This window comes from Nyctibius grandis, chromosome 21 (genome assembly GCF_013368605.1).
Source record: "Nyctibius grandis isolate bNycGra1 chromosome 21, bNycGra1.pri, whole genome shotgun sequence".
Lineage (NCBI taxonomy): Eukaryota > Metazoa > Chordata > Aves > Nyctibiiformes > Nyctibiidae > Nyctibius > Nyctibius grandis.
The window spans coordinates 8,696,546-8,818,441 of NC_090678.1; the positions used below are offsets into that span (position 1 = coordinate 8,696,546).

Sequence of the window (121,896 nt, forward strand, 5' to 3'; positions counted from 1 at the left end):
AGTGTCTCAAATGTATTGACACAGCAGCCTGAAGAAGCATTATGACCATAATGGCTCAGGAAGCATTAAAAAGACCCTGGCAAGGTATATTGACTGCCCTCTTTCACAGTTGTTTGAAGGCAAAGACCAGTCAAAGGGAAGTGAGTACTGTAGTTTGTTTTTATGTGAGCTTCCCTGATGTTACAACATTTCATGTGTGCAAAAGGCATTTGCAAACATATCTCTGCAAGTTCTTCATCGGGATGTGAAGAAGCAGCGGTTCTGCTTCTGGGATGCTGTCAGGAGGGGGATTTTGAAGGGAAAATGCTGCACATAGCAAAAAAGTCACCTCCAAGGAAGGTGTAAATAAATAAATAAGTGAAGAAGGTGCCCAGATCCTCCCCATGGGTGTATCCCTGAGGAGAAGCCCCCAGGCTGACCATGGCTCACTGGAGACTCGCTGTAACACGAAATCTGTCCTTACAGCTGTGGGCTTCCCCATCGACTCTGCCCAGCTAATGTGCCCTCAACATCTGCGTGAAAATGCAAACGCATTATGGGCATGGTACCCTAAGTGCAACAGAGATAAAAATTAGTAGGATGATCCATTGGCAGATTGAGGTCCAAGGAAAGACCTTCCTTCTTCATCCTTAAAGCATAATGTGGCAGAAGAGATACTGCCATGACACCAAATCAACATTTCGGGCTATAAGGCCAGTAGACATGAGGTCTGCAGGGTGCTGTAGCCACAAACCCATTTCCTAGTGCCTTTACATTGCGGTAGCTGAGTCATCACCCTTGCCTTGGTCCAGGGCTCCCCCACTGCTCCAAATCTGCCTTGAAATAATAACCCATCGCTCGCGGGAGCTCGAGGGGCTGAGGATGCTGAGAAGCAGAGCGCGGCGCCTTGAGCATGCCAGGCACATCCTCCCACGTGCTGGGTGGGCCATGCCAGCAGGCATCTAGTAACCCAGCATCTCAGCTCCCGGCACGTTGCACATGAAGCCTGCTCTGCCCCGCAGAATAAATACCTTGAGCAGAAAAAGGCACTGTTTCCCTTTTTTGCACTAGTGCCAGGGAGAACTCAGTATTCAAAAACTGTTTTCAGATGTTTCACTTCACAGCTGGTGAATGAACTCGGGGAACTCAATAAACCTCTTTGTAAGAAATTATCTCTCATTAATCTCCGCGGTGAGGCTGGCACCTGGAATAGCATAAATCTTTACCTGCACACGCTAGGAGACAGGGGAATGGGCCACAAGCAGTAAGCGTGTTGTACTGGGAGAGTCCCAAGTGCCAAATAAAGAATAAATCCTCATGAAATTTTCCTCCTGATCTCCTCCTGGGAAGAGGATCTCAGCACTTGGAGGAGATGGATCCTTGGTGGAAGGGCTTTTAGCAGGAGATAGGGCAGCACAAGTGCCTCGAGCAGTCTGCAGGCACTTTGGGGGAAACCTCTCCTCCTTTCCATCAGACACTTCAGGAAATATCCGAAAGCTTTAAATGGTGCTGCCCGCTCGGGAACAAACTGCTCTGCAAGGACAGCCAGTTTGTAGCTCCCTACCTCACCCTGACTAGCTGCTTTGGAGACCGCAAGCTTTCTGCCTCGTCCTTACCTGCTGGCTGTGCTGGAGCACGCCGTGCACCTCCGGCACGCACCACCACACTCCTACAAGCCTCACAGCTACCAAACCCATCTCCCCGAGGCAGGACAGCTCTGAAAAATGCCGCATTTGGAAAGGGGAAAGATGATTTGAGCAAGCCTGGAACAGCTTGCTGTAGAAATAGCATCCAGAGTCGTCTCCCTTGCAGGGGATTTTGAAGTTTATTTCGATGTCCTTTGCTTTGGTGCAACAGATGGCTGGGAGATGTGCTGGCCCGGAATATTAATGCTTCCCTCCAGCATCCGTGTCCTCAGAGCAACTGGCGTCTCCGTGCTCTTGCTGAGCATCATGCAGCCTTGTCTTCTGTCTCAGGGCCGTACTCTTCCCATGTCAGCTAGGAATTAATACGTGTGGCTCTGTCCCCCTCAGGGATGGGGCATTGCGCATGAGGAAAGCTGCAGGGCAAAGGCTGGGGCTGGGAAGCAGGGATGTGGTCATGGCAGGGGTATCAGCCACCCGGCTCTCTGCATGCCGGGCCTGGGAGGCTGCGAAGCACCGCATGGCTCCACTTCCCAGCTTGCTGGGAGCCAGAGCCGAGCTCAGCCTGCCGCGGTCCTGCAGACATCTCCAGCTGACAGGCTGTGGCCAAGGACTGTAAGCCACCCAGAAAGGATAAAATTATACAGCGCCAAAGTTTAATAATACGAGCCCCAGCAATCACACAGATAAATTTAACAGTGACCACTTAGAGAGCTGCTGGCTGAACTGTAATATTTGATGAGATGCTGAATAATATGCCAGCCTTTCTCAGACCCAGGGAGGCCTATAAAAACCAGTGGGATGGAGACCAGCATGTCAGCCCTCTCCAGCTCTGCATAGGAAGGAGCTGGCACTACACTGCCCATGAAGTGTGGATGGCGACAAGTCTTACACCTCCCAAGCACAACACTGCCAACGGGCCAGGCGTTTTCTGCTGGGAAGGCAATCCCCCCAGCCCAGTGGTACCCTGCAGCCTGTGCCACCCCTGCTTCGGGCTGTTGGGACTTCGGAGCATGCTGGGACTGTGGCTGGCTTTGCCCAGCAAGAGCCTCTCTCTGCTGCCTCACACCTCTGCCAGAAGCTTTCCGGGGGCTCCACCTGATGGAGTTCTTCCTTTGTTCATTTTTTCTTAAAAGTACAAAATTACATCCATGCTATTAAGTGCAAAGAACACGAGTGCTGCGGGGTTCAGGATTTAAAAAGCGGTGAGTGCTCACAGCAACTGTGCCTGTGCCATCTAGCACAGGCACTGTAAATGCTCTTTGATTTTTGTTTTAACAAGAGCAGCACCAGGTTCAGGGCACGGACTTGCTTTAATAGCTGGCTCTGTTCTTCTTCCACAGGTTCATGTGGGATGCTGGAAAGGTTGCCGATGCCCGTGGCCAGCTAATATCTGGGGCCTTACAGGGACATCAGCAGTGGTGCTGGGAATGCCCCGGCTGCAGCAGGTCTCACTTACAAACCCAACCTTGCCAAAGCACCCTGGGCATTTGCTTTTGTCAGGATCAAGCTTACAACAGGTTTCTGCTTCTTTCTCTTTTTCCCAATGGAAAATCTCTTTCAGATTTCCAGTCTGTCCTGGGAAGAAATCCTGTCCCCATCCTGCTTAATAAGCCTTGCCATGATGCCCATTTAATCACTCCTTTACTGGGCTGAGCAGCTTGCCATACCCATCTCCTCCAGCCTGGACCTTTGCAGGGCACGTTCCCAGCGGCACGCTGGCCCCAGGAGGGGTGAGATGCACCTAGCACCGTAGCAAGCTTGGCATTTAATCTGCTGCAGCACCAAGTGGGATTTAGCAAAGGATCTACCTGTAATTGTCAGCACCTAAAGAACTTTTAAAAACGTCCTTTAACTCGTTCCTGAAGGACTTACACTATTTTAATGAGCATCTCAGGAAAGAAAAGCTCTCTGTAGAGCATCAGTTCTGAGAACCAAAAGCAATCTCACCAACGCACAGTATCAAGTTTGATTGACAAGGCCAATACCCATAAACCATGCTGATTGACATTAATTAGTCTGCCAGCCTTTAATTGCTTCTGATCATGTCCTACATCACTCTGATTAAAAAATTAGTCCCATGCAAACAAAATCAACGCAGCAGGGGGTGGTTTGAGAAGATCTCAGCTGGGGCCTGGGTTTCACGCTCAATGCCTTTGCTCATGGAGCATGGACTGATCTTTTCAAAGGGACATCACGGAGCAGGGTCAGGCAGGCAGGAAAGAAGCCTTACAGCCTAATAGTTATAACAAACCTCTCCTGCTTAAAGTATTTTTCCTTCACAAGAACCCAAATCCTAGAATAAGAAGAGAGCAGCTATCCAGGCAAGGCAAGGCCATGCCAGCTGCCAGAGCTGCCATGTTACAGAGCAGCACGAAGATGCAGGCAGGACACAGCCGAGCTGCTGGTGGGATGCAGGCAAGGCTGCCTCTTGTCCCCCAGGTCGCCCATGGCCACACACCATCGCAACCCCTGCTTTGAGGCTGGATCGGGTCTCTTGCCACAGGAAGACAGTCACACACTTGGTGGAGGAGCTTTCCTTTCACCCAGGTCCCAGCTGGTCCCTGCAGTTGTCCCCCATGCCCAGCCCAGCAGATACACCCCGCCCATGCCACGTTCTGACCTTTATAAGTGCTGATGAGCTGGGGAGCGGCTGAGGAGGCATAGGGGAGGCTAATTGCTGCTGCCTGTGGTGCGGTGGGGCTGGGGGTCAGCTCACCTGGGCTGGGTTTAATAGCCCGCTTTCTGGGCTGGAGCATCTCAACTGGGTCCGCCCAGCCAGTTGGCTCCAGCCCAGGGCAGCACGGGTGCACCTGGAGCCTGCACCATCCTGCCAAGCTGGAAACACTAACGGCAGCCAGAACAGAGTCGTCTTTCTCTCTCTCCACCTCTTCTCCCTTCGCGTTTGGTTTCATTTGTGAACACAGCCCAGGCTGTCCCCTCTCCGCTGCACACAGGCAGGACGAGGGGGTGCAGCCCGCAGCCCCTGCTCTCCTCTACCCTCCTACCACTGCCCGCCTCGCTGCCCTGTGTTTCAGGAACGCTGTGGGACCCAGGGAATGCCTCCCCTGCCCTACTTCCCTCACTCCCCTCAGATAACTTTCAGGAACCTCTGCTTTTCCTGTCCCACAGAGGCACATTGCAGCAGGGCGGCTTCCTGCGGGGCACGTGGCCGGGGCAGAGGAGGTTTGTCCCTGGGGAGAGCCCCAGCGCGGGGCAAACACTGCTCTGTTAGCGCTCGCACACAGGTGCTGCGGCTCGGTGGGAGAGCCCTCCCTTTTCTGCTTCCCTTCTCCATCGCTCCTGGTTTCGCCCAGCCCAGCCGCAGAAAGGGGGTCGGCAAGCAGCGGGGCAGGAGCCTGCCAGGAGATGAAGGGCAATGCTGAAGAGCAGTCCTTGGCCGAGAAAGAGGGAGTGAAAAAGTCCCAATGGATGGGTCTCTGGAGAGAATAACTCATCGGATCCTTGCAAAGCAAGGTCGTTTGGGGGGTCCATCACCTCTTCCCTTCTTCTGATACGTACAAAGCAGAGCTGAGGAGCTATGTGAAATACGCAGTTCCCATGGCAGCCAGCAGCAGCTCCCAGACCGATAAAAGCCAGGATATGATCACACTCTATTAGTTTGATAATATCATTTATAGTTGACTTAGAACTGCATCCCGTCTAATTAAAAGGGAGCTGCTTGTGGAAAGCACGAGAGCAGAAAAAGGCAGCGAGGCTCGCTGCTCTGAGCCCTGTGCCTGCGCGGCTCTCTTGTTGGTGAACGGCTTTTTATTTCCCGTTTCACATAGGAGCTAATTTCATCCATCACTAGAACCAATGTGACTCATGCCCCCAGCGAGGGACTGATGCAATGAGAAAGCACCAAGAGGGAGAGGAAAGCACCATCCTCTAGAGCCAGTGTCTTCTGAAGCTCAGAGTTCCCCCAAATGCCCCCGAATTAGGAGAGGAAAGGGAGCAGTTGTGTATGCAAAGGAGTAAGAGCTGGCCAGAGCCCATTTTCCTCCCAGCAGCTGTGCTCCCGAGGCAGCTCTCGGCTGCTGGAGCCGCCTGGATGCTGCCTTCGCTCCCCGAGCCATGCAGGTGCAGGCCGATGGGCTGCAGCGGGGCTGTGATGCTCAGACACCAGAGCAGCCCGTGGGCTGGTATATAGCCTCCCGCTCCCCCAGGCTGCGGTGGGTCTCCTCTCATGTCCTCCTGGAGATGGCAAGGAGCTAAAACACACTTGGGAGCTCTCCGGAGCCCACCTCGGTGGGGCAGATGATATCTCCTGTGTTTCAGAGCAGGGCTTTGCCAGCGTGGAGCAATCCAGCTTCTCTACTAAGTCATCCTGGGCAGGAGCGTTGCTTCTCTCACAGGCAACTAACTGCCAGAGCTGGAGAGGTGCTGGAAAACATTTGGAGGATGTAGGTCATGCTGATGAAGAAAACGCGGACAGACAGGTCCCTGGCATCTCACGGCCCCATGGAGCCGCTGCAGCCGCGCTGGCCGCTGCCATGCCTTCCTCGCAAGGGGAAGGAGGAACAGTGGGCTCTGGAGCCTGCTCGGGTCCCTGGGCCCATCACTGGCACTGTGGGGTGTTTGTACAACTGTGGGCATCACAAGGGCACGCAGGCTTCTGAGCTATTTATGTGCGTTTGAAAGATGTGCCCTCTGTCCCTGAGCAGAGGCACCGAAAGCACTACCAGCGGCCGCAGCAGCACTCACCCCGGGCATCTCCTGGTGCTGTGGCACCACCAAGGAGCTCCTCTCCTTGCTCCCACCTGCCAGCTGACCTGGCCCTGCTACAGCTGGCAGCATTTCCAGCACAAGCTGCTTTCCCAGCCTGCCCCAGAGGGTTTGCCAAGGCCTGCACAGCACTAATCACAGCTCCGCAAGATCAAGAGGATATGAGCTGTTGCTGTCCTTAAAGACTTGCTAGCTGGAGCACCCTCCAAGGAGCAGGCTGTGCAGGATGCTGGGCGCAGAGCATGGGGAGAGGGGCAGCTTCCACAGGGCACGGGGCGCACAGGAGAGGGGTGTTCATGCCAGAGGGAGACAGCAAAAGCCCTCACCTAATGTTGGCCCTGTGCAGGGACCCGTTCAGGCCACGGCCCCTGCAGATTGGGCACAAGCCCTTCCTTGCCCACCTCCAGGCTCCCTCCCAGGGAGGGCTTTTCCCTGATTTCTGGTTAATTATGGAGTGCAACATCCTTCTGTCCTTCAGGGCGATTGCCAGCATCTCGTGGCATCATTGCCCGACTGCTCCTGCAGCACCTTTGCTTACAGATGAGACTTTCTGGGCCATCAAAGCACGCAGGGCTGGCCAGCAGCCCTCATTCAGAGAGCGGAGACCTTCTTGCCTATCAGAGCGTGATAATAGAGCTGTGAAATTTCAGCTGCTTTATTCTGCAGGCAGCCTCCAGCACACTGCTGTTCTCAGAGAGATTGCCAAGTTGTCTGCTCTCACACCGCATTATATGCGGTCATTGCAGGCTCTCATCTCCCCTCGCGAGCACCAGCATCTCCCTGATGGATGCGGGGTCTGCTTGTCAGAAGCCCAGCTGCAAGCCCAGGGTGCTCATCCTCCAGGCTTCACAAAGACTATCTCCTCAGTGCCTTTTTTCTAGGCGCTAAATCTTAGTCTTGTGTGCTTTACATCCATCTGAAATTCACGGTCTGATGTGAACCCCCCTATCAGAAAGACACTACCAACAGCCTCTGGCTTGTCCTCCACCGGGAAGCTTGGGGACCCGCTCCCAGCAGCTCTGCACATCCCTCAGCACAGGAGTGCTGGCGTGGGAACCTGCTCTGCTACCTGGGCTGGTGCTTCTCCCCTTAAACTCATAACCTCTATGTTGCATTAGATGTCTTCATAATATAACATTCCATCTAATCCATTTATACATGCAGATCCAGGGCCATCTTTCCACTGAGGCCACCACCAGACTTCATCTCACAGCTTCCAAACTCAGCCATTTATCCTCTCTATAAAACACCTCCCTCCTGGGCTGTCAGCATCATGCTGCTGATCTCATGCCCACGCAGCACAAACCTGAACAGAGCCACATCACCTCCAAAGAAAGCCATCTCCACAGGGCTGGCTGAACCCTCTGTGTGTCACACCTCAGACACGCTGCAATTAGTGGGTACGATGCTTTCTCTAAGCCCTCCGCTTTTGCAAGCCACCTCTGCTAGCTTCACCGTGATGCTTCGAGATCCTGAGTCATACCAGGGAGCAGGTTACAAACCCTGTGAATCTTTTCACCTCTGTCGCTGCCAGTTCCTCTCCCCAGAGCCCAGTGGCAGCTCTGCTGATGGGGCATGGACCACAAGTGGGGTTTTGCAGCTTGGGGCTATTCTCTGCTGCCGCATCCTCCCGTCGGGCGCTGACGTGAGGAGCGCAGTCAATAATCGGAGCTGATGAGCTGTTTAAAGCAAAGACTCTGTCTCCATGTTAACACACCCTGCCAGGATGAGGGAAAATTAAGCAAACTCACGAAGCAGAAGCCGAATTATCTCCAAATGGGTTTTCTTTCCAGCGTTGCCTAAGAGGTGTCAGTCACTTTTCAAATTATTTTCCCTAGCTGGGGATGATGAAGGAAGACGTCTGGGATAAAGGTGCCTTCTGCTGCCGTCACGCAGACTGGCTGTGTGACAGCCTCTCCACCTGACAGGCCTGAAGAATCAGACCATTTCTCTGTAAAATCAGCATCCACAGCAGTGTACCCAGGAGCCAGGGACGAGGGGCTGGCAAGGAGCGAGTAGCCATGGCAGGATGAGTGCCAGTGATGGGCAGAGCAGCTTGCAAAGCTTGTGAGACCACTCCAGCTCGTGGTCTGTACACTTTAGTGGAAAATTAATTCCAGTCTATACACTTTAATGGAAAATAAATTCTGTCAAACTCTGAGTGTTGGGGTTTTATTCCCATGTAGTTACAAGCTTGACTGATAAAAGTAAATGTGTTGATGTTACACATAGGCACCTGCCATCGTATCACCCATCAGCCTCATTAATACACACGTGAGGTACAGACGTGTGCAGTTTATAGACTGAAAATTGACTCATAGGTAGACCTCAAAGTACTTGGAAATGGAGAGGCATCACCTGACGGTGGTAATTCTGGAGGCACCCCACACGTATCAGAGTTCTGTTGTATTATTTTCTTACTGAGATGGTTCAAAGTGAGCGGGAACACAATTTTGAATAATAAACAGGCAGCAGGGAAATCCCAATGAAGGCAGGAGGCAGAGAGCCAGCCACCCCGGCCGCATTCACCCCCGGGGCTGGGAGCTGCCCCATGAAGCTCCAAGTTTATTCCTCATGAGCCACCAGCAGCATCCGTTGCTTCACAGGATGCTGCAGCAGGACTGAGAGCAGGTTGGGCCGTGCTGCGGGACACTGCTCTTACCCTACACCCCACGTCTCTCCTGCCCAGAAAAGTGCACGGGCTCTGATACAGCCTCTGCAGTGCAAATCAGAGCAACCACATGAAAGGAGACAAAAGTGGAGGAGAAAGGAGCCTTCAAAGGCAGCTGGGCATGGGGACAAAAAGAATTTATCTTTTATCACTTTCTCCTGAAAGGGAGAAAATCCTGCCCGTCACGCTGGGCTCTCGCTGCCCGAGGCACAAAGCGAGCGGGGGCAACCTCTGCCGCGGCCAGAGTGAATCAGGAGAGCAAGAGATGGCTGCCAGGGCTGAGGACACACAAGGAGGAGTGAAACCCATAAAAATAAGGGACCTCTGGTCTTCCCCCGTGCCAAAGAGCATTGGGCAGTCACGATGCTCCCCCACACTTCAGCTGTGCCGGCGGGGCAGAAGGGTCCTGCCCGTGGTGGGATGCTCCCTGCAGCAGATGCCCAGTGCATCACCCGTCCCTTCCAAAGGGGAGGCAGCAACAAGATTTCCACCAGTCCCATCAGGAGGCATTTCTGGCCATGGCGTTTCCGCCTGGGGATTCCTCCTGACAGCCCGCTTCACTGCTTCTGGTGCTAACGTCCTGCTGCTGCTCCCCGTCCTGCCACCCTGGCTCGAGTGCCTGTGGTCCGCACACCTCCAGCATTTCCCTACATTTATGGGCTGCTTCTGAGATGTTGTCTCCCTCTGCCATACATATTTAACTCCTCAAAAAAAAAACCTGCTCAGGACAAAACTCAGATGTGAGACCAAAGACAACCAAGCTAGAAGTAAAGATGCTCTCTAGCCAACCTGCCCCAAGGAGCCTTCACCCTCATCAAGCGGGGTGAATAAAATGAATGCATCTGTGATATTATTGCAAATGAACCCAGCTGCTTTGCCTTTTCGGTATTTATGACCCTTTCTATTTGTGAATGTTCAAGAATATCAGCTTAAGCTCACAAAACATTGGTGGAAAGGAAATGCATCATGTCTGTCTAAGAGCAGAAAATAGGGAAGGAATTTCTCTGCCATTTGGAAAAGTTCCTTTTATTATCTGTATGATAAATGTACAAACTTCCAGCCTGCAGATAATTTGCAGAGGACAAGGTACTCTCAGTAAGGGTAAAAACTCATCTAAAATAAACCTTTTTTGCCAGAAAAGTATTTAATTTGGATTTGGGTCAGGGTTTCAAGCTGATGCTAAGTGCCTTTGCAAATAGCACATAGCGTGAATGGTATTGTCTTTCTGATGAACACAATGAATGGGACATGAATGTCCATATCTCGAGGGTTCAAAGGAATTCATAGGTTTCAATATTAAAAAAATTCCTGATGATTTTTTCAGCTGAAATGTATGGGTTCCTCGTAAAACTTGATCTCTTGGAGGGCAAGGCCATTCTGATAAGCCGTCTGATTTCTTTCTGAATGTCCACCATGAAAATTACGCCTGTGCATCCATGGGCCCACACCTGAAAACACAGCTGGGGATGACAACTGGCAGTGCATTTACTGAGAAGACAGCTCACAAGCTCCAGGTGCCTAAAAGACGGAGGCCATGCAGTCTGACCCTGTCCACCTTGATGCAAAGACAGCTGGAAGCTGGTCTGCGTGCTAGGAGCTTGCTGGGCCAGCCTGGGCAATCCCATACTAGCTGTCCTGCACATGGAGAGCGATGGATCATGTGGTCCTCAACAAGCTTGGGCTGGCAGAAGCTCCCGTGGGTGCAGAGCTGGTGTCTTCTGTCTCCGAGAGACAAGCCAATGGAAAAGTCCTCCACTACAGCCAGGAACGACCTGCGTTGTGTCTGCTGTAAAGCAGTTGTACCATGCAGGGTCACTTCTTAACCGCTCTCTGTTTCATGTATAGATGTGTTTAAGGAGAATGTAAGCAGGAGTTCATACAGCATCCTGACACCAGACCTGCTGTGTAAAGCAGGTACCCAGGGCGAGCCCGGGCAAGGAGGGCAGAGGCAGGCAGGTTGCTCCCGGTACGTGCCGCTCGCCTTGCATTCTCCACCACTCGGCTCCCGCCCTCCAAACGCCATCCCTGATTTCCCCATGGCCCTACCAGCTGGCGGCTGTTTCCTTCCCACTGCCAAATCAGTGTGAAGTGGAAAGCAGCGGGAAAGATTTCCATCTGAGCGCTTCGAGGCTGATTACACTGGAAAAGCGACAGAGAACAGGGCAAACGTAATCACAGGTATTAGCATCACTAAATCAGGCTCTGAAGAAGCAGCCTCATCCAAAAAACTTTAATTTCCTTTAATTCCTGCCTTTCGCTGAGCTGCTGAGGTATTTATAGCACCTCGTTCAGTGCGGCTATAAATACCCTGCTCGGTGCAAGCAGGTGCCGTCCGCGGAGCAGCACCAGGGCTCGGCACCTGGTTGCTCGCAGATTAATGCCGACCCCTCACGCGTCTGATCTCTCCAGCCATGCAGGTGTGATCGCTCCGCAGAGGGGATGGCGTCTAAGAACTTCTCCCCAGTTATGTTATTTTTATGTTTATGTTTTCTCAATTATATAACGGATAAGGAAAATACTGAGGAGGCAAAAAGCTTTCAGGAGCACAAAGCAAAGACTTCCTTCATCACGGCAAGGAAAAGTCCTTACGTACACTGAAGCTGTCAAAAGATAGCCTGAATTATTTAGGGGGCACGCTGTGATGCCTTCAGCACACCGCTGTACATACAAGGTGTACGGAAAGCAGCTGCACTCGTATCTGACACCCAACATCACGAGAGGGCCCACACTGGCAGCGTTGGTTTTACAGCATCAGTGATGGGTGCTGCTCCAAGTATCCCCCGGCAGGTACCCTCTGCTTGGAGCCTCGCTGTGCTGCAGCATCGGCTCGCTCCTCGGAGAGAGAAAGCCCCACGAGCGGGCAGAGGGGTGCAGGGGCAGAACGAGGGGCCTCTGCATGAGGCTGGCAGGCTCAGCTGTCACATGCGTTTATTTTTCAAGTGCGAGCTGGCTTGTCCTTGTGCGGGGATGCAACAGGACCGCCTGCACTCCTGGGTCTGGGTGGGCTCAGCTTACCTGAGTATTGCAGACTTTTCTTTTCTTTTTTAAATGCACACTAAGCCCTCGACAGATAGGGTCTCTCCTACTTCAGCATTTCTATGTAAGCTTAATTCTTGACTTTACTAGAAAGTGGTGTTCTCTCTGGAGTTGCCATAGTTACAGATGCACGCGTTCCTGATTGCACATGCTAATGACTGTCCCAACTGCTTGGTTGTGGAATAAACTGTGTAACCCTGAAAGCAACATAAAATGAAATATTAAAGCACTTACGGTTCAGAAAGCAGACATCATGAATCGGCGGTTGGAATTAATCACATTATCAAGCCTGGATTAAAATAATCCAGGCCTCTAGGCCAAGCAAGAGAGCAGGACAGCCTCCAAAGCAGATCTGTGGGGGGTGCTCCAGATGGGAGGGGTGGTGTGATGGTGGGGGAGCGTCACACCCCTCCTGCACGCCAGCACCAGCCAGGCAGCGGCTCTGGGTTTGCTGCTCCATGAAACGGTGATGGGAGAGACTTGCCAGCCCGGCACGGAGGGGCAGGTGCAGACGCCGTGCTCTGGAGCAGCCCAGGCTAAAGGGCAGCATCCCTACATGAGGCACCACCCCCACTTCCAGTGCTTTTCTCCCGCAGCAAGGCAAGAGGAGAAGCCGATATCTTCTGGGTAGCATTCAGAGTGGCATTGGCCGCCGGGAGCGATGCACGGACACAGGGAGAGCAATGCCCTTGCAGCAAAGCCCTGCGGCTCTCACCTCCTTCTCCCTGTGTGTCTGCCAGCTTCCCAGGACCGGGCTGAGAAGACACTTCTGGAGCATGCCCTTGGCTCGGGACAGCAGCCTGCTCCGAAAGACTGGCACCGCCCTCGGGGTCCCCACCAGCCCCTGTCCAGAGGCTCTCAGTGCCCTCCAACGTTTGGCAGGGCACATGAGAGCCCCAAAGGGTCACCTCACTGCCCCAAGGGCTCTGTTGGGGGTTGGGAGTTTGAAGGGGAGGCCAGTGAACCACTCAGGGCACATCCCCTGAGCACTACAGCATGGCTCTCGAGCATCCTGGTGGCTTCTGTGCAGCTCTGCTAGTCCCACCACTTGCCTCCCACCTGGAAGAATCGTTGGCTAAATCCTACCCCCGCCCCAAGAGCTCCTGTGTCTGCCTTTTCCCTCACCACGACCATCCCCTGGGGACAGCCAGCAGTTCTCACACATCCCTGTGCTAGCCCTGCTAGCCCCAGGCCTGACAGCTGATGGCCCTGTCCTTAGGTCACTGGGCAGCAAGGTGTCCCCACCAAGAGCAGCCTTGTCACCCGAGGACACGTGGGGTGGGCGAGCAGACAGTGACAGTCAGGAGCTGCGTTTCCCTATGCCGGTGCTGATACAACTCATTACACACTTGGCTGGATTGGGACTAAATTATAATAAATGCATAATGAAATATTTAAATTTCCAGCGATGGGATGGCAGCGCAGCACCGTTCGCCCTGCCGACGCTGGGCTCTGCTAACAGCCACCCCTTTACCCCCAGCACCATTGCCTCATCCCGCAGTGCACCCACATCCCCCGGGACCTCGCCGGGACCAGAGCTCCCCCAGGCACGGCAGATCACTGGGAACCGGCTGTGGTGGGCTGACCTTAGCCAGCTGCCAATTAGAATAGATTTGGGTAGTTAAAATTAAAGCAAACACAAATTAAGGCAGGGGCCGGGCAGGGGGAGCAGCAGCCGCCCGGGAAGCAAGGCCAGAGCTGCCTGCTCCGTCCCACGGAGGAGCACCCACGACCCGCGGCAAGAACCGAGCCTGCCAGCCCCGGGTCATGGGGTGAAATCTTGATGCCAGGGACCGATGATTCAAAAAACCCTTCCAAAACCTCGCCTGGCCCCCGGCGCATGTGCTCTCCATCGCTCGGGAGCACGGCGGTGTTTTGCCCCAGAGCAGCTCCCAGGCTTCATCCCACAGATGCAGGGTTATTTTTAACCCCCTCTCCTCTCTGGCAGTCAGTGACTTTGGCAGGAGATTTTTGCAGTGTCACGAGGCCAGGCTAAGCTTGGAAACACCCCGTCGGGCCTGCTGGAGGGACTGGCCGGCTGCAGCCCCGCGTTCGCTGCGGCAGGCGTGCGCAGGGCCGTGTCCCGCCGGGCAGGCAGGAGGTCTGAGCCAGGCTGCTCCTCTTCGCTGCCGCGGCTAGTGCAGTTTGGGCAGCGCAAAGGGAAGGTTCCTCCCAGCAAGGAGGTGCCTCCTCACCTCTGCTGCTTCCCTGAAATTTTCCTCACCCAGTCACAGGCTAGAGACCAAAGGGAGATGAGGCTGCACCACTGCAACCAGACCTTGGGCATCCTTGGTGCACCGGGGCGAGTGAAGCATCTCCTCCTCCCCTGCCAAACCACCTAACCCTGGTTTTGGGCCAAGACAGCAGCAAAATCAAGGGTCCCTCTGGTGGGGCTGAGACCCTGGTGGGTGCCGTGGGGTGCAGTGGGGAAGAGGTTCATCCCGGAGCCATGCTCTGCTCACCGCTGACGACTGCGACCCTTGCAGTGCCAGCCTTGGCCCAGGGAGCCCCGGGGTGAGCTGAGGAGGCTTCACCTCTCTGCCAAGGAGCTCTCCAGGGACAGCAGACCGTCACGCTCCACGCTGTGCTCACCTCAGGCTAGCTGCTATTAATTCACAATCGGTACCTCCCTCGGCAGAGTGCCCTTGGTTTGTGGGTGCTGTGAGAGGCACACAATAAACCCGCAGCTAACCGCCGTAGTTGGGGTGCAAAGACCCCCCCTATTATGACTGGGAGGGTTATGACTGCCAGGTCCCTGCACCAGGCAGCTTCCAGCGTGCATCTCCGTGGCAGTACGTCCCTCTGACAAACGGGTTGAGACGAGGAGGATGGGACTGACAGACAGACAGACAAGCACTAGGCAAACAGCCCAGGTGCATGAGTGCCATTTTGCTTAGGAAGCCAGGCTCGAAATCGCTTCTGCCAAGCCATGCTCATGTTGCTCTGGGTCCTGAGCCCTGCCTCCAAGGTAATTAGCTCTTCAACTGTCTTTACACCGGTGAGTGATTTAAGGAGCTCAAACTGTTTAGCTTATTAAAGAGCTGGGTAAGAAGAAACCTGACCACAGTCTTTGGGCACCTGTCCACAGAGATGATGTATGATATTGAATAGGTCTTTGCAGTAGCTGATGAAGACACCACAATGTCCAGCACTGAAAATTCAGCATGTTTCAAGCTGAAAGTGCAGTGAACAAATTGCTTGTAAGAGCAGTTGGCTGTCTAGGACACTACTGAGGGACCTGGTGGGCTCAGCCCCACTTGGAGTGGGGTCACCCACAAATTTTTGGTGTCCTCTGTGGATGAGCAGGGAAACCCCATCATTCGTGCTTATGCAGGTGCTCAAATGAGAAAACTTACACTGTAATCTGCAAGTATGCATAGCAGTGCACGAGAAGGGCTGTCCGAGCAGGGGGTGTTGGATGGACAGACCCTCAGAGAGAGAAAGCAGCACGTGGAGCAGGAAGAGAACCTGGGAGTGAAGATAATAGATCTAAGGGAACCAAAGCCAGAGAAAGAAGTTGAGCTGACGTCCTTTAGAAAAGGTACAGGAGAAGGTGTGCTCCAGGTAGGCTGTCACAGCGCTGTCTGGCGCAGGTGTATTCCCTGCAAATACACAGAACTTTAGTTGCTTTTCTTCATCACTTCTGTGGGCATAAACATACGCTTTGAGTTCTCCCATCATCGTCGCTTCAAATTCTTCAGCTTCCCTCTGAACCGCAGCTTTACCTTATCTCTGTAAGTACGAGAGAGGGAAGAAATGGTACATGGAGGAAAGCAATTAAAAACGTTCATTTTTTGAAAAGACAAAACTGACATCATTTCTTAGCACAGCGTGTGCTCAGGAAAGACGCGCTTCAAAGCAAGGACATAGAAATACGTGATGGCTACCTCACCTTCAGGACCAGCAGCAGGGAGCTGGCCATGCCTTGCAGCTCCTAGCTCCTGGCTTTGTAGAAACCCAGAGGTCCATGACATCAAAGGACCCTGAAGGAGATGAAAAGCAGCATATGGAGAAGATGCGTTTTGCAAGACAGCCCAAGCCATGCCAGGCACTCGGTGCTCCTGCCAGCCATCCCCATGGGGTCTTGCAGGTCACGGGGAGCTTGCAAGTCTCTGAGCTGGCCTGGCAGGGCCCTGGGGATGGTGCCTGAGCACCGAGAGCATCCAGGCACATTTTCTCCATGCCCTGTGGGCCTTCACACCTGGCTAGATGCCCAGTTGGTGGCTCGGTCTGGAGATTTCTCAGTAATTCTTGGAGGTGTTTGCTTTACCATCTCACGCTATGTATTTGCATACATCCAATTTACAGTTCCCATCATCTAACTGCCTCGGTAATTGGGCAGCTGGTCTCAGAAATGCTGATTTACCGCTCGGCTGATGACATAATATGTGTTTGCACTTGCGAGAGGCAGCCGTGAAATCCCTCTGTCCTGAACTGAATTCCACTATTGATTTTGCTTTATTGGATTAATATTGCCATGACCTGCTGTTTTACTCGGCACGTTTAATACACTGGCAAGAACGTACCCATGCAGCTCTTTCGCCAGAAACTGCATTTCCCGCATGGAACATGGGCATCTCCCCTGCCTTGGCACTCTTGCAAGGAAATAATAATCCCTGCCCGCTGGGAACAGCAACGAGACTGCAGCCGAGAGTGCAAACAGTAAACGCCACCTCAAAATGTTTCTGGTTGGGTTGTGTTGTGCTTTGCCAACACCTGCCCAGGCTAGGAGCAGCTTTGCTGCTGCCTCCCCACACCTTCCAGTGCCCACCACCGGCTGCAGGATTCGGCACGGTGGCCAAGCAGAGGGCTTTGCAGCGACTTGTTCAGGTGGCCACGTGCATCCCTGCCGAGCCCCGTGCACCGGCCATCGGTGGAGATGCCCAAGCTGCCAGCCCACGGCTGACTCAAGGAGGACAGCGTGCAGGACAAGTGAAAACGGTAACAAAGTGTTCCCGTCGCAGAGCGAGAGCGCTCAGAGCCAGCCTCCCACACGGCCAGCTGTCTCGGGTGCTTTTTGCGTTTGGTTTCCGTCCAACCTGAAGGAAGAGCAGTCTCTGAAGGAAGGCGTTTGTCACTGCCCAAAACGACTCGCAAGCAAGGTCAGCCCGGGTGGCCGCAGCGCAGCTTGCCGGAGCCTTGTGTTGAAGATGGGCACGAACATACTGTCCCCAAACCTCTTTCCACAGCTACAGCATGGGCTAGGTACAAATATAAACAGCAAGAAAGCAACCTTGCTTATTGGCATCCTTATTCTTGCAGTCTACTAGGCCTGATTATTTTTTTCCTGTAGCTGGTAATTCCTGTATTTGCTCATTTCCTAAAGGAAAGCTTTCTCTTCGAAACTAGAAATGGCAAAGGGCAGTGTTACCCTCCTCACCCAGCGCTTCGGGGGCTTGCACAGCCCTGGGCAACCTGCCACGGCTGGAGCAGGTCCCTGGGGGACACGGCGCTGCTTTGCATCCCCCCGCAGCGTGGCACGCCCAGTGGCAGAGCGCAGGACCGCTCCCGCTGAACCTCCCTTCACCACTTTCTAACCGCACTATGCAAAACCTGCCAGCAGGGACAGGCAGGGGTAAACATTTCCTGAGCAGCTTTCAAAACTCCTGTGCAGTTCTCATGTACCAGCACTTAACAGCGAGACCCTTTTTTCCAGCACGATTGACTCATACACGTCCCTCAATGTGCAAATCCGAGCAGCAGAAAACAGGCAGCAGAAGGATAATTTCAAGAGAGCAAATGATGAGAACGTCGCAAAAATGAAAGGCACTGGAAGGAAAAGTACTTGCAAAAAGCAAGCTGAGGCTGCCGGGAGGGGGCTGGGCAGCAGACCTCCACCTCTATGACAGATAATATTAACTTTTCTACTAGTTCTTGATTTGCTTTTATTCCCGTGGAGAAGCAGGAGCAAGCTCGGACCGTGCCCTCTACCCGTGCCCACCTCGCTCGTCCCCGAGCCCTCAGCTTCCCAGGCCGGGGTCCCGCGGGAGGCAGCGGGGGCTCGGGGGGGCCGGGAGCAGCCCCGCGCTGATGAGTCCCAATCACAGCCCCCACGCAGCAGGTGGGCTCGAGCCTATTAAAATGCCAGTCTTCCAGCTTCGCCCATACTAATTTTCTCCTGTCTCTTAGTAACTGGCTGGTACAGGTTATGTTAATATGGATTTAAATTCTCCAAAGAGCAGAAAATTAAACAAAATTATGAATCAATTTACATTTTGTCTGATTCATAAACCTACACACTCTCCAAAATGAGTTGATTTGAAATAATTAAGGTTAAGAATGTCCTCATCACCTCTTCAACAATCCAACTAGATGCGCTGCATTTTCCCTGTCTTTACTCTTGCTCTCTTTAGCATTTCAAATTACACGTTCTTCTGTGTTTTTTTCAAGCTGTCGCAAATTTACCAGGCAATTAAAAGGTGATATGTAATAATAATAATAATAACAGCAATAACAATAATAACAGCAATAGGCTGTGTTTGCAGCAGGAGAAGCCGAAGGAAGGGAGATGAACGGGGAATCCCTGCTTAGATATAGCCCTTTGCAGAGCAACCCCAGCATATGCTATTTGTCAAGCCGTGGGAATCAGATTATTTATAAGCCCTTTCACATGTGAAAGGGGGGCATGGCAGCAGGACTCCTCCTTTGCAAGCAGGAGCTTCAAAACCCTCCCCGGTGCAGCAGCCCCGGCCTTCAGCAAACATCTTCCTTTGCCTGGCAGACGCTCATGCCCTGCTATCAGAGTCCCTGCTGCAGAGCTGCGAGGACAATCACTCCAACCCTTCTAAGGATTTCTCATTAAGGTAATTTTTTTTTTACCAGCAGGTTTTATTGTCAGGATGATACATTTAAATCGGCTCCACCGCAGCTGACTCACATGTGAATAGCCCCTAATGAGGAGCAGAACCCACTCGCCAGGTGGAAATTTTACAGGGAAACAGAGAAGGGATTCTTCCGTCGCCTCAGACCTGGCATGACATGCTCTCCAGGCCATTCGGATGGTAAGATGGCCCAGCTGGGTCTGAGACCCCACAGTACAAACTCATGGCAATTTTCTTTACCTGTTGAAGGTAAAGGAGGGACAATGTCTGTTTTCATGGGTGCATTTCACAGCAATGGGATGCATCGCTCTAGTATGCGGTTACTTCCATTCCTGCTTTTTATTGGCAGTTATAGATTTGTCAGTGGTTACAGTAATCCTCCTCATTGGGAAGGAAACATCAGCTACACTCAACCATGTGGCGGCAGCAGTATTTCGCTCCAACAGACAACAGCTGTCTGTCCAGATTGCTCCAGGGATAAAGCAGAAGGAAAATGTCATGCATCCCCAGCACTGCTTCCGAAGGTCTCCAGGAAGTGATGATGTGTCCTTCCCCACCTGGCCTCCAACAACCGGGATCTGTGAGCAGGAATCGCAGCAGTCCTCTGCCTGGATTCGGGACACAGCAGGCAGAAAAGCACTCAAGAAGCAGGGCCCATTGCCACGAGAAGGTGGTGCCTGGTGCCAGGTGATGGGCTCTGCGATGTTTCCAACGGAGCAGAAGGGCTCTGCAGGCACTGACATGTGATGTTAGAGACGTGAATCATGTCTTTCCTTGGCTTGGCTTGCTGAACCCCTCAGTGCTTCGCAAAGGAGAGGGTGTTTGATTTGACCAGGGTGACACAGAATCTCAGTCATCTCCTTTGTGCATCGATCCAGCTCCATCCGCTGTAAGCCAGAGCATTTGCTCCATGGTGGGTGACCCTGTGGTCGATGGCCATCTCTCCATCATCTCAAGGAGGAGGCGGATTTGTGTCCTTCTCCTCAGAAACAAGCCCACAGGCACGCTGGTCTGTGGATACACCGCAGGACAAGGCAACCACATCCTGGGCTACCATAGGAGGAGTGAAGCCAGGAGGTGGAGGGGAGTTATTACCCCTCTGTGCTTTGTGCTGGCAAGGCTGTACCTGAAATAGAGCTCAGTTTGGGTCCCTGCCCCAGTTCAGGAGAGACATGGAGAAACCAAAGGCTACTAAGGTGGTCAGGGCCAGACCTAGCACTGGCCATAGTCCTGCCCTGAGCCAGGGGCTGGACTAGGGACCAAACAGCAAATTACGGTGATTCTGGGGTTTGACATGCAAGGGAAGGACCGTGACATCTTCGAGGAGACAACAAACATGTCATTTCTTGGCCCGCTGCAGAAACAAGCTGAAGATACTGAACACCCGTGAACCGTAGTCTGAATTTCAGCCCTGCCAAACAGACTCAGCCATGTTTGAATGGCGACAGAAATGTCCAGGGGCGATGCCAGGCCCTGGGAAATGCAGGGCAACTACAGCAGCACCAGACTAGGCCAGCCTGCCGCGTAGGAGAGTAACTGTGCTTTTCCCTTCAAACCTTCCAGTTCGTACCACGTTCAGGAGCTATTCCCCCTCTTCCTCCCCGCGGTGTGGACCAGCAGCTTGCATCCCACTTGTTGACGCAGTTGTAAATCACTCCTGACAAATAACAATGACTCAAGGGCAGCAAAGAAACAGCAAAGAATGGATGTTGTTCCTGCCGAGAACCGGTGCGTGGCCCGGTGCCTCCTCCCCCAGCAACCTGCGCCTGCCTCCGCGGGGCCGGGAATGCAGCCAGAAAGGTCACTCGCCCCCACTTAGAGATAAAATGCCAAATCACAGCTGACATTTAACTTAAATTCCCCTTGCCGAGTATACTGCAGCGGGCACAGGAGCCTGCTCCAGGCGGGCTTGTGCTGGCGAAGGCGACGGGAACCCCCAGCCCCTTTGCAGGTGGGCTCGCCTCTGCGGCCAATGCTCGGGGCTGGGAGCGCTGCCGTCCCCAGGAGCTAGCGACCACGGGTCCTGGGGACCCACAGCCAGGTGGGTCTGTGACATCCCCCTCCAGCAGCACCAAAGCCGGCACTTGTCTGCCAGGGCGCCTGGCTCTAGTTGCCCGTGCCCTGCAGCCATCCTTCCCCCTTGGCCCCAGGGCAGGGGTTTTCAGGCAGTGCATGAGGTTGTGGAGGGCTCCCGTCACCAATATGTCTCCCCTTGATTTGTCTCTCAGCCCTTCTGCTCTTCAGACTCCTGGGGCTTGGGTGCTCTGCGTGCTCCCAGGAGGACCACGTCAGCCGGAGAAGCAGGCAGGGCTGGGAGAGGCCTGACGGGCTATTTGCGTTGATAGCAGGAGATATGATGGGAGTGAATATCAAACTGTCATCGCCGTCATCTCGTGGCCAAGGTAACGGTGGGAAGTGGGTTCGCCTTGTTGAATTCCTCTTCAAATGAAAAATAGCTAGCATCAGGCTGCTCTCGTTCGCAGATTCCTCCTGTTCGGTTTCTAATATAACGATCCAATTTGCTCAACACAGCTGCAGTTTTTGGGCTCTTTCCAGCTTCCGTGTCTGATACAGAAATTCTGCTCCTGCACAGAAACGAGCTGTCCATCTGTACCAGGATCCAGCCCCTTCCCCTGCAATGCTCCTCAAACATGCCGTCCCCCTCGCCCCAGGGTGCAGGACAGGAACCGGCACACATGGGAATCTTTCCTGCCATTTTAAGGTTTTACTGCCCACGGCAAAGAGTTTGAAGAGCGCAGACCTGCGAGGGGATGCCCAAGCCGACAGAGTGCAGTCACACCATCCCCTTCCCCTGCCCACAGCCCTTCCCCAAAGGCACTGGGAGCTCTTCCTTTAACTGGGCTCTCCCTTCATCACAGATAGTTTGCTCCCTGAATTCCTTCGCTGCAGGATTAAGGTGTATGGCAAAGAAGCAGAGCTTCCCAAACGGCATGGCTCTTGTATGCAAGAGAAGAGCACCTGGAAGTCTCTTGGGACCTGCTTCCATGGTGCAGGAGCAGCCGAGAGATCCCTGTTTCTCACCTGAATGGGGGAAGCAAACAGTCCCTCACCTGCTCCGCTTCTCTGAATTACCCTAACCCCGCAGGAGAGAAGGATAACATGGAAGGGGGTGCCTCATCATCCCTGCACCGCTCTGTGCAGCTAGCTCAGAGTTTATTATTCTTAATTCTTGCTTACTCTTACCCTGAGCGCTTCAGTTCCCCCTGTGCTGTGGGTCAGCAGAGCCCCCTCCCTGTGCCATACAGCCTGCAGGTAGGATTGCTTTTCTGTCCCCTGCTTAAGGCCATAATCTGACACCTTTCCCATGGGGAGACCAGCGTGCTTGCAAATCCAACCATTTTCCCTCTGCTTAAACAAAAACCGTCCCAAATACAATCTTGCCGTGGGCAATGGCTCGCCAAGCTTCCCCTGCGCTGCAGGAGCCGTGCAGCCGTGGGAGCAGAGGCATCTCCGAGGGAGGGCTGCCCATCCCTTGCCCCGCACTCAGGGCTCAGCACCCATGACCGGGCAGGGGCTGCTCTGACAGACAGACCCCTCAAAACGTCCCCATCTTGCTGAGCAGCCATGGGCGAGGGACCAGACCTCAGCATCCCCCCAGCAGAAGGACAGCAACCTCTGGTCTCATCCTCCATCCGTGCTGGGCACCAGGCGTGATGCACGGGGAGCTCTGACCTTTTGAAAGGGGATGTGCAGGTGGCAAAACAAGCCCTGCACCCCTGCTGCCAGGGGACAGGCAGGCACAGGGCACCGCTGATGCCATCGCAAGCTCATTTCTGCGTCACTGCTGGCGAGAGAGGGGTCGTGCCAGTTGGACTCGATGATCCCAGAGGTCTCTTCCAACCTGGTTGATTCTGTGATTCTGTGCAGCAGGGCAGGAACAGGAGCGGGCAGGGGCACGGCGCAGCTCTGGCCAGGCAGTTTGCTCATGTGGCTCCTATTCAGCTTCTTGCAAATGTTGTCCTACTTATTTAATCTTTCAGAAAGATGCCTGACGGGTTTTATAAAGTGTCTGAGTGCAGTTTATGCTCTTGGGTTGCAGGAAATTAAGTGCCTTTTGGTTGTCTCTGAGGGTAGTAAAGAAAGAGTTCAGGAGCCTCATTAGCCTGCATTTCCATTTCTCTCCGTGCTGAAGGCATACTAAATAACTCCATCTGGGTGGATTTGGAGTATCTGTCATTTGCTTATCTGCAGGAAAAGCAACAGCATAGATTATTACAAGTTCAAAATTGAAAAAAATATCTTGCTCATTCTCTAATTTACCTTATTTTTTTGCTTTTTTTCCCATCCCTGTCACCTTACAAATGTAAACAGCTCAGACAGCTGAACTATTGCTTCTCCCCAGTTTCACTGCCCCAATCCCAGATCCTGAGACCTTAAAGGCATGCTGAAATCCAGACAAGAAGTGGCTCCCACAAATCCTTTCGCTAGGGTCACGTTTCTGCAACTCGAAGTCTCCAGGAACAAGTGTTTCCTACTTTTTCTTCATTCTGGGCTCAGAAGAGCTTCTCTCCCAAGTGTTTTGGATCTGTTTCTCAGAAGAGAGCAGCCTGAGGAGGGCCAAGCGCAAAGCAAGTGTAGGATGAGGCTCCCCAGTCATCGAACCTGCCTTTAAACTCCATCGGCCCCTTAAACTCCTCCGCCGAGGCATTGCACATAAGCAGGCTGCAAGCCACCCGGACTCTAGAAACTGGGCGCAAAGGGAATAATTGCCTGTGGGTGAGGAAAGGCAGCTTTCCTCAGACCGCTCCCTGATGCTACACCCCTGCTTGTACTGTCACTTCTCACCACACACCCGGCTACTGAGCGGGTTGCAAGGTGTAGGGGTTAGTGAAGAGGTGGATGCAATTGGGGTCAGGGAATGAGGCTCCTGGGAACCTGGCGGGGGAAAGGCGCTCTTTCTCATTTTCCTAAAAACAGCACTTCCATCACAAAAAGGCACTTGATTTGCTGCAAGTGGCAGAATTGATGCTCTTTGACATTTCTGTTTCCCTGGGACATTTCTCTCTTACGTTCTGTATATTAAAATACATTTTAAATGATTGTTATGTCACAGGGAAATGGCATAGCTATTTTAGTAATTATCTGGTTTATAGATTCATGGGCTTTAGGGCCAGAAGGGACTATTATGATCTGCAGAGCCGTGGCCAGAGAAGCTCGCCTGATGATGCCTCCCTCAAGCCCAGCGTTTCTGGCCAAGTGACAATCCATCTTTGCACAGAGAGAAACCCAGCCATAGCTAGAAAGCATCAAACGCTGGAGGATTTACACCCCCTGCAGACGCCCCGTACCTGTGCAGGGTGCTTGGCTGTTCTCCTCCCCAGCCATCCCGAAAGCAGCAGAGGGGCAGCCCACACTCCGCTGCGGCCAGCTCCCAGCTCGCTCTCATTACGACAGAGCTCTGTTTATACCAGAAGAAAAAAAAAAACCTCTGCTTCTACTGTTTCCTTCCAAGTGTCTGGAGCGATAGCAGAGGAAGGATGAGCTCAGGCTGGGCTGGCGGCACCCACCCAGCCATCTGCTGCCGTCTGCGGCAGGACCATGCCAGCCCCAGGGAGCCCGGCCGGGTGCACAGCACAGGTACCCACCTCCTCGCCCCATCCGTGGGCACCAGCGTCTGTAACATCCAGGGCAGCACACCTGGACATCGCAGACTCTGCCAGAGTCCCCAAGCCTTTCATTTGTTACCCTTTCCTTTCCCACGAGGAGAGCTGCCCAGAGGTGGGAGCCGGGGTCCTCTGCGGAAGCAGCAGGCGCTCTGGCCCCCGGGCTGTGAGCACCAATTCATGGCTCGGACGCGAGTTGTCGATCCGTTACCTCCAATCCTCTCTTTTGAGGCTCTGAAGAGTTTTACAAGTGCAGTGGGCAAAGAGATGGATTCATCCCCGCAGCCCGGGGCTGCACGGGAGCCCCCAGTGCCAGGTCCCTTGCTCCCACCGCACAGCAGCTGCGGGTTGTGGTGGCACCGTGAGCTGTTTCACCCGCACATCACAGTGAGGGACTAGGAATTAAGCGGACTCTAATTTTATCGTCAGGGTTCATTAGGTTAATTAAATACTGTGGACGCACTCTGTTAATCAGCTTAGCAATGGGAGAGCGTTTTCAGCAGGAGTCAAGGAGCTGCTCAGAAGCCGCTCGGCTAATGGTGCTAAATCCAATTTCATGCTCCGGCACAGCGCCGGGGAGATGATTAAGGGGTTTTGTGCCTCCCCATCTGCGGGGGCTGTCCCCAGCTCCCCCCGGAGCCCAAGGGAGCAGGCGCTGGGCCAGCCCGCAGGCGGCTCTGCTGGCTCGCAGTGCGGCAGAGCTCTGCGGAGCTCCTTGCTCCTTGAAACCGTCTGGGGATCTGGGCGAGGGAGAGAAGTTTTTCAGGGCTGGTGTCAGCATCCCAATGCCAGGCAGGGCCAGCCCAGCTGCTCGGGTGAGCCCACCCGGGCACCTCGGCAGTGCCAGCCCCCCTGCCCCGCGCGGTTCCAGCTGGGGAGACGCCGATTCGGAGCCATCACGGCAGAGCGCGCTCCAGTGCTGCACTGAGGCAGGGCAATGATTTCAGGGACTGATAACAAATTGGCCATCCAAATATATTGCTGGATTCAGTGATCTAATGCCATTTGGAAAGCATTTGCATTTTCTTGTGTCTGAGAGGAAGATTAGAGACACCACCTTCAAAAGAGCTCTCACGGGCTATCCCTCCTCTCTCCTCGGGACACAAGAAGTGACTTTGAAATATGAAATGGTGCTGACTGCAAATTAGTTGAAATAGAAGTACTTGTTATGTGACCCAAAGGTTTTCTTGGTGGGGAAAACGATCACCTGAACAAGTAGGAGGATGTGACTGGTGGTGGCTCGAGGTCTGGAATTACACAGAGCGGTGACACAGGCATCCCTGTGCCAGGGGGTTGCCCCAGGCTGCTGAGCACAAGCAGGAGGGGGGTGATCGGAAATAAGTATATTTTCCCACAACTCATGAGAGGGAGGAGAGAAGAGGTGGGCATCAGAGCACGCTCCAGCTAGGCACGTTGGCTGAAGGGCCATAAAGGAGCTGGTGGAGGGCTGGACTGGGCCAGTGCTGGGGATAGCATCCCTCGTACCTTCACAGCAGCAAATAAAGGGCAAGTTTACTGCGGTTCAGTGATTTTAGAGTGCGTGATAGGAAGAAAATTCATCCGCATCCTCTGGCTTTCATGGGGACTCTGTGCTCATCAGATAATTCCGGTTTTGCTCTTCGATGAGATTATGACTTTGGCTGGTAAAGGTAACAGCACAGATGTGAAATACTTGGGCTTTGCTGGCATTTGAGTCCGGACAGCATGGCAGTCTGATTTTAAAAGTTATCAGGAAAAGACACATTAGGTGAATTAAGACGTAGCTGACAAGCTCATTCTAAGAAGTTGGCGTGAGCCAGCCACCCCCAGCCAGCGGGCACCGCTGGGGTCTGTGGGGGCCAGGGGCTAGCACTGCTGCCAAGGCATTGGCCAGGACGAGCCGAGCGGCCACGACGGTGAGCGCAGGGCTGAGCTTTGCAGCCTGTGCCAAGTGGGGAGCGCAGGGGCGGATGGCTCCCCTCCCTCGGGCTGAGCTAACTTAGCTCTCGGCTTCTCCTTGTACAGCCTGTGCTCCCCTCCCGGCCACCGCAGTGGCCTCACCAGACCCACTCCTTGTGCCGGGGAGCCCAAGCCAGCCCCAGCCCTGCAGCTGCAAACAGGCGTTCTTCCCCCATCATCACACAAACTCAGGCGATGCTATTTTAAAAGCGTAAACACCGCGTGCGCTTTTCTTACGGACAGTAATTTCAGCATCTGTGCAGGCTGCAGAAGCACCTTGTAGCACTGGAATCGTGTGCTCCAATGTTTGTTAAAGGACGGGATGATTTTTCCATTGATTTCAGGCTAATCACACAAAGAAAAGCAACATCTGCTGAGTGAATGGGCTCCCGAGAAGAATTAACCACTCTCACACAGAAAAGAATGGGAAAGAGTTGAACCAGCAAGATTCTCTTTAGGAAGAACATTTATTTTTAGCCCCTCGTGCAGCCCCATCCCTCCCTCCCTCTTTTCTGCCAGAGCCCGTCAGAGGCAGGCAAATACCTCCGGCATCGGCTCTTCTCCTTCCTCCCCATCGCTCCCATCCCCACAGCTTGACCCCCCTCACAGACTGAGCCACTCAGAAAAAAAACAACACAATTTCTAGCATGTCATCCGTCTGTGGTGCACACGAACTTATTCGCCAGCGAAATGAGTGCGACAGAGATTATTTGTATCCGTGCCAAGGTTACCCATAAAAACACGAGCCAGCTGCACCAAGGTGGGGTGGGGACCCCTGGTAATAGGATGAAAGCAATATAGGAAATGATCCTAACACGAGTGCGGTAATTAGAGTGGGGCTGTTTGTTTCCCGTCGCGTGAAGAGGCAAGCCATAAATCAGGAGGGCATCTGCCGTGCAGGATCCAAGGGCTCTCAAAGCAGTAGGAAAAAGCCATCCATCACTGTTAACAGAAGGAGGATTTGAGTTTAAATTACAGTTTCTCAAACTATGCATTTGCAATTGTTTGGAAACAAAGTCCTCTTTAATTTCTCCCTCGGTGCTAGGAGGGGGCTGAGCCAGCGGCAGCAGGGTTCAGCTGATGCCTGATCAGGCCCCAAAAGGAGCAGGAAGGGAAAACTGAGGGGGTACCCAAGGGCTCTGGCGCGTAGTTGCTGCCCTCCTGCTGAGAACCCGCACCCACCCTCTTACCCACCCTGCCTGCTTTCCTTTGCAGGCGTTTTTCCACTTACAGCATGTTTCTGAAATAACCTGGTCCTTGAAAGAGAGATAAGGCAAGAGAGGGACAATCTCAAGATCTGTCTTTCTGCTGGACACTCCCGCTGACCCCTCTGTGCTTCCACCAGCTCCAAAGCCTGCTGCAGGGAAGTGCATCCTCACTTTCCCTGGGGGATGCAGGCACAGTCCCCAGGGGATGCAGGCACGTTCCTCGGGGGATGTGAGCACATTCCCCCATGCTCGCTCCTGCGAAACCTCAGGCATTCGCTCACAAACCCCATGCCTCACATTTTTGGACAGATGACCCATCCCCAGGTACCACCTTCAGCTGAGACCACGGAAACAGTTCCCTCTGGACCCCAACTGCCAGCTCCTCCTGCAAGGCTCAGTCACCCCCCTGTCCCCGTCACACAGCCTGCAGCCACAGCCCCGTGTCCCCCTCTTGCCTGTTCGCTGTCACCCCTCTGGCACGCTCAGCACGTTTCCATGGCTCCAGTGGCCCCAGTCCCCCAGCATGCAGGTGCCAGCACAGGAACAGCACCCCATCCAGGTGGCCTGCCAACTCCCTCTGGTGGCACTGGCGACGCTGAGGACCAGCCATGCTCTGGCCCCAGTGGGTGGGTGCGGGGGGCTCTCAGCATCTCCCCTCTCCCTAATGCCCCACCAAGGAGCCGGCTGGGGGTCAGGGCACACTGCTCCTCACACCTCCTTCCATCTGTCTGTCCGTCCTGGCAGCAGCTGAGCACTCAGGCACCCACCTGAGCTGCTCATCCCTCCTTCCACCAGTGTCCAACCATGCAGAAATTGTGTAAATTCCGTTACGGTGGCAGCTGGGGCTATTGACTGTGCTGCTTTAATCCTTCCCCGGGCATTTGCAGTCCCTGGGATTTGGAGGCTGATACATATATTATTTTTTCATATGAATACATCTCCAGGAAAGAAAGTGACCAGATACGAGAGGTCCCTTAGGAGAATATAGCAGAGTTATGGCGTTAGCACATCAAATACGAGGGAGTAAGAGTGAGATATTGCCTTCGCCTATCGACAGGCTCTGGGAAGACGGTTGTGGAGGGGGGCAGAGCTGGGGGAGGTTTTCCAGGTGAGGGTAGGGACCGGCACGTGTCCCCAAGGATGCATGTGAGTGCCAAGGGAGACAATTGCTGTGGACTTTGCCCCGGCGGGGCTGGGCGCAGGGAGTGTTTCTGGGAACGCTGCACCCATCGGCAGGCACCGGCCCACCGGCGCAGCTACCGCGCCAGCACGGCGGTGGTTTGGGCACCCACGGGATCTTCATGTCCCCTTGCACGGGGAAAGGGGTGCACGCCCCCGCGTTTGTCACGGGTGAGGACCAACCACGTGCACCTAGCAGGAGAGGTGCTCCCCCAGCCCGGTGGGCTGGACGGGGGGGTCCCAGCCCTCGCCTCACCGCCCTCGTCGGTCCCTGCATGTCAACCCCCAGGTAAATGCAGGCTTGCGTCAGGATTAATCATTCTGGCAGTTTACAAGGCAATTAAAGGAAGGGGCCATGTGTTTGATTATACAGCAAATAAGCCTTGGTAAATTATAAACATATCAAAGGTAGTTCCAATTAACGGCAGTGATTCACGGGGGAGAGCACCCAGGATAACGGCTCCTCCTCGGTTCGGTGTCTGGCACTCCGGAACTGAGCAATAACACGTCGGAAGATCATAAGCTGCATTCCCAAATGAAGAGTGCCTAGTGTTGTATTTATTTATCAGCCACAAGTGAGGGATTGCTACGAGCAGCTTGACAGCTAGATACGGCAATTAACATATGATTTGAATATGGCTACTCGCTTGTCACACAAATGAAGGAGATGCTTGGCCCTTCGTATAGAAGCTAGGAAAAGCCGTATTCCTTCAGATTCTTTCTTGTCTCTGATGCAACATAAAAGCTACAGCCAAAATCATGCACTCTGGACCAGGATCACAGGGACAAGGCTAGCTTGGAGTCCTGGGTGCCCTGGGCTCTTCCTGAGGAGAGGGGAGGTCTTGCTGTGTACATCCCCTTGCAACCAGACACAACCAACCTCAAGACCTTTCCTTCTACCTTGGCAACAGCATCATGATAAACCACAAATGAATTTCAGCTCAATGGCTCACAGAGCCAGCACCCTGCGGTGCTGCACACCGGAGGAGCAGCTTGCTGCCGCAGCCCTCCCTGCGACCCCGCCGTGGCATCACTGGCACAGTCCCTCTCACTTCAAGTCCTTGCCCTCCTTCTCTTGGGCATCTGCCCTCAGCAATTCCCATCCCTGTTGCTGTGGGCAGCCCAAGCCCTGCGTGGGCAGGGGAACCTGCCAGCCACCCGGGAACAAGCCCACTTGTTGGATTCCTCCACTTTGGCATCATTTTTTCCCCTTCGTGGCCTGGCAGGCAGCTGGGGCAGCTTCTTTCCCTCATTGGGAGCACCTGGAGAAGTGGTGATTTAAGGGGCTGTGACTCACCTTGCAGTGAGGCAGTCTGGTCTGAGGAGGGTGGATGGTAGGGGCTCTTGGGTGTGGGAGAGCTGTGCTCTGTGCCCAGCCATTAGCAGCTTGCTGCAGACGTTTTCCAGCTGTGCCCAGGTACAGCCTAAAGGTTCTGGGAGCTGTGGAAGGAGCTGAGCCCTGGGGCTGTATGCTGTGCTTGATGTGGGGATGGGAAACACTCTGCACTGAGGAGGTAAGTACTGATTCTTATGATGAGCAGCTGTTAAAACATTTATTGATAAGTTTGCTGACAACTATTACAACCAATCATGCTGAGGATGGCTAAGGATGATGTTTATGCAGTGTGTGTTTCTTACAATACCATTTAGCCATGTTTTTACCATTAATGGGCTAGTGAGATTAGAACAAGAGGAATATTGTATGGGATGGCTCCTGCCTGGCTGGGAAGTGTTCAGTGGATGTGGGCATTGCTTCAGCCTGCTGTGGGAGTACTCTGGCTTCTCATCCTGGGCAGCTTCCATGCGTGGAGCCCTTGGGAGGCTCACAGGGATGGGCTCCCACTGCCACCAGCTCCCTGCCCTGGCACTGGGATCCTGGGTGCCTCAAACCTTCCAGGCTCTCATGGCTTACTTGCAAACTGTGATGAGGCTGGCACGGAGCAATGTTAATTTTAGCCGGCACCTGCTCTGCTCCAGGGAGTGTATTTATTTCGGAAGTACAATGTGTTTGTCTTTCTGAAACAAAAATGTTTCAGGACTAGGGTTGTGTGGAGAGCTTCCAAAAACCTGGGATAACTGCAAATTGAAAGGAGATTGTGGTGCAAAGAATCAAAATGTCTATGAAGACAAAATCTGAGCTTTCAGGTGGTTCCATTGACAGTCCATCTGCACCCCAGCAGATATCAAGGATGGGCCTGTGTTTTTTAAAAACAGCTCTGAAATTTTTCCCAGTCCCACCTCTAAAATAAATAAATGCACACATACATATGTGCCTGATGAGAATGAGTTCTGCCAGCTCATCAGACTAAAATGTCAGCAAATGCCAGCATGTTCCTGACCTTAATTCCAGCAGACTTGCCTTCCTCACCTTTCTGAAGTTTTTGCTTCCTTCCCAGCCCTTGCTATTTAGATGTTAATCACCCGGTTTTATTAGGCAGAAAAGGCATCTGCGTGCTGTGCTGACCTGTGTCTTGCTTCGCACTTCTTCCCCCTGGGATTGTGTAGGTGACTGCAAGGACAAGGTGACTCCCTGCCCAAGCCCACCACGGGTGCACAGGTAGCAACTGTGGGATGCTCTGCGCCAGCTGTGCCCTTATGTTACATAGGTGTGTGCTCTAGTGCACTATTCAATTGCAGGACTGTGACCCTGACAGAATCTGCTGCTATAGTATTCTGTGGAAGAACATTAAAGCAAACTAGACCAGTGAACTATGAGCCGGATCCCACCTTTCTGATCTGAATGCTTGCTTAAGAGCCAGTTTGCTTTACAATTCATTGCTTGGAGCTGCAAAACCTACCATCTGCTCACTTCCTCTCATGGCCACGCTCCGTGATGTTTTTCATTTCCACTTGCATCCAGCACAATAAAAAAAATATTTGCATACCTGGCCAAAAGCCAGTTTATTATTGCTCTCTGGGGAAGGGCACAAACAGTGTGCAGTGTATTTTCCCCAAAACTACTGCGCTGCACTGCCGCTGTGGAAGCAACATGTGCAACGGTGGCTGTGGAGTAACCAGCCGTGAATCTCTTGCTTTGAGGGCACTAGCAGCAAGAGGAGGGGGACACTGGCTGGCTGGGGCTGGGGTGGTGCTGGCCACCGCTGTGTTTGCAGGTGGCTGCCCTCTCCTCCCACGACGGGGCAGCAGAAAGGTTGCAGGGAAAGTTGCAGCTTTGCTGTCCTGGCACAAACTGTGTTTGATGTACAAAGTGCTCTGCAAACATTACATTCCCCTGTGTCTCCCCAGGCTAGATAAAGGATTGCAGGTGGTTTATGTTGCAGGCTGTGGATATTAAAGTAACAAATATGCCTTTCTGCTGGGAATACTGCAGTATTTCTGTAGAGTTTTTTTTTTTTTTTTTTTAAGGGCAAGATTAGACAATGAATGCTGGCACTTGCCAGACTGTCTTTATAAAAGACTTGCACAATATTAGCTCTTTGCTAGTCCTGAAACCTACCAAAGCTTTGTGATGCTTTGAAAACCACTATGGATGAACCCAAAACACTCGTGACCCTCTCTTTTGGGTCCCTTGCTTTTGGGTACGTCGCTCCGCACAGACCAAAGCACAAGTGTGCTGCCAGCTGGGGCGGCAGTCGGCGATCCCCGCTGTGCCCCATGGCACCCAGCAGCCGCTGCCGGAGGGTTCAGTGGAGCTGCAGGGCTCTGCCCCGTGTCACCCACCGCTGGCCCTGTCCAGGGGGGGCTTGTGGCAGAGGGTCGCAGCGGGCACCTGGTGACATGGCTGGCTTTCACATAAGCACAGCAAGAACCTCTCAACTTCACGGGGTGGAAAAACAGCCTGCAAATCACGGGTGGGGCGTGGGACCGATTTCCCTGGGGCGCTGGGGCAGGAGCCCCCGAAAGCCCTGGGCTGCATCTCGGCGGAGGTGGGGAAAGCTGGGGAGAAGGCGACCGCCTCTCCAGCCCGGCCTGGGTTTTCCGGGCTGCATTTCAGAGCCTTCCCAGGAGATGGCAGGGCAGCTTTATAAATCCACGGCCCGCGGTTGGCAGCGAGGAGCTGCGGAGCCCCGAGGGCCGGGGCAGCGGCTGGGGGCCCGCACCGCCGCTCCCCGACTCCGCGCACCCCGGGGCTGCTCAGGACCCTCCTGTTCATGGCAGAGGCCTTCAAAGGGTCCTGGAGGTTCCGCCACATCCCCGACAGTCCGTCTCCCCGGGTTCGGGGAGGTCCCCTCCTCTGGGGTGGCACTTGGGACCTTTGTCCCAGGCCGTTGTGCAAACGCGGGCGAGCCACCGCGTCCTGGCACGGGCGGGGATGGACGGGGCTGGGAGAACAAGGAAACCGGTTACACGGCTCCAGCGTGTCATTCCACAGCTTGTAATTATTGATTTTGAAACGAAGGAAACAGGTTCTGGACTTGCAGGACAAACATGAGTATGAGAGTTTAATCCTCTCCCTGTTCTTCGGGGATCTCCTGTACCTTCTGGTTGTGGTGGACTAGGCTCGACCTCCTGGGATCAAAAGCCCAGAAAGGCTTTCCCAGGGAGAGGTGGTGGCTTGGCAGGCATGGTGCACGGGCAGGGAGAGCTGGTCATCGTCTCTCTTTTTTTTTCTGGGATCACAGTTAATGTTTGTAACATAACAGGGAACTGGAATCATGTGCAGTGCTGCAGGTGTCCTAAACTCCCCGCAGAGCCTGGGTGACTGGAGCACTGCCTGATGCTGCAAGTACCACCCAAAGCACACCTGGGGCAATAGGCGGGCAGGGGTTTGGGATGGACAGGTTGAAGGAAGAGCTGCTGCCCCCCCCTTCCCGAGCTGCTGTTCCTGTGCTGCAGCACTACTGAGCCACTGAGGAGTCCCATGAACTGAGAGTCCAGAAGCAACTGGGGAGTGAGGCTCATCCCCAGTGTTTTACGAGCAGTCTCCAAGTTTGCTCCAGGCACTGCAGCAGTCAATGAAAACAGCCCCCGTGACTGTGACAGAGGCCCGAGGAGCAGGCTGTGACAGCCCAGGGCATCCACCACCTACCAGTGTCTGCGAGCAGACCCAGCACTGCCAGGGAAACCCGCCGGGACTGCCAGGGAGGAGGAGGTTTGTTCACCGGGCTCTGAAGGCTTTCCATCAAACACCCATGTCTGCGCCTGGGGGAAACCTCCCCAAAGGCACCCTTCGCTGAAGAGATGCTCTCCCACAGGGGAGTTCACTTCTTCACTGAATCCATAGGGTTTTGCTAGCTGTAGAAAGCCAGCAGTTGGCAAGACTGTATGTCTTTAATCAAATTTAGCACAGGAACCGGGCTCCAGAGAAGCTGTGGCATCTCTGTCCCTGGGGATACCTGCAGCTTGCCTAGACAAAGCCCTGAGCTGCTACTCTCGTCTTGGAAGCTTGTCATGCTCGGAGCAGACATTGGACTAGAGACCTCCAGGGGACTTCTCCAGTGGCTGTAGCATTCCCAGCACCTGGGACTTCAATGCTGTCAGCTAAACCTTTGCTAGAGGTAAACAGAAGCCTTCAGCAAGAACCCAGAGCATCAAACACCACAGAGCAGATCTAGGCTCAAGACTGTCCCACAACTGGCTTCTGCCTGTCCCAGACTTAAGTGAGCTTAAGTGCCTCATGGGTATTCAGTTCTCTGCACCCTTTTTGCCCAGGGATCTCTGCAAGTGCAGTCACCAAGCTGCTGCAGCTTCAGTGCACAGCACTGATCCCCTGCCTCCTTCCAAAACAAGGAGTAAAGGTTTTCAAGAGCCCAGGGCTTGCTGGCATCTTGCCTTGCCCCCACTTCAGTGGGAAATCATCCTTTGATTCACTTGTCCAAGTGCTGACAGCTCTGCATGATCCCACCCTGAGCCTGGCACAGAGAAGCTGGCAGCACAGCAGCCATTCCCATATACCTCTCGTGGGCATGACTGAGCACAGGGATTTCTCAGCTTGTCGTGTAATTGTCTGTGCCCAGCCTGTTATCTGAGCTTCTGGGGATGGTGGAAAGCCCATTCCACTTTGAGGCGAAACAATAACTTTTTATATGTGGCTGAAACACTACAGTTGTAGATGGCCTTCAACTACATTATAAACTCAAAGGAACGTTCACCACATTGATTCAGTGTGAAAAGTCAATAGCCCTGAATCTGTTGTGCCCAGGGAAGGGTCAAGAGCCAGCACTGCTGTTTGCATTGCAGTCATTTAGAAACCTGAGGCAGGTGAGGGAAACCTGCTCTGGCACTTAGGACCATGCAAGAGGAGCAAGGCAAGGGCTGTGGGAATTGTGGGTCTCCTGCAGAGTGAGGGGACACATCTGCCTTGGGAAAGGTTTGTCCCAAGTGGTACCTCTGGCATGTCTGAAGGCCAGTGTGAGCTCTTCAGCCACACTGCGGTGAGATGAGCTTCACAGCTGGCACGTAGCATCTGTGGGTGTTAAAGCACAGGGGGATGGAGCCCTGCCTGAGGGTGTGCCACACACGTGGGGATAAGGGGTGAAACAGCCTGGACTTGCAGTCAGAGCTATGTGAGTGGGTCCCTGCGCATCCGGGAAGTCACTCTGGGGGCTTTCAGTGGGTGGGGGAGCACGGTCACAGCTTTCAGGGCTTTTACAAGGTAGGGCAGAGTAGGGTCTGGTCTGGTCACAAGGTCTGGCCTTCCGTTAAGCGCAAGATGCAGCTTTTTCACCTCCAGCTGACTTGATTTCCCTCATGTCCGGTGCTGATACAGAGATCTGGATGCAGTTTGCAGCAGCCCAGGCTCTCCCCCCGGAGAGCGATGTGTTTCGGGGACTTGCCGTGGGTGCCCCGGGGAGGCGGCACGGCACACCCCCGGGCCGAGCTGGGCCCCCACCACCGTAACCACTCGCTGCTTTTTATTTTCTCCTTTTTCTTATCCAAACTTCGGCGGGGCCGGGGTGCAGACCCGGCGCCGCGCACTAGGTGTCAGCGCTGCCTTCCCCACCGCCCCTCTCCGGTCCGCATGCTTCACCGTTTCCCTGCCCCTCCCCGCTGGAGGAGACCCCCCCTCCGCTCCGCTCCGCTCCCCGCCCGCGCTCCGCGGCGGCGCGTCCCCGCCCCGGGGCCGGCCGGCGGCGAGGGGCGGAGGGTGCGCGGCGGGGCCGGGGCGCTGCAGGGGCAGCCCGGCCGCCGCGGGGCCGCCATGCCCGCCAAGTCCAAGTACAACCTGGTGGACGATCGGCACGACCTCCGCATCCCCCTGCACAACGAGGACGCCTTCCAGCACGGCATCTGCTTCGAGGCCAAGGTGGGCGGCGGGCGCGGAGGGGGTCCGCGGGGGTTCCTGCCCAGCGCCTGCACCCCGACCCCCCGGGGTTCCCTATTTTCCAGCTCGCTTTTCGCATAGCCTTGGGTTTTCTGCGCTTTCCCCGAGAGCCCTCCGCATAGGCATTGCCTGCTGTCCCCCGAACTCGGCTGCAAGGAGTTGGGTGAGGCTTCCCACCCAGCCCGTCAGGATGCGAAGCTGGCCGGATGGGTCAAGCTGGAGCGGGGTCACCCTGCTGCTTCACCCGAGCATCCCTCCGTGGCCCCGCATCCCGCCATGGCTCTGCGTGGTGTTGCTTGGGGATGTTGGCCCCAGAGAGCCGGGGTCTGTGTGCATCTTCTCGGGAAGAGCGGAGGGCTTGGGCTTTGCTCTGCGTTTCCAGCGCTGTGGGTAACACCGGGGTGCTGGTGGGGTGGGGGGATGGCTGGTGTCTGCAGGGTGCCTTGTACCCTGGCGCTCCTCTAATGGGATAATCTCAGAGCAGCTGGAGGAACTGCATGCCATTTGCAGTGCAGTGCGAGAGGTCAGGGCTGCCCGCCCGAAATAAAAGCTTGCTATTTCTTCTTACGTATATAAACCATTCTTGCCGGTGGATTTGGCAGGAAGCACTCTTTTTTCTTTTTTTTTTCTTTTTTTTTTCTTTTTTTTTTTGTTCCTGTTGGGACCTCTCAGTGTCTTACGCCACTTAGGCTGTGGCTCTCCACAGACTGAGTGCTTGGGATCTCGCAGCAGGCTGGGAAAAAGCTGAGCTACCCGTCCGTGTTGGCCAGCCCCGAGCAGGTAGCGCTGGCCGGCAAAGTAGCTGGCCATGAAATAAGAAAAGGGGAAACATAAAATCCTGTCCCCTTTGCAGTTCCTGGGGGATACAGTTATCACATTGAGGAGATACTCCAGCGAGGCTGACTTGGAAAAAAAACCTGGTGTAAAACAGTGTTGAGTGGCAGGGAGGCAGGCATCTGTCGCACGCTGTTGTCCTCGGAGCACATGTGCTGGCAGGGGAAAAAAATCACAGATTTGGCATCTAACTGTGTGCGGTGCTCTAGAGGCAAGGCTGCGGCTCGTTGGAGGGTGTCAAAGTGTTATTTTCCCCCTTTTCTCAGGGCTGGGAGGGTTCCTCTGCAGAGGCCGTTGCCTGCCCAACGGCAGGTACACCGTGCTGCAGAGAGCAAAACAGCAGAGTTGTTGTTTACGGAGCAAACTTAAACCTGCTTTGCAACTGTTTCCTGGCAAAGACTGTTCAAATTGAGCTTTGTAGCCTTTTGCTCCTGGATTATTGGAGCCAATTGCTGTTTTACTGCCAGCACCTGCTCACTCCTCACCTGCAGGGAGGCTGCAAAGAGTCTCCCATGTGCCTCTTCCATGCCGGGTTTGGGTGGCCCAGCTTGCGGGGTGAGGAGTGGGATAGGGCTTCAGCTGGCCCTCGGTCTGCTCACGGCTCATCCCTTCTCCGTGCTGCTGATCTGGCTGTGTTAGCAGGGTGGTGCGTATTAGTCTTTGTTAGCTCCTCTTTCTCTCATTTGGTATCCCGTGGCACGCGTTAATGCCAAGCACAACCCGTACGGAACCCAGCTTCCGAATTTGTGGGTGTCTCCAGCAGCCCCTGATGCCACATGCAGAATGCAGATGGCTTAGGCAATTACTCCGTCCTTTTATTAGATTGCTGGAGATTAATTAAATGCTTACACTCCTTTAGTTCCTTTTATTCCCAAGAATCCTGAGCGCTTAAACCCATGCGGCTCTTGTTTCGTCCGGGCACCCAGCGTGAGTCAGAAAAATGAGGAACTCTGATTTAGAGCAGAACTTTGGGGGAAGATTAAAGAAGGAAAACCTCATGTGGGGCGCCAGGACTCGCGTGCCTGTCTCCTAAAAGCCTCCTGGGATGGCTGATAGCGCGGGCGGCGGGGATCCCGGTGTTACAGCCCTCGGAGCTGGATCAGTGCCCTTCGCTCCCGCAGCCTGGGATTCCTGGCGAGCTGGCGTGGGGCTCACCGCAGGGGGTAACGCAGGCCTGAGTCAGTATGCACTGATTTATTGTTTCAATTTTTAATTTTATTTTTACACTTAGACCTACGCTGTCTGCTGCTGTCTTTGAATGGCACGCGTAGGGCGTGTAACATGTGTTTTGGTTCATCAGTAGCTGCTGGCATCTGTGCTGCTGCCCCTCTTGCCTCTCTCCCAAGGGAGTGCGGGCGTCCTGGAGTGGGTGGCCACAGCCAGTCAGTGTTTGGGCCCTTTTCAAGCCCAGAGCGATGGACTCGCGCTGAAGCAAGCGGTGCTGTCACATGAGGTGCCATCAGGAGACTTGTGTTGTTCATCCCCACTGGAGCTACTTGCAGCCGTATGCTCTGGCACGAGGGTGCCAAATCTGAGTGAAGTGTCCTCTAGGGATTATGTTAATCCATTTTCTGGCGATAAATCCAATAGTTGGAAAATCCCACTCCATCTTCGTAGGAATAGTAATACATTTCACACTTTCGGATCTGTTTTCATTGACCATCTCTCTTGGCACCAAACCCCTCTGTGTCCTGGAGGCGCCTCGGCCACGCTGCTGGGAATCGGAGGAGCTGGCGCCGAGGGGAGGCACGGCATTCGTTTTCTTCTGCATCTTGTGGTCTGACTTGTTGACTAAAATCAAAAGCCTGGCCTCTTGAGTTAGCCGAAGCGTTCGGATGGGCGAGCTGGGAGCTGCAGCATGGCGCAGGGGAGCAGGCAGAAATTCTCACTTGTGCAATGGTTTCCTGCTAAATAAATGGGTATGTAGAGAGTAATGACTCCTCCTGTCATCCTCCTCCTCTGCGGCCAGCACGGCTCCTCCGGTCGGAGCGAGGAGGAGGGGGATGCAGACTCACTCCTTATCTTCCCAAAGCCTTGGTGCTGCAGGGCAAAACCCAAGGGCCAGCTTGTGCAACACCAGCAATTCTGCGCGTTCAGAAACCATGACTCAGGCTACTCCAACGCCTCCAGAGAGATCAGCACGTAGGAGGGATTGAATGGGGACCCATCATCCGCTTGAGTGCAGGGGTGCTGGGCACTGCTGGGTTTGCATGGGGAAGCTGTTACTGGTCCCTGTCCTTAGACCCGCTCTCAGGAGCTCACTGGGCTGGGCCCTCCTCAAAAGCAGTGAGAGACCCCTCCTGCCCTGGAGAGCTTGTGGTCCAGCGCAAGGTCCCACCTACCAAATACCCATTATTTGCAAAGAGCTCTCAATTCTTCAGTCTCAAGACTCGTTAATCCATTCACAGTGCCATAATGTACATGGTTCCCAACGAAGGGGGGAGGTGGGTGCAAGGACCCTCTCTGCTGATCCCTCCTCCGCAGGTGAGGGGAGAAGGGGCTGCCCAAGCAAACCTTGGCCCTCGGGCAGACCCACTGCCTGTGGTGCCAGGACAAGACGTGTGCTGACACGCAGCTTTCCTGATATCAGACCTGTTTGCAGGTAAATGTGGGGCTGGAGGTTTGGGAGGATTGCTGTTCTGGGCAGCAGGTTTGGGGTTGGGGTGGTGGTTTTTTTTTTTCCCCTTAAGGGATCTTGGCAACCAGGCATTTTCTATTATGTTTGTCAGTCCTTTTCTCTGCTTTTGTGCGTGGGAAACCGAAGTTGAACCGAGCATCTGCTGCTGTCTATGTTTGGAGATGGGACGTGAAGGAGACTTTAGTCTGATCCAGTATGTCCCTTCCTGTGGGTCCTTCCAGCTCACCTGCCCACCACCCTCCCGAGGCTGCGAGCACTGGCAGAGCCTGCTGGTTGCCGCAAACGTAAATCCTTTATCAGGAAAAAGAGTGTACCCTCAGGTGAACACTAAGCAGCGAATCCACGTGTGTTTCTGCTCTTGTGTGTATTTTTTTGTACGTAGGGGCCGTACATAAAAGCATTTGAAGTGAGTGGAGTCGCAGGCAGCTCTGATCCGGGTCCTCAGTTCCCCTCCTCTGCCTCAGGCTCCCTTCCCAGGGAGGTTCCCTTTCCCGGAGGGCTGGGAAGCCAGAGACAGGTTGCGTGAAGCTGGGCACCTCTTTAGCTGGCTGGGAGAGACTTGGCAGGTTTATTAGGGGGCTGCTGTCCTGGCAGCTCTGGAGCATGGTGTGCTCTGTCGGGGCTGCTCAGCGCGGAGCAAAGCTGCGGTGTGATTTAGCCCAGGATTGCTTGCTCGAGGCTATAAATAACCTTCCCAAGTGCCACAAAAGTTCTCCTCTGAAACAGTGGCATATTTCTGCCATACTTGTTAAGTCAGTTCACAGGCTGCTTAGTGAAGCTCTTGGCAAAAAAAATTCTGCTGGGATTTGGCAAAGCTGAGTGTGCTCAGACTGCGGGTCCCAGCCGGGCGGTGTGTGGGCTCGGCGGATGCCACAAGGTCCCCAGGAAGAAGTGACGGGCGTGGGATGCTCCCAGCCCTGCTTTCTGCCCGCTGAGGTGCTCTGGGCTTGCACATCCCGTACACAAACGCCTGTTGAGGCTGTAGCTGGGTGTGAGTGCGGGAAGCTCAGCCCCTGCGTGGGGGAGCAGCTGGGTGGGGTACAGAAACGGGGGCGAGCGGGCAGCCCTGCTTCATTGGCACGGAAAACCTTCAGCTCTGCAGCTGCACCCCTCGCGCCATGTCCTGGCGTCCCCGCTGCAGGGCAGCACCCCGCTGCACAGGTGTCCCCCCTTACCAAGCGAACCCCCTTTTGGCCAGTGAGAGGGGAGGGTGGGTGTGGTGCACATGGCTCTGGCGGGCGCAGGGGTCTTGTCTGGGGACCCCCCAGAGCTCTGTGTTTCTGGCACTCGAGCCCCTGCGCAGCCCATAGGCGGTGCAAGCGCTTCTAGGGTCAGCAGGCAGGTGAGCACTGATATCCTTAGGGCATCACTTGAGCGGGGCTGCCTGGCACGAGGTGTCCCTGTGTTAGTGCGTGCCTCTGGACGGGTCTGACGTGCTGCGTTAAACCACCCGGCTCCCAGCGCTGGGTGTGTCCTGGTGTCCTCAGGGTGCAGAGCGCCTTGAGGGGAGGCCTGGGCAGGGCTGGAGCCCCCTGCGCCCGCCCGCCGGGCTCAGGCTGGAAGGCCAGGGCTTTTTTCCATTGCAGTCAGCTGGCTTACCGACTTCTCCGTCCCTCTTGGCCTCTGAGCCCGCACCACCACAGTCTGAGTAAACTTCCCCCTCTCCTGCCAGCGAGGCTGGGTGTTCCTGGGGTGCAGGGCAGAGCCGGGGCCGTGCCAGCCCTGTCCCACAGCTCCCTGGGCAGAGGCTGTGCGTGGGCAACTGGGGAGCAGGAGCACTGGGACAGCACCAGTCCCGGGAACTGGATTTCTCCTTGCTTTCCCTGATGGCAGCAGCCCAGGGAGAAGCCCTTATCAGCCAGACTGCAGACAGGCTGGGTGTTTCCCCGGACACTGGGGAAGTAAAGAGGTTTCAGACCTCAGGGCGCCTGGCTGGGGACTGGTGCCCGAGCACTTTGGCCCTCGCTTCGTGGCACAGCCGTGTGTCACGGGGCCAATGTCCTGGTGCAGCTTCGCAGCGCCCTGGGCTCTTCAGACATCATGGGACCCTCACGCCCCGTAGCTGATGCCTCCCACATGGCTGCTGGTACCTCTGTGACAGAAAGTTCTGCCTGCTGTGACAGAAATTTTCTCGTTCTCAAGAAAATTTGTTTCTCACAGAGCAGAAAATGAGCAATATTAAACAACCTGAAGGAAAAATGAGAAACTAAGTGACCTGTGCAAACGTTGCTTTGGCAGAATGCTCGCCTTTGTTTTCTTGGCTTTTTTTCCTCTGGCCAGGGCAGGACTGGTATTTCCCTGAACTGGACAGGTCTTCTGCAAACCACGGCTGGAGGGTGCATGGCATGGACTGTGCCTGGAGGCCCCTTCCAGCCGTGCCTGGGACAGAGAGGGGAGCCTGTTTGCGGGGGGGCGGGGGGGCAGCAAGCAAGGTCCCTTCGGGCGCTGAGAAGCCCTTTGGGTGACAGCCACCCAGCCTGTGCCGTGGCAGGGAGAGGGGCTGCCCTTCCTAGGGGCCCTGGCAGGACCGATGGAAGGCCGGGTCTCGCACGCGGGGATGAGGAGCAGCGGGGCGTGCGGGGGACCGAAAGTGCCCTGAAAGAGAGGTGGGTCGCTGGGTGACGCAGCCCCGAGCGGCTCTGGCCGTTTGCGATGCGAGGGCTGCCTTCGTGGGGCTGCTGGAGCGCCGCGTCACAGCAGGGACCCCCTCGGCTGACAATTCTTCGGCACTCCGAGCGGGAGGACTTTCTTCTCCTGACTGCCTGGGACTGCCCTCCCCACCGAGCCAGCCATGCCCCCCGCCTTCAGAGCGTGGGGATCAGTGACCCCCTAATCCCACCTGGCTCTTGGGTGCAGGTGGGGGGCTCCACCTCCGCCCCCCATCCCCTGGCAGGGTGGTGGGGCCGTGGATCTGGAGGCGATTATTTGGAAAAGCCGTGTCCTGCCTAGCTACATATGGTTTCCTCCTCGGTTCCCGGGGGCTTGGGGAGGGTGGGTTCTTTCATGGGTTTATTTTCTTTGTCAGCTCTCTTTCACACAGCTTTATTTTCCTTCCTTTTGTCTCGGGTGCTTTCCTTGCTGCTCCCCGGGCTCAGCCCCGGCCCCACTGCCTCCCTTTCCCGTGGGGTTGACTTGCTGGCATGGATGCTGGTCTGAGCCCTGGGAGCCAGGACATGGACCCCTGCAGGGCCCAGGGCCACCATGGTGCTGGCACCTCGCTTGGGGCACACGGATTTTAAAGGAAGGCAAAAACCCACCCCCCGCCCCGGGGTCTGGGAGCCCCCATGCTCAGGGGTACCTGGGGCTCCTGCCCTGGGAGGGGGGAGCTGGGTCTCAGCGTTGGGGTGGGATGAGGGGCGAGTCCTGCACCCCGGAGGCTCCTGCTGCTTTGCTGATCCTCGCCTCTGCCTCACCTGCTTTTTCCCACACCTCTTCCCGAAACGAAAGTCGGTGCTGTGAGTAGGAGGGCTGGAGGAGAGCAGAGCAGGAGCGGCACTTGGTGCACTTGTTACCTGCAAATCACTAGTAAATACAGGTGGTTTCTCAGGCCATCCCCACTCCTTGTCTGGGAAATAGTAGTTTAGCTGGAAGGCTGACCTCTGAGTCCATGTTTTTGGGAGGATACTCATCACATTGTGAAGGGTTACTCCTCTGCAGTGCAGTTCCCACGTGTGATTTCTGCCCTGAAGGCAAAAATAATCTGGAGAGAGTTTGTCCATCTGTTGAGTTTTGTGGAACGTGTAAAGAAATACCTGCCTTCAGAGCTGGGGGAGAGGTGGGTGTTTTTGGAGCTGTGAGCACAGTCACTGTGTGAAGTGAGCCCACGCTGGGGCTGGAGGTGCTGCGGGATGCCGCAGGGTGCCCTGGAGCCCAGGTTTGGAAGCAGAGGTGACTCCTGCATGGTTTGTGACCCGAGCCCCTTGGTGCGGGTGCCCGCAAGCATGGGCTGGAGGGGAACAGCTGAACAAAGGGGCGTAGTAGGACGGCATCAAAACACTTCCTACTGCTGGTGCTGTTTTCCAGGAGGGCCATCCAAGCAGATCCAAGGATGTGTCCAGTTTCTGCTCCGTCACTTGTTTATGGGGTGGCCCAGCCCCGACAGTCTCGCACACGCAATTACGGGCATGACTGAGCATTGCTGCTGGCCAAGGTTGTGGTCGTCAGCTAGAAGGTTGGCATTGCTCGAATGCCTGTGGCTGTGGGAGCCAGCAGTGGACGGGGCCGCCTCCTGCCCAGGTGATAGCTGCCACTGCTTGCCCTGGCCTTGCACGTGGCCGTACTCTGCACTCGCCTGTGTAAGGAGATTGCAGGGGAAGGAAAGCAATTACCCCTTCAGCGGCAGGGGTAATTAAAAACCAGACTGTGTGCCCAGGGCTCTGGCTGCCTCGGCCATCCTCCTCCTCTCCTGCTTTTCACTGATGGTTTCCAGACTTTATATAAGAAAAGGGAAGCGACTGATGTCAAAGATGCCCCTCTTAATATGACCTGAACCTCTGAAGGGGTGGGAAGGCTCTGTTTAGGGGATGTGACTGTTGAGGGGTGCTTCGTGGGCTTTAATTCCCAGTTACATAAAGCTGCCCTGAGCCACGGCAGCCTGCTCAGCACGTGACGAATACGCCAGCTGTTTCGTGTTTATTTTTATATCCTCTCTCTTCACATCTACTCTCAGCACTGGCTGCCCGGTGCCGGTCGCTGGACACCTGCCTCCGTCTGCACCCGGGCCAGGAGCAGTGCGGGGGGACTCGTTGAGGTTGGGTGCGGGCACGGAGGGTTAGCAAGGAGGGTGCTCCGGGACGGGGCACACACAAAACCCAGGGGCGGCCGTGCTGTGCCCTTGATAGACATGGCAGCAGCGTCCCTGTGGAGAGGAGCCAGGAGTCCCACAGCGATGCTGGGTGAGAAATAACCCCTCTCTGCAGCCTCTGACTGTACGGTGACCCCCAGCACACAGTCAGTCGTTTAAGCACCCTTCTCAGCGCTGGTGCTTGAAACCAGTGACCTGGGTTTTCACGGTGTCAGCAAAGGTTACGGCCCTATTCACAGGAACATGCAGCCCTGCCAGGTTGAGTGCCCGTGCTGCGCTGCCGAGGGTTACGTCAGCGCTCGTGTCGAGATGAAGCGTGGGAGCACAGGGAGCTGGTAAATAGACTCAAAATGCTTTTCTTCTATCTACACGTTTTTAGCGCTCTGCATTGACTCTTCATCGCTTGTCTGTTTTCTGATCCTTCTCCTGAATCTGCCCTCTTCCATTTTATTTTTAAAAAGGTTTTTGTTCGTCGTCTCTGCGTGCTGGGTCGCAGCGGTGCTGCCTTTGGTCCCCTCTGAATGGCAAAGCGGCTCTTTTATTCTGGAGGCTTGGCCTGGAGGCTCAGCATCGCTTCAAAAACAGCCAAGGGTTTGGCAGGGCTGTAATTAAGTAGTGAAGGGCCTGTCACAGGACAGGTTGCCCCAGCTATTTTAGGGATATTCCAATATCCAGGCCTATAACAGATGACTCAGTGCAGCCGGGGGGATATTGGCTTATACCTGTGTACTTTGATCACGGCGTAGATGAATGAATCCTGCTGGCCTGATTACTGAAGTTATTTTATTGTTAGAATAAGGGCTGCTGAATCCTTGAAACATTGTGGTGAGGGAACAGCTTTGTGGTGGGAGTAGTGCAACGCTTCAAGTGCAGCGGGCAAAACGCCTCCAGTTCCCCAGAAGTGCCCCTCGGTTCCCTCCGGGGATGCCATCGAGGCCATGGTGGGACCGTGAGGTGTCCAGTGCCCTGGAAACTCGACTAATCCACTCTCTCTTTCCCTCCAGTACATCGGGAGCCTGGATGTGCCACGGCCAAACAGCCGGGTGGAGATCGTGACAGCCATGCGGCGGATCAGGGTGAGTGTGGCGAGGATGCTCCTTCCCCTCGTGCGGCGGGGCGGCGGGGGCACCACTCCTCCATCTCTGCTTACAGCCTTGTCTCACAGAAGTCCTGTCCTCCAGGTTATTCATAACTCTGTATTTTTCACCATCACTCTCTCCATGGACATCTCCATGTAACCTTGGCTCGGTGCCTGCAAGCTTGTGACTTTGTGCCACGCGGTTGCATTTGGAGCATCCCCAGCGCTGGCTGTCCCCCATGGTACCCGGGCATCCCGCGTGCCGTGCCTGGGGTTAGCTGCAGCGTGCTCCTGAGCAGCCGGGCAGTAGCAGGGCCGTCTCCGTGCTCACAGGGCTGCGTCCTGTACAGGAGCATGTGCTGTGGAGGCGGGGATGGGGTGAGAGGTGGGTGCGGGACGTGGGGCTGCCAGTGCTGGACGGAAGCCGTAGCACATCCACGATTCAGAGGATTTCCTCATGTGTCAGTCCCAGTTCAAAGGCAACAGCAAACTACTTGTGGAAGAAGTACATTTGTTTTTTACTGTTTGCGTAAGCACTTCAGCTGCATGAAAATTTGGATGCTGCCTGGATATACCTGCAGGTTAGTGCCCGGTAAATGGCAACGTGCAAATTAAAGTGCTGACTAACGAGCTCTGGGGCTGACTGGCAGCGAGCTTGTTTAACAGCGAGTGGGTCAGGGGACGTCAGCTGGTAATGAAGTCATCTGGCTTCCCAAAATACTCACAGGCAGGATACGGGGTGTTCTCGCCGTATAATGCTTGGCCGATCGCCAGGAGAGGAGCTTTTCCTCTGTGCCCCGGCCTCTCGCCTGCACAACTGGAAGGTGTTCAAGGGCGGGCTGGGAGGTGAGCAATCCACACACCCGGCAAGCTCGCTGCCCCCGGGTTTAAAACAGCAGGAGCTTGACTGTTCTCCAATGCACAAGAGAGCCCTTTGGGTGGTGGTTGGACCTGGGTCTCATGTACGTGGCAGTGTGGGTAGTTTCATCTGTCCCATGGGTCATGGGAAGGAGTCTGCCCTGTCTTCCAGGGATGGCTCTCTCCTGGAAATGTCACTGTTAAATGGAAGGAGCTGAGGGTGCTCGCAGGGATGTTGAGTAATGGATGAGGTGTCTTTCTGGTGGCCTTGTGGGATCCCGCGAGCACTGGACCTGCTCGAGTGGCCGAGCAGCCCTACCAGGGCTCGGCTGTCGCCCTGCTCCTCTCTCAGCCCCTCCTGCGGACTCTTGCTATAATCTCGTTTTCTCCTTTCTCATCGCCAGAGGAGCAGAGGAGTATCATATCCCAAGGACACAGATTGCAAGGCTCCTCTCATCCAAACTTTCAGCGTATAAATAGTTTGTGGGCTTTTCTCAGCAGCTTTCCTACCCCCTGCCCTGTCCCCTTGGTGTGATGAATGTTGTGGCCAATGCACAAGCTGGGAAGTCCTTTATGGCATCAGGTTTGCTCACCTTGGTTCCAGACGAGGTTTGAGACAGAACGACTGCGATGCTGTCAAGAGCTCTCGTAAACAGTTGTTTGCTCTGCTGCCTTCAAGATAAGACTTTTGAAAGAATGCAGCTCCAGCCCCAAAATCACATAACTCCACTTCAGTATGGGAGGATTGGCACTACTTTGAGGGCTTAAATAAATCCCAGGGAAAAAAAAGAAAACACAAAACATCCTTGTTGACCAGTATAAACAAACTTAAGCATAGTCTAGAAAATTCATAGCTAAAGCCCTGAACGGCAGGGAAAGGACACAAATCAGGGTAAAACAGTGATTTCTCATGGTGAATGATGTGCTTGGAATGTGTGCTCAGGCTTCCTTGATCTAGTGTAAGGCAGGAGAGATGCAAGTCATTGAAAGGCCATGAGTCCGCAGATCAGATCTGCCAGAGAGACTTTTAATGTCTGTTTATTTGTCGCGGGGTGCTGTTTGTGCAGAGGATGCCAGGCTGGTTTGTCTGACGGGCGTTTATGTGTGCAGCCGTTCCCTGTTTTCCCGTGGTTTGCGCTGGCCGTGCACCCAGCAGCGAGGCCTTATCGCGGCATTGCGAGGGCGTTCGCTGGCCGGGCCGCGCGCCCGGGGCTGGTTTGAGTTTGGCTGGAGGTCAAGGAATGCGTGTCCTTCTTAAAGCAGAAGGGTAGTTGTGTTCGTAGAGGAATAAAAGTAATCCCAAAGTATTGGCGTGGAGAAACCACAGGAGGAAAAAGCTTATTTAGGCACAGAAAGCGAGCAATGGGAGATGTGCGAGCGCAAGCTGCAGCGGTTTGCGCGTGGTGTGTGAAGCAGCTGCTGACCCCAAGGTTTGCACAGTTTTTAACGCAGTCCCTGGTTTAGGGGGAGGTGGTGTGTCCCGGCATGTCCTGAGTTACTCACTGACGGTGAAGGAGGGGGACCCTCGCCATCCCCCTGCCACTGCGGCTCCCCTCTCTCAGTGCTGCCTTGGCACTAGCTGCTCACTGCTCCATTTAATAATGTTTAAAAAAATGATCCTGTAAAGGAGTGAGGAAGCACCCTGCCCGACAGCAGGAGTCCTGAGGGGAAAGAGCACCCTGGAAACCCTCCATGCCTGCCTGCGGTGGGCTGCGAGCAGGGAGGGATGGAGCCACAAGCCGCAGCAGCTCCTGCTGCGCCGCCTGCCCTCTCCTCCCCGGCATTTGGGACCGCAGGGCGAGCACCGCGGGCCTGGCTGATCCCGGCTTCCTGTTTAGATGGAGACCTGACCCTTTGGGGGCAAAGCGGAGGACACAGCATAGCCGGCATTGCTGGGATTCCTGCTCCGGCCGGGCTCTGCCGCCCTGGTGCCGCTCTCCCGAGAGCGAAGCAGAGCAATGGGCCGTGAGCAGAATGGCTCCACCAGGGCAAGATGCATATATTAAGCCTAAATTTGGTCCCTTTTGTGGATCTGGATTGAGAGGGACTTTATACAGGGGGTCGGTGTTGCAGGGCAGGGGTGCCATCCCCGTCCTCCCACAGCTGAAGGGCTGGCGGTGGCACGGCCATCCTCACCATGCTGGCCAGAGAGGGGGTTTCTGTCCAGGAGCAGGAGGATGTTGGAGAATTCCTGGGATTCTTGCAGCTCAGGGGTGAGGAGGGAAGGGGAGGTGCTCAGCTGGCTGCCTCTGCATTTCTGCTTTTCCTGCCTGCACCAGCTGGGCTCGCTGGGTCCACAGCCCCATCTTGCCCTGCGTCTTGGGGCAAACCCCTTGCCCTGAAAGGAGTCGGTGGAATGGGACATTGGCCATGCCAAGGATGCGCTTGGACAGCAGTTTCGTGAGCGTTTGCTGCAGCTTTCCTCCAGAGCCTACATCTTCTGGCTCTCCTGCAGGGCGCCAGTGGCCATGTCAGTACTAATAAATACAATAGGCCAGGGCTTGTTTCCTGGCAAGGAATTGGGCTTGTGTTCATACAACTGAACTCTTTCTCCTCCTCATCCCAAACCAGGGTGACCCTGTCCATGTTGCTTCATGCCTTAAACTGCTGGGCTGGGTTTGACTTCAAAGTGCTCCTTGGCTCCTCTGGGTGCAAAGTGTGAGAAACCAATCCATAAGTCCAGATATTTACCCTTGGGCACCTGAACCTCAGAAGGTCCCAAGTTCAACAGTAAGTAAATGCTCATTAAAGCTGCACCCAGGCTGTCCTGTTGGTGTGAGCCCAGGGGACCTTCCTCGCCCAGGCTCTCCTGGGAAGCAGCAGCCCAGAGGCCACAGTGCTGTTCTGCTCTGCGCGGGTCACGGGCAAAGCTTGAGAAATTCGGATGGGAGCTCGGGAGAGTGGTCTGGGATGGGTCATACATCCGTCAGCTGCCGAAGAGGGTGTTATGGTACTGGAGGGCAAGAGCTCAACTGAAGTATCTTCCCAACCATAAGGACTATGAGTTGTTGAAGATTTAAGTGTAAAGTGCCTGAGCTAGCTGCAGGACACCCTTTCTTTTCTTCTTTCTTTCAGAATGGCTGGGCACATGGGGCCCTAAATGACAACAATAACTGTATACTATTTATGTTTTCATGATGTAAATGTATGCAAATATTTTCATCTCTGTTCTTCTGACGCGTCTCCAGTGCAGCCAGTGCTACCTGGCTGTGGTTCGGTGTGGTCATTCTAGAGAATCCGGAATCATCCTTTTTTGGCTACTTGGATTGCTGAGTGTGGCTTTAATCCAGGTTTTCTTTGGAGCCAGCAGGGATGAAATCCTATCTAGGCACTTCATAAAAGCTGCTTCTGTGGAAGTCTTCTGCAAGCCTGTTTCTGGGAAGTGTCCAGCTGAGTTTTGCAGGCTCAAAGCGAGGAGGGATTTCAAGCACTTTGAAATCTAGCTCCTCTACACCTCCTACTCTGACAGGTACATCTGATTTTGTGGGACTTCTGCTGCTTTGCATAGCTCAGCTCTATTTTAGCAAATTGGCAAAATTGCTGAATTTCAACAAGCTTGTTTAAAGCAAGATTTTGCATCCTCTGCAAACCACATGCACAGTCGGACTGGTGTGAAAACCGATGCGTTTGGCCAGTTATTTATGTAGAGCGCCTGGTGTAATTTTGAGCTCCCTTAATTAAAATATTTCTGAGATAGCCCTGTTCCTGCCGTGGTGAGTTTTTAAAAGCATTAGGTCATTTACAATGATGTAGTGGTCTCTTTCTTTCATCGTGCAAGAAGCAGCACAGCCGTGGCTGTCTGTGCCCTGAAGGGGAGCAGGGTTTGAAAGCTGCCTGCGGGGACGTGCTGCCCAGGAGACGCTCGGCCTCTGGCCGCGTGAGGAGCGCAGCCTGCTCTTTGCAAAGGCAGGTGAATTATCAGTGAGCTAACGACTTGATTATCCGAGGCGAACAAGATTACACTGTGTTAGATCTGGGAGGAACCGAAGGGATATTTGTAATAATCTCAATTGCTCTTTCAGTGCTCTGACAATCGCAGTAAGGAGGGTGAAGGTTTCCAGGCAAGTTTATTGTATTTCCCCCAGCACCATCAGTGCCACTTAACTTCGCAATAAAATAATGGCAGTCCAGCATTGCTACTAACGTGCTACCTGCTCAATTGCACAAAACGGGTCAGGATCTCATCCTGCAGTTAGTGTTTAATCAATAAACTGGTTAAATTAGTACCGGAGCAGCCTTTTGACCAGGACTGCCCGTAGGGGAGGAATAGTTTCCAGGAGAGCTTGCCAAAGCTCTGACTTTGCTGTCTAATATCATGGCCAGGATGCAGCGAGTGCTTTCCAGCGAAGCTTTGAAGGTTACTGGCAGCGTTAAGTAGAGTGAGTTGTACGTACACTCTGTTGTAATGCACATGTAGTAACATCACAAGTTTAAGGAGGTAGATGACTCCATGTGGCAGAGGGCAGGCGTCTGAACTGGTAAGGAGACGTGAAGCATGAGCCTTTAATGCTGGAAGGCGAGGTCTGAGCTCTGGAGGAAGCTGTGTAGGGATGGGGCTTTGGGTACTGCTCGCCAGAGGGACTTTGGGAAGGTGTTCCTGGGCAGACGTGAGCAAGCACTGCCTGTGCCGGCTGTCTGCCGGGCTTGCTGGGTCATGCGGTGGCAGGAATGACTGGGCTCAGCCGGGCGTGCAACCCGACGGGTCCCGGGGAGGTGAGGAACGGGCATGTTCCCCTTCCCCTGGTAGCTTGCCTAATACATAAGTCATGATAAGCTCATTGCCTTTTGGCTGCCGGCAGTGCCCTAGCTAAGTGTTCCCTGCCAGGCTCGGACTGGCAGCGTGTCCCCTGTGGCCAGGCTCCGGACCGCGGCGGGGAGTCCGACCTGGGAAAGAGCGGGGGGCTCCCAGCTGGACAGAGAGCTTGGTCGTGGAGCCAGCGAGGACGAATGAAGCCATAACCCAGAGAGGGGAGCATGCTTTGGGAAAGCTAATGAGCCAGGACGTGCGTGCTGGTGCGCGGTCTTCCACGTACCTCCGGTCTCTCTGAGGAGCTCAGCCCTTCTGTGGGCGAGTGCCCACGGGTAGGTGGTGCTCAGGGCACTGGCAGGAGCTCATCGGCTGACGCTGGGCATGCCAGCACCATCAGCAGTGCCACTGGTGGGTGACGCTGGCCTGGAGCCAGGCAAATGCCTTTCAGGGGCTGGGAGCCAGGTGGGCACCGAGCCTGGGGCAGGACTGGAGCTGCTGGCAAAAAGCTGGGAGGCAGCAGAGCCTCGTGTCCCCTACGTCCCTGTCATACGTCCTTGCCCTGTGTTTGCTTGGGTTTGCCTTTCCTTGGTTGGGCTTTCTTCCTTCCCTTATTGCCGGCAGCCTCTCCCCGTTACTCATCTCACCCCTGGCTGGGGGCTTTCCCCACCGGCGCTCGCCATGAGTCACGTTACCGGCGTGCCAATGCCATCGTCTGAGCCACCAGCAAATACCTGCTGGGAGCTCCAGGGAGAGGACAGGGAGTAATGTCTGCCAGGCTGCCTGAACGCAGGGCGAGGGCAGACCTTCAACAGGGCTCCTTTCCAGGCAAGGGATGCTCTGCCGGCTCCCACCCCCTCTCTAAATTCATGGAGAGCCTGTCAAGTCATTTCACAAACATCTGTCCCCTTCTGTGCCCTTGTGCTCCCTCCTCCTCATCCTGCTTCGCTCTTGTCCTTCCTCTGCAATGTTTCTTCAAGCAGGCTTTAAGCATTGCACTGGTGGGTTCCGTTATCCGTGGAGCTCAGCAGAGCCTGTGCGAGGAGAGGTGCTGGAGAGGTGCCCGTGCTTTCCGTGGCTCCCTCCTTTGAGGCTCTCCGTGCTGCACGCACGTTTTTGGTAGCGCAGCAGCCTCAGTTCGGTGCCGGGGCTCGGCTGCCCTACAAGCAAGGGGATCCGGTGCTGCCAGCCTCACTTTCCGCAGGAACGCACTGCAAACGCCGCGGAAGCTGCGGAGGGGCCGAGCCGGCTCTCCTGCTCTCCCCGTGCCTGCTCTGGCTTTCCTGCCTGCCTGGGAGGGAGCGATTTGTTGCTCGTGTGATCGAATTTAGCCTGGCTGTCAAGGGGGAGGTCTGCAGCTTGTTCTGGGAGATTTGGGGTCATGAGAGCACTGGTAATTACTGTTTGTGAGGGTCTGAGGAGTTCTTACAGAAACCGCCGTCCTTTGAGAGCTCTCTGCTCCTTCTGCAAGGTGACAGGGCTGCCTTTGATTGCCTGACCCTCCAACTTGCGTCAGCCTCTGCAGAAAGTACTGTTGTTGAAGGAGAGGGCTGTGCTCAGCGTCACCAGCCATCACGCACCCAGCTCAGTGCTCGCCAGCCCCGTCACTGTCACAAAGAGGTGACAGTCTCTTCGGCTGCTAGAAACTTGCTAGTGAAGATAACCATTGCCGCTTACCTTTGCATGTTAGAGTAAATTCCTAACCGTGCATAAGAATAAGCTCATGGAGCACCTGAGAGGTTGTTGAGGGGGGGAACATTACAGAAGATGGGTTTTAGAGGGGTACGCTGAGATGTGGCTGATTTCAAGGTGTGTAACTCATCCTGGCATCTCCCAGCAGTTTCACGGTCAGCACAGTGGAGAGCTGGGCTCATCCCCCTTTTCCAGTCCCCTTGAGTTTGTGTCTCCTCACATCCATGCCACTGCTTTTATTTGGAGGCTTTTTTTCCTTCTGGTTTACTGCAACATGGAATTTTCCTGCATAGTTTTGATAAGTCAGGGCTTTCATCAGTTTGCTGCCATCATGGTAGCTTTTTACTCTTGGGATGGAGCGGGGTCCAAACACTCCCTTGTGCTGACCGCTGAGGCGACGTTGCATGGACCCGAGCAGAAGAGACGCAGGCAGCCGTATGGGCAGCTGCCTCTTCCAACCAGACGTGTGTCCAGAGATGATACCTGCCTCTTGCTCTGTGATTGAGGGGAGAAATAGCTTAGGAAAAGAAGAGCAAAAAGTAAAAAAAAAAAGTCACAAGCAGGGAGTCAGGGGTCAAGCAATACTTACTGTTTTATGGATGAGAAACTGAGACACAGGGAGACTCGGTGACTTGTCAGACTCCTTCCGAGGGAAGCATCCCTGCGCGGGGAACCCGACTGAATTAAAATCGAACCAAGCTGAAGTCAACGCTTTAAATGCTACTCTTGTGTATGAGCCTTTCTGCTCTTGTGCTTCTCTGCCAGTCCTCGAAGGCCAAGGACCCCTTGATTTAATTCGTTGAAGTGTTCTCTGCTGTGTCACTGCAGAAGAGAGGCAAAGCGCGGAGCTGCAGCCTTGCGAAGAAAGTGCCCCGTGCCCCAGTTTCTTCACTGCTAAAATTAATTCTTGGTGGTTTTGGCTTGGTGCAGCAGGAGGATGTTCCAGGGGATGCTGTACACCGAACGGCCGAGGGGGAAGAGCAGCGTCAGAGCCTGCCTCATAGCCAGCGGCAAGGTGAGAGGGATCTTGGCGCGGGGTTTTGTGGCTGTGGGAGCTGTAAGAGCGTGTCTGTTACAGCGTGTTCCTGCGGCGCGCGGGAGCGGAGGAAAGGATCATATCTGTGTAAGAGGAGAGGCTGCGAAAGCTATTGTGTGAGCTGGGCTGTGGAACAGATCCCCTTTAATTAGGGAGCTGGCGGAAAGGATGTGTCCATTGTAGGACAGCAGAACAACAAGCACAGCCGAGAACAAGATAAAGGAGCCGAGCACTCCCCCAGTCCCAGCGGAGCAGGGCTGTGGCATGCAAAGCACAATGAAAGCCCTGGATGTCCCCAGCCTCCTCCTCGCCCCACAGGCAGGCTGCGATGGCTGCAGCTTCTTGGCACGGCACTGCAGCCATGGCTGCTCCATTGTCCCTGTGGACGATAGTTGGTGATGTGCTTCCACGGGGATTTTTGGAGGGATTGGACTTTGCCAGGCTGCAATGAAGTCTGCCCAGAGGAAGACTATAGATGAAGAACGTAGCCAAATTTGGATGACTTTTCAGAGAAGAAAATGTTTCCTTCTCAAGCCAGGCTTCCCTGATGGAGAATGAGGATCCTGGTGATTCTTAATCTGTTGCTTGGTCTTCCCCAGCATGAGTTTAACATGGTAGAAAGAAAACCCCAACCAAACCAGTTCTCCTTGCCGTATGCTTCCCTATGGAAACTGCTGATCCTTTTCAGCAGAAACGGCAAAAATCAGCCTGAAGTGGGTATTCACCGCAGGAAACTTCAGCAAAGATGGTTAAATTTCAGCTTAACTCTTTGACTGAAAACAGCCCCACCCGTGACATTTTACAGTGTTGTTCTTGGATTGAGATAGTGATATGCATTATAGAGAGCCATCTCTTTCTTTCTCCCTCCAAAGCCTCCAGTTTTGTTTTGGCATTTTGCTCCAATGGCATATTCCTACTCCCTCTTAACATGACGGATGGGATTGGTCTGGACTCCTTCAAACACTCCCCAATCCCTGCAAGCTTCGGGGATGTGTGTATATCTCTCCAGTACTGGAAACACAGTGAGCACGTCTCTGCTGACCTCTACATAAATGCTAAGACATCCTCAATATATAAAAAAGAGACATCCAGAGTAATTGGCCCAAAGCCGGTGGTGAGCATGATTCAGGGTGCAGGTCCCACCGAGCTTTCTGTGAAAAAAGACAGGTCTTTTTGTGGTTTGAATGGATCCAACTTCAACTCCCAGCTAGCTGATCTTCTGCATTTGCCTGGAGTCAGAGAGCCTTCGACGTGAGGAGGCTCTCCCCGAGTCCCAGGTCTGAGCTGTGGACAAGTTCCCCCCCAGCCTACTCTTTGGATAAGCTAAACTGGAGTTTGTTTTAACCTCGGGGACTTTGGAGTCTGGGATACCTGCCTCATGTTCTTGTTGCTTTTTTCTAAACTCCTTTCTATTGCTTCTTTGAAGTGTACGATAAAGCAGAACGTGTTGTGTCAGGATGGATTATATTAGTAGTGATTTCAACTCTGCTATGTTTTGAGATAATCTCACCTTTCTCTTTTGCTGCACGTTGCCCTGCTCCTGTGCCCAGGACCACGCTCTCTTCGTAGTGTCCTTCCCACTGGGATGACACCTTTCGATGTCTCCTGGGTTTTTTTAGGATGCGTTTCTGCATCTTGTGGATGCAGCTTCTGTTCCTTGTTCCTTTGGGAGCCTGCTTGGCCAATGCCATATAAAATCATCCTCAAACGAGGAGATGCCAAATTCCTGTACGCTTCACCTGGATAGAAAATACTCTTCTTCTTCCAGACCTGCATAAAAATGAGCACCGCTGTGCTGTCCTTGCTGTGGGGTTTCCTGGACGCACAGTAGCATTCTGTCATCTGTCTGTCTGTCAGTGCTTCATCTGGGGCTCCGCCGGTGAGGTGGGTTTCAGCCCCTTCATCTGGGCTGTGTGGTCACATTAGAGAACATTTTTGTCAAAATGCATGGAAAGGGGGAAACAGCAATGTATTCGCTAAGTTTCTTGGCCAACCTAATAGCTTTATGAAGTGCACTTTTAATTTCCTTGAGATAGTTTAGGACCTCAGCTTGCCTAGAACTAGCACTGTCCGAGTTGTACTGCAATCCTTTTGCTTGATATTAAGTCCTATATTGGCTGTTTTCTAACTGCCTAAAATCTTCAAGCTTTATTAGCTTGGAATTTTTTCAAAGATCTGAGTCTGTATAATTCTTACTTAAACTCTCTAAAGGACGTTATTCAGACTTGTTGACTTTAACGTGCAGAATTTAGTGAATGATTTTTAATACCTGCATTAGTTACTGCTGAAATAGGAACCATGAAACAAGTGTGATACGAATAATTACCTCTTTTCTCCAGTTACAGCCCAGAAACATCGTTGAGCACCGCTGGCATCTAATGAGCCCCACAGGGCTGCCTTGTTTCTGATGTGCTAAGCGTTTAATGCTGCTGCTCATTCATTCTTTATTAATTGTCTGAATTTCGTAATTGCTGATTTAGTTCCAGTATTACCAGCTTGCCTTCCTTCAGTTTGTCATTGCTCTTCTGCTTGGCTATTCTCATCTGCCTTACTCAAGCTTTTTATGCAACTGCGGGAGAGCAGCTCTTTGGTGAGTGGTGAAAAAATACCAAAATAAATCCTGTATTTCACAACTTGGGGCGTAAATCTCGCCACATTCTGGTTCGGCTCGCTTTGCTGAGCTGACGCCCTTCTGAAGCGCTGCGTGGGTACGTTCTTACGGTGCCCCTCTCTTTGCCACCTGCCCTCGGGGTGGATTTGGGGTGAGTCTGGTGTCATCCCCTTCGTGCGGGTGGGGATGATCTCAGCTGCCTTCAGGCAGGGTCTGTCTTGGAAAGAAAGCATTTGGGGAAGAAAGCTAATCTTGAATGCAGAAATGTTGTTTTCCTGCTGAGGCAGAGGAAGGTGCCCAGCTGGGCACTACCTGCAGGGCTCAGCACCCGGCACTCCCGGGGTCCCCCAAGGCACCGGGTCTTGCCGGTGCCAGAAGGAGGCAGGAGTTTAATTAGGGGTTACCGTAAACGGGCATGGCTAAACCGCTGCAAATGGCAATGCTTTTCTTTAAGCCAAGCTCGTTCTAGCACATGGGTTCAAACCCACTGAGGCCATTTCTAGGCTCTTGTAGCTTCTCACCGTCTTCAAAGGGCAATCGCAAGGAGCCGTCACCAAACAGCTTGTGCGCCCGCTGCCGATGCCTGCATAGGTTGCACCAATGCGTATCTAATTAAAAATACCACAAATTCCACTCAGATGTGGGGTTTCCAAGGAATGTGCTTCTGCTTATTTTAGCAACACGTGGTAAATATTAAAACGTGCACAGCTCATCTCTCGTCTTGTGTCTCCAGGGCTGCGAAAAGCACTGCGAAAGCAGTGCCAGCAGATGCCTGCAGAGCCCGCTCCTTGTTTTCATTAAGCAAAGGGAGCAGCTCAAAGCCTGGTTATTTTTGCAACCAGTTTGACCAGTATCCTGGTCATCAGAGATGGCAGGGTGTGAAGGCAGGTGGGAGCTTGCCACGTCCCACGTGGGTCCAGACCATGCTGTTATTGCTTCCTTGGATTTCTGAAAGGAGTTCAGAGATGTTTCCAAGGCTGGGAGCTAGCCTGTGGCACTGTCTCCACCAGCATTCACACCTGGCTGAGAGGTCCTGCTTTTCCCAGCCCACAAACCATCACTCCCGCTTGGAGCCATCGTGGCGTGTGCCCCGGCCGGGGGGTCAAATGATGCATGCGGCTGTGCTGGGACAGGGTCCCCAGCTTTCTCTTATAAGCTCTGTATTAGTTAAGCCCCAATGAAGTGAACAGTAACATGTGCTTGGGGACCTGTTGTCGGCTCTGAGCTGCGAGGTGGGGCTGAGGGGTGTTGGTGGGAAGCGTGCTCCTGCACCGCCGGCTGCATCCCTCGTGTGCGCCGTGCCACCGCACCCCGGCTCCCCGCACACACGGAGCTGCGGCGAGCGGCCTTGGGAGGGGGGGATGCGCTGCTGTGTCTCAGATCTCCTCTAAATCTCTGATGTTAAGGTTTTACAAAAAAACCCTCCAAAAACACCTTAAGACAGGGACAGGAAGGTGTGGATCCCCTAAGGTTTTCTTGTAAGGGAGGTAAATCAACTTGTAAATGGAAATCTGAAAAAGAGGAGGTGAGAATAAGCTGTTATCTGGAGGAACTTTATCCATGTAACCCTATGATTGATATTGATTTAATTTTCACCGGTTGTGATTTCTCTGAGATTCCTGTGAAACTGCTTAGACTGAAGACGGCTTGTGTACGTGTCCCAGTTTGGCAGCTCAACTCGTGTAACTTGGAGGTAGTGGGAGGAGGTTGGAGGGAGTGGACCGAGGCAGCTAGCTGATATCTGGCAGGAAATAGCAAACCGAGCAGAAGGAATTTATTGTGGAATATTCGGTGTTATTGGAAAACACATTTTGTGTGATAAATGGGTATGCTGTGATGTAGGGGTTGTTTTCTAAGCAGGAACCTTAACTCTGCTCCACTGTTTTTCCAACATGGGTATTTTTAGACTGATTCCCATTTATACCCATCAGTACTTGTGACCATCACAGACGGTTACCAAAATTAAACGTGAAGTTGGATGGGAAAATAGGCACTGACCTTGTCAGTGCAAACCCAAATCATATCTTGTTTCAGATGAACACATGCACCTCAGAGCCATGTTTTCCCGTATGTGCGAATGCAAACTCTGAGGAACTATAGAAGAGTTTTAAAAAGCGTTGTTAAGCGCAAGAATAAGCATCCAATACTTCATTACTCCTCCTCCCCTTCCAAGTCACCATGCCCTTTGGTTCAAGTCTAGCTACTGGCAAAACCCCCGACACTGGGGTGTAGACAGGATGACGTGGGAAACCTAAGCCCGAGGAGCAGCTCAAACCTGAGCTGGCAGGGTGGCAGAGGTGTGTCCAGCGTGTTCGCCCATGCGGTTTGCTGATGGAGCAGGTGGGTACCTTGGTCCTGTCCCCAGACACCTCTGAGGCTCTGTGCCCTGCGATGGGAGCTGTCCCCTCTGTGGGCACGAGCGCTGCAGGCTGGTTTTGTCCCGGGTTTTGGCAGCAGGAGAGGGGAGCACGAGCAAAGTGACCACACCGCAGGGATCCCCAAATCTCTCTGCTGTCCTTGGCTCTGTCTCCCTGCCCTGGGAGGGAGCAGGGAGGTGCTGCTGGCACCCCATGGGCAAGCACCCCGCCAGGGTGGGCATACCCGCGGCTGGGCGTACCGTAGAGCTGCCTGCGGGAACGGGGGTGACAGCGTGAGCTCACTGGAGCTGCAGCGGGATTGCGTACCCGTGGCAAAGGGGAGCACTCGATAGACACAGGCAGCAGCATGGCACGCTTCTAAAAGTGGGCTTTAGTGCATTTATTGCAGATAAGATAAGTAGGCTAAGCAGGTATTCCAGCATACTCCCCTCCAGCAAGCTCAAGTCCCCTGTGAGCTTAAAGCACAACCCAGGAACAGTGGACTGTCAGATATTTTGAAGCCGTGTTCAGAAATGCCTCTTGGATGAAGCTGACCACCCTCCTGGGAGGTGTCCTGCTTTCAGTCCGCTTTATCCCCTGACATCTGCCGCTGCCCCAGGAGAGCTGGGGCGATGCACGAGGGCGACGGGGGCCAGGGCAGGCTGGCAGGTGCCTTTCTGCTCTCGGGGCACAGCCCACAGCGCAGGCAGCAGGAGGGAGCGATGTTCCGCGCCCGAGTACCCCGCTGGCAGGGCCCTGGCTCTCTGCTGCGCTGCCCACCCACCTGACAGCCGGGCTCTGGGGACAGTCACTGTCTCCGTTCCCTGCCGCGCGGCAGAGCGTGCCCAGCCGTCTGCTGGACACCACCCCGCGGTTCCCAGACCTGTGTGGCTGGGGTGGTTGGGGACACTCTTCTGATCTGCGAGACTCCTCCTGGCCAGGTCGCATTTGCTGCTGTGCCAGGAAAGAGCCGTGTCCCTCCCCGGTGCCCTTTCCCGCACAGCCCGTGGGCGGCTGTGCGTCACCCGAGGGCACCGGTGTTGGTGCCATTTCCTCTGTGGTTCAGTAAAGCCAAATCCTCGTCCCCTGCGTGGTGCTGCTGTTTGCCGTTCCTCCCGACTACTCCTATTAGGATCCCAGCAGGGTTTCTCAGCCTTCCCTCCTGCGGGTGACGCCTGCTCTCCTGTATATTTCCGAGATTTACTTTCATTCCCTGTATTTTCAGCAGCACAAACGCTGAGGTATGTGGTTTCCCTCCCCAGTCATTAATTCTTGGAGCCGTGGAGCCTGTGCCGGTTGAACTCAAGCTGTCATTTTGTAATAAGTTAATTCCTCATCAAGAGCGCAGTACCCAAAGCACCAGGAAAGCCTCAGCTAGTCTGCCGCCTCTCCCCCTTTCATGACCTCGGGTTAAAGTCTAACCCCGAAGGCAGTTTATGGGTTGCCATGCTGGCCAGGAGGAGCTGCCGCGGGTGCCGAGGCAGGTGGGCACCGGCTTCCAGCGCCCTGCCCCGCTCCCCTGCCAGCCGCGCGCTTGCGGGGTCGTTCCCGTCACTGAGGGGGCTGCGGGACAGCCGCAGGGGCCTCGGCGCAGGGCCTTGCCAGGCAGCTCCTTGTGTTCAGCAGAGGTGGCTCTGTGGGGTCCGGCTTTGCTCAGAGTTGCACGTCCTTTCTGTGTAAACACAAAGAAATACAGTTTTCTGGCAAAAAATACATCCCCTTCTATGCTTTTTCTTATAGCAGTTTTTTTTTCCCCTCCCTTCTGAGCTAGCAGAGTAGCAATGAGGTTTGTGGAAATTGCTTCTTCCCTATTAATTGAGTTCTCGGACCACTGTTCTTTCCCCAGTACAAGCTTGTAAACCTTCTTTTTTTATTTTTTTATTTTTTTATTTGAGGAGGATGGAGGATGGACAGGGACACCTCGATGCATTTAGGGGAACTTCCATTAAAAAATTTCCCATTTATTTGTATTCTGCTGGCACAATCTGACCGTATAACATTGTCGGTGCCTTCCCTTACTGATGGACAGTGCTAGTGGGCAGACTTAAATCTGTACCTGCTGCAGTTTAGATGGCCTGGAATGAAATGACAGCATTTTTGTTCAGGTTAATCTTTTTCAGATGCTTGTGAATGTGGGGGGACGATGAATCTAGGAAGACATCATCTCCCTGCTCTGCCTAACCCAGCACGCAGTGCGTGGTTACAAGTTTTCTTACACTTTTGCCGTGTAGAGACAGCGTGACAGGACGGATAACGTGTTTCTAGGGATGCGGAGTTTTCCATGCGTTTCACACGTACCCATCGCACCCGGATTCATACATAATTTTACTCCAAGCTGACAAGGTTACGTGCACTCTCTATTAAGGAACATATGTTACTCTGTTCTCCAGAAAGGGCAATTTTAGTGCTCTGCCAGTAGGAATGTGTTGCGCAATGGTGCATACACCAGCTGGCATTATTTTCCATCTAAAGTTATTTAAATAGTGAACTCTGTCTGAAAGACAGATGTTGAAAATAGGCTCCCAGTAACCTGAGGTCAATGGTAAGGCCCTCATGCTCTGAAAAAAATAGATGTTTCTTTTCTAACTGAGACAATGAGCGTGTTTTTTTGTGGGCGGTGTAAAATTAAGGGATAATCTTTATTCACTAATGAGCTGGTTGGAGTTTACAAGTGGTCTAATACTTCTTTTTCATTAGTAAGACCACCTTTACTTTTTTTTCTTGAATACTTTTATTTTTAAACTTTGGCATATCTGAAATGTCCATTTTCAATCTTTTCTTAACAATTTTAGTAGAGTGCTTAGAGCTGCAGTTGGAGATGGACTGTGGAGCTGTGCAAGCCTGGGAGCAGGCGGGTTTCTCTGTTGCTCTTTCCATTTTCTGTGCATTTCCCTGAAATTATTTCTTATCTGTCTTCTGGGATTGCCACATTGCTATAGCCAATAATTGATATAATTAACCCAAACTTGTAGTATTATTGCAGATATTTAAAGATCCAGAATCATGCCCAAGATGGCCAAACTACCTGGGTTGAAGGCCAGGGAAGCTCTTCTGACCGTTGCACCGTTTAGTTAGTTGTAAGTAATACAGTGAAATGCTGCGGGGCGTGAAACCAAGGCGGATCATGGGGAAGTTGCACAAATCCTCTTTCCTTCCTTGATCCCAAGCTGGATAATTATTTCTGCGTCATTTCTTTATTAAACTGGATGCGACTCTCCAAACTGGAGCCATCGGTAGCTGAGTTCCCTCAAGGGAGGGACGTGTGGTTTTTCTCCTGAAGTAGTCCCCTAAAATCAGAATGCCGTATCCAGAGAGCGCGGGGTGAATTGCTGTCACCCGGCTCCCTGCACCCAATAGCAGAGGCACTCCTATTGCTCCTGTTGCCATGCATAGCAAAGCTCCTCCTGAGCATCCCCGTCCCCTCCTGGCAGCAGAGCGGGTCCCACGCTGGTGGCTTTGAGAAGCCCAACTTTGGCTTTTCCACGCACACAGTTTTGTGTTGGCTGGGTGAGCAGCTCGTTAGCAGCAATGGTGTGATTTTTAGCACTCCTTTGGGGATGCAGGGGGTATTCCCAGCAAGGGTTGCATGGCATTGGTCCAACACCCCTGGAAATGTGCCGGTTTTCTTCTCCTCTGGGTCAGCTGGTGCCCACGGGTTTGGATGCTGCAGCGGCAGTTGCTGTGGAGACGGGCATTTCCCACCCCACCATCACCTCTGCTCTCCTCCCAGCAACAGGGAAAGGTAAAACCCTAATATGTCTCTTTTGTGTCTCTCTTCAGCTTTCTCTCTCCGTTTCACAGCAGAAGGAGGGGTGTTGACAAGTGTGGGCCGACCCATAGATCTCCGTGCCCAGGGCTGACAGAGCTGTAGTGAAGAATAGCTCCAAGCCAGGGAGGTCCCAATTGGTCATATGGAGAGAGATTTCCCATTTCCCCATTAGTAAACAGGCTTGCAGGGCAGGTGTTAGCAAGGGCAGGTCCTGTCGACGTGCAGCATGTTGGTGAGACCATCTGAGATGTCCAGCAGTCTTCAGGAACAAAAAGCCCATACTGGCATCTGTAGTCTGCTAATGAAAAGGGTTGGCCATTGCTTGGGGGAGGTCCAAGGAGGCAGCGTAGGGCCAGCTCCCTTATGGTCTCTGCGGCTCAAATCTTGCTTAAAGGAACTGCACAGACCTAATGCTTCCTTTGACCTTAGCCAGAGCTATGGCTTGAGGTGAAACCCCTCTGGCTTGCTCCATTAGCCTTGTGAACAAGGCAGAGCCGATTGCCCCGTGGCTGTGAGCAGCAGCGAAGCAGCACATGAGGGATGTCAATGGTCTTGCTGGTCTCCGCAGAGCGGTACATACTCCCTTTTGCTTTCGTCTGCTGCCCTTCTCTCCCGGGTGCTTTCCCTCCCTTCTCGCACCTATTTACCCACACTCAAATCTGAAAGCCCCCCGAGGTCAGCAGTGCACCTCCTGGCCGTGGGACTCGGCGTGCCGGCCCCGCGCAACCCAGGGATGCGAGAGGCGGCTCGGCTGAATCACCGTTTTATTGAATCCTCTTCCTCACTGATTTGTTATTAAATTACGGTTGGTGTTTCATTAGAGCGCCAGTGGGCACGAGTTCACTAGCATTTTACTGGCCGGAGCCGCGCTGTGTTGTACGGGGACTGTCCCCCGCAGAGCGCCCACGCTCGCTGGGGCGGCTGCGCTGACGAGCTCTGCTCGGGGCAGGGCAGGCGACAGCTCTCGGAGCGTGTGGCTGGGGCTTGCCAAGGAGCTTGGCTCTCACCTCGGCGTCTGGATTTGTGCAAGGGCTTAACAAATCTGGCTGGCCGGCCCTTCTGGGAATTTGACTTCCTTGCTCCTGTCGGTTCTTGCTGGAGGTTTGCCGTGAGCCGTTAGCACGACGGGACTCTGGCTTCAGCGTGGCAGAGGCAAAGCAGCTTTCCCCATGGCACTGCCCTCTGCCAGGCTTAGGGTGAGCCCGGGCAGGATCCCTTGCCTGCAGGCAGGGATTGCAGAAGCCTCTCAGGAGCTCTGCGTTGATTCTGGCCCTGAAACACATGCTGGAGCTGGGGAGCATCTTTGCTGAAACGCCCTGGCCTGTCCGCACTGCTGCCCTGGGGCTGTTACTCACCCAAAAACCAGGCTGAAAATAGTCTCTCTAACCCGGAGATGTTTTTCAGGGTTGCTGTCTCTTCCAAGCCCGCATTAATTAGCACTTGGGTTGGCCCAGAATAGAAACCCCATGGCTCCAGCAGCTGGGAAATGCAACTTGATGTGTATAATCAATGATCGTTAGGACCAATAAATCAGGCTGCAGCTCCACAAAGTGCCGTGCAGTCGCTCTGGGTGCTGCAGCGAGCATCCAGCTCAGCCTGCGGCTCCTGGAAAAATCGCATGCAGAGCTTCAGGCGGTGCTGGGTTCATTGCTCCAAGGTAGCCAGGCTGGAGCTCACCTTTTCAGGGCTAAGTCAAGACATTTCTTTAGCATTAGGTACCAGACACACTGCTGTGATCACAGTGCTGGTCAGGTGTCTTATCAAGGCACAGAGAGGGGACTCTTGGATCCAGTTTCACCTCTGTCTGTAACAACAGGGAAAGGGAATACGAGAGATGGGACTTGGAAACCCACCCCGGTCGGCTCTTTGGTGAGGGACTCTGGTGAGACCCTTCTCCGTGAGGAATAAGCCCTGCAAGCAGCATATGGGTATGTGCTGGGGGCTTTGAGGCTGGCTGTAGCCGTGGTGGGAGCCTGAGCTCTGCTTTCTCTAGCCCATCACCACGGCTTCAGCCCCAGAGCGGGTGGGCTTGCACAGCTTGCCTGGTCTGCGCACCAGGGAGGGCAGAGCTGCGTTCCCCCCGCTGTTTCCAGAGTCATCTGTATCTCCCATCCCCATCGGCGACTTTAAAATGGCTTTGAGGAATTGTATTTTCAGGTCTTTTATCATTCGATCGCAGGTCAAGGCCAGCAGCTTTTCCTGCCTGCTGGCTCTGGCTGCCAGAGTTAATACATCACGCAGCGCTGGAAATGTCACACAGAGGCTCGGCGCGGGCCGCGGGCAGGGCTGTGCGTTGGGGCGCCTGCCCTGCGCCCCCTCTGCAGAGAGACTGCTGGAATAATGAGAGGATTAATTAAATTCCTCTACCTCGGGCATGTGAGGTGCAGGATGCGGGGCTTTGCTGCTCCTGGGCGGGCGCAGAGGGTCTGTCCCCATGGCTGTGCACAGCTCCCTGCGTGTGGGACCAGCACACGGGGTACCTGATATGGGTGCACCCGTGCTGGACCGATGATGGGACTCCCCAGAAGTCCCACAGCAGGAGGTTGCTCAGCCTAAATGGCTTATCCAGCCTGTTCCCCTGCCAGCCCCCTCCCCGCTTGCAAGACTCTAAATGCAAAAGTGGCTGGATTTGAGGAATCTTGTTCTCTCCCTGGGGCTGGGCCAGAGTTTTGTGTTTGGTCACTGATCTTTGGAAGTTCCTGTTGGGTTTTTTTCCTGTCCAGTGACTTCTAATCAAAGTGGGTAATTGCATTATCCCATCTCCCCTGGAGAGGTTCACAGCATCCTCAGCAATCATGTTCAGCTTTATACCGAGCCCCTAAAAAACCCCACTCGAAAGGAGGTTTTTCCTCAGCAATGGCCACAAGCCAGTGGGGCAAACCCGGCGAGGCTGCAGAGCCAGATTTCTTCGGGGTGTGCTCCTCCAGACACTGGGCATGGGGACACTGCGGGGCAAAAAGGCCCCTGTCCTGTCCTAGCATGGATGCACAGGCTGATGTGGGCATGTGCTTGTGTTTGGGGAGGCACATGGGGTTGGGGAAATCTTTCCTTGCCCTTCTCGCCCCTTCCCATCGGAGCCTCTTCAGCCCTCCACAGGGCTCTCCTGGCACAAGTAAGCTAATTCAGGTGTTTTCTGCTGTCCCCCGCAGTATGAGTTTAAAGCCAAGAACATCAAGAAGAAGAAAGTGAGTCTCATCGTGTCCGTGGATGGCGTGAAGGTCATTCTGAAGAAGAAGAAGAAGGTAGGCAGCCCCGGTCCCGGCGGCAGCGGTGCCGCAGCAGTGGGAACCCTTCCCGCGTGGTGCAGGGACCTGCAGGGTTCTTGAGTTTCTGTGAGACTCAGGTGGGTGGGAGAGGGAGGGGTGGGCTGGGGTCAGCCACGGGTGAGCCGTGTTCCTGCAGGATGGCAGAGCCGGTCCTGATGCGGGCGTAGAAGGGGCTCGGGGGGCCCTGCGGGAGGTGGTGCGGGACAGCACCAGCCCCAGCAGGATCTGTCCCTCGGCAGAGGGTACAGGGGAGCAGCAGCAGAGCTGTGACAAGCGCTTCCCGGGTCTGTCCCTGGGCTGTGTCTGCCCTGTTCTTGATCTCAAGGGCAGCGTCTGACGTACTCATTTTCAGCTTCTTTTGTTGCAGAAAAAAGAATGGGCCTGGGACGAGAACAAAATGCTCGTCATGCACGATCCCATCTACAGGTAAGCCTGCCCGCCACAGGGACGGAGGCTCGCGTGGCTCTGCCATGCCCCTTACCCCCACCACGCGGGCACCGTGGCTGGCTGGGGCAGGTGCCCAAGCGAGGAGGCCAGCTCTCCGGACAGGCAAGGCAGAGGAGCGAGGGCTGCTCTCCTCGGTCCCTGGAGGGCTCCTGGGCCACCGGCTCCATCCCCGGGGGCTGAGCAGAGAAAGCCCCGTGCTGCCTTTGCAAAATGCTTGCTGCTGCTGAGTCAGCAGGCTAATTTTCCTGGCTGAGGCAAAACCACTGCCAAAAATATTTCTGATGGGCTTCAGCAGGGATGTGCTGCAGAGGCTGGGCATCTGCCAGCGCCCCGTGCCCTGAGAAGTGCTGGCTGTGGCCTTGGCAGTCTCCTGGGCATGTGAATAATACGTATGTTAATATCTTCCCCTCCTTTCTCTCCTTGCAGGATATTCTATGTGTCGCACGACTCCCAGGACCTAAAGATCTTCAGCTACATTGCCAGGGATGGGTCTAGCAATGTCTTCAGGTGCAATGTCTTCAAATCCAAGAAGAAGGTAAAGGTGTTGGGATGCTCATCGCGCCGTCGGGGGTCTCAGTGGGGCGGCGGGGGCAGGACCCCAGGGCGCTGCACTGCAGCAGGCAGCCCAGAGCACTGCGGTGATGGGAGCTCTGGTGCCTGCGGCTGTGCTCGGTCCCTGGGGCAGCGCAGACCCCCGAGAGCTGTGGCAGGCTGGGGAGGGCAGCAGGCAGGGGCGGGCGAGGTTACGTTCCTCTCTCGCCGCAGAGCCAGGCCATGCGCATCGTGCGCACCGTGGGGCAGGCGTTCGAGGTCTGCCACAAGCTGAGCCTGCAGCACACCCAGCAGAACGCGGACGGGCAGGAGGACGGGGACAGCGAGAGGAACGGGGATGACCTGGACGTCCCAGGTACGCTGCGAGGGCAGAGGCGGGGGCGGCGGGGGGCTTCTGGAGCCTGGCAGACGCGGTCTGCAGTCACCTCTTCCCACACTGCTCCTGGCCGGCTGGCGCCTGCAGGGAGCGGATTTGCACAGCAATCTGGCCTGCGGCGCCTTGGGCTCAAGCCGGGATCTTGCCCAGCAAGGAGCCTTCGCTAGGTGTTAGCCATCATCCTCGCAGACATCCCCCTTGCTGGGAGCCCATTAGCAGCGCCCGGGGCTCTGCTGGGCGCCTAAATGCTCTCTGTGCTCGGCTGCACACGCAGCAAACATCTCCTCGCTGCTTCCACGGCAGGACCCTGAGCACAGACCTTCCCCGTGTCCTGAGGTGCTCACAGCGCTGGGTCCGGCTCTCTGCCACCCACCCAGCTCATGGTCTATCGCCTCCTCTGCAATCCCCTGCGTGTACAAAGCCATGCTCGGGATCTTGCACCAAGCTCCCAGGGCTGCAGGCAGCCTGCAGACCCCCCCTCCCCTCTCAGCCACACGGGTGAAGGGTGCAGGGGTGCTCCTGGCCAGGGGCTGCTGGTCCACCCCATCGACCCGGGGAGCTGCTGTGTTCCTTGGTGCAAGCAGCTGCGCTGGAGGGGAGACGGGTGTTTTGCAAGAGGTTTGTCAAACACCTCCAGTGCCCGTCGGGATGCTGGCGGGTCCCGCTGCCTGTCCGGGCGTGGGCTGCTGCCCGGCAGCCCCGGGCTGGGTGCTCGATCCCCCCAGCCCATCGGGAGCAGCCTGGGCTGTGCCAAGGTTTCCTGCCTGCCCCTGCAGCCAGCGCTGCTGTGGTGACCTAATCGATGGGCTGGCCCCGACCCCTCATTGTTTGGTTTTCCTCTGCACAATGTCCCAGCCATGATACGCAGTTCCCTGGGGATTTCTGAGCATCCGGGTTTTTTTTCCCCATAATCTCTTGTTTACCTTTCTTCAGCTTTCTCTGTGTCTTCTGCCCTCGATGGCCCGTTTCTCCCACATCAGGGGTTTTGGCCACTGCTCCCCAGGTTTGGCGTGCAGGGGCTGGGTGTGTTTCCAGCCACAGGCCCCATCCCAGGCAGCAGGAGGAAGCGCAGCCGTGTCGCTCCGTACCTGCTTCCCCCCTGAGCTGGAGGGTGGGCAGCAGGGGGGCATGGGCAGCAGTGGGCATCGCTCACCCTGCCATGGGTCGTAGCAAGCTCCTGCTCCAAGCAGAGCTCTGCTCTGACGCCGCTCCCGCAGCCTGCCGCCTCACCGCCACGGAGAGGGCGGCCGCCTCAGCCGAGGAGACGGACATTGACGCCGTGGAACTGCCGCTGCCCGGAGCTGACATCCTCGACTTCAGCCGCGGCGTGACCGACCTTGACGCCGTGGACAAGGAGGCGAGTGCCTACGCCGATGACAAGGTGCGTGGGTCCCTGCCCTCTGCGCTCAGGCACGGCGCGGCCCCGTGGCTCTGATGTGCGTCCCGGGGGCCCGGGGATCGGGAGGGGTTGTGCAGCATTCCCCAGCTCCTGGATCAAAGCCATCTGCTGCCGCAGGGCTGCCCTTTGGCTCGGGGCCCCGGGCGCTCCCGGAGAGCACCGTGCTGAGGCTCAGCTATGTGCAGCCACACGGAAAGTGTCTGGGGCAGAGCTGATAGGGATTTTTTTCCACCAAAAACAATAAAAAAAGACTTTTTTGATACAGTGGAAATTCCCACAGGAAGCATCAGCCTTTTCGGGAATTTTCTACAAAAGTATTTGGGCTTCTGTCAAAACTAAAAAGATACTGTCTTCAGAGTTTTTCAGCATCCCCAGCAAAGTGTGTGTTTACTTTGAATGCAGCAGCTTCTTTCCTGGGTATTTTGGGGGGCTGCTCTGTGCTGCAGCCCGTGTGTGCCTGGCGGCTCTCCGTGGCGAGGGGCACGAGATCACACTTTCGACACCGATGTTTTGCAGGGCTGCCTCCACCCTGAAGATATCCTGACCGCGTCGCCCAAGATGCTGCTGCCCTTGTCTGCCCAGCTGCCTGACCTGGGGACACCCCTCTCTGCCCACCACCAAATGCAGCTTCTCCAGCAGCTCCTGCAGCAGCAGCAGCAGCAGACACAAGTGGCTGTGGCACAGGTTGTCCCCTCCACTCTTCCCTTGGGGCAGTGGCAGGGCTGGGGTGCGCTACCGAGCCCCTCGGTGCCGGAACATCCCCTGCCAGAAACGGGGCAGACGTGGGTGGGGACCCGGCCTGAGCCAGGGTGGACCCCGACACCAGGGCATGGGAGTGGGCTGGGCAGTGTCCCCCATCTTCCGCGGCACAGCCTGCTCTGTCGCGCTTTCCCAGCGTGGCTCCCTGCGCCCTTGCTCCCAGCGGTGGCTCCGTTAAGCCCGGATGGATTAGCATTAGGTCTGCGTGCCGCCAGCTTGCTTGGTCCCTTGGCCCCTGTGTTCTTGCAAATGCCTGGCCTCAGCGTTACCCCCTGCTGACTCCTTCTCCAGGCAGGTATTTCTCATTTAAGCAGCTCTGGCCCCTTTATCCAACTCATTACCTTGGCTTTACTCGTTCCCTGACCCTTCCAGGAGCTCTCTGCAGTTGGGCCCTCTGATGTCAAATGCCTTTCGGATGACTGAATGCCTTACATCCACACCTCTGTCAGTGGCACTTGTTACCTTCTCTCAAAAAGTACCGAGTCAGTTTGTCTCTGAACACGTGGTGATGGGCACAGGCTTAATTCTTTACTAACAAAGCCGGGAGATCCACTGTGTCAAACAGGATCTGTGCTTGGTCTATAGCTACGGGGACCATCCTGTAATTATCTCAGCCTCTGATTACTTGGCTGAGGATGACATGCCATTTGGTTCCCTTGTTGACCAGAGACTTGCTTTCGCAAGGAGTTTCCAGATACCTGTGAAAGTTCCTTCTCTTGAATTAAGGCCAGGAGTCCTTCCTGGGTGTTGTCCCCAGGGGGCTGGTGGCACGAGCCACTGCCCCTCTGCAAGACATGACCTTTGGGCTCCGCTGGCACCTTGCTGGCCGCAGTCAGGCAGCACCTGCCTGCCAGCAGACCCGGCGCTGCCACCTGGTCCCCAGCCAGGAGGGCAGGTGGCCCCAGCTGTGCTGTGTCTGGGGCCCTGCAGCCGCAGCTCACGGGCTTGGCAGGCTGCGAGAGCTCCCCCACTCTTCCCCAAGGTCACTTTTCTAGGCCAAGGTAAAACTGCCTTTTTGTGGTTTTTTTTTTCATTTTGTTTTTTTTTGGTGGTGTTTTTTTGTTTGGTTTTGGTTTGGTTTTGTTTTTTTTTTTTGCATTAAAGCCCTGCTTTCCTGGTTCCCCGCGAGCCTGGCTAGCTCAGCCCTTGCTGGAGAGAGGAGCACTTGTAGGAGCCACGGGTGGGTGGCAGGAGGGGATGCTGAGCCAGTGTGGCTCCCGCGTGGCTCTGCACTGCTGTCCCCTGGTCCGGAGTATGCTCCTGGGGCTCTCCTTGCTCGAGCTCAGAGCAGAGAGCTGCCCCTGGGCAAGGGCTCCTGGCTGGTCTCGCCCAGCAGCATCCCACCCTGCCTGGGATGCGGTGCTGGTGGTATAGATGCTTGTGTATGGGTAGTTACGCCACAATCAGTGGACTTCTTACCCATGGACTCCCACCGGTTAAGGTCCAGGCCTTGCTTCCCAGGGCCAGAAGGAGAAGCCGGCTCACGTCCCCAGTGCCTCGGCAGCGCTCTGCTGTCTGCGTTGCCCCAGGCGTGTCACGCCTGTTGCAGCCCGAGCCACCTGCAGCTCCGGGCAGCTCTGACGCTCCAGCCCCTGCTAGCGACAGACACTGCTGGCAGGACCCTGCCTTGTGCAAAGCACCGTCTCTGGGAAACCTGCCTGGAAAGATGGCTCGGCCAGGGCCGGCCCGCGGTGCACGGCTGCACCCTCGTGCCCTGCAGCACCACCCAGCCGGTCGAGCGTGTCTTCCTGTCCGCACCCCTCTGGCCTCCTCCTGGTCTGCCCTTTCGTCGTGCACTCACGGCACTCGCGCGTGACTGATGGTTCGGTCAGCGCCGCCTCCCTTTGCCTCAGGCTTTTCCATCAGAGAGGCCAGGGGACCACGGGCTGGATTTGCTGAGCGTGCCCTGGCGTGACACTGCTGCCGTCCCCCCTCTCCTCGTCACATCCGCGGGTACCCGCGGGGAACGGCTTCGTCAGCACATCATTTGGCGGGGTGCTCGTGAGCCCTGCTAGAGGAGCAGGGGTAGCTGGAGTCGGAGCTCTCGGCCCCCGAGCAGCACCTCCCACATGCTCACCCACTCTCTCCTGTCACGCAGGTCCACTTGCTGAAGGACCAGCTGGCTGCCGAGGCGGCGGCGCGGCTGGAGGCCCAGGCTCGCGTGCACCAGCTCCTGCTCCAGAACAAGGACTTGCTGCAGCACATCTCCCTCCTGGTCAAGCAGGTGCAGGAGCTGGAGCTGAAGCTGGCGGGGAACACCACCAGTAAGCACTCCTGTCCCTTCCTCTGCCCGCGCAGCTAGCCGGGTCTGCGGAGGACACACGTGTGGGTGTTTCTCGTGGGGTTTTTGTGTGTTTCCAGTGGTTTTGTGTAGGGAAATATTAGTGCCCTCCTGGCCTGGCTTGTGCATGTGCGGCAGCGTGGGAGGGGGCATGGGGAGGGCTGTATGGACAGGCGGTCACCTGTGTCCTCAGCTGTATGTCCACTTTCCCCAGTGACTGCATGGTCTAGGCCAGCTCCTTACCTGCCCCAGAGCCCCTCCTTGACCTTCCTCTCCATCAGCTCCCCAAAGGAGCTGGGTTGGGAAACAGATAACTTTTTATCCCGCAAAACTGGCACTTTGCTGGCCAGCAGCAGCTCCTGGCACCAGTGGCACCAAGTGACCCCCTCTAAATGGTGACGGCAGGGAGGTTGATACCCAAATGACCCCAGACTGGGGCCAGTCCTCCTCTGGCCAGTCTGCAGCCAGCCGCAGTGCTGGGGGACCCCCAGGCAAGCCGGGGTGGCACTGTGCCTCTCAGCCATGCCCTTCTCTTGCAGCAGGCTCCCAGGACAGTCTGCTGGAGATCACCTTCCGCTCCAACGTCCTCCCCGTCCTCTGCGACCCGACCACCCCACAGCCTGAGGACACCCACCCGCCGCCACTGGGCCCTGCCAGCTCAGGCTTCCCCAGCGCCCTGGGCAGCCCCATAGGTAGGAACAACTGTCTGGTGAAGCTGGAGTGCTACCGCTTTCTGCCGGGCTCGGGGCCGCCCGCCCCGGAGCCGGCGCTGGGCAGCCTGGAGCTCATCAAGTTCCGCGAGTCGGGCATCGCCTCCGAGTATGAGTCTAACACGGACGAGAGCGAGGAGCGTGACTCCTGGTCCCAGGAGGAACCGCCGCGCCTGCTCCACGTCCAGCCCAGGCAGGACCTGGGTGACAGCCTGGAGGACGAGATCGCGGTGTAGGGGTTGGCAGGAGGTGGTGTGGAGCAGCCGGAGCTGGGGCGGGTCCTGGCCGTAGCTCCCTGGCCCCGGCAGGGACGGGACAGCCCAGAGAGATAGGGGACGGAGGAGGGAGCGCGAGGCTTCCAGCACACGGCCGGGAGGTGTGCGGAGGTGAGGACAGAGCCGTGCCGAGTGGGTGTGCTGGGCATGCTGTGCTCCAGCGTGCATGGGCTTGTGTGCTGAGCTGGAGCGTCCCTGCTTCGCATCGGACGGCAAGCTGAGAGCTGCTTGTGCCACCCCCTGGTCCCCGTCCCCCTGCAAGCTGCGTTTTGAGGTCAGGCAGAGGCGAGGGACTCCCTGCCAGATTAGACACTGGTGCTGCTGAGGGGGGGAGCGGTAAAGCAGGTGAAGGTTTGTGCTGGGGGAATGAGAGGGCAGGCCCGGGGCAGTGAGCAGGGACAGAGCAGCTGGCAGGGGTCTGGCTCTCTGCAGGGTGGAGAGGGTGGGAGATGAGGCCAGGGCCATGCTAGCAGGGTGGTTAGGGCTGGTGAGGGTGCACTGTCGATGTGGGTACACGAGTGAGAGGTGAGGCAGCGAAGGACAGTGGCGGTGAGCCTGGGAAGGAGCTGAAGGGGTGAGATGAGGTCGCACAGGGTGGCTGGGCACAGGCAGCTCCTGGCAGAGTGCTGGTGTTTGTGGCGCTTCCAGGGCAGGGTTTGTCCCTGCCTGAGGCAGGCGGAGGGTGCACGAGCGCTCCCGCTCCTCTCCCAGGCTGGGGAGCGGAGAGGAAGGCACAGCTCGGCAAGGAGCAGGGAGCCAGGGCAGGCAGCACAGGGCTGTGGGGTGTCCTTCCCTCGTCACCCAGTCCTTGGGCTCCTCAGCATGGCTGCCAGGTTTTAAAGCCTTTCTGGTGCTCTCAAGTCACGTTTTCAAGCACTTCCCTGCACCCACCATCACCACAAACTCCCTGCTTTGCTTTATAGACAAACCCTCCCGTTTCCAAGCAGTCGCTTGCCCCCAGACCAGGGCTGGGGGATGCAGTGCTGGCATTGTCTGTGTGCAGGGACGGGCACGCTTGCCGCCCCTCGATGGGGAGCGAACTGCTGGTGTCTGCAGGTGGGCTCCTTCACGTCTCTGGTTTGCACCCTCCAGAAAAGTGAATCCAAGATCTCAGGATCCTCCACCAGACCCTGAGATGCCCGTGGCGGAGGCACCTGTGGGAGCCTCCAAGGGATCCAGAGCTTGTCTCTTTTCTGCAAGCACATTTATCAGCTGCCTGTTGCTGCAGCCTCTCAGAGGCCACAGCTGAAGGGGTGTGAGCCAGGGTCCTGATGTCCCTCCTGCTCCATGTGGAAACACTCGATGAGGTGGGGATTGGCAGAGTTGTCTTCCTCTCCATCCACCCTCCTGTCCTGCTTCTGCTTTGCTTTGTTGCTTCCCTCTGCGCTTGCCTTCACCAGCTCTGTCTCTGCTAGATCTGCCTGTACCTAACCCCTAGCTGAGTATCTCCCAGGCACGAGCTCTTGCTCTCCTCCAGGGCTTAGCCCGCCTGCTGAGGAAGGTCCATCACTTCTTTCTGCCCTGGTCCCCCTGGCACTGAGGGCTGTTGGGCAGTGAGGGGTGGGTGAGACCCCGGGGTCGGTACAAGCTGTGCTAGGCACCCTCCACTGCAGGAGGAGGCTGGATGCTGTGAGGAGCTGGAGAGCCCTAGTGGGAAGGAAGGCCATGTTTCAGTGTCTCCAGCAGTGGCCTGGTGTCCAGGGGAACCCCTGCACTGGCCACAGAGGGGGGCAGAGTGGGAGCGGGTGCTGGTTGGGACCCGGGTGCTCCTCTCCTCTGGCCACCAATACTTCCGTACACTCTGTCCCACACCACTGTGGGCACAACTCTGTGCCAGCCCCTCTGCCAGGGACCCTGACGTCCCACTGGCAGCTCACAGCAGTTGGAGGTGAAAGCACAGGGTGGGAGGCTGGTCCCTCCAGGAGGGAGAGATGGGGGTGGCAGCACGCACAGGACATGGCGCTGGCAGGGCAGGGGTGTGTGTGTGAGCTCGGAGAGGGATTTCCATGTGGGCAGGCAGATTGTGCAGGAGAGGGGATGGCAGGAGCTCGGCCATACACACAGGGCAGATGAAGGGAGAGCCTGGGAGGAGCAGCAGCAGGCACGAGGTCTCTTCGAGGCTGGGCTGCCCCAGCAGGCAGGCAGGGCTGAGCCATCTCCCCCGGCCACCGCTCCTGCCCGTCCCCACCACACACGCGCAGCCCTGGCAGTGCCCCGCGAAGAGCTGTCGGAACCAGCTGTGGGCTCGGGCTCCTGCCCCGCACTCTACCCGCAGGGGACAGTGGCGGGTGCCCCACGGGCTGAGGAGGTGCTGCCAGAGCCGGGTGGGACCCTGCTAGCGTCCTGCCGTGCCGCGGGTGTACACGTGTAGGTGACCCTCCTCCTAACTCGGCGCTGCCTCCAAGTCACCTCTCTAGCCTCTCACTTTTGTTATGGACCTTGGCTGGGGATTTATAGCTATATTTTTTGTCCTTTCTTTTCCTACAACTGTCGTGTTACTAACTGTTGACTCTCAGTCTATCTGGGAAACCAATCTGTCAATGTAAGTGCACTTAACCCTTGGGTGTTGTCATTAGTCCGACTGGCTTTTGCTAAATAAATCTTTCTATTTCTCAAGGCTTTCTGTTGTTTCTTCCTTCTCACTGACTCTCTCTCTTTCTGTACTTCTCTCCCCCTCCACGCTGGGAGCGAGCACTGGTGGTGGCACAGACCCCCTCCATCCTAAGCATCCTCCTCTGCGGGACCCTCGCTTGTGGTGCCAGCTGCAGGCTGCCCATGAGAGCGAGGTGCCCCGAGTGTTGCTGGGGTTAAGGGGAGTTTCAGCCTTTCCCTTTGTCTGCTGCACTGCACAGGCTTGTCTCAGGGCTGACCTGACAGCTCAAGGGTGCTGGGGGGTTCCCGGCGTCTGCAGAGCACCCCATGGAGATGCAGAGATGCTAAGCAATGCTTTCAGGGGCTCGGGAGATTTTTGGCTGCTGGGGAAGGAAATGTTGGGAAGAGCCTCTCGTAAAGGCTGGCGGAAGCGTTGTGCAGGCAGACAGGGCTGGCTGCTCATTTATTTATCCTGGTGCTGGCAGGAGCGATGGAGCAGTGCCCTCCCGCGGCAGCCGCCTGGCTGGTGGGGCTACACGGGCACCCGGGGGGCTGCAGCCTTCTGCTCCCTGTGCTCCTTCTCCCTCAGGGCCTTGAGCCTGCGGTAGTACACCTTGCAGCTGTAGCCCTCCTGGGAGCTGTGCTGGATGTGGTTCTTGACCGACCACAGCGCGGGGAAGAGGCGGCAGCATGACATGCACTGGTAGCCGCGCTGGGACGCCGGCTGCAACTGGGAAGCGGTGAGGATGTCCCGGACCGTGATGCTGGCTCTGCCGCTGGCCAGTCCGTCCCTCCCGGGGAGCTGAGGCTTGTCCGAGGAGTCAGAGGAGGAGCAGATGGTCTCCGAAAGGCCATCAGGATCCTCGGGCTCCCGGGTGGTAGTGGCCAGCGTGGAGGAGAGGCTGCCGAGGTGCTGCTGGGTGGCTCCTTCGGTGCACATGAGGTAGCTGTAGGGCGAGAACCAGGGCCGGTAGACGGTGCGGGCAGAGAGCTCACTGCCCAGCGGGGCTGCGGGGCCGCAGGCTGCGGAGAAAAGGGTCTGCAGTGAGTCGGGGGTCCCTGCAAGAGCCTGGCCCCCCACAGGGTTGAGAGCAGTGCTGGGGACCCTCCCTCTCTGTCCCCATGGGACGCAGGGGTGGCTGGCTCTGTCCCAGTACATCCCCCCCGCATGGAGGGTATCATCCCTCTCCCCATGGGACACAGGGGTAGAGATGGGCGCGGGATGCTGGCGGGCACCGAGGCACCGGCACAGCACAAGGTTCGCCCAGCAGCCCGCTGGAGCCATCCCATGGAGAGCTGCACTGGTGTGGGGGCAGCGATGGCAGGGTGAGCTGGCGCCCCAGGGGGCAGCACCCACAGCTTTGAGGATTCCTGCTGGGAAGACATGGGGGAGAAACAAGTGTAGCTCAGAGGCAGGGACCCCGCCAGGTCCCCAAAAAGCACCCACTGCCACAGGTGTTCCCAGTCCCCTTTCCCCACCCCATGCCCAGCTAAACCCCTCCACAGCCTGTCTGCCTGGCGGTGCCACGGCCGTTCCCGGGGTGCGAGGGGCAGCCCTCCCTGCAGGCGGTGCCGGCTGCCTGCACCCCCTGCCTGGCCGCAGCCGGCAGGCACAAGGCTCACCTGGCAGGCTGTCAGGGTCCCTGGGGCACGGGGCCTCCGGGCCTCTCATCCTGGTGCCGTGGGGCAGGGCCCCGATGGGAACAGTGGGCAGGTCAAAGCTCTCCATCACCCCCGCGTAGCCGGTGCATGGCTCCTGTGCCACGGTACCTATGCCATCATCGGCTGGTGTCACAAAAGGCTGATGTCACACGTGTGTACGGTACACAGCAGGATGCTCCTGGGCAGCGGGCTCATCCCCTGGGGTCTCTGGGGAGCTTGGCCAGCGCAAGGGGACAGCTGATCTGGGCTGGAGAGGGGGTCTCGATGGGGTGGGCAGTGCAGAGCCCAGGCTGTGGGTGCCCCCAGAGACACCTCACTGCTTCGCGGGTGCCTGGCTGATGGGGGCCCCACGTGAGTCCCATCGCCGCAGGCAGCATGGCAGGTCTGGGCAGGGGGTCCGCAGTGTACCTCGCCCGGCAGCACAGGAGGGACAGGCCCTTGTACCCTTGCCGTTCCCTTGGTAAATCCTCTCTCTCTCTCTCTCTCTTTCCACAACCTGCTTCCCAAGTCGCTGGGTCTCAGGTAAGAGACGCTCTCGGTGTGTTGGCAGTGCCAGCGTGGAGCCCTGGGCTCGCTGCTACCCCATCTTGCCCCACACTGTCCCCGCTGCATGCACTGCATGCACAGCCCTGGCACGGCCCGGCTGCCCCAGCCTCTGTGGGGCTGCAGGAGCAGACTGCCTGTCCACCAAATCGTGTCCCCCATGCTGCCGGACTGGGAACTGGTGGGCAGCTCTGGGATGCGCTGTCCCCACCAGGGTCCCCCCTCCAGGCCGGCTTACACCCCCTCTCTGTTCCCTTTCCCCTCCAGTGGACCAGAGCATGTTTGAGAACACCAGCGCCAGCACGGCTCCCACCCCGCGGCCGCTGCACGTCCCCACCACGACGGGTGCCCCGCTGCAGCCCTCCCGCGCTGCCGGCAGCCAGCACCTCCGCAACCTGGGCAAGGCCATGGGGGCCAAGGTGAACGACCTCCTGCGCCGCAGGGAGCCGGCTGGCCTCCCCGGCGTGGGCGTGATGGAGGTGAACGCCAGCGCTGGGGCCATGCTGGGCACGGGACAGCCGGCCAGCGAGGACGGGTGAGTGTCCCCATAGCGTGCACCCCACAGCAGGGCCATTGGGACAGGCTGGAGGGGCCTCCGTGGGGCTGTACGTGACTTCTTCTTTGTGCTTGCAGGGCCATGGGGCTGGACGCCTTCCCCCGGCTGGACCCCCCACCCCCCATCACCAAGAAGCGGACGCCCCGTGCCCTGAAGACCCCGCAGGACATGCTCATCGCGCCGCAGCCGGCAGGGACCAGCCCACGCAGCAGCACAGAGGAGCCCCCCGAACTGCCCGCAGCCCACCCCGACCCTGCAGAGGAGCAGCTGGGGCCAAGGCACCTGTTCCCTCCGGAGTGCCCTGGGGTCCCCAGCGTAACCGGCACCCCAGAGCCGAGTGGGGACCAGCCCACCAGTGCCTTCCCTGTGCCCGACCTCATCCATAAGGGCAGCCTGGAGAGCCAGTGGCGAGCAGGCGAGAGGGTGGCTGAGACCTCACCCCGCACGGAGAAGCCCTCGCGGAGACCAGCGCTGGAGCATGAGCCGCCGGGGAGCACGGGGCAGCTGGACCCACACACCCCTGGCCGGGAGGTGGAGGGGCCCCATCCCGACCTGCTGTCCTTTGAGTAGCAGTGAGGGAGCTGTGATGGGGGCACCATGGGGGCTGGCTCTCCCAAACACATCTCTCACTGTCACTTGCCATTTTTGGAGTCATTATTTTGGAGAAGGGGAGCCCCGAGGTGGCAGGAGCCATTGCTGCCCCAGCGTGGGGAGCCATGACACCTCACTTCTCCCCAGCTGCCCAGGAAAGGCGCAGCCTGTTCTGCCACGGCTTCTGTAGCCTCATCCCCAGCCTGTTCACCTCAGTCGCTGCAAAGCTGCCGTCCTGCCATGGTGCCACCATCCTGTCTGCAGCCAGGGGCCACGCTGAGCTGGGGACTGAGGGTGGGCTCGCTCAGCAGCCTGGGTCCTCATCCGTGGGTGCAGAAGCAACAGTCTGCCCCCAGCCCCATCGACTCTGCCGGGGTGAGCGTCCCACAGGGTTCCCCGCGTCTGCACTGGCTGCCCCAGTCCGCAGGATTTCCCAGCTCACGCTGTGTGCTTGATGAGAAACCCTGTCCCGGCGTGCCTGCAGACTCACCACCCCTAGTGCCTGGTGCCAGGGAGCTGGCGTGGCAGACGTTCCCAAGGCCTTCCTCCAGGTGCCGACCCCTTGGTGTTAGTCTGCCCAGTGCCATCTCTTCGGAGTGGAGCCCCAGGAGACCCGCTCGTGGCATGGGCGCTGACGGGGAGCATGGCTGGACGCCTGGGGCTGCATGGGTGCTGGCCAGTGGGCTCTGGCAGGGAGCCAAGCTCCCCGTGAGACCCCCCTCCAGCTCCTGCTTGCTTTCTGGTCTCGCCCCATGGCAGTCTGCTCCATGGGGGCCAGTGCCACCGCTCTCCTTTGTTTCCTGGGATGGTGATGTCTTCACAAGACTGGGACACAAGAAGGCGCACAGTCCTTTGATACTATTCTATGATTGTTTCCCCATGAATTACAGGAGAAGTTAGCCAGCCTGTGGACCCCTGGGCCGGTGCAAGGAAGCAGCTGTGAGGTGGCCCTTTTTGCTTGGAGCTTTAATGTGCGTCCTCACTGCAAAAGTGGTTTTGAGAGGAAAAGCTGCGCAGACCAGATTTGGGCTGGAGGAGGCTAGGGGCTCATGGACGGGGCACCTCTGCTTGCAGCTCCTCCTGGGCCACGCAGGGTGACAAAATGTCTGCCACCACCCAAAGCCACGTTGTGGTCCTGCTGAAGGAAGGAGGCTGTGAGTACGGATCCCTTTGCCCTGGGAGCAGCCACCATGCCCTCCTTGGTGGTCAGTGCCGTGGCGGCACGGGGGCTTTGCAGCGCTCAGCCCCTGGGAAGGCCCAGCTCAAGGGCGAAGGAGACGCCAGAGCCGCACAGAGCCCGCGGCCAGCTGGTGGTTGGTGCTGAGGTGTAACACACCCCGTGTGTAATGTGATTACGCTGTGCATAGCCAATGCCACCCCAGGAACAGAAATCTACATGAGTATGTGTATGTGTATGCTGCTTAGACCTACACTGCATTGTATATGTTGATGGAAACAAGGGCTTGTAGCCCCTCTTTGAGGAACCAGCATCTTCCAACCCTGCCAGTCACAAGGGAACCTCACTGCTGGTCCAGTCCCTCTATTTATGTTGTCTAGAACATGTCTGTAGTTTGGGACAAAAGATGCAGATTGCACAATAAATTTTTTTTTCTTTTTTACCTACTGACACGTAGCAGTCCCTTGATGGGAGGGGACCGCCTGCACCATCTCGGTATAACCCCAAAGCCCCCTGATGAGGCCAGGGACCTGCTGGACATTCCTGCATGGGGGCTGCAGAGCAGAGGAGCGAGGCAGCGGCCCCGGCAGCCCCGTGCAGCTGAGGGGTGCTGGGGAAAGGCACCCACCAGCCCCAGGCTTGCCGGGGTGATCCCACAGGGGTCGATGGGGTCTGGTGTGTTAAAGCCACGGGATTAAGGGAAATATCCCCAAAAAGCGCTGCCGAAGGCGTGACACCTGCAAAGGGCACCCCCATCCCGGGAGCCAGGCCCGGTGGCACGGCCACGGGGAGCGGGGGGACATGGGGGGAGTTTCGCGGTGCCCAGGCTTCGGGGGTGACATGGCCGCCCTGCTGTGCTTGGCGCTGAGGCGACGGGACCCAGTGGTGCCCAGGCTGAGGGGACGGGACCCCCGGGGGTGCTGAGGGACGGGACCCCCAGGCTGAGGGATGGGACCCCCGGGGGTGCTGAGGGGACGGGACCCCCGAAGGCGCTGAGGCGGCGGGCGCCCCGCGCGAGCCCCGCCCCGTGCCGGCTCCGCCCCGGCCCGCGGGAGGGGCGGTGCCGCCGGGCGGTGCCGCCGCCGTCCCGCCCCGTTTCCGGTGTCATGGCGGCCGGAGCGCGGCGGCGGCCGGGTCCGGGGCTGGTGGCGGTCGCGCGGCGGCGGCGGGGCAGCGGCAGCGGCGGGGGGGCGATGTGAGGCGGGACGGCGCCATGTCGGGGTGCGTGTGGGGCGCGGCGCCGCTGCTGGAGGCGCTGGGCCGGCTGTGGGAGGTGCAGGCGCCGCTGGGCAGCGGCTCCTCGGCCTCCGTCTACCGGGTGCGCTGCTGCGGGGACCCGCGGGCCCCCCCCGGCGCCGTGAAGGAGTTCGTGCCGCCCCCGCCGCGGCCCGGCCCCGCGCGCCGCCCCGGCGCCCGCCCGCCCGCCGCCGACTGCGCCGAGTACGGCTTCCGCAAGGAGCGCGCCGCGCTCGAGCACCTCCGCGGGCACCGCAACATCGGTAACGGCACCCCGGCACCCGCGCCCCGCCCGCCAGCCTGGGCACCCCCGGTGACCCCCCGCTCCCCAGCCCCCCCCTTCGCGGAGGGCCCCCGCAGGCACCCCCGATCCCCGGGACCCCCCCTCCAAGGGAGCCCCCCGCCCCCGGGCAAACTGGTGTCTCCAAACCATCGCCCCGGACCAGGGAGGGGAGCCCCCAACCCCTTCGGGAGTGTGGGTTCCCTCGCCCCCACCCTGACCCCCACAGGCAGGGCTGGGGACCCCCAGACCAACGTGCCCCTCGGATTGGCACCCCTGGGCGGGCAGGTTTGAGGGCCCCGAGCCTGGACACCCCAAAGCAGCATCCCTACGGTGGCTGCTTCCTGGTGCCCCCCGCCTGGGGCAGGCTCCTGGGTACCCCACCCCTTCCCCGGGCTGGGGGCCTGCAGGTCACCTCCCCAGGGTGGGTGTCACCCTTTGGGTCGGCAGAGTCGGTCGCCCCAGGCAGGGCAGCCCTGAGTCCTCTGTAGGGCAGGGCTGCTTGAGCCGCCCCGGCAGGAGCCCCGCTGCCTCGGGGGCAGGGTCAGCCCGCCAGCCTGCTTGGCTCTGGCAGGAGCCCCGGGCTGCCCGCGTGGGTGGCAATGGCCTTGGGAAGGGAGGGAGCCCGTGCGTCAGAGGCAGCTGCTGGAAGCCACCAGGTTTTCCCGATGCTGATTTTTTGTCTGTGTGAAATGCTTGTTAATGCTGTAATACACCTAGACACACACAGGAAGAGATTGGCAGATGTCCCAAAAAGAGTGACGCTGCCTCCATTTTACCCACTGGGACCTGCTTATCCATGTCCCAGAGGTGGTCCCGAGCAGGAGCGTCCAGCCCTGTGGCTTTAGCATAGCCTGGCAGGGCATTGTGAGACCAGCCCGTCCACTGAAGCCTGGAGGGGTGACGTGGCTGGTTTTCCTCTGCTGCTGCCCTCGGAAGTTTGGTTCTCCATCTCTCTGAACATCACACTTTGTAAAACAGATGAGCTGCGTCCTCCAGCCTTTGTGGCAGTGGTGGAGAGCGGTGGAGCGTGATGGCCATGTAATCGCTTGTTACCAATGCCTGTCAATGCGTCTCCCCGTAGTGACGCTATACGGCGTGTTCACCAACCACTACTCTGCCAACGGCCCGTCTCGCTGTCTGCTGCTGGAGCTGCTGGACATCAGCGTGTCCGAGCTGCTGCTGCACTCGAGCAACCAGGGCTGCTCCATGTGGATGATCCAGCACTGCGCCCGAGATGTTCTCGAAGCTCTGGCCTTCCTGCACCACAAAGGCTACGTGCACGCAGACCTCAAGCCACGCAACATCCTGTGGAGCGCAGAGGAGGAGTGCTTTAAGCTCATTGACTTTGGACTTAGCTTCAAAGAGGGGAATCAGGTTTGGAATGTGCCGCTTTCAAAGCGGTTGACTCTGTGTTGAGTTGCGTGGGTCCGTGATGCTTTCAGCTCGTGAGTGTAGGAGTCAACGTGACCTGATCAGCGTAGTAGCTGAACTGGTGCTGAGGGTTTCCTGGAAAAGGTTAAAATGCTGTCTGGCCCCAGAAACAGAAGCTCGTGTTCACATTCTCCTTGCATGTCTCTGGTTTCTGTTCATGTCTTAGCCTTTGTGCTACACATGACCACGAATTCCAAAGCTAATGATGTACTGAAAAAAAGTGATGCCTCAGCTTCCAGGGAAGTTTGCTAGTTTTCATGTGGTCAGATGAGTGGGAGCACCCAGATCTGTAGAATTTCCTTTTATCATCCCTTATCATATGTAGTAATAATGCAGGCTTCACCATCAGCCTCCCCAGACAACTGCATTATCTCTGGCGGTGTCCTTGTGCTTGTCTTTACTTTCATCTCATCTTCAGCAGCTTCCCTTTTTCAGGAAGTCTGGATGTTTCTCTCCCGTGTCATTGTGTTGACAAAAGCCCATGCTCTGGTTGTGGGTAGGTAGTGTCCATTCTTTACTGACACGGACAGATCTCTGCCTGTTCTGCTCTGCGTTTCCTGTTTGATGGGCTTTCACTCCCTCTTCATGCTGTCACTTTTGTTCTTTCGGTGATACTGGGTTTTGTAAGTTTGTCCTTGCGCTTTTTATTCTCTTCCACGGCCTCTGATGAAAGCAGAGAGCCTCCGGAGGTTCTGCTGTTGGCTTGGTAGAGCTTCCTCTCACCCCTCCCTCCCTCTCTTAGTAGCCACCTGTGAGGGGTATCAGTAAAGCTTTTTCATCAGGTAGGCTCTTAGCAAATTTAATTTAATCACTGGGTGATGAGCAGTAGGTCTAGTAAATGAGCTATGATTTTTCTGTGCAGACAGTGTCCTGGCTTGTCCCTACTCCATGCACTCTATGATTTAGAGGTTTTAAATTTGTACTGGTAAATTTTTACTGGTTTACCTGGTATTGACAGTACAGCCCACTGACCTGTGAGTGTCAGAGGACTGTGTGGGTGACCTGTCTGAATTCTTTGGTACAGGAGCTCTTTTTAATGTTTGTACTTCTTAACTCCTCCATGTTGTTCTTCAGTTCTCCCACGTTCTTGGCTGAACGCTGGTTTGTGCTGGTTATCTGTTCCTGTCTATCAGCAAAAAAACATTCTCCCAGTGTCCTGTGTCTAATGCAGATAGCTTTTTTTTTTTTTTCTTCCTTGAGGTCTGTGTTTTGCTGCTTGCTCTGTGAGTTGCCTCATAATAGTTGATCAGGTGTTTTATTTGCTGCTATGGTTCCTTCCAATCTGCTTGCTTTGGGCTGAGATTCCTTTGCCTGTTCTCGGAGATATGCTGGCTATACGGGTGAAGCTTCTGACCCTGCTTTGAATGTGCACCGGGTATCAGCTTCCCCTCACCACCTCTGCCTTAGACAGCAGCATACGTGCATGATTTCCTTATCTGAGTCAGACTATACTACTTTTATTTGTGACAGCTCTGCCGAGCTTACCCTTGCATAACTTTTCCTGCCGTTACTGTTTAACAGAGAATGGCTGTACACAGAGCAAGATCTAAAGCACTTAAATCTCTCAAAATGCTTTAGATGGTAGGAGTGAAATTCCATCTCGCTCTTCTGCTGGTGGCATTGACCTCAGTGTTTTCTCTAAGTGTTGTTTGCTGGGGCTGCTAAACTGCTGCTTTTGCCATGCCAGAGGTTCTGCTCTTTGCTGATAGGAGGAGGGACGCTGATGAGCAATTTGCATATCAAATTTTTTTTTAACAGAGTTCCGTTGCCTGAAAATGTCTTTTGTAAACTTTATTTTCAATCAGAGAACCAGCTAATTTTGGATTGAATATATTCCCCTGGTAAGAATTCCCAATCCAGTGCCTTATCCAGGAAGTAGGCTTGCATCTTCTTCTGTCATTCCTTGCGTCGCATCAGTGTGTCTAAAACGAGCCCTTCCGTGTTAAAAAGACACAGCATGCAGTTTGTCTTTGGACACGCAGAAGACTTGGCTGGGCAAAGCCACAGCTGACTGATTGGGTATCGTCTGTGAGCAGGAGGCTGGGCTGGAGACCTTCAGAGGAGCCCCTCCAGCCAGCACTTGTGCCATTCTATAATTTCCTGTTTTCTTTCAAGCAGGCAGCGTGTGGGCATTTTATTTTACTCTGCCAGCCACGGCAGCTGGGCAGGTATTGATTGCTGCAGCACTTCTGGCTGCAGGGTGGGGAAGGAAGAGGTGTGTGGGAAGTGCCTTTGATAATTTCCTGCTGAGCGTTAGGCGCCTGCTTTGTTGTTTCAACGTTTTGTTCCAGCGAACATCAGTACTTGAATAGTGGCAGCTGTTACTGACCCTCACTGTTCAGACCAGGCTGTTTGTGCTCTGATGCAGCTGACATGGGAGCACGTTGTGGGTGTTCGACCCTTATCCTGAAACTTCTAGCGTCTTCTGCACTTGTGAGAGGTTAATGGGCCAGTCTGCAGTGACATCCAGCCTCTTCCTCCCAGCAGTGCTGTCTTTCGAGAGATCAGATGTTGGTGGGATGCCTGCTGTTTTGCTGGGAGATGTTTTCTCTTCCAGTCTTGTTTTTTAACTCATCAACACAACAGTACAGGGAGTTGAACTGCCTGCCTAACACAACTGCTGGCTTTCTGTCAATTTAGCAACAGTAGTTTGGTGACCCATTTGGAAGGGCCTCTGTGAACTGATTTAAGGATAGAGTGGAGAAGCTGAATCTGGAAAATTAACTTTTTGTGTGTGTTTGATCTTCCATAGGATGTGAAATATATTCAAACAGACGGGTATCGGGCTCCAGAGGCAGAACTGCAGAACTGCCTGGCGCAGGCAGGGCTCCAGAGTGAGACAGAGTGTACGTCTGCTGTGGATCTGTGGAGTCTGGGAATTGTTTTACTGGAAATGTTCTCAGGAATGAAACTGAAACATACAGTCCAATCTCAGGAATGGAAGGTGAGTGAGAGGTGCTGCGGGCATTCTTGGCTTGCACTAAACCAGTCCTCCCGCTTCTTGTTCGTAACCTGGATTTGTGAGGTAGCACCTGGCAACTAAAGAGTGTTTCCAGGATGTTTCTCTAATCCTATTGCCTTGAGAATTAAGGTTCCAGAGCCTTAAAGACCCGCCTGCCCTGTGGGACTGGCCTGTCTGAATGCTGTCTATGTTCACGTTACTGAGGGCTCCAGGAGTCTGTGTGTGGAGCCTGTGTCTTGCCAGGATTTGGGAGGCGAGTTACACTGGCAGTAGTGTGGCTCAGAAGGAAGAACAAAATGGATGGCCGATGGCTGCCAGCTAGTTCAGCGGCACAATGACAGAGGAATTATATGCTGGTTTTGGCCCAACGTTAGCTCTACTTTGGGGATCTTCTCATAAGTCTATATCCTGAGAAAACCAGAGGAAGGCTCTGTGTTGTGAGCCCGGAGCCTGATTCTGTCCTCTGTTCTGCATGACATAATTTTGTTTTGTGTTCCTCTTTCCATTAAGAGTATCCTTTCACCATCATAACGTCAACAGTAACAGCAAATTTGCCTGTGCATTTAAATTTCCAGCTTTCACGCCAGCAAATGGGAAAAACTTCATCTGACGTGGGCCTGCTGTTTAACATGTGAGGCGGGAGCATTGGGGATCTCTCACAAAACACCACAGTACCAGAGCCCTCTGCGTCCAGTCCAGAAAATGATGGGTTGTTGCAAGCTTTGCACTGGTCTTTTCTTTCTAAGCACTGTTTCTTTTTCTTTCCAGACAAACAGTTCTGCCATCATTGATCGCATATTTGCCAGTGAAGGGGTGGTTAATTCAGCCATTCCAGCTTATCACCTCAGAGACCTTATCAAAAGGTATCTTGTCCTATTTACTAACTGCTCCTTAAAGATGTGCTCTGTAAAGCCTCATTCCTTGCTTTTGGTAACTTAGAGCCCATATCTAACACTTTTTTTTCTTTTAAAAAAAATCTCCCTGCCACTGTGCTAGTAACAAGTGCAAGCATTAGCAGAGATGCTTCAGCTCCTCTGATTTTGGCACAGTTTGGAGTAAGCACATAATATCAATCATGATGTTCATCATTTGCTGTTTCAGTGCTTTGCACTTCCTGTCAGTGAGGGTATATTTGGAGAAAACGGGAGACTTTGCTGCTTTAGGGGAGTGTTGTCAGAAATAAGGGAGGGGGGCAGACAGTGCTGCTTCTCCGCTGCTGTCAGGATTCAAATTTACTTGTGGCAGCTCTCTACTGAGAGGCCTGCTAAGGGGATTGTGTTTGCTGTCCTGTGACTCTGCTCTGAGGCTACAGAGTGAATGAGGACACAACTTGGCAGAAATAGCATCGGGAGCCACTGGTAAAGCCGAGTAGGGGATGTTCTCAGGCAAGCCCTGGGCTGTTAGCTGCTTTAAATCCCATTTGTGGAAAGATGTGGGAGCTCCTCAGAGTGTGATCACTTTCATGAGACTGCATGTGTGCCTGAGACATGGGCTGAATGGCTTGGGGAGGCAGAGCTGGAACATACCCTGTTCTTTGTGAACTTGTAAGTGAGCAACTTGCATCATTTGGTGCTGAGAGACGTTGAGAAGGAAAGCCTACTGTACCGTGTACCCAAAATGCTTTCAGGGCATCCTTCTGGTGTGCTTCAGCTATGAACTGGAAGATGTGCTTCTCGCTCTTCTCTTTGTACCGTAAGCACCCCAAAGACAGGGTATTCCTCTGTTCTGGCTTCCAGCCTGAGTAGGATTTGTCGATGCGGGAATGTCACATGCAAGAGCATAAGGGTGTCTTCTCTTCCAGCATGCTTCATTGTGACCAAGGAAAGCGAGCCTCTGCTGAGAAGGCTTTATGCAGCCCATTCTTCAGCATTCCCTTTGGTAAGCTGTGCACGTTGCCCCTGCTCGCGGCTTTCTCAGCATGTACTGGAAGGAGCACAGAGTGCAGTTAAATTATGTTGTTTCTGTTTCTGGCCGTGTTGCTGCTCCTTTGCTCTTTGCAGCGCTTGCCAGCCCTCTGTGGTACCACAGCAGGCAGGTCAGAGCGGTGCCCGTGCTCTCAGTGCTGCCTTGCCCCTCTAGTCCTGCAGGCTGTCGCTTTTCCCTGGTTGGACTCCCAGTAAATTCTGCCCAGATCAAACTGACCAAGAGTATATTGGCAGCAGCATTCATCTGAGGGGGCAGAAATAACCAAGGTACTTACCTAATATTGTGACCGTGCTTTTGAAGGGTGCAGTGCTATTTATGGTGAGTGGATGGTTTTTCTTATGCCAAGAGTTTCCCAGTTCAGAAGCCAGGAATGTGAGCGACTAAGGCAGTGGCTGGGGGTAGCATCTGCTGCTGCCTCCTCTTCAGAGGCTGAATAATCCTGGTGTGTTCTTGTGGTGCGAGCCTATTTTTGCAGTGACTGGCCTGTCTCTTCTGGTGCACATGTGGCAGGTCACAGACAGGTGTAACTGTCGCAATTTAATAAAGTGGTGGTGTTTCCCCAGGACCCCCATGGGGGTTGCAGGCTGTCTGCAAAAGATGGGCTGAGACTGCCCTGTTTAGGCTCATATCCCTCCCTGTTTTCTGTTCCAAAAGCAGATGGTAGCATTCTCCAGAGCTTGTCTGCTTTCAAGAACACCAGTGAAGAGCTTTGCGTCCAGCTTTTCTGCAGCATAAATTAATGCTTCAGGCATCCAGCTTCTGGCTGGGCTAGCATTTTCCCTTGAATCTCAGCCCTGCTTTTCTTAAGCTGCTTGGTTTACCTTGCAGTGAAGGCTAAATGTTGCCTCTTGAGGTCATGTCAAGATACTGGTGTTCATGTGTATTAGGCAAAGGTAACAAACTCGTTCCTGCTTTCAAACTTCTCTTGCATCTCAGAAACTGGGACTGTTGTAATCAAAGCCGCCTTTCGTGGAAGGAGCTGAACCTTGCAGCCAGTACTGCTTTAGAGCAGAGGGAATAGTACATTGGCAGTGTTTTCTGGTCTAGTTTTAAACACACAGTCCTCTAACTGTACCTAGGAAGGCGCTTTTGTGGTTAGTGCTGCAAGTTTATACAGCAGCTCCAATTTTTCTTAGTTGCAGCTTCTCTTTGCAAAACTGGTACATAAGCTTGTCTGCACAAAGCAGCATTGACTGTTGCTTTCCTGGGAAGTCAGAAAATGATCTGTCATTGCCTTTCACTTGGACACGGTTGTTCTGTTTAGAGCAAAGACAGCTGAGAATGGCTTTCCTTGTCATTTACAGCCAAGTCCTGACTTTCCAGTTCATCAACTTCTTTCCTGAGCTACTTGCAGGCTGCAGCCCTCTGTGTTGTCAGTGTGGTTGGTATCACCTGGCGCTTTGAAGAGGAGCGGAGGGGCTGGGTGGAAAGTACCTCCTAGGGCAGAAGGGCACTGCAAGAAATGCATTTGTCGCTTGGTTACAGGAAGACCAGGTGGCTCTGCGTCCTAGGGTTTGGTTTGTCTCCCTCTCTGAAAAAAGATGTGTGAAATGGAGGACAGACTGACTTGAATAAAAGGGGCAGCATATAAGACCGAGGCAACACTTAAATGTTCTTTCAGTCCCTGGTTCATCTGATGTTGTCTCCTGGTTGCCAGCAGTCCTGTGAAAGAATGGTCCTGGAGGTTCGCTTGGAGCTGGAACGTGTCTGGTTGTCTGCAGCACCTTTCTTTGAAGGGCCGTCCCTGAACACTGTCTGGGTGTCGTCTAGACTGATAAGGCCTTTCATCCTGTAAGCTTTTCATAAGGACTCTTCCATGTCAGACAGGAGGAGATTTATAATGTGTATGCTTGCCTGTCATCTCCTCTTGCACTATGAAATCAACATCTTCTGTCCATGCCTGGCAGAGGTGTCAACTCCCTCATACATATCGTATGCTTAGCTTGGAAAAGTATTTCCAAGGAAATAATAGCCTGATCTCTTTCAGACATAGTCAGGAGGCTCACACTGGAGAACTGGAGCCATTTCTTCCCTTTTGTCTCTCACTGTCAAGTGTGAGAACTGTGAGGTACTGCTATAGTGCTTGGCTACTGTAGCTGCCAATACAGATAAAAACATGAACACTCTCCAAGTACTGCAGGTTGGGCTCACAGATCTTAAATTCATGACTGGCATGCCAGTTCCTTTCAGGAACATGAAATCAAGCTTTTGTCCCTGGAGAAGTGACACTGTCCCTGCTGCTTTGAGTTTCTAGAGGACTGGGTGTCATCTCGGACGTGACTCTCAGTGTGACGTTAGTCTGTCCATCTTGACCGTTTCCTTCTTCCACAGTAATATCTATGCTACGCTGTTCCAGGCCATCCTGGAGCGGCTTGTTTTCTAGAGCCGTGCGCCCCATGGCAGCAGGCTTTGTTTCTGCTCCTGTAAAATTGCTCACAGGATCACTGCTCGCCCACCTTGTGGCCATGCCTTATCCTATAGCACTGCATTGTTTAAGTAACTAAGTCGTTTTCCCCATTTTTGTTGCAAGATTGTATGGTGGTCTTCAAAACAGTGCATTGCAGTTGGATTTTGAAGGGGGGGAAGGTTTACATGGTGTTTAGGGAAGAACTGAAAGATATCCTAGAGAGAGCTGAGGCTTGTGCCTTCGTACAGCTTAAGAATTGGAGTTACAGAAGCTGGCTGGCCTGTTTTCAGCTTGTCTGGTAGCAGTAACAGGAGAGGCAGGTTGCAGAGTAGTTCTTTCATCTTCTCTCATCTCTATATACATGGGGCAGTTTGCTCAACTAGTGTAGCTCTTGAGGTCACTTCAATTTCTGAATGAGCTAAGTAGACATAACTCTAGTCTTAATCTGTGCTAGCTTTGTAATTTTAACAGCAAATTCAAGTGCTGGCCTCAGTATAATTGCAGAGTGCACTGAACCCTTTGGAAGAGTCCCTCAGTACACAAGTGAAGATAAGTTGGAAACAGAATACAAGCTGTAAGTGCAGGTAATGGTGGAGAGAAGCAAAACTACCTCAAAGAGCAGTAAGTGCTTGTGTATGATAGTGCATATTGAGTGAGCTTCCTGTTTTCTTGCTTCTTTGGGCTTTGATTTCTTTTCTCTAATTCTGTGGATGTCAAACAGCTCCCCATATCGAAGATCTGGTGATGCTCCCCACGCCTGTGCTGAGGCTGCTAAATGTTCTAAGCGATGCTTCTCTGCAGTGTGAAGAAGAATACGAAGGTTGGTGCAAGCTGTGCAGTTCCCATATAGCAATGACATCTTATAGACTCTGTTTTGTTTGGCTTTGGGGATGCGAGAGCAAGCAGAAGAGCAATAAATAGGCTGAAGAACAGCAAACAAGGAGCTGCTCAGCTGATATTTGGTACCAAGTGGGTCAACTGCACCAGCAGAGAATAGACTAGAAGATTGAGATGGAAAGCAGAGCTAGTAGTGTGAGGTCTTGAAGGATCCCAGATTGATTTTAAAAAAAAAAAAAAGAAAAAAGAAAAAAAAAGGTTTGTTTTTATTTTCTTCTTTGGTTAAATGCCCACTGACCTCAGAATGTGTTTGTGGCTCTCAGCTTCTGCTGAGACATGCCCAGTAGCAGAGATCTGCAAAAGTTTGCTAGTGAACTTATCCAGGATCTCAGCAGAGAACTGAAATATCTCGTTGAAGTTCTTAAACTGTAGCAAAAGCTATACATGGTAGGTGGCAAGGCATGTTGGTGGAATTTGCATTTCTGCTTGCTCTCAAATCCACATGAGTGGCAAAAGCTAGAGAGCTCTGGGATGTGAGTTTAGAAGGCTGGGTTCTGCTCACACACAGAGTGGTTTGTGGCAGCTACTTTAGTTCCCCTCCTCCAAGCGCCAAAAACAAAAAAAAAAAAAGGCACTCATAAATCCCAAGTGTTTTATCTACTGGAAGGCCAGGCTTTGCGTGCAAGGAAAAACACTGTCCACGTGCTCCAAGCCCTGCTGTTGAGGATTCACTGCCTACAGGTCTGTGTTCCTGAGCCTCAGGTCAGACACTTCGTCTCATTATGCAGCCATTAAGCAGTGTCAGCTTCTGCTGTGGCACCTCTCGATTGTTTATTTTAAATTGAGAGGAAAAGACTATCTGTTGACTGAAGGTTCTTGATGTGTTCATCTGGCCTTTGTTTGTTTCTTGGTTCATCCTAGTTTGCAAAGTGAAAGACAACCAGATATTTTCTTTCTCAGATATCCTGGAAGACATAAGGGAGGAGTGTCAGAAATACGGACCGGTGGTTTCTTTGCTTATTCCAAAGGAGAATCCTGGTAAAGGCCAAGTAAGTGAGCGGAGGGAAGAGGCAGTGTATTCCCAGGTACACGGCATGTGCTGCAGGACTGCTGCTCAGCTCCTGGCAATCTCCTGGCTGATGACAGTGCTAAAAATAGCTGGTTATCTTGAAGGACAGCACAGGTTCCTTCCTGGTTATGTAAGGTTGCCTAACCTGCGAGGTCCCCAAACAGCTTTAGCAGGGGAGCTGGGATGCGGAAGGGAAGGGGAGGGGAGAAGCAATGGGTGGGAGATGAGGCGTTGAAGATGTAGAGCATCATCATACTTTCTCCCACCTCACCAAATATGCTGCCCTTAGAAATGAGGAGCAAGAGGTGAAATTCCAGTTCAGAGGTGCAGCTCCTTCCTTTTTAGCTCCACTGCTCTGGGCTCAACCAAGGATAGAGGGGAAAAATTTGGCAACTGTTTCCCTGGTTGCAGAGGTGGGAGGGGGCAGGTGGCAAGCTGTGCTGGAAGTGGCAAGTGCACTGTTTCTCCTCTCTCTCTTTCAGGTCTTTGTTGAATATGCAAACGCTGGTGATTCCAAAGCTGCCCAAAAAATGCTGACTGGAAAGATTTTTGATGGCAAGTTTGTTGTGGCTACGTTTTACCCACTGAGTGCCTATAAGAGAGGATATCTGTACCAAAACTTGCTGTAGGCAGTAGCAACAATCAGGAGAGTTGTCTTGCTCCTCTTCCTCACGCGTTTTACAGTTGAATGTACGAAAGAGCTTCCTAGCCCTGCTTTTGAGTCATCGGTGGAGGAGAGATGCAAAGGACTTAATTGGGCTTTGAAACCTTTACTGCTGCTTTGTGATGTGCAGAGGAGGCCGGGACGGCTTTCAGCGTGTGCTTGTGTGTGTGTTGTGCTTGCTCGTTTACATTGGGTGTGTGGCTTTGCCCCAGCAGGCACTCAGGTGGCAGGAGTGGTGACGGTGGGAGCCCCGGAGGCCGAGCAGATCTTGGGAAGCGCTTTTAAGTGATTTGAAATGAGACCATTTAAAGTCTTGGCCTTAGCACTTGACTTTGCTCTGGAGAGAGGATTTCTTTGTTAAGCTTTCCTCTAATGCATGTGCTCTTCTCCAGTGCCGGGGAGGAGGAGGAGGAAGGCTTCCCTGCCTTTCGTTGATATCTATGGTAAATAAAGAACCAGAAACACCATCCTCTCTAAACTAGACCAGGAAGACTTCTGAGTCTTCACATCACGTAGAGCAGAGGGAGGCAGCGAAATCAGATCTGCTGAGCCTACAGCGTTGCCCTGTTGCCGCCTCGTGACCCAAGCAGAGCCATCCGTCTGACCTAGCACCCATGGCGTGCCGGGCTCAGGCAGTGAGGTGCGGGTGACGCTGCCTGCGGTGAGCTGAACTTGCTTGTATGCCTGGAGTGGGCAGGGACTGATGGTGGATACCTGTCGTCAGAGCAGTGCCAGCCTCAGTCCCAACACAACCTGTAAGCACTTTGTAGCCTGAGGTGATGTGAAAACCCTGTTGTGTGGAGTCATCTTTCTAGCATATACTCTGTGCTGGCACTGATGCTCCCTAGCTCTGATGCCAGATCGTCTGTAATATGTAAGTGTCTTTAGGTGATATTTTTGGAAAGGAGTGCTACAGCACGCAGTATTCTTTGTGGCTCAGCAGGACTCCTGCCCTGCGAGCCCCCTAAGAAAGAATAAGTATTTGTCGTAGGTCCCACGCTTGCTTTTCTGTGTTGTGCATTTTGGTTTTGCATTAACCCATTAGACTTGTAGATTAGAAGCACTGACACTTTTGGTCCTTCATAGGTTACACAAAGGGCCTGAGGCAATCTGAGATCCTGTATGGAAAGGGCTTGGTCAGTCATCACACTTGCCTGGCCAGGAGAAGGTCTTTCCCAGTGTCAGGGACAACAGCTACGTGCTTTTGGGTGGGGAAAAACCTGGGTGAGCAGCATCAGTGCTCCCCCCAGAGCTTGCCATCTGCTCAGGTGGCTTCAGTGAACAGGCAGAAGGTCGCTCAGGCAGCTGCCAGCATGGGTAGGCGGTGGCTGTTTCCCAGAGGTGTGCAAACCCACACACCCAGCAGAACCTCTGCCTGCAGGGGTGGGAGCTTTGCTCCTGGCCAGCACAGCGCAGAACAGCCGTATGTAAAGAGGGGGACCAGCGTGTTCTGGCTTGCAGCCCCGGTACCAGTTTTAGTGAGGAGGAGAGCCCTTGTGAATTCTTTTCTCCAGCTGAAATACTTGCGGGCAGCTGCCTGAACCATCTCTGACCTTCCCTGGAATAATACCTGAATTACCTTGCAGTTTACTTTTTGCGTCTTGCTGACACTGGACTTGCTGGAATCCTGCACTTAAAAGTTCCTCTTGATTTTTGCTGTGTGTGCGGTGTCAGGAGACCCAATGTCTGTAGCATTTCACGAGTCTGAGTTCCTCTGTCTGCTGGTGGAGTCCTGTCTACTGTGGCTCTTCCCAAACTCCCCCAGAAAGGACCAATCTCTGAATTTCTGTGTTGCCTTTGAGGTGGTAGGTTTTCCAGGAAAAAAAAAAAAAAATCCCACAATGAGTTTTAAGGTGTGATTTGCTGGTGAGACTTCTGGGAATGATGCTACTTTGGTGTACATAGCTGTGAAGCAGCTTTGCATAGATGGGGTGTGTGATTCCTTGCTTTTAATTTAACTGTCCTTGCAGTGAAGCACCTTTAGTGTCTGAGATGAATTGGATGATTAACTGGGTGAGGGTTTTTCCTATGTGCAGAGCAGCGTTTAAAGTACTTTGAGTTTCAGTAGGTATTGACTGACCTCAGCTCTGAGTTGTTGCTGTCTCTGGCGGGCTGAGCCAGGGGTGAAAGCACTTTGGCCCAGAAATTCACGTGTTGAATGCCATCGTGTCAGCAGCGTGAAGCTGGCTGCGTGTGTGCCTGTCAGCTGGCAGAAGCAGACCTGAGAGCTCCTGCCCCACTGAGTGCCAGCCCACATGGGGACACGGGGAGTGCCCCTGGCTGCGGGGTGTCAGGTCTGTCACCTACAGTGGTACCGGGACAGGGCGATGCTGGGGTGCAGGTGCAGAACTTAAATGTGTTGAAGTTCTCACATGCATTTGTCTAGGACTGTGAGCTGCTCTATCATCTTTTAGGCACAGCTCTTTTTCAGTCAGTCAGAATTATGCTTTGGATTTGCAACTGAAGAGCTGTGCCAGGATTAATCTTTAGAGAAGAGCTACATCCTGTTCCTGCAGCATGGTAGAGCTGTTCCACCAGAGTTTGGCTGGGGTTTTGTTCAGCTGCTTTAATAGGAGCTAAATAAATCTTCAAGATGCAAACTCCTGCTACCAGATTTTTCTCTCTGGATGCTCATTGACCTGGCTTGAGCACTGAGCTGGGCAAAAACCCCAAAGCTGCTTTTTCTTATTTTCCTTCTGGCAGGAGTGGAAGATGCTGATTTCTGTCCTGTCACTGGATCCAGCCCCTGGCTTCCCTGTGCAGGCTGTGGGGTACAGGGAGATTTAGAAGCTCCTTGGAGCAGAAGCATTTTAGCATTATCCCTCACCCTCTGCCTTCAAAGCCTTTTTCTATCAAGCTGAAGCTCATTCTGGTGTCTCAGTGATCTGTTGGTGGCTTGGCGTAAGTTTCAACCCCGCTAAAACCTGTGAGTTTCTTAACTCTAGATTGTACCTGAAGTGTGTATGGTGATTCAATTCAAGGTGTCTGTCATGGTGTGTGCCTGGGTGGGCCTGGCTTTCCTCATCTCAAGTTCCTGCCTGCTTGAGTTGCAGAAGCGTTGAGGCTTTCCACTGATGCTCACTGGGTTTCTTGGTCCGTGCTGCTGACACAGCTCCCTCCCAACAGCCCTCGGTGTAGCACCGACCTATGTAGCCCTAACTAGGCAACAGCTAGACGTGAAAACCCGCAGGCTGCCTTTGAGGGAGAGATCTGCTTTGGGGGGAAAGGGATGAAAGATGAAGCCTCTGGAGACAGCCAGGGCAGGCTGGTGCTGCTCCAGTGGGACGCCAGGGCAGGCACCCGGCCCTCCTCCCCGGGAAGAGGCAGTCCAAGGGGCTGCCTCTCCTTGGAGCGTGTGTGTGAACGGGAAGCACGTTGGCGCTCTGCTGTTCCTTGGTGGTGTTTGGGTTTCGTAGCTGGTCTGACACAATGTCACTGCCAACTGAAGAATAGCTGTCCTTCCCCTGCCACTGTTGTCTGCGTGGGAGCAGTGAGGGGGAGAGAAAGTTCTCTGCACTTCCACCTATTTATTATATGCAAGGAGGGTAGCTGGTTTTTAAATCCCTGGCCGAAGCGCGAGTCAGCTCCGATCTTAGTTGTATTCCTGGTTTTACTCGCACTGGTCTCCAGCCTTCTAACAGCGTAGCCTGAGCACCGCGTTGCCCCCGGGTTGTTTTTCCAGAGCGTTCCGTACACTTCCTCCTGCTGTGCCGGATCCTGTAACCACGTGCCTCCCTTCGGGCTAGATGTCAGCTGTTGTATCCCCTCACGCACCGTTGCTGAGCAGATGTGTGCTTGACACAGATGATTAATAAATGACGCTTCAGTACGAAGCGGTTGTCCAGCGTGCTTTCCTTGTGGGACCGACGGTGAAATGCCGCGTAGCTGAGCAAGTTCTCTGTCACCCTGTGCTGGGGTGTCCGGGGGGGGTGACGGGGCTGTGTCCCATCCAGGGCGGGTGCTTGGCACCCATGGCTGTGGGGATTCGGTCATCGCATGCCTCCCGGTGGGAACGTGGGGTGACCTTTGGCCAGAGCCCACCGCGTCCCCTCCCCGTCACTGGGGGCTGTGCCAGCCGCGTCACCACCGCTGGCTCAAGCCGCGCACCGGGCGCTTCCCACCGCTCGCTTTGGCGTAACGGTTTCCGAAATGATATCAGCCGCGGGCAGCACCGCCTCGCCTGGCGCGGGCCGCTCCCCCGGGAGATGCCGTGAGTTGCACAACCCTTGGCCGGGAAGGGGAGGTGTGGGGTGGCCCCTCTTGCTTGCAGGAAGGGGGGTGCTGCCCTGCCGTGGGGTGCCCGCCCTTCAGGCGTGGGGCCGGTTCCCCCTCCCGGCGCGGAGGGGTCGAGGGGGGGAACGGGCCCGCGAGGGCTGACGTGGCGGGCGTTCCCATGGCAGCCACCGGCGCGCCCGCCGATTGGCGGCGCCGTGGGGTGGGGGGGCGGGCTCCTACATGGCTGGCAGCCAGTGAGAAGGCGGAACGTGCAAATCGCCGCCTGCTATTGGCGGCCCCGCGGCGGCTTGGGGAGTCTATAAAAGGGCGGCGAAGGGGGGCGCGGCGGGCCTGTGGCGGGCGGGCGGGATGGAGGAGGAGGTGGCGGCGGCGGGGGACGGGGAGGTGGCGGCGCTGGGGCAGCGGCTGGCGGCGGGCGGGCAGGGCCATGTGCTTCGCTTCTGGCCGGAGCTGGGCGGCGCGGCCCGTCGGGCGCTGGCGGCGGAGCTGCGCGATATGGACGTGGCTGAGATCAACTGGTTCTTCCGCCGCGCCCGTGGGGACGGTGGCGGTGGCGGCGGCGGGGTGGCGGCGGCGGGGCTGGACGCGCGGATGGAGCCGGTGCCGCGGGACGTGTTGGGCAGCGCCTGCCGCGATCGGGAGCTGCTGCCGCGCTGGGAGAGCCGCGGTAGGTGTGGGGGTGTGGGGGGCGCGGCGGGGCCCGGCGCGGTGCCGGTGCGGCGGGCCCCACGCGTGTTGTGCTCTCCCCGGGCGCAGGGCTGGCGGAGATCGCGGGGAGCCGCGTGGCCGTGCTGCTGCTGGCCGGCGGGCAGGGCACCCGCCTCGGCGTCCCCTACCCCAAGGGCATGTGCGACGTGGGGCTGCCCTCCCGCAAGACCCTCTTCCACCTCCAGGCCCAGCGCCTGCGGCGGCTGCAGCAGCTGGCGGAGGAGCAGCACGGCACCCCCTGCCACATCCCCTGGTGAGCGCCCTGCCCTGGGCCGCGGTGGGGCACCGGCCTCTGGGGTGGCCTTGGTGGGACACGGCTCGGGAGGGGTGTTGGCAGGGCCCCGGTGGCGTTGGTGGGTCGAGGTCCTGTGGGTTGGCGTTGGCAGGGCCCCGTTGGCATCAGCTCAAGGGGTGTTGGTGGGCTGAGGGCCCGCGGGTTGGTGGTGTGCCATTGGTGCTGGCTGGGTCAAAGCCCCATTGTTTGGCCCTGGTGGGTCAAGGTCTTGTGGGCTGGCATGGGCCCCACTGGTGCCAGCAGGCCAAGCACCCGTGGGTTGGTGCAGCCCCACTTTGCAGCCCATGGGCTGGCATAGATCCTCTTGACCCCAGTGCCATATGCTATGGGCATAGCCTGTTGGAGTTAGTGGGTCAAGTCCCAGAGGGTGGCACTGGCACGTTCTCAGGCTCATCCCCACGGCTCTTGGGAACGTGTGTCATGTTGCCTGTGGCCAGCCTGCTGCATGGATCGGCAGCCATGCGAGGTGGGGGTCTGAGAGGCGAGGGGCTGCGGTGGTTCTGCAAGCAGGAGGTTGGCGTCATGGTGGGAGCTGGCTGCGGCAGCTGGGCGTCCCCCCCACCGCATAGGGTCTGGTGGGGTTTTGGAGATGCATGTTGCGAGGAGGGGTGAAGCCTCGTTGGCTTGTCAAAGAGGTGGGACCCCAGTGGGTCAGATCCTTCTCAGTGTTTGTTGGGGGAAGAAGCCTGTCCTAGGTGTTACAGGCTGAAGCAGTTCCCCATGTTTGGGGTGAGGGGTGTGACACCCTGCCTCTCCTCACTGCTCATCGGGTCTCTTCTGTGCTGTGACAGGTACATCATGACGAGTGGCCGGACTATGGAGTCCACTAAGGAGTTCTTCCTGAAGCATCGCTATTTTGGCTTGAAGGAGGAGAACGTCATCTTCTTCCAGCAGGGCATGCTGCCCGCCCTGGGCTTTGATGGGAAGATACTGCTGGAGGAGAAGGGCAGGATTGCCATGGCGCCAGGTCGGTGGCCAGGGGCTGGCGGGAGGGGTGCGCGGGGGTGAGACACGGTGCTGAGGACAAGCTTTTGGAGCTGGAGCCTGCGTAGGGCAGTCTCACAGCGTGACGTGGCCCATGGGTGACGCGGGCTGGGAGGTGTCCGTCTTGGCGGGGAGGACCAGGGTGGGGTATGGCTGGGCCAGTGACCCTCCACCCTGGGTCCCTGGGGAAGGAGGATGAGCGTGGGTGGCTGACGGGGCAGCCGGGTGTTGCTGCAGCCCCAGCAGTTTGTTCCCTCTGCAGACGGCAACGGGGGCCTGTACCGGGCCCTGGGGGCGCATGGCATCATGGACGACATGGAGCGGAGGGGTGTGCAGAGTGTCCACGTCTACTGTGTGGACAACATCCTGGTGAAGGTGGCTGACCCCAGGTTCATCGGGTTCTGCTTGGAGAAGGGAGCGGACTGCGGGGCCAAGGTATGGTTTCGGGGCAAGGCAGGCACCGCTTCCCTGCAGCCGGGTGGGGTCTGTCCGGCTCCTTGCCTGGCTTCCCTGACTCCTCACCCTTCATTTGCTGGCTTGCCGCAGACAGGAGGGATAGCTAAGCACCAGGAGCTCACTGGTGGAGTAGCATGTGCTGCCAGAGTCCCACCTGCCCCTCAGGTCTGGCATCCCCGGGAATGTGGGGTGTCACTGACCCCTGCCTGGCACTGCTTTCCTCCTGCCTTGCATGGGGATGTGGCACCGACAGCCCCAGGGCTCATGGGTCCCCTAGTCCCTGGGGCTGAGAGCTGCCAGGGAGCCCCGTGGGGCTGCCCGGTCCCCTCCCGGATGCTGGGCAGCTGTTGTCGGGGTGGCTGCGGGGAGCATGGGCAGCCGGGATCCCTGCCACAGGCTGCCAGCTGTCCCCAGCCGTCACATCCTGGGCACCAGACCAGGACACAGTGGGTGCAGCTGACTGCTGACGCTGAGCCCAGCCCCGTGCCTCACGGGTAGGACGTTGCACACCCGAAGCTTTACTTGAAGTCTGGATTGACAGCCAAAGGGGCTGTGTGATTGTGTTTGCGTTGGGCTCAGCTCTGGCAAACAGGTGAGAGGCTTGCTGGCCTTGAAGTTTTCAGAGAGCAAACTGGGAAAGGGAAAACAGTTCCTCCTTGTGGCCCGAGCGAGTGAAGGAGGAAATAAACACTAGCATGCAGGAAGGAGAAAGTCCCGTGTCACTGCACGCTGCCCTGCCATGGTGGCAGTGATGGGTGGGGATTTGCTGGGGGAGGCCCATGCCCAGAGGGAGGTGTGTGGGGTGCGAGGAAGAGGAGGGAGGTCAGGTGTAGGGGGATGGCTCTGCTGAGCCAGCAGCCTCCTGCTTGTGCATGGCAAGCTGGCTGTTCATGCACGGGCTGGTTGCTAAAAATACCAATGCCCTCTGCCAGCTGCACGCAGGCTTGATGCCAGATCCTGCCCGCACCCTCTGGATGTGCCTGACACCCTGTCACCCAGCCCTGCCATCTCACTCTTCTCCAGTCACCATTGCCAGAAGCACCTGGGAGGGGAGGACTCCAGCATCCCTATCCCTGCACTATCCCTGCTGTCCTGCGCAGGAAAACGCCTCCACGGGGGCTGCTAGATACAAGGGAGTATATTTGAAGCGCAGGGCTTTGGGGGTCTTGCTCTGACAGTGCTTCCCTTGGGCAGGTGGTGGAGAAGACCAACCCCACGGAGCCAGTTGGCGTAGTGTGCCGAGTGGATGGTGTCTACCAGGTGGTGGAGTACAGCGAGATCTCCCTGGCCACTGCCCAGAAACGGGGCCCCGACGGGCGGCTGCTCTTCAACGCGGGCAACATCGCCAACCACTACTTCACCACCGCCTTCCTGAAAGATGTAGTCAAGTAAGGTCCTGCCAGGGTGCTGTTGGTGTGCTGGAGGGGGGGCGCTGGTGCCGAGTGGAACCGGCTGCCTGCACCTTGCTTTCCAGCCGTTTGCAGGTGTGCTGTGATAAGGCTTGCGGGGTCTGGTCCCTGGTTCTGCACGCGTGGCCTGACCCCCGCCTCTGCACCATCCCTGCCTTGAGATAAGGTTTCCCCTGGCCATCGCTGGCTGCTGGTACCAGAGCACAGGCGTGCAGGGCCGTCTTCTGCTGCCGTGGGGATGAGCAGCCCGTGCCTCGCGGTGTCTGAGCTGGGGGTCTGGAGACGTGCCTCGCTCCGTGAGTGACAGCTCGGTCTTTGCCCGTTGCAGCACTTACGAACCGCGGCTGCAGCACCATGTAGCCGAGAAGAAGATCCCACACGTGGACATTGCTACAGGGCAGCTGATCCAACCCGAGAAGCCCAACGGGATCAAGATGGAAAAGTTTGTCTTTGACATCTTCCAGTTTTCCAAGTACGCCCTTTTCTTTCTGCAGGGAGCAGGTTGCCTGCTCTTCCTTGGGCAGCTCTGAGAGCCTCTGGGGGTGTGCCAGGGCTGCACCTGCTGGTGATGCCTGGGGGTTGGGATGGGATGCCAGCTCCCGTGCTGTTCAGCAGCGGGGGATGCTTGTGCCCTGAGATGAGCAGGGACGTGAGCAGCAGGAGGGATGGGCACTGTGTGCCTCTTCCTCGGCTGAGGCCCCGTTCCTGGGCCAGAGGAGCATCTGCCAGTTGCACAGCCCAAGTCCTCCCCTCTCTCCTTCGTGGCTGTGAGGACAGCCCGTGGGTGTGGGCTGTGGGGGGGTTGTGACCCCGGCTCAGCCACCCTGGCAGGGGAGAAGCCAAAGTGACAAAGAGCAGCCACGTTTCCCAAACCTGACCCTCCCGCGCCCTGTTCTCCCCAGGAATTTTGTGGTGTACGAGGTGCTGCGTGAGGATGAGTTTTCTCCCCTGAAGAACGCGGACAGCCAGAACGGCAAGGACAACCCCACCACAGCCCGGCACGCCTTGATGTCCCTGCACCACTGCTGGGTTCTCAATGCTGGGGGACACTTTGTGGACGAAAACGGCACACGCATCCCCGCCATCCCTCGGTGAGTTCCTGCTCCTGGCATTCCTGCATACTTTTTGGGCTGGGTATAAAGCACCGGCCAGTCCCCAACCCTTCTGCATTTCTGCACTCCTGAAATCAGCGTTGCTGGAGTGACTATGGGTCCCTTCTCCTGGGTGGTACATGGGGCAGAGCCGGGTGTGGGCCAGGCAGTGGCTGCAGGAGGGGTGCTCGCTTGGTCAGCAGGAGCTTTCCTTCTTGATTCAGTGCCTGTGAACTGAATCCTGCCAGTCTTCGTTGCACAGCCAAGGCTTCCCGTGAGGGGAGAAGGTAGCCCCCTAAAGCCCAAGCACACCAGCAGATCCATGCAGCAGCCAGGCTGGGGTCACATCATCCCTTGACCAAGAGACCTCCTGATGCCCCTGTTTGGAGAACAGCAAAGCCCAGATTTGTTTTGCTCTGTTTTTTTCCCACCCTTGCTAACCCTTGTTTATTCCCACGTAGTGTCACAAACGGAAGGTCAGATGCCACCCCAGCAGATGTCAATGACAAGTAACTATGCCGTGCAGCATGCATGGTGGCGGGGCTGTGCTTAGGTACTAACGGGCTGGAGGCGAAGCAGCGTGCCAGGCTGCGGTCGCTGCGATGGGTGCGCGCTGGTGAGAGCCTGTAGTGACTAACGGGGCCGGGGGGCTCAGGGCCGCATGCTGGCAGCGGGGCATGGCTCACTGCAGGACCCACGGATGCCGCTCCTCACGGTGGCGGGCGGCAGGCAGCCTCTGCTCCCTCCTGGGCTCCTCTCCGCAGAGGCAGCCGGCGGGGATGACTGGAAGGGGCATCGGTACAGATGCTGGGCAGCAGGCAGCCTGCCGCTGGCTGCTCACAGCCCCCAGAGGTCACCCCGCGGGTGGGGTGCTGTTGGGAAACACACTGGTGTGTCCCTTCGATGGCACTCCCCCGTTTGTCACGCCACGGCGTAGCACAGCCTAGACTGATCTCGGCCGGTCCCGTAGCTGGAGACGGCTGCCGTCGCCCGGTGTCCGCAAAGCGTCCAGGCAGATTGAAACGGGATTAAAGGCATTAAGCAGACGTCGCGCAGGCTTTGGTGTAGCATGCACAAATCTGGGTGTAGGCGGCCAGCTGTGCTTGTGTGACTTCAGCTCTTGAGTTTTGAAGATCCAGACTGTGACACCAGGGAAAGCCCCTGGCTCGGCGCTTGGAAGTTTACAGAAGTAAACGGGAAAGTTGACAGAAGTGTTAAAGCAACTTCTGGAATAGCAGCGTGTTCTTCTGTAGGCACAGGGCACGCTGGTGCAGCAGGGACTTAGAGCTGGTGAGTGTAAATGACTTACAGACTAAGCAAGCTTGTTACCTTTCCCTGCCTTCAGGAAAAGTTGTATCTTCTGGTACTTTCTGGTGAGATACACTCAGGGTCTCTGTTTGTGATTCAAGACTCCAAGTGCTTTCAGGCGTGTTACTAGGCCTTCACGCTAGTTATAATAGAATCATAGAATGGTTTGGGTTGGAAGGGACTTTAAAGATCATCTAGTTTCAACCCCCCTGCCACAGGCAGGGACACCTTTCCTTTAGACCAGGTTGCTCACAGCCCCATCCAACCTGGCCTTGAACACTGCCAGGAAGGGGGCAGCCACAGCTTCTCTGGGCAACCTGTTCCAGTGTCTCACCACCCTCACAGTAAAGAATTTCTTCCTAATATCTAATCTAAATCTTCCCTCTTTCAGTTTAAAACCATTCCCCCTTGTCCTGTCACTACTTGCCCTTGTAAAAAGCCCCTCTCCTGCTTTCCTGTAACCCCTTCAGGTACTGGAAGGCTGCTATGAGGTCTCTCCAGAGCCTTCTCTTCTCCAGGCTGAACAGCCCCAACTCTCTCAGCCTGTCTCCATAGCAGAGGGGCTCCAGCCCTCTGATCATCTCCGTGGCCCTCCTCTGGACTCGCTCCAACAGCTCCATGTCCTTCTTATGCCGGGGGCCCCAGAGCTATGTTGGATGAAGGGTGCACTTTATCCTACGTTTATCCTTCATTGCCAGTTAATGGCAATTCTTTTTTTTAAACAATTACCTTGAGATGAGTCTGACTCTAAGGCAAACACAAGTGCAAGGACTGGGTCAGGACGGGTGAGTTTTATTTACTCGTAGGTGGGACAGGAGGGGGCTGAGCGAGTGCGTGGCAGCAGGGACGAGCTTCAACCTGGGCGAAGGGAGTGTTGTCATGGGTGACGTCCTGTGATGCCTGTCTGGTGGCGGTGGTGAGAGGGGGTATGAAGGGGCGCCCTGGGGTGCTGCCGTCCTTGCTGCACCCCCCAGCCAGGCTTACACGCCGGCTGGATCCAGGGAGCATCCGGGGGGTCCTGCAAAGGCTGGTGGCAGCAGGAGCATGGTCAGGGACCCCATGGGGACCCCTGCCCAGCAGTGCTGCTGCGGCTGTTCTCAGGGCCAGGCTGCAGTGGGCAGCGCTGGCGTGGGGCTGCCGTTGTCGCCTGCAGAACAGAGGAGCTGAGACAGTCGATCTAAGGGGCGATGGCAGGAGGAGCAGGCGGTGCCGCAGGGAGTATCTCTGAGCGAGCAGACAGGCTTACCCTGTGCCCTCAGGTTGTGCTTTAAGTAAGGAGTTTGTTTGAAAAAAAGACCTGTTCTGACCAGCCAAACAGGAAGGTGCTGTGAGTGTATCTTTCATCACCCCAGGGGTGCAGGAGGAGGAGGAAGGGGTGACTAGCTTGCATGCAGCATCAAATATAGCGGGGCTGTGGTCCAGGCCGGGGGCGCAGGCGCTGCTGTAGTTGCACATGTGGAAAGGCACGTAGATCCTCCTTAAAGCTGCCTCTAAAGCTCTCTTTCCTTGCAGTCGCTGCTGGTATCTAAACTTTAGCTCGCACCTCCGTGGAGAGCACGCAAGGCTTGACTAACCCAGGGCAGCTCTGCGCTGGCGGGGTCTGCGTGGGCCGGCAGCCACCAGTGCCCCAGCCAGCTGCTGACCCCCTGCGCTGGCATCTGCGAGATCTCTGGGCCCCATCGTGTCCCCCGGGGGGATGTGGCTAACCCTCCTGACTTCTTGTTTTTCTCTGCAGCTTGAAGGATGCAAACGACCTGCCAATCCAGTGTGAAATTTCTCCCCTGATCTCCTACGGAGGAGAAGTGAGTACTGGCTCCGCAGAGCTCGGGCGCCCTTGCACGTTAGCTAGGCGAGTAGAGAAGCTGGCGGGGCACACGTGAGCCATGGCCGGGGAGGGGGTAAGCCAGGAAAGCCCGACTTGAATTCACAGTGGAGCTTTTTGAGGCAGTGTCCCCCAAGCCACTAGCACGGGAGGGGACCAGAGCCACCCACCTGTGAGCAGCTCAGCAGGTCAACAGGGCAGATGACGCGTGGTGTGTTCCTAACGAGCTGCCTCGTCCTCCCTTAGGGTCTGGAAAAGTACGTGAAGGACCGAGAGTTTCGCACACCTTTGATTATCGACGAGGACGGGATCCATGAGCTGGTGAAGAACGGGATGTAGCGGCAGTGCGGTGCCCAAGCCGGGCTGCCCGTCCTGCCCTGCAGGCTGGGAATTCGGACACATGAAGGTTTATAGCTGTAACTGGTAGGGGCTGATCCTGCTCGCTCTGGCCCTGTGCAGAGAAGGATGTGACCCACTCTGTTCTTGGCATGTTGAACGCTTCTATTTATATTTTAATTTAAAAACCAAACACTTTATGGATTCCCCTGCCACAAAGCACAGCTATGGCGCCGCTCTTTGCACTCCAGGCTGTCGGCATTTATTTTTAAACATGTATATAGGAATAGTCATTGTACATGCAGAGGATTTTTATGGTACGGGGCTGGGTTAATCTTGAATTTTTATTTTTCTCAAATCTACATGACTATGTTTTTTTTTATAGAGCCCTTGTCACTGCCCATGTCCTCCCTTTTGGTCATCCTTTGTACGTTGCACAACTGGAAGCACCCGATTAAACTCTGAGTCCCTCCTGTCTGTCATCTGGTGTTGTTTTAGTGGCGGTGGCTTTCCGCAGAGGCCCTACTCACAGAGCAGAGGTCCCACTGCGTCGCACCGAGTGCCCCGCTCTGCCCAGCTCAGCAGCAGCTGCTGCCCCGGGGGGTCGCAGGCAGGTCCTCTGGCCCACGGTGCCCATTTGCAGTATTTCTGGAGGAAGCGGAGGGCTGCGCTTGCCTCTTGAATTTCTGCAAGCGGTGGCAATCCTTGAGCAGGTAGGAACGGGTGAGCGTGCAGCACCGCCGGAGCGCTTGGGGTGAAACCAGCCTGGCACGGGCCCTCCAGCAGCATCGCATGCCCTCTGCTTTTCCAGGGAGGGCTCTTTGGCTTCTGCCAGAGCCCACTGCCCTGAAGCATGGTGTCCCCATGCCCTTGGGCAGAGCAGCTCTGCTGCCTCCCCTCCTTTTTGGGAGGGGAGATGGTGCTCGGCCGGCTCCTCTGCTGCTCCCAAGTCCTGCTGCAGCTCCTGGGCCGGGGTGGTGTGGCTACCTGGGGAGGGATTTTCCCTTGCAGGGCTGGGAATGGGGTCCAAACCGCTCCCCCCCTGGGTGAAGACACCAAGTCCCCCGAGTGCCAAGGTGGCTGTGGGGCACCTCGGGCTCCGCCAAGCACTCAGCTCCCCAGGCAGTGTGCCTGGGAAGCACAGCCATGCGGGGGGTCCCGGCCGGAGCTGTGGCTGCTGGTGGCTCGCCACGGGCCAGCCGGGCTGCGTGTGGCCAAGGCAGGCTGGCAGCCGCGGGTCCCGGGGGAGACAGCCCGGGAGGGGGGCCAGAGCGGATGCGAGGAGCCGGTGCAGAGTGCTGTGAGTGGTCTGCACCACCCCCTCCCCCTGCCCGCCAGCTCTGCCGGGCCTGGGAGCAGCCGCCACGGGGAAGGGACATCTCTGCTCCTGGGGAGCAGGCGGGCGCCCACGAAGCTGCTCCTCCTTGGCATGGGGCAGGCAGCAGCCGGAGCGCAGCGTGGCCCACCTCGGGGGGGATGCAGGTGGCCCGGAGACCAGACGCCGAGCAGGAGCGAGGGGCTGCACGGTTAATGCCGGGATGATCGCCGCCCCGGCTGCTCCCCGGGCCCTGGGAGGGGTGGAGGGCAGGTGTTTGCTTTGGCTTTTTGGCTCTGTTTGCACACCAGCACCTTTGCAGTAGGTCCTGGGATAGAGCGACGCGGCGCTGGCCGCTGCCAAGGTATCTGAGCGCCAAATCCAGGTAGCGGGAGGCGAGCGGAGCGGAGCCAGCCAGCGTTTGTGCCGGCCTGCACGTAGGGCAGCCTGCGCGCGGGCGAGGGCTGACCTGTGCTGCCGGCTGACCCGGGCCAGCACACCGGGCACGGTGCAGGGCCCCGCAGCGAGCACCACACTGCCCTGCTCCTGCCCGCCCGGCGCTGGGACTCTGCCTTGCCTGCGCCGGTGCCCAGGCTGGCACTGCAGTGAGGGTGCCCGGCGCGTCACTGGCGTCCTGCCGGGTGGTGGATGGCTTTGGTTGGTTTGTCTGGAGAGCAGACGGGCTGGCGAGGAGAGGGGGTTTGGGAGCAGGGCTGCAGCCCTGGGGCAGGTGCTCTCTCCAGCGTGGGGTGCTCCGTGTGGCAGGGGAGCTGCTGGCCTGCTGCCAGGGGTGCTGATTCCCTCCCACGGCAGCATGGGTGCTGGCATAAAACACACCCAAAACACTACTCTGAAGGAATAGTGATTTTTTTTTTTAAATTGCAGTTTTAGCTATTTCACAAAAATTACTGTGAGCCGATTATTATTATTTTCTTCCTGTGTGTTGCGTAGTCGGTGGCCGCAGTGCCAAGCTAGTGCCTGGAAATGATGTAAAACCCCGAGCTCAGCGTGCAGCCTGGGCAGCCGGAGCGCTGCTTCCGTGCCACGTGCCCGGGGCAGGTCGGCTCTCCGGCCGGTGTCCCGTGCCCGCGGAGGAGCCCGGCACCCTTCCCACCAGGGACCAGGGGCGGGGCAGCCCGTGCGGGACCTCACGGAGCACCTCCGTCACCCACATTTTGGGGGTGTCCCGCCTGGACCCGGCACCCCAGGGTGCAGGAGGAGGGTCCCACACATGTGTGCCCTGGGGGCGAGCGCCGGGAAGCAAAACGCTGCCTATTGCTTTAAGTTCCCTCGCCGGCCACGGGGATTTTTTTATTTTTTCTCTCGCTCTATGAATGGGTTTTGCTGTAAATTATAGCTTTGCACACATTCCCTCGGGCCGAGGAAAATAACCTCTGCCGAAAAGCCAGCCTGGATTGGTGACTGGCTCCCCCTCTCCGCTCCCTAATTGAAACCAAATGTGCAAGATGTAGGATTGTGGGATTTCTGGCCGGCTCCCAGGAATCCGCAGAATGCGAACGCGCTCCCAGAGGCATCTTGCATCAGCCCGGGGAAGTTCGCTCCTCGCCTGGCTGCCCCGGCCCGGGCGAGGGGCGAGGAGCCCACCCACCCGCTGCCGCCTCCCCGCTCCGGTGAGTCGCTCTCGGGTGCATGGGGAGGGTTTGTCCCCCTGGGCTTGGGATTTTGGGGAGATACGGGGTCAGCCGTGCTCCATGGCAGAGCCCGGGCAGAGGGGCCAGGGTGCGGGTCTGGGGCAGCAGCAGGGCAGTGTCCCCACCTGAGGAGGTGACAAGTGGCCCCTTTTCTCCATTTTTCCCCTACCTCCAGCATTTCCCTTCGTGCCTCGTGCCAGGCCAGCATCTCCTGGTGTCCCTCCTTGGCTCCCGCCGTGTGTCTTGGCAGAGCCAGCGGCGGTGCTGGCCAGCCAGAGAGGCCCCGCTGTCCCCAGGGTCCCCCAGCCAGGCACCAGGTCACACTGTGAAGGGGACACGGGGCCACCAGTCTGGTGCTCCTGAGCATCCTGCCCCCCATCCTGGTGCTGGGGACCCGCTTGTGGCTTTCCAGCCCTGCACCATGGCGGGGCGATGCCAGGCACCATGGCGGGGCGATGCTGGGCACCGTGGCAGGGTGACACCGGGCACCGTGGCAGGGCAAGGCCAGGCACCATAGCAGGGAGCAGGGCTGCAAGTTTTGAGCTGGCGGGGAGTGCTTGCTGGGTGCAGCACCCACAGGACCATGTCCCCAGGCCCCCTGGCCGTGGGCTGTGCTGCTGGCAGGTCTCTCCAGGGCAGCCAGCAGCCGCGGGGACGTGCCGGCCGCTCCTCGCGCCCTGTACGGCTGCGATGGCCCCGGCTGAGCCGGCCGGCCCGTGGCTGGGGAGGCGCTTGCCGCTGCAGAAAATGGGGCTGCATCCAGCCCAGAGAAGGTCTAAAATGGCATTTTTGGAGAGGAGGAGGACTACGGGTCCCGGCATGCTGCACTGCGCTCCCGCCGAGGCTGCGCCGGCGGCACGGCATGCTGGGGGCTGTAGTGCCAGCGGGACAGGGGTCCCGAACCCCTTTACCGAAACACCCCATGCCTTGGGTCATGGTCCAGGGTCACGGGCAGCCTCTCGCCGCTCGGGGACGTTCCCTTCAGCGTGTCCCACCCGCCCCCCATCCCAGCCAGAGAGGACCCCCCCCCCCAGCCCCTTGTCAGGATGGGGACTCTGCAATGGCAGCCCTGGGAGACCCACACCCAGACCTGGGGTGAGCAGGGGTGCAGGGTGCTGCCGGTCAGCCCCCTGCCCACGGGCCATGCTCCCCCGGTGCTGGCGAGGACGTGGTGCCCACCTGGGAAGCGAGCTGGGGACTTCACTAGCTGATGTGGGCTGAGGGCGAGAGGGACTGTGGCTCAGCTGGGGCTTGTTTCTAAACAAATGTGAATTTAGCTTTTTTCCCTACTAATTTTCCCTCATGATTTCAGTAGAACAAGAATGAGTGAAAATAAAAAGGGGGGGGGGGGGAAAGGCAGCAGCGAAGGGAAGCTCCCAAGCCCAGGCGACGCCAGGGAGGAGCTCCAAAAACTCCCTGCACTAAAAATTTCCAGTGATTGAAAATTTTCAGCAAACATTTTCAGACAAACCGTTGCAAAGCCATCCCTTTCGCAGAGCTGGTGGAAAACAACAATGATTTCCAGCTGGGCTGCCAGTACCGCTTGGCCGGTTTGACCGCGCGTCCCTTAGCCCCCCAGCCTCAGTGCCTGCGTCACTGTCTCCCCGCTGTCCCCCAGCCCGGCTCCCCCGAGGAGGGGCGAGCACAGCGGCTGCGCAGGGATGATTTCCCTATATTAGACTAAATGTAAATGCATTCCCTGGGGGGGATTACGGCATCTGGTATCCTGATGCTTAAAGAGTTTACTCAGCCTGAAAGAATAGTGGGAAAAAATATCCCTGGATGTTTTTTGGAATGCAGAAGGAAATTGAGATTTTTAATGTTGGGGGAACTGGCCATCACCAAACACTGGAGCCTCGTGCGCACCTCTCAGCGATGCAGTTGAAATTCCCAGCTGCAGCTGAGTTAGGTGCAACTACCTAAACTTTCCCAGCTGAGAACAGAAAACAAAGCAACCACGTAAGTGCTTTTCCAAAAATAATTAGGAAAAAAGGGGGGAAAAAAATCACCCTATGTCCAGGTGTTTATTTGTACCTCCTGCAGAGCCCCCCAGGAACCCAGCAGCACACCGCGGGGTGCAGGGAGCCTCAAGCAGGGTGTTGGGTGGCAGCTCCCGGCGCCTTGCGCTCCCCTCGGGTGCCGGCACGGTCCCAGCAGCCTGCCACGCTCCTGCCCTGCCAAGCCCCGGGTTTGCCAGCGAGCGGGGCCGTACCCAGCACCTCCCAGCCGGGTGCTGCAGGATGGGGGCACCCGCTGTGTGGCAGCTGGTTCAGGGTGGGTTTGGGGTGGTGGGGACAAGGCTGCGGGTCCCGGCATGGGGTGGGTGCAGGGACGCAACCAGGCACCCAGCTGCGGGGTCACTGGTGATGGGGCAGCTTGGGGACCACCCCCCAGCCCAGCCCAAGCATCCCTGGCACGGCGGGACTCAGCTGGGATTTACCCCAGTGCTCAAGTGCAGCCAGGCCCCATTTGGCCAGCAGCGAAGGTCCCTTTAACCCCCAGGTTAGCAAGCTGTTCCTCCAAAGGTTAACGTGCATGTAAACTAGATTAAAATAGCCTTTTTTGATAAAAAGTGGACTGATCTGCATCCAGTGCTTGTGTGAAGGGCTGTCCCAGAAGGACAAATGTCCCCTTGGCAAATAAGGGGTGGGGGAGCCTGGGGCAGGGCTGGTGACATTTAGGGGTGTCCCTGGTGCCTCTCCCCGCGGTGGTTCCCCAGGGGTGCGTGGGCGCAGCAGGAGCTGCTCGGGCTCTGGGGGGTCCTGGCAGCCGAGGGTCAGCCAGAGCCAAGGCGATGGCCGCTGCCCTGCAAAGTGGCTGTGGTGGCAGAGCTGGCTCAGGGGGCACACACGGCCTGGGGCTGGAACCGGGGGGATCCCCTCGTGCCACAGGATGCACCCTGCTCCAAGGAGTCCTGCCCTTTTTCTCCCCTCGCTGCAGCCCAAACCCCGTTGCCAGACCCCCAGGTCCCCTCCACCCCATCCCACACTCCCTGAGAGGCAGCGGGTGCAAGCTGGCTCCCACGTCCCCGAGATCCGCTCCGCCACAGAGAACTGTCACAACAAATATGCTGTAAATCTCGGGCGATTATCTGCTATTATGTCTCCCGAGCTAGAAGGCAGGGAAACCGCGTGTTGCAACGTGTTATTATTTTGTTATATGATGGGGTTGTGCAACGTCTTGCTCTCAAAGCCATGCGAGGGCAGGCGGCCCAGCCGGAGCCTTTCTGCCTGTCGTTGGAGCCGGACGGCGCCGGCCCCAAGAAGAGCCCTGGGAGGTTTGTGTGGGTCCTGTGGCCACTTCATATGGCCAGCGCCAGGGACACGGCAGGGCCACGTTACCTGTCCTTGCCAGGGCTCTGACAGAGTGGCACCATGATGCTGTGGCTCCTGGGGGTGGTGGTGGAGGGGATGGGACAGCAGGACCCCTTTGACCACCCTCACAGATGTGAGGCTTGGGGCTCTGCTCCTCCTCTGAGGCTGAGGGGGGGACACAGGGTGTCGTGCAGGGGAAGCCCTCCCATCCTCAGCTGGCCGCCCCAAGCAGGACTGGCGTTTCCACGCGGCTCAGCTGCCCCAGCATGTTGAGTCCTGGCTCTGTCTCCGCAGGGCTGCCGACATGCCGGCCACCCCCAGACCAGCCCTGCTGCTGCTGCTGCTGCTGCATGTCCCACGCACTGCGAGAGCCCAGGTCAACCCAGGTAAGTGAGATGATAGACGGGGACGCGGCAGCTGTGAGGGCCGTGAGGTGTGTTTCTCTGGGCTGTGCTCCTGCCAGGGCATCCGAGCTTGGGCTTGCATCATCTCCACCATCTCCGGGACTTTCCCAGCTCTGGGAGCAGTGTGTGATGGCCCCCCCAAGCCCACACCTGCCCGGGCACTCTGCTGTCCTGCACGCAGCTCGGCCACCACCAGTGATCAGCAAAGCATCCTCCGTGTGCCATGGGCGCCTGTCCTGGCACCGGTGGGCTGGTGGGGGTTGGGGTACGGGCAAAGCGCTGCAGCCGGAGCCCCGGGCTCGGAGTGGGGCTCGTCTCCATCGGGGCTCATCCCGCCCACTCAGTTTTGAGGCTGTGGCATGCAGAATGCAAGGCGCCGGGGTATTGTTTGCTGCTGCTGGGACGTGCTTTCTTTGGCGGTTTCGCAGCAAACCGAGGTTGGCTTTAGCAAAGCGGCTTGACTAGGTGCCTGGCTTCTGCTCAGCAGCCACAACACTGTGCCGGACGTCAGCGAGAGACGTGTTTAAATGGTTGTTTCTGCAGGGCTCAGCCCCCTCCTGCGCTGCAGGGATGGACACGGAGTCCAGGCTCCTTCAGCGTGTCAGGGTTTCCCTGGGGCATCCCTCTAACAAGTCCCTTCAAAGGCTTCTTCCATGCGTGGGAAGAGTTTGCTGGGTCTTCCCCAGAGGTTGCATGGTGCTTAGGGGTGTAATCCTGTTTCTTCTGCAGCCATCCAGGGCTGGCAGAGTTGGATTTGCCTGGCCAGGGTGGTTGTTACCTAGGGCAAAGGAGCTGGGTTGGCTCTATGCAGGAGTTAAGTGGGAACTGCACTCTGCAGAGCATCACAAATGGGAGAGCTGGGGACAAGAAGACATGCTCCCCGCTGTGCCGATGCTCATGCTCAGGATGCGCCCATCCCTCTGCCATATGCAGGAGATGACCCCTGTGGCATCGGCACCCGGGGACGGGAGCCTGCTGCCGGGCAGCACCACACGCTGGGATACGGGCTCCTTGCCGGCACAGCACTGGGCAAGCCGGAGGCCGTGGGGCAGGAGGTGGCGGTGGCCCCTGCACTGAATCCTCGCCCAGACCCTGTGTGCGGAGGGAGTGCTGTGGGCTGGAGACAGCAGCCAGACAGTAAACACGGCCAAACAAGCCGCCCTTTCAGCAGCTCTCTTGGCAGCCGGGCGTGAAAAAATACCTCCTGGGAAGGGGCGTGGATGCGGTGCCAGGGGAGCGGGCTGCACGCGGGGCCGCGGCCCACCCGCTGCCCCGGGTACTTTTCCACTGGCAGTGGGGCGGGAGCAGGTCTGGCGATGGGTGCCTTGGGGCCAGCGGGGAGGGCGGGCACCCGCCTTGGTCGCTCGTTCCCCCAGGCAGGTGTGGGGAGCAGCGGGGCGGCACGGCCGGGAACAAGTTGCGGTGGGCGGGTTTTTGGGTGAGCGGCCTCTGGAGCGAGCCCTCCGGGTGTCCCCAGAACGAGGATCGCGGGGATGGCAGTGCCAGCCCGCAGGCTCGCCCTCCACCGCAGCTGAACAGCTTCCCAGCGAGGCTGGGAATGGGGATGGGTCTGCCCAGCAACCCTTGGAGCGTGGCCTCCCCTTGCTCCTGGCTTCGCCTCCAGCTGGGCCACCCTCTGCTCCTGGCCGGTGCCTCCCTTTGCCCGGGCAGGCGTCTGCCTGTGCAGGACCGACCCGTCGTGCTGTGTCCCCGCTCTGCGGGCCGGAGGGATGGCGAGTGCTGCACCCGCGCTGCTTGGGCTGCAGTGCCGGTGGAGCTGTGGCTGTGCCCCCCAGCACTTCCATGCCATATGTGTGCCCATGCCGTGGCCGGGGAGGCGAGGAGGGACGCCCACTCAGCACCCCGTCGGTCTCGTTGCAGCGGTGTGCCGGTACCCCTTGGGAATGTCGGGCGGGCACATCCCCGACGAGGACATCTCGGCCTCCAGCCAGTGGTCCGAGTCCACAGCCGCCAAGTACGGACGGTGAGTGTGGGGACCCTCCTGCGACAGCCACGGCAGGGTCTGGGCTGCCACGGCGGGGCAGAAGGGGGGCACGGGGCCGGCTTTGGCCGCCTGCAAACGACTCCTCTGCTCTGGGATCACAGGCTGGACTCGGAGGACGGCGATGGCGCCTGGTGCCCCGAGATCCCGGTGGAGCCCGACGACCTGAAGGAGTTCCTGCAGATCGACCTGCGCGCGCTCCACTTCATCACGCTGGTGGGCACCCAGGGCCGCCACGCCGGGGGCCATGGCAACGAGTTTGCCCCCATGTATAAGATCAACTACAGCCGGGATGGGACTCGATGGATCTCCTGGAGGAACCGGCACGGGAAGCAGGTGAGGAGGCGGACGGGGGCTGTGCTGAATGGTGGGTGGGGGCCTGCGCTTGCCCGTCCCCACCACGCTTCTCTGTCCCCAGGTGCTGGATGGAAACACCAACCCCTACGACATCGTCCTCAAGGACCTGGAGCCGCCCCTCATCGCCCGCTTCGTGCGCTTCATCCCGGTCACTGACCACTCCATGAACGTCTGCCTGCGCGTGGAGCTGTACGGCTGCGCCTGGCTGGGTGGGTGGTGCGGTCCTGTGCCCTTCCCCGTGTCCCCAGAGCCCGGCTGGGGCATGTCCATCCTACCGGGGGCTGGCAGCACCCCAGGGCTCACCAGAGCAGCCGCTCACCCTCCCCTCCCCGCAGATGGGCTGGTGTCCTACAACGCGCCGGCCGGGCAGCAGCTTGTCCTTCCCGGGGGCACCGTCATCTACTTGAACGACTCGGTGTACGACGGGGCGTTCGGGTACAGGTGAGGACTGGGCGGGCTTGCACAGGTCGAGGGCACCACGCTGGGCAGGAGGGGATGGGGATGTTTCTTTCCTGCATTTGCAGGCTGATTGTCAGCAAAGCAAATATTTGGGGTCTCCCTGAAGTGGGGGACATGGCCAGCTCTGGGAGGCTGCACGTGGTGATGGGGACAGCGTGATGGGGAAAGCACCGCCAGCCCCTCTCTCGGATTTACACTAACTGCACGTTCAGCATCCCGCAGCCTTTTCCAGAGAGAGCATCAAGAAGAACAAAAACCCCTCCTGAATTTCCCAGGGGGTGCGAGGAGCTGCCGGGGGGTGCTGGAGGGTGGCAGGTTTGTGGGGTTGGCTAGAGTCACGCTCCCTTTCCCCCCTCGCACACGCCAGCATGACAGAGGGCCTTGGCCAGCTGACGGACGGGGTGTCAGGGCTGGACGACTTCACGCAGACCCACGAGTACCACGTCTGGCCGGGCTACGACTACGTGGGCTGGCGCAACGAGAGTACCGCCGGCGGCTACGTGGAGATCACCTTTGAGTTCGACCGCATCAGGAACTTCACCGCCATGAAGGTCTGCATGCCCCCGCCCTGTCCCCCGTCCCCGTCCCCCACCATGGCTGCGCTCACGGGCTGCCCCACAGGTCCACTGCAACAACATGTTCGCCAAAGGGGTGAAGATCTTCAAGGAGGTGCAGTGCTACTTCCGCGCCGACGCCAGCGAGTGGGAGCCCAGCGCCGTCTCCTCGGTGCTGGTGCTGGATGACGTGAACCCCAGCGCCCGCTTCGTCACCGTGCCCCTGCTCCACCGCATGGCCAACGCCATCAAGTGCCAGTACTACTTCGCCGACACCTGGATGATGTTCAGCGAGATCACCTTCCAGTCAGGTACCTGCCGCCACGAGCCCCGTGGGGACCAGACCCTCTTGGGATGGGGGTTCAAGGAGGGAGTGGGGCTGTGGCACACCCATGCCCCCCACACTGATGCTCTCCTCTTCTCCCTTGCCAGACGCAGCCATGTACAACAACTCAGTGGCCCCCCCCGAGATGCCCATGGTCCCCACCACTTATGGTAAGGCACCAAAAAGCACATGCTCTGGGGGGGGTCTGCCCCATCCGATGGAGGAAAGGGGCAGGGGCTCTCCCCACGGCCCAGCGTGACCGGCTCTTGCTGTCCCCTTCTCCTGCCAGACCCCACGCTCAAGGTAGACGACAGCAACACGCGCATCCTGATCGGGTGCCTGGTGGCGATCATCTTCATCCTGGTGGCCATCATTGTCATCATACTGTGGCGGCAGTTCTGGCAGAAGATGCTGGAGAAGGTGGGCAAGGGTGGGGTGGCTGGTGAGGTGCCCCAGGGCAGTGGGCTTGTCCCGGGCAGGTTCTACTGGGAGCTCAGCATGGGGAAAGCAGAGTCTGTGTGGGGGCTGATGCTCCCTTTCCTCCTCAGGAAGGTTGTGATTTGCACCCATCTCCCAAGCAAGGGGATTTAGCTGGGCAGGGCGGTGAGTTTGGGACCTGCCTGCCTGTCCATCCCTCTGTCCTGAAGCTGGGCTGGGGAAGAGGAGCCCGAGGGGGGTCTCACTGCAGCCCCCGGCTAACCGAGGGCACTCGCAGAAGTGGTGGAGACAAACTCTTCTCCATAGAGGCAGACAATAGAAGTGGGGGATATGAGGACAAATGTCTTCCCCAGGCAGGTGCTGTAGCCCTGGGACAGGGCACCAGTGAGAGGGGCTTGGGGCTGGGCATGGCCACGGTGTCATGGAGCACAGGAGATCATATCCCACCAGTGCTGCAGGCACCCCCTGTCCCAGCTCTGTCCCCCCTTGCCTCCCTCTCACAGGCATCACGGAGGATGCTGGATGACGAAATGACCGTCAGCCTCTCCCTGCCCAGCGAATCCAGCATGTTCAACCACAACCGCTCCTCCTCCTCCAGCGAGCAGGAGTCCAGCTCCACCTACGACCGCATATTCCCCCTGGGACCCGACTACCAGGAGCCCTCCCGCCTGATCCGCAAGCTGCCCGAGTTCACCCCGGGCGAGGAGGACACGGGTGAGAGCGGGGACACCCTGCATGCTGAGAGCGGGGACACCCTGCGTGCTGAGAGCGGGGACACCCTGCGTGCTGAGAGCCAGCCACCATGCACGCAGCCCAACGCAGCCCCAGCCCCAGATTTTGGCCAAGCTCTGAGCATTTTGGCACTGAGGGGTGGAGGGATGTTACACAAGCTCCTGCGCATCCCGCTCGAAGGTCACACAAAGCCTGTGACCAAGAGCAATCGCTGGTGTCCATGCTGGGCTGAGCTGTGTTCCCACCACCATCCTTGGGATGCTCCAGCATCTCTTCCTTGGCGATCTGGAGGTCGGGCACTGGTCCCTGCTTGTCTGGCACTTGGGGCTGGGTCGGTGCATTTGTTGGTGATGGGGAAGGAGTACGGCATCCTGCGGTGTCTGCAGGAGCCCAGCCGTGCCGGGGCAGTGTGGGGGTCTGGGGGGGATGGGGATAGAGAAGCTGGTGGCTGGAGCACAAGCGGGCACTGGGGAGCGGAGGGTGTGGTCAGGACACCCACGGCAGGGCTGGCCCCACTCTCTCCCCCGCAGGCTGCAGCGGCCCCGCGAAGCCATCCCAGACCAGTGTCCCCGAGGGCGTCCCCCACTATGCCGAGGCCGACATCGTGAACCTGCAGGGCGTGACGGGCGGCAACACCTACTCGGTGCCGGCCCTCACCATGGACCTGCTCTCCGGCAAGGACGTGGCCGTGGAGGAGTTCCCCAGGAAGCTGCTGACCTTCAAGGAGAAGCTGGGGGAAGGCCAGTTTGGGGAGGTGAGTGGGAGCTGGATCTGCTTGGAGCAGGGCTTGGGCAAGGCTCGTCCTGGTTTGCAGGGGCCGGGGGAGCCCATTGGTTCGTGGAGGTAAGGGCTGCCCATTGCCCCACTCCAGGTTCACCTCTGTGAGGTGGAGGGGATGGAGAAGTTCATGGGCAAGGACTTTGCCCTGGAGGGCTTGGACACCAGCTCCAACCACCCCATGCTGGTGGCTGTGAAGATGCTGCGAGCGGATGCCAACAAGAATGCCAGGTACGGGGCCGGGGGGTGCACGTGCCCTGGTATTGCTCCCCTCTGCTCAGAGCCCCCCCAGCAGAGCTGGGTTGCTTGGAAAGCATCCCTTGCCTCCAGCAGCAGTGCAGCCACAAGGACCACACATGTCCAAGCTGTCTGGAGATGGCTGGGCTGCCACGATTCAGGACTCTCGGTCCTTGCTGGTCCTAACCAGCTCCCCAGCACCCCATCCACCAGCCGAACCCACCCCACAGCTGTGTACAGATCAGCCCCGAGCTCCCCATCGTGGCCCCCAGTCCCAGGGGAGGGGATCCATGGGTCCCTGCGAGGCTCAGGTGGGCGGGTGGCACGCTCAGCCGGTCTGTGCGCATCTCCGTGCCCCTCTGGGTCTGTCTATCCCATCCGTGTGGTTTCTGTTCCGGAAAGGAATGATTTTCTGAAGGAAATCAAGATCATGTCGCGGCTGAAGGACCCCAACATCATCCGGCTGCTGGCAGTGTGCATCGCGGACGACCCACTGTGCATGATCACCGAGTACATGGAGAACGGAGACCTCAACCAGTTCCTGTCCCGCCAGCAGGCAGGCAGCCCCCCCGCCGGCCACGCGCCCACCGTCAGGTAGAGCTGCCGGGGACGGGCAGGGGTGAGCAGGGCTGCCTGCTCCAGGCACCCTGCCCGGCTGTGGGGCACCCCAATCAGGGCCGTGTACCCCCCAGCTGTGTCCTGCCCAGCACCTCAGCCCTCCTTTGTCCCCCCTACCCCTGGCAGCTACAGCGACCTGCGCTTCATGGCCACCCAGATTGCCTCCGGCATGAAGTACCTCTCCTCCCTCAACTTCGTGCACCGAGACCTGGCCACGCGCAACTGCCTGGTGGGGAAGCAGTACACCATCAAGATAGCCGACTTCGGCATGAGCAGGAACCTCTACAGCGGGGACTACTACCGCATCCAGGGGCGGGCGGTGCTCCCCATCCGCTGGATGTCCTGGGAGAGCATCCTGCTGGTACGCGGGTCCTCTGACGGGCACCGGCAGGGCCCTGGGGCTGCTCACTGACTCTTCTCCTCGGGCTGGGGGTGCAGAAGGGACGGGGAAGTCCCTCCTCCCTGGAGCCCAGCTTTGGGGTGAAGCATGCAGAAAGCAGGAGTGGCAGCAGCTTTTCGAGGCAGGATGGGGGGACTGTGGCCATCTTTGGTGTCCCGGTGCCCAGCCTTTGGGCAGGATGCTTGGCATCCTCTCCTGGCTGCGGTCAGACCTGGGAGAGGGAGCAGGGTTAGTTTTCATCTTTGCAGGAGCTGGGTCCTTACCAAGCCCCAGGTCTCAGAGCAGTCGCTGCAAGCCAGACCTGGAGCTCACCAGGCTCTGGCCGCAGGCAGAGAGCTGGTCTGCGGGACTGAGCTCCCTCTGGGCCCAGATCTGGAAGCTGCAGCATCCAGAAAGAGGTTTTGAACCCATGGCACGTAGGGCTTATGGAGCAGGATGGGGTAATGCCTGTGCCCAACATTGCTCTGCTCCCTCCGGCCAGGGCAAGTTCACGACGGCCAGTGATGTGTGGGCATTCGGCGTGACGCTGTGGGAGACCTTCACGCTCTGCCGGGAGCAACCCTACTCCCAGCTGTCCGATGAGCAGGTCATTGAAAACACCGGCGAGTTTTTCCGGGACCAGGGCCGGCAGGTAGGGATGGGACGGGATGGGATGGGACGGGATGGGATGGGATGGGACAGGCTGCAGTGAAACTGGGACACCAGGGGACCTGGGAAAAGGCTTTAAGGTGACCAGATAGGGAGCTTGGCTATGGAGGAGTTATGGGGCAGGAACTCCTCTGGGAAGGAGTCCTGGTGAAGGGCCCGGCACGGAAAACCCTGTACTTTACACAGGCCAGGGCACTGCTTGCCCACTGACCCCACTCCGGCATTTAGCCACGCTGGGAGGGGTGAGCCAGTGTCCACAGCCCCCGCACCGTGCCGTTTGGGGTCCCCCTGGCCCTGGACACCCAGCAGCACAGCCCCCTGCCCTGGTGCACAAAGAAGGGGCTCCTCAGGAGCGGTTTGCTTTTTGGTTTCCGTGGCAGTAACTCTCTCCCTTTGTCATCTTTGCCTTCTGTTTTGAAGACCTACCTTCCTCAGCCTGCACTTTGCCCTGACTCAGTCTATAAGCTCATGCTCAGCTGCTGGAGACGGGACACTAAAGATCGTCCCTCCTTCCAGGACATCCACCGCCTTCTCCAGGAGTCAGCCAGTGAAGAATGACCCTTTGGTCCCCCCCAGCCCGGTCCCTGTCCCTCCCCATCCCCAGAGGAGCCCCATCCACAAACCAAAGCCACTTCACTCGGACTTGGAAATAAAACCCGGGCAGCTGGTCTTGTTCTCATTGTACAGTGAAGCCTCAGAGGAAAACCCCAAGGGCAGCGAGGAGAGCCACGGCGTGGGACGACTCAGACCTCCTGTTTGCTTGCTGACCCGAGCCCAGGAGCGACGTGGGCTGAGACGAGAGTTATTTATTGAGGCAGCGTGTTCTTGGTGACGATGACCGGGACAGGGCGGCTTTTCTCCCCCGGTCGGAGGGGAAGAACGTCAGCTGGACTTTCTCCATGAGGAAGCTCCCGGCCCGTGTGCGGGGCAGGTGCCCGGGGAAGGGGTGTGTGTGGGTAAATGCCCACTGCAGCAAGGACCATCCGGCAGCCACTACCTGCTCGAGGAGGAGCCAGGAGGTGCCACTAGCTCACAGCGGGCTGTGCAATTACAGGGCGGAAACAAAAGCTCTCCGGACATTTTGGGCTTTGGACATGGCGCAGGGAGGGGCAGGAAGGCCCGTCCCTGCCGGCCAGAGCCCAGTTGCACAGGGAGAAGCCTGATGGCACTCCCGGCTCCTCGCCCGGCCGCTGGAGCGGGCAGCGTGCCCAGCCGTGGCTCCTCCGTGTCGGCCGGGGAGGAGCGGGCATGCCAGCCCCGGCGAGAGGCGTGCTGAGGGGACCTCCGCTCACCGGCCACAGCCACTCCAGAGCTGCCCAGCTGCCCTCAAAATGCATTTCGGGCACCCCGCGGGTGCTGCATGGTGGCCAGCGGCAGCCAGCAGCAGGACGTTAGCACCTTCCACCTCCAAGGGGAAATCTCCAGGTCCTCCTCCCGCAAGGTTTACCTGCATCTTCAGGAGCACGTCTGCTGGCCGATGCCTGAGCCTGCAACAGCCCGTGGGCACGGAGCGGCGGGCACCCTGGCTCTCCCTGGTGCTCAGCCCAGGGATCGCAGCTCGGCTGAAGCGCCTGGGCTGGACTCTGCTACGCCGAGCATCCCACAGCAGACTGGCACTGGTCTGTCCTCCTGGATCCAGCAGCTCTGTGAGCAAACTGGGCAGGTGCCAAAGCTGCATGCCCTCCAGGAGCCCCGGCAGGTTACCTGTCGTGCCCCAAAATCAGATCTTCCTGCGGATGGACAGGAGGAACTTGGTACTCAGAGGGTACATGGACCCCTCCATACTTTTGTACACATTAGTTCAGCACCATCAAGTCACTCGTGGCATGGTTTCCAGTATACTATTGCTAAGGCATGTATATATTCAGTAGATGCACCTATGTATAGGGGCAAACCCGCTGAAGAGACACTTGCTACGTGAATCTGGTTGCGTGGTTTCCTTGTGGCAGTTCAGAAGGCGTCTTGCTTCCTCCGTGGGCACCCCTGGGATCCTGGCCGGTACCCGCCTGCCAGCGAGCTCTGGGGCTGCGCAGTGTGCCCCGAGGTGCTGTGTGGAGAGAGCTCCGGGGAGTGCACACAGGTAACAGCATACGTGATGGAGGAAGGATGCTCAAGAGACCTGCTGGTTGACCCACACCAGTTGCCCATCTCCGTGGGTGACAGGGAGGCTGCTCTGAGGCTCAGCATCCATGTCAGGAGATGCCCACGGGCAGGGACCGAGGTGGGACAGTGGGTCTGGGAGAGGGGAGGGCAGGGGTAGATGTCTGTGCTCTGCGGAGCAGCCAGCTGGTCTCCCCACGCGTGGTCCTGCTGGCTGCGGCAGGCGAGGTCTTGTCCCTGCTGCGCACGTAGCCTGCGGCAGCACGTGCTCTGTGGCTGAACCAGGAGCAAGGACAGGCTTAGTTCGTGCCACGTAATTGGTACCCGTGTGCCTCTGCCCTCGGATGCCCTCTCCCTGCTCGGAGTGCATCACGGCCTCTCCCAGCCCTGCCTCAGCAAGCGGGGAGCTGGAAGCACGGGGCTGGGCAGGGACACGTCTGCC

The 121,896-nt window shown here is 56.6% G+C and overlaps 5 protein-coding genes across 10 annotated transcripts; 4 read left to right on the forward strand and 1 right to left on the reverse strand.

Annotated features, from left to right (window-relative positions):
- Positions 1–35,872: 35,872 nt before the first annotated feature.
- Positions 35,873–80,109, forward strand: NOS1AP (nitric oxide synthase 1 adaptor protein). 5 transcript variants are annotated; one of them, XM_068416872.1, is made up of 12 exons: positions 35,873–36,034; positions 45,333–45,404; positions 65,626–65,718; positions 66,095–66,168; positions 66,616–66,724; positions 66,955–67,096; positions 68,335–68,498; positions 69,033–69,200; positions 71,374–71,539; positions 72,096–72,248; positions 77,606–77,873; positions 77,972–80,109. In XM_068416872.1, the coding sequence occupies exons 1-12, from the start codon at positions 35,930–35,932 to the stop codon at positions 78,462–78,464; spliced, it is 2,007 nt and encodes a 668-aa protein (XP_068272973.1). In that variant the 5' UTR covers positions 35,873–35,929; the 3' UTR covers positions 78,465–80,109. The 5 variants fall into 5 exon arrangements, with proteins under 5 accessions (XP_068272973.1, XP_068272974.1, XP_068272975.1 ...); XM_068416873.1 differs by having other exon boundaries at positions 72,099–72,248; XM_068416874.1 differs by having other exon boundaries at positions 66,110–66,168.
- SPATA46 (spermatogenesis associated 46) lies at positions 75,666–76,862 on the reverse strand. The gene is made up of 2 exons (XM_068416980.1): positions 76,757–76,862; positions 75,666–76,141 (listed from the first exon to the last, which is right to left on the reverse strand). Exons 1-2 carry the CDS (start codon positions 76,860–76,862, stop codon positions 75,666–75,668), a joined length of 582 nt encoding a protein of 193 aa, XP_068273081.1.
- Positions 80,110–80,794: 685 nt separating the features above from the next.
- UHMK1 (U2AF homology motif kinase 1) lies at positions 80,795–96,310 on the forward strand. Of its 2 annotated transcripts, XM_068416989.1 has the most exons (10): positions 80,795–81,161; positions 82,263–82,555; positions 85,365–85,556; positions 86,343–86,437; positions 87,376–87,452; positions 90,629–90,727; positions 91,705–91,793; positions 92,296–92,368; positions 95,181–95,378; positions 96,160–96,310. In XM_068416989.1, the coding sequence occupies exons 1-9, from the start codon at positions 80,876–80,878 to the stop codon at positions 95,336–95,338; spliced, it is 1,362 nt and encodes a 453-aa protein (XP_068273090.1). In that variant the 5' UTR covers positions 80,795–80,875; the 3' UTR covers positions 95,339–95,378; positions 96,160–96,310. The 2 variants fall into 2 exon arrangements, with proteins under 2 accessions (XP_068273090.1, XP_068273088.1); XM_068416987.1 differs by having other exon boundaries at positions 95,181–96,310.
- Positions 96,311–97,118: 808 nt separating this feature from the next.
- UAP1 (UDP-N-acetylglucosamine pyrophosphorylase 1) lies at positions 97,119–105,595 on the forward strand. Its single transcript, XM_068416951.1, has 9 exons — positions 97,119–97,380; positions 97,470–97,674; positions 98,508–98,683; positions 98,963–99,135; positions 100,351–100,544; positions 100,894–101,037; positions 101,468–101,656; positions 104,700–104,766; positions 105,033–105,595. Exons 1-9 carry the CDS (start codon positions 97,209–97,211, stop codon positions 105,123–105,125), a joined length of 1,413 nt encoding a protein of 470 aa, XP_068273052.1. The 5' UTR covers positions 97,119–97,208; the 3' UTR covers positions 105,126–105,595.
- Positions 105,596–107,948: 2,353 nt separating this feature from the next.
- On the forward strand, positions 107,949–121,216 carry DDR2 (discoidin domain receptor tyrosine kinase 2). The gene is given in 18 exon segments (XM_068417059.1): positions 107,949–108,038; positions 108,040–108,068; positions 111,698–111,789; positions 113,689–113,791; positions 113,914–114,145; positions 114,228–114,375; positions 114,502–114,607; positions 114,993–115,176; positions 115,247–115,490; positions 115,612–115,674; positions 115,794–115,924; positions 116,446–116,656; positions 117,205–117,428; positions 117,546–117,682; positions 118,091–118,282; positions 118,433–118,667; positions 119,188–119,337; positions 119,775–121,216. Coding segments are annotated over 18 exon segments (2,709 nt in total). The 3' UTR covers positions 119,913–121,216.
- The last annotated feature ends 680 nt before the right edge of the window (positions 121,217–121,896 follow it).

Bases quoted from the DNA above. Each gene is read 5' to 3' on its own strand.
- UAP1 (XM_068416951.1), top strand. From the start codon at position 97,209: ATGGACGTGGCTGAGATCAACTGGTTCTTCCGCCGCGCCCGTGGGGAC. The intron at 99,136-100,350 runs GTATGGTTTCGG...TCCCTTGGGCAG, and splicing joins GAGCGGACTGCGGGGCCAAG to GTGGTGGAGAAGACCAACCC. The intron at 101,657-104,699 runs GTGAGTTCCTGC...TTTTCTCTGCAG, and splicing joins CGCATCCCCGCCATCCCTCG to CTTGAAGGATGCAAACGACC.
- NOS1AP (XM_068416872.1), top strand. From the start codon at position 35,930: ATGCCCGCCAAGTCCAAGTACAACCTGGTGGACGATCGGCACGACCTC. The intron at 66,725-66,954 runs GTAAAGGTGTTG...CTCTCGCCGCAG, and splicing joins TCTTCAAATCCAAGAAGAAG to AGCCAGGCCATGCGCATCGT. The intron at 67,097-68,334 runs GTACGCTGCGAG...CCGCTCCCGCAG, and splicing joins GGATGACCTGGACGTCCCAG to CCTGCCGCCTCACCGCCACG.
- SPATA46 (XM_068416980.1), bottom strand. From the start codon at position 76,862: ATGGAGAGCTTTGACCTGCCCACTGTTCCCATCGGGGCCCTGCCCCAC. The intron at 76,142-76,756 runs GTGAGCCTTGTG...GCGGCCCCGCAG, and splicing joins GGACCCTGACAGCCTGCCAG to CCCCGCTGGGCAGTGAGCTC.
- UHMK1 (XM_068416987.1), top strand. From the start codon at position 80,876: ATGTCGGGGTGCGTGTGGGGCGCGGCGCCGCTGCTGGAGGCGCTGGGC. The intron at 91,794-92,295 runs GTAAGTGAGCGG...TCTCTCTTTCAG, and splicing joins AGAATCCTGGTAAAGGCCAA to GTCTTTGTTGAATATGCAAA. The intron at 92,369-95,180 runs GCAAGTTTGTTG...TCCTTCTGGCAG, and splicing joins GACTGGAAAGATTTTTGATG to GAGTGGAAGATGCTGATTTC.